The sequence below is a fragment of the Hermetia illucens genome, chromosome 1, assembly GCF_905115235.1.
Source record: "Hermetia illucens chromosome 1, iHerIll2.2.curated.20191125, whole genome shotgun sequence".
In the NCBI taxonomy this organism is placed as follows: Eukaryota; Metazoa; Arthropoda; class Insecta; order Diptera; family Stratiomyidae; genus Hermetia; species Hermetia illucens.
The window spans coordinates 216,473,380-216,589,052 of NC_051849.1; the positions used below are offsets into that span (position 1 = coordinate 216,473,380).

Genomic DNA, 115,673 nt, shown 5'->3' on the forward strand with positions numbered 1-115,673 from the left:
GGCTACTTCGAAGATCGCGGTATTTTTTCTCCGACTGCCAATGTTCTGGCGTCCCTCTTGTTCTTGGCAAAGCCTCCTCCCTCGCAGACTCGATACTTTTAACAGCGCGATTACTTGGTTCCACCAGTAGTTTGGTTTCCTACTGTAATGAATTTCCGTCGCGGCAATGTAGAGTTGCATGTATACCTGGCTCACTTCTTGCAGCGCCGTCCCCTTCGGGCCCCCGGAAAAATTCTTCCACGAAAGCTCCAATGGACCGCCCACTAGTATTATTATTATTATTCTGTTAAGGGAAAGTCGCACCGCGTCCTTGAAGAACTATTGTGCCCCTTTTACTGGTTATAATGTACCTATTGATCATAGTACCTCAAGCAGGCCTATAACCGTCAGGAACTTTAGTATGTTCCCCACTTCCAGAAGTTTCAGCTTTGCATCTGGTATTAAGTGTTCTCCCAGATGTCTCGACCTACTTTGCACAAGTGCCGGACACTGTCCCAGGACGTGTATGGAGGTTTCGTTCTCCTCCTCACAAAACCTGCAGGCAGTGTCCGTAGATATCCATCCTAGCTTCCCTAGGTGATAGTTCAGCCGACAATGACCAGTGAGAATTCCCACTATGATTCCGAGGTTCTTTTTGGTGAAGTTTAAGCAATCCTTTGTGTGCATGGGTTCGTATCCCCCAATAAGCACCCTGGACTGCTCCATCCCTGGTAGGCCCACCCAGTATAGTTCCTTCAACCGTTTCTCTTCATTTCTTAGATTCATAGCCATGAAACCGTTTCCGATTCCACAGAAGGGTTCTGGGCCGTGTAAAGGCATCCCTGCTCCCTTCTTGGCTAGTTCGTCCGTTGCCTTCCAACCCAACATGGCCTGGAACCCAAAGTATCCAGACCTTGTTGGACGAGCCGAGTGTATTCAGTCTCTCAAACCATTCCCGTACCAGTTTAGAGTTCACCTGGTTGGACCTAAGTGCCTTGATCGCTGCTTGGCTATCGGTGAGAATAGCTATGTTCTGCCCCCTGTAGTTCCTTTGCAGATTAAAGGAGACACATTTGTCTACGGCATATATTTCCGCCTAGAATATGCTAGTGTACCTGCCCATTGGCTCAAAATACATTTTCCTTGGACCAATGACACCGGCACCCGCTCTCTCTGCTGTGAGGGATCCGTCAGTCTACGAAGTAATCAGTTGCAGGTTTAAGCCGTATGTCGCAGCCACGCTCTCCCAGTTTGTCTTGTTACTCCAAAGTGTTTCAAACTTCTTATCGAAGTGAAACCTCGTTGTCATGTTATCCCTTGGTATCAGTAATTCGGGATACCGCCTAGAAAGAATATCAATCTTCCTTCGATTTAGGCAGCTCCCCGCCTCATTCATACTACCGGCCATCCTGAATATTGATCTCCTTGCCTGCATCTGTATGTGCAGATGGGGTTAATCCCAGAAGGACCTCCAGGGATGCCGTTGACCATGTCCTCATTGCCCCACTGATACAGGGTTCCTGAGCCAGTTCTATTCCAATGTTCTCCTTGGAATTTGCCCTTGCAATCACTGCAGATGCAGCTCTCGCATGGTGGAGGTTTATCTGGGCTGAGCCCTAGGAGTCCTAGGTCTAGGTCGTCAAGGTTCTGCTCTTCGCTGGGCAGCAGGTCTATTTCCCTGGTTGATCCAAGGTTTCAAAAACTGACCTTTACGTGGTCGTCACCAGGGTACACCATCATCTACAACCAGTATAACTGTCGAATTACCACCTTCAATAGAGCAAAATTTGCCAACAAACAAATGTACCCCCAAATATGCCACAAGATTTAATCACGCGCTCGTTGGCCTTGATGAGGAGTCGATTGGACTCGTCGCCGATGTTCTGCAGGAGTGTTCCTACTCGATGTTAAGGGACATCCTCATCAAGCGACTGGCGGCAAGTGATTCAGCTTTGCTGACTCACTTGCTAACGGAGCTCACCTTAGGCGACCGCTCCCCGGCCCATGTGCTGCGTAAGATGAAGCAGTTGGGCGAGGATAAGGTCGGAGTTGAGCTTTTGAAGTCACTGTGGTTGCAGCGGCTTCCGGAAAGCACTCAAATCATCTTATACTGTGCGGGCTTTTAATAGTTGAAGGTACACGAGCGCCCCCTGGTCAATGAAGTGTCGCGGGAGGCCACGAGACAAATTGTTGAGTTGCAACAGACTGTGGCAACCCTTACGACTAACAATTCGAAACTAGCGGTAGGGTAGGTAGGTAGATATCAGTGGCCGCGATAGTAGCGAGTAGCCCAATTAGCGCTTTGGTGCGCCGTTTTGATGCCACAAACTCCTAAGACCGTGACTGTTGTTATGGGAGCAGGGAGGCGGAGTCCAGCCGGCTCGGATCTTCAGAGCCAGCCCGTAGCATTCACGACGGAAATCAGCTCTCCGACCCTGCAGCTAGAAATCTGTATTCGGCGAGGGACTGCCAAGAGCAGAGCCTTGCCTGGCCAATCCGTCAGCCCGCTCATTCCCTCTCTATGTTCCTATGCCCGGGAACCCAGAGGAGAGTGACCTTGAGTGTGCCGCCCAGATGGTTGAGCGCGTCTCTGCACTGCCCCACCAGCCGGGAAGATATCGTCGTTGAGTACAAGGCCTTGATGACCGCTTGACTGTCGGTCAGAATGGCTATGTTACGCCTGGGGCTCGAATCGCGCCCCAGCCATCGACAGACTTCTAATATCGCCAGTCCTTCCGCCCGGAATACACTGGCGAAACCTGGGAGACCATACGACTTGAATAGATCGTGTGTATTCGAGAAAACCCCCGCGCCGACTCCATAGGCCATTTTTGATCTGTCCGCAAAGAATATTGTGTCGTAGTCTTGCAACACGCCGCCTGTCTTCCACTTTGCCCTGGTTGGAAGGTCCACAGCAAAGTTTCTGGTGAAGTTTCTCGTGAAGTTCAGCTTGCGTGTGACATAGTCCGTGGGGGATGCTCAGATTTCTAGAAGTATTTCATCTAAGATGTTGCTGTGGCCGTAGGACTTCGCTGTCCAGTATCCGAAAAGGGCGATTGGGTAATCGTGCTTCGAGGTCCTCAACGAGTCCTGGAATTTGCTGGTACCACCGTATTTTTGCCGACAAAGAAAAGAAATGTGTCAGCCCGTGTTAGTTCATGACTTAAAAAAACTAAACTCGTTCTGATCTCCGGCGGCGGCTACCCAGAACGCAACTCCGCGCCCCTTAACAATATTCCAGAGCAAGATGTACAGCACCACATCCCCACCACCGGTTCGCATATCTTCTCGAAGGTGCGTCCATATCACCCCAGAAGCTCGCTGTTGCTTAGAAAAAATTCGACACACTTTTAATGCACGATATTTGCATACCATCAAATAGCTGCTGGTCTTCTCCACTGCACAGTTTCCCAAAGTCCAACAGCGATTGGAGACCATCTGGCGATTACAGACCTCTGAATGCTGAGAACATTCCAGACCGCTATCTTATACCACTCATCCACGACCTTGCGCACAATCTCGCTAGCTGTCGTGTTTTCACGACGTTGAACTTAGCCAAGGCGTACCATCAAATCTCTGAAGCTCCAGAAAATATTCCGGAGGCAATATGCGCACTCTTCGGGCTGTTCGAGTTCACACGGATGCCTTTTGGTCTGTACAATGCGGCGCAAACTTTTCAAAGTTTCATCCACTCTGTCCTGTGAAACCTTAACTTTTGTTTCTTGTGGATGATGTTTTGTTTGCTTCTTCTTCAGAGTCTCTTTAAAGCCGATCTTGTACTTAACATTAAAAAGTGCAAATTCCTTCTAAAGCAGGTAAAGTTTTTAGTCCACATAGTTTCCCTTGAAGGAATCCAACCGGGTCCAGACAAGGGTCAGACCATCATAGACTTCTCGCAACCTAATACGGTCAAGCATCTGCGAAGGTTTTTGGGCACTTCCATCATCGTCTCTTGCCCAAAGCCGCTCAACATCAAGCGATCCTCAATGCCAACTTGTCTGGACCCAAGACTGAAGAATCACGCATGATTGTCTACAAAGGCCATCCTGGCTTTTGAGCTAGCCAAACGACAGTTGGCTAACGCTACACTTCTGTCATTTCCTCGAACAGATGCACCCCTAGCCGTATTCGGCGATGCCTGAGACATCACGGTTGGTGATGCCCTTCACTAAAAAGTGAACCATATCTGGCCGCCGTTGAGCTCGACAAAGCGTCCCCTCGCCAACTCCGGAACCTGAGCTTCATAAGCCAGTCTACTTCGGACATCCAACATATGTCCGACAAGAATAAAGTAGTTGCAAATGCTTTGTCACGCGTTTCAGAGGTTAAAATCCCCCTTTTCGACTCAACCTCCCAAATAGTCTGCGAGACCTCTGAACAGGGACCTAGGCTATATATTCCGGCCGCTTTTCACGAGGAAGTATTCCATGCAGTACACGATCTTGCGCACCCAGGCGTTTGGGTAACGAATCGGCTTGTCCCTAGTAAATATTTCTGGCCATCAATTAATAAGGATGTTAACTCCTGGGACAGACAGTGCATCTCGTGCCAGAAGCTCATTTTCTTGGTCTAAAAAGCGCTTTCGCACGATCTACATCGACATTATCGGTCCCATCCGAGATTCGCATGGCTTCAAGTTTTGCCTCACAATCATCGATAGCTTGACGCGGTGTTCTGAAGAAAGACCTCTGGCCGACATTTCCGCACAATCGTGCGCCGAGGCTCTTTATCGTAATGGATCCCACGCTTTGGAGTTCCGGCTGAAGTCATTACTGACTAGGGAATGAAGTTCAAATCTACCCTGTTCTCGGAGTTGGGCAAACTCCTGGGTTTCAAACGCGACCGGACGACTGCGTACCACCCACAATCCAATGGGATGCTGGAAAGCTAGCATAGGATACTGAAGGCCGCTATAATGGCACACGATAATTTCTCGTGGTCGCAAGTCCTGCCTTTCGTATCGGGAAGAGTTTGCCGCGAGTTCCGCCGAGTTGGTATACGGGGAGAATTCGAGACACCCTAGCGATGCTGTGTTCGATACCAGGTCGGCCTCTTTCACTACTGGGTTTCTGCATTCGCTCCGGGACACCGTGGCAAGATTTAAATCACCCCCGCCATCCCGTCATTCTTCAACGAGGGCTAAAGCCCCGAACGACCTGGACGTTCCAAGACCTGGATAAGGAAAAAACCTAGCTTTTCAACTTATTCCTCATTGTAAATAATTCTTGATATACGTGTATTGATTATTCGAATAAAAAAATGTCTAATGACGATTACAACAAGCATTTTAGGCAGTTAACATTCAGTTCAAACTTTTCAACCTTCGTTTAATTGCATCCAACAAATGCGCAAGTCCCTAAAAACTTCTCGAAAAAATCGATTTTCCTGTACAGTAAATGTCATCCAGTTTACTGTAGTCCTTTCTAGTACGAATCAACACTCATCCCTATTGAATTTCCGTAAACATCCTTTTTAACCAACTTCCCTCCCAAAAAAAAACTTACGTCTCGGTATCGTTATCGTTTTTCCTTATAACGTGGCGTCCGAAAACAGCATCAGAACGCAGAACAGCAAGGTACACCCGAGTCCGGGGGCCGCCCGAAGTGTCTGGGCGCTACCCCTGACTGCCTCATGTAATATGGTGGCTGAAGAGGAAAGTGCCGCACATACCGATCAAGAAGTTGACCGTTTGCCCATACAAGAGCAGCGTGATAACAGCATCCTCTCCGAAAATCTTGAAGTCATGGCGAATGTCGAGGATATTTTTGATACAATAAAGAATGGTGAAGTTGCCGATGTGGAGAACATGGTGGAGAAGTTTGGTTTGGAATCGTTGGCAGCCCGTGATAAACATGGATATACCCCTGCTCATTGGGTAGCCCTGGATGGCAACGTTGAAATGATGAGGTATTTGGTGGAAAGAAACGCGCCTGTTGATTTACCATGTTTGGGGACTCAAGGACCCCGCCCTATCCACTGGGCCTGCAGAAAAGGACATGTGGCAGTCGTTCAAGTCCTCCTTCAATCCGGAGTGGCAGTGAATGCAGCAGATTTCAAGGGACTTACCCCGCTCATGACAGCTTGTATGTATGGTAGAACAGCTACGGCCGCCTTCTTACTAGGAATGGGTGCTTTGAACCATTTGACCGATATCAATGGAGACACAGCTCTTCACTGGGCAGCTTACAAAGGTCATGCAGATTTGATGCGATTACTAATGTATAGCGGAGTCGATCTACAGAAAACAGATAATTTCGGATCAACCCCTTTACATTTGGCCTGTCTATCGGGGAATATGTCATGTGTTCGAATTCTTTGTGAGAAGAGTAATTTGGAGTTAGAGCCTCGAGATAAGAACGGGAAGACTCCGATAATGTTGGCTCAAAGTCACAGGCATAATGACGTGGTTAAATTGCTGTGTAATGAAGTGAAAAAGAAGAGCCGATGGATTCCACCTCTTTCAGAAATTTGGGGTTGGTTGTTTGGAGGAGCTGGAGATTCGAAGGGACCGCTGTTGTTGTTTTTATTTTCAGTGTTATTGTGGGGATATCCTATGTATATGATTAGGGTAAGTGAGTGAATTAAACCATTTGTTAAAGTCATATTATCCTTTTTTTCCAATGACTGTCAAGAGCTAAACCTAAACTAAAGTGGTAAGCAGTACCAAGAAGTGATCGTCTACGTCTGTTGCGGGAGTCCAACCCTCTGTGCGTAAACGCATTCACCTACCCTACTCTAAAAGAAACTACTCCACTCCCAGACTAGGATGGTGCCATGAATAAGTCCCAACCGACCTTCGCTAACTTCAGTAGTATCTCGCCTGGACCGTCAAGAGCATAGAGAAAGGGGGGACCACCAAAACCTGAAGTTGTTTCCGGAGCTCGAAATAGACAGCTTTTTTAGTTGGGGTACAATTTTCATCGCATCTATCGCCAGAAACCCATGACGACGTTATCGTAGCATTGGCTGTAATCATTTAATCCGAATGTTAGGGTTGAAATGTGGAAAGGTGGTCAAGCAGTTCAAACCGAAATTCGTGGATTTTCGCCATGGCAACCACAAAGCGGTGGGACGACGCATGGTTTTGGTGAAACAGATTTTTTCTTCAAATGTGGCTGTTTTTTCTGCAATTTCTGCCTTTATCCTGACGAGTAATGATACGTGGTATGCCCCTGTAATGGTTTTTCCTGTTGAAGATTAAAGATTAAGGTAGCTCCATGACTATCTCAAAAAATAGTCGCCATCCTTTTCCCAGCGCAAAAATCGCGCGTCCAAAATGGCTGAAATTTTGATGAGTATCTGTCAAAAGATGCGCGCCCAGATTTCCCAGCTTTTATTAGCGAGTGCTGCCATCTCCACGTTGAGGTCGGAAACTTTTGAGACCACCCTCGTATACTAACAACAATGAACTGCGCAACGCTAACACCAAGTTTAGACGAGCTTTACCGGAAGCAACTGCCAAATGCATAGATTCCAATAGGACCAACTCCAAGATCCGCCTCTATTTCAAATTCACAATGCCCTTATCCAACCCCACTCTTTTTGCCGAATAATTTAGTTTTTAATAATCTATCGTAGGCTTTTGATTCGGCCAGCAATTTCTGGAGGCGTAATTCGTTAGTTTCTGTTAGTTTTGTTAAATGGAGGATTTTGCGAATCTAAGAATATCTCCCAGAGGCAGAGAATGAGCCAATTCTTTGCTGAATAAAGTCTTACCGAGGTATCTTTGTCTGAGATCTGAGGCTTCTAAGCCGCAGCAAGTTGGATATGAAGTGCAGGACCGTCTCATCCTTTTCCTCACATTGGCTAGAAGGCTAGGCTAGGCTAGGCTAGGCCCTAATTTTTCCAACGTGGTAGTTTAAAAAGCAGTTTTCCGCTAGAGGCCCTACTAGGGTTTTCATGATCTACTTCTTATGGACAAAAAAATACGACTGCTCCTCTGGCAGGAATTTAGGTTTCTCCATTCGATTGTGTGAATCCTTGTGATTTCGTCCTTCAGAGCAGACTTGACAGCCTTAACGGCCGGGTACCAAATGCTAGTTTTAGCCCCACCATTTGTAATGATAGGAGTGGAAATAGGAGATCAGGCCGATCATCCTGAGTGGCCGATAACGACCTAGAGGGCAGAGCTATCCCAAAAAGCTAAACAAATTGGCAAAATTGACCGTGAAGGTCCGCCCACAAAGATTGAAGCTCTATCAAAGTGTTCGGTCGACACGTTCTTGTACGCCTCTGTGCTAGCCAGGCTCGGGAATGTGGGGGGGGGTCCTTTGAGCGCTTTGATCCCTCACGCTTCATTACTTAAAACAACGTGCCTTTTCCGATGCGTGGGTCCGCACCGGATTTTAAATTCGATTTTAAGTAGGATTTCGCGACGACCTATCGAATGAAAACCAGAACGCGAGCTAAATTGGAAAATAAAAAAAAAACCGGCTCGACCGCGCGCGTGGAGCCGTAAGTCTCCGGACCCGACCCTGGCTAGCACAGAGGCGTGCAAGAACGTGTCGACCGAGCACTTTGATGGAGCTTCAATCTTTGTGGGCGGACCTTCACGGTCAATTTTGCCAATTTGTTTAGCTTTTTGGGATAGCTCTGCCCTCTAGGTCGTTATCGGCCACTCAGGATGATCGGCCTGATCTCCTATTTCCACTCCTATCATTACAAATACGTTAACGACGGGATAAGGAGGAACGACATCGATTCCGTCCGATCACGAAACGTGATGTCAGCTGACACTCTGCCTACTGTCGAGTGGCTAGTCTCGTCAGCTGCGCTGAGATCGATGCGTAATCTCTCCCACTTGTACCGACCGTCGTTAATAATTTTCCGGGCGAAATCCGAAGCTAAGCAACTTACAGTGGCTCCGGTATCAATCAGTCCTGAAACACGCTCACCCAAGACTGTGACATCCGCATACGGGCGAATGTCGTTATTGGGCCGACTCGTGAGAATGGCAGAGTAGTAAAGACGACGGTTACGCATTATTCGCATCCAATAGTGCCGTAAGCGAAGAGTTGAGCACTTAGGTTTTTTCGTCGTCATCTCTACTACTCCGAAGATCCGTCCTCTGGCCGCTTGATATTGTTGCAGTCTTACGTGCAACGGCCTCAGAACGGAAAGCATCGGTTTCCTTGAAACAATGGGTGGTGGGGTCAAATCCGGGTAGGTCAAATCTGGTTTATCGGAACGCTTCAACACGATAGGCGGACCGAGAGTCGCGGAGACTAGTGTTGTTGTGGCATATGAGGTTTGCGACTCCCTTCCCCGAGGGAACGATTTGTCCAGTTTTTTTTTTGCACTGAACAACGAGGACATTGTGGCTTCATGATATTAGGAGTTCCGCAACCGTAGCAAAATCGACGCAACTCCCCCATACAATCCTGCCATTGGTGTTCTAACTCCCCACAGTTCCAACAACCCCTGGGCTGTACTGCTTCGACCTCTGCTTCGAGCATGACATGGCGACTCGAGCTGCTGCGTACGCCAGAAGGTTCGGTATCGTCCACTTCCGACAAATGTCGCTTCGGACCCGAAAATTTAGCCAATTGGCGTACGGCCAAGCGGTCTTGCTCATTCTCGAACTTTTCAACCCATTCACGCAATTCACGAATTGTCGCTAGGTGAATGGGGAAAATAGCCCGCATGATTTCCGGCCGGAGATTGCGCCGTAGAGTCTCCACTAACTCAGCTTCTTTAGGCGGTTGTTGGAGTCGGGACACCCAACGTCGGACGTCCTTATAAAATTCATTGAAGGGTTCCCGATCCTTTTGAGTCCGGCTCCGAATTCGCTCCCAAAGATCAATGTCCGGCAAACGAGCTCGGAATTGATCTCGGAGAGCGTCCCGCAGATCCGTCCATTGCGCGTCAGGGTTGCCTTGCCGATACTCCCAATAGCAGTCAGCCGCTTCCCCAGAGAACAAGGTGTAGGCGAACTCCAAGAGAAGAGAAAAGTTCCCCTGCAGAGTCGAATGAGTCAAAGATTCGACTCTGAAAAGGAACTTCTCTATTGGCAAAGATCCCTCAGAGCCGTCATATTTTAAACCCCACGAGTTTATGATGTGAGTAATTTTGTCTGGGGACATCACGCTGCGTAGTCGTCCTGAGGAATTGGAAGGGAGAGTTAATGGGGGTAATGGCGATGAAAGAGAAACAGGTGCCGGGGGGCGATCCACTCTCGGAGGATTTTTAAGCGTAGAAGAACGCTGTTCCTCGTCCAGCACCTCCTTCACAAACATGCTTAATCGCGACATTAATCTAGCTTCTAGATATGACACCGACGGTAATTCCGGTGTCACATCATATGGTCCTCTAACCTGAGTCGCCGTGCTAGAAGTACCCTGTTGGGTGTTGTCTGTCGCTGGATAAGCAGAGTCTTCGCAGGTTGCCGAAAGGCAACGATGCTTTGTTCGCGCCCCTCGATTATGTGTCGACGCCCAGGCCCCTGCCCCTCGTTCATCTCCATGCGGCATTGGGTCACCTTCATTCTCGGACATTTTGAATGCGAAGAAAAAGAAAATGAATAATGACAAAACAAAACAAAAAACCGAATTTATCTGTCAGACAACCCGGAAAATCCCAGCAAAAATAAAAGAAAAAAAAAAACAACAGCCAAATAATACCAAAAATGCAGTAAAATGTACTCTGAGGACTCCTTCCTCTCTCTAATTTGTCAACTCCATAGTCAACTCCCGCAAAACTCTCGGATGACCAAAATGCCATCCCAACCTCATAAATTTTTTTCCATCTGTGTGCAGAAAACTTCCACACACAGTGTTTTTTCATAAAGAGACAACAATCGAGTTGCTCCCCGTCGCAGAATATTAAATAAAAATAACAAACCAAAAAGGGATCGCGAGAATTCAATCTTCCTCGTCTGGAGTCAGAGAACAAAGTGAAGATGAATCATTGAGGACGGAACGGCACAGCATATAGCCGACTACCTCCGTATTCCATCAAGGATCCATCTCACCCGTCACTTCAACCATACGAAGAAGAAAGAATATTTAATTTTCTTCAAATTCTGAAACGAAGAGATAACCGTTTCACATAAAGGTAGGGAAGGACACTCCTCAGAAGCTCGGACGGCAATACCTTTCAGCTTATAGCCGCAAAGGTCCGTAGATCCAGAGGCTTCTGGAAGGCAATCACCTACGAGACGTTAAATCTCAAGACAAACGCAACAAACGAGTAGCTCTCATGGTATACTACCAAGGATAGGACAGGAAACTCTACGTTACAAGGTGGGAAAGGAAAATGAGGCTTAGGAACACTTGCTTTCGGGGAAAAAGGCGTGAAACCTAAAACTAGAAATCTGAAGCCAAGTGTACGTGGAGCCTAGCCGGGAACAATATTGAGAATCTATTGATTCTCTATCCGACACCACCAAACGAAGTTGTGAGCCGGAATAGGCTATCTTCCACTTGATTCAGGAAACCTGTAAATAATAAATTAAGCCTGAATCCAGGAAATGTTGGGCCCCACGTTGGGCGCCATTTGTAATGATCTAATTGAGATAGGAGATCAGGCCGATCATCCTGAGTGGCCGATAACGACCTAGAGGGCAGAGCTATCCCAAAAATCTAAACAAATTGGCAAAATTGACCGTGAAGGTCTGCCCACAAAGATTGAAACTCTATCAAAGCGCTCAAAGGACCCCCCCCACATTCCCGAGCCTGGCTAGCACAGAGGCGTGCAAGAACGTGTCGACCGAGCACTTTGATAGAGTTTCAATCTTTGTGGGCAGACCTTCACGGTCAATTTTGCCAATTTGTTTAGATTTTTGGGATAGCTCTGCCCTCTAGGTCGTTATCGGCCACTCAGGATGATCGGCCTGATCTCCTATCTCAATTAGATCATTACACATTGTGGATCCAGACCTTTGACAAGCCTATCTGCCAGCTTCCTCATTACTGGAGACGTTCGAGTATCCTCACACATATATCAGGAACCTGATGTTTGCCAAGGGATTTCCGGATAGACGCATGACTGTTTATTTGCTGATTTTCGTTTCAGCTCCTAATGAATGAGCGCCGAGGCTTGCCTAGTATTTTATGTTCCAGAAATAATTGAGTAACCTAGCCGTCGAATCTGCGTCAGCAGCTTCCTGTTGTTAGCAAAGTTCAGTCTGGTACACCAGATCTTGCGTGCATAAATTAAAAAGGGCTTTATTATGGATATATGGTCCAGGGCTTAATTATCGCAGTCCTACAGGCTTTCTGGTACTACCTTTGGATATGATGCTTTCACGTTAGCTTGGAGTCAAAATGTACTCCTAAATAATGAGAGTTTGTGCCAACAGAATCTCCATTCCATTGTTTGTGGTGTCCATTATCAGGAGGCATAGCAGCGGCCTCGATAAACTTCCGTCCAATCAATATGTAGATCTTTCTCCACTGCATCATGTGAAGAATCCTACCGATTAACAGCGGGGGGCTCGCCGTGTCATAAATTTCCGAGAATGAGGGATAAGTGAAAGCACCTTCGATGTCCATGAATGCCCCTAAAGCGTGTTCCATTCGGACATCATCATGGATTTGCCTTTCTGATAGGCATGTTGTCCACATACTTGCACGATGTATATTCCAAATATGTAGACCCAAGGCATCCATTCCCTTTATTATTGAAGCAGGAATATAGGAGCTGTATGCATGTGTGAGCCCTGAGCTAAACTTTAGGATCCGCATTTTGGTTGCATGGGACATGCACTTAAAGCAAATGTTTTTCCGCTTCCTCAGCGCCTTCGGTATACCTACTGCTCTGTAAGCATAGGTTGCCCAGTTGCCTGGCTTCGATTTTTTGACAAGGATTGCCTTCAACTTTGAAGTCGCCTCAAGTCTCTTCGCAAAAGCGTCTCCATGATTGTCGTTTGACCGATCGACCGACTCTAGAGCTTTATGAGCCTCTTTGCTCGGATTCCACGCAGCAGTTGAATCAGACTTCTCAGCTCGGTTGTGGAGTGGTCTTATCATTCTCCTCTGTTTTGCCAAATCCCAGTTCTACCATAGTTTTTCCCCCCTCTTTGACTTATTGAGTGGACAGCGCCGCAATTTAGGAGAAGTGTCTAGCAGTTTAATTAGCGCACTACAGTTCAGCATATCGAAAAATTAAGCATCTAATTTCTCCATCAGCAATCCATAGCTCCTGTATATATATATGGATGATATTTACCCCTTGGTGGGGTATAGCGCGTCAACCACACCTACCGCAATTGTTCGTGGTGACCTGAAATGCGCTCCAGCTTCCTCCACGTTCTTCTTAGATCCCTGAACTTCTGGGGCGAGCTATTCGCTGGTCATCTTCGGAAAGTGGATTTCACTGCATGGCGAAGCCTTCAATGCAATCGTCGTCCCTTCTTAATGTGTGACCTATCCATTGCCATTTGTGCCTTCCTACCACAGTGCGTACGACTGTCAGGCCAGTGCGCTGGCTTAGTTCTTCGTTTGAGACAATATTAAATTCCTCCACGTACTCCGGGATTGAAGAAGAAATATTATCGGTAACTCTTGTATGACGTATATAAATGTCTTGCATTATTGGTGCGTCAACTGGTTAATGCAGAGGCTGCTTTACAATGCTATAAATTTACTTGGGAATGCCGTGGGCTGCATGCCCCCTTCACTTAAGAGATGACACCTGTGATGTGATGACCTCAGGCCCGTAGTAGAGCCGGTGGCCCTTTTAATATCCAGCTCAGGAACCCCGATAGTAAAGAAAGTTCTCTGTCGATCGACTCTCTCTTCTCCTTAGCTGCCTAGCGGTATCCAGTTGGAGGATTTAAGTTTATTCTGAAGACCAACTTGCTCCAGAGCTCAGCCCGATTACCCTCCTCCCTTGGAAGCCAGAGAAAGGACTTTTTGAACGATTGCAACAAAGAGATTCTCTTCAGTATTAGTCACATTTCCTCGCATATGTCGATGAAGGAGGACCAATACTACTTTAGTCAATTATTTGTGCTTTCGTGGACAAAGTTTAACCGTAACTATCAATAAAGTAATTGCTTATCCTTCTTCTTTTTCTTCAGTCTTTGTCCCGTTCACTAGCAGGGTCGGCTCGTCGTGATCGGCTTCGCCATTTGGCTCTATCGAATGCCTGATCTGGGTGCAATCTCGAGGCTTTCAAATCCCCATCCAGCGTATCAAGCCACCGTTGTTTAGGTCTGCCTTTTGGTCGTTTACCATCGACTTCGATGTTCAGACGAATCTTGGCAAGTGAATTTTCGTTTGCACGAATTGCGTGACAATACCATCGAAGACGCCTCTCTCGCAACTTTTCAACGATCGGTACAACCCCATAACGATCGCGGATATCCTCATTTCGGATGTGATCTAAACGTGTAACGCCACTAGTCCAACGTAGCATCTTCGTCTCCATTACCGCAAGACGCCGTTCATTGTCTTTTATGGTCGGCCAACACTCAGAACCATAGAGAGCAACTGGACGGACGACATTCCGGTAAATTTTAGATTTGAGACGTTCGTTGATACGTCGATCACAAAGGACACCAGTTGTGGAACGCCACTTCATCCAAGTTGCGTTAATGTGTGAAGCAATTTCATAACGTAGTTCTCCATTGGCTGATAGCGTTGACCTGAGGTATTTAAATCACTCAGTTCTGGGCAGATCACTGCTGCTGACAGTGATTGATCATTCCATTTTTGAACAAGTTGCTCGAGATCATTTTTGCTATCAGATGCTAGGAAAACATCATCTGCATAAAGCAGTGTGTAGGGCGCTGGACGTTGGATATCCCGTGTGACGGTGTCCATAACAAGGACAAAGAGGAGTGGTGAGAGGGCACTTCCTTGATGAACTCCAACAGAGACACGAAGCGGTTTTGATACACCCGCCATACTTCGAACTTTACTTTTCGGATCATGGTAGAGCAATTGAACCCAGCGCACGAGTTCTTCTGGCACGAAGTATTGTCGTAAAGCATACCAGATGAGTCCGTGTGGTATATACCTTTCTAAATTACGGTTAACAAGCATACGTAAACGGTTTAGCATTTAGTCTAGAGCAGAGGCAACTCATCAAACGTTTCCTTACCTCTGTGCTGAGAGCACTACGACCGCAACGGTTCGCAGATGCTAAATGTCCCGTATCATCATCATCATCAACGGCACAACAACCGGTATCCGGTCTAGGTCTGCCTTAATAAGGAACTCCAGACATCCCGGTTTTGCGCCGAAGTCCACCACCCGTATATGTTCGGAAAAACAACGTATGTCTGATGAGTTGCCTGTGCCCTGGACGAAATTGTAAGCTGTCACAGTGTTCTTGAGATACTTGGTTCCAGTCCAAAAAGAGGAGACCCAAAAAGTGAGACTAAGTTGCTCTCCATTTGATCCGGTGCGACATCATGTAGATTCCGATTTAGGATCCCCCAATCCCTATGGCTTTTTTGTTTAAAAAATATGATGATAAGGCAAGCAATTTCTCAGAACTGTTTGGATACCCAACTGCGGTAACCATTTCAGAGAGTGGTCTGGGTGCTCATCACTATCTTTCCTCGAGACATGATGTGAAAAATTACGTGCCTTATCCCGCTTTTTCTGAGACTATTGAACCAGTGCATCAATGACGGTCCATTGTAAGCGCAGAACTCCTCTATCGAAACTCCTCACCCCCCCCCCCCCCCCGCCCCCCAAACATTTCGGAAAAATGTCAGTAATGAAACGCAGCCATTTTGATTCTCATTTGCTACGGATTGTATGAGGTGCGACCTTGAAGCACCCATTACTCCTGACATCCCTCCAGGCCCATATTGGAGATGAGGTTTACCTTAGCCTTGGCATTGCAAAGGTGACCTATCGTGGGTCTTTACTAATTGCTTGCAAACTTGCACCGGGGCCTGAAATATAGATTTCAACAAAAGAAGGATAATGGGGTGTCGTTTCATTTTTAAGTCAGGTTTTCCGCATAATTTTCACCCTGGTTCCAAATTTTCTCTCGATATCACTAAAACACCTCAAGTTTATCTGTATCGTTGCGTTTGGAGTTCCTTTGGTAAAAGCCATAACAAGAAAATATCTAACCCCCTCCCCCCTCCTCTTTATTACTAAGAAACTTTTTTCATCCCTGGCCAACTGTTTGAAGTTATGGTTTTGGTTTAAGGGAACGGTCTAAAAGGAGCTGGGTGCTGATTAACCGAGAAAATAGTGAAGCAGTTCGATATAGAAAAAGATCGAGCTAATGACTTGAGAGAGCGTATCTAGGTCCACCGATATTTGTTAGTAGGTATTTGACTGCCTCCTTGTTTCTTATGGTCTAATTGGTTTCTAACTTCTACTTTGATGTTATTAGGACTGCTTTCATTTTGTGATTCAAACCAACCTTAGATCTTCCGGATCGCTTCATCTGCCGCAGTAACTCTTCTTTATATTCAGCCTTTATCGTCCTCGAAACCAACGACTTTTACTCCCTCTGGTCCCTCCGAGTGGATCCAGCACCGATCCCTGAGAGACGCCTGCTAGCACTCGGCAATAATTTGTGCCTTCCTCGGTATCATATTTTAGTTCTCCGTCGATGAAGTAGCCACTATATTTCACAGGTGGTGCGAAGAATTCATCCTATGGACGACCAGTTTGCCAAGTACAGTATTCTTGAAGGTATGAGCACTCAGGCTGTAGTAGTCAATCGAATACCGAAATATTCCATATTCGTTTATGTATGGCTGGGGGGATGTAATGCTACCCGCTGTAACTTAAGTGAACCAGCATCAAAAATTTGACGTATGATTTGTCCATAGGCAGGACACTCATACGAAAATATTCTGTCACAAATCTTCTGTAGATTCCGCTTCCTCATTACAGTATCGATACATATCATCTTGTAGACATCAACAGCAACCATGCCTGCTGCTGGTTTGATTTGTTAGAAAACCTCATCTTCGAGTCGAGCGTTGAACCAAGATATTTGACCGTTGGTTTTGACTCTATGGTAAACTCGCCGATCAATATGGAAGACAGGATCGGGATTCTCTTTCGGGTCAAGATGAATACTTCAGTTTTTTCCAGAGCAAAACTGAAAGCATAAATAGTCATCCATCCGCTTATCCGTCGCATCAATTTGCCAAGTCTGCTTTGCCCTGTACAACATTGCGTCCGGTAACAAGTGCCTAAACGTCATCTGCATAACCGACCAGGTGCGACTCTTCTGGCATGTCGATCTTAGCAGACTATCGTAGGAAGCGTTCCATAGGTCCGGTCTTAGGATAGTTTCCCGCCCTATTCCCGACGTGATCTCCATCCTCCTTTGGCTCTCTCTAGTCACATAGAACAGGAAGTGGTCTCTTAGATATAATATTCCCTCAATATCCGTAAAAGATAGCTCGACATGCGGACTGCCTCTTCGGTCTGTTTCCTAATGAAAAGCGGGCAACCCCCGTCGCCTTCTGCGTTGTTGATATCAACCCGTACAGGATGCCTGGGGAACAATGCCCGTGAAATATGGCCCATCTGGTCGGTACTAAATATGCAGGGTTTCGGCAGAGTTTCCATAGAGCTCGGATTTTCCCAGTGATAAGTTTACAACCGAGTCCCTACGATTCTCCTTTTACTTCGTTGACTAGGTTTAGCCAGTCGCGATCTTTGCTGTTATTTGTAGCGCTGGGAAGTCTCCTTTTAGCCAATCTGTACTCTGACTTTATAGCCCATGTCTTCTCTGGAGCGTATAAATTTTGTATCAAACGGTGGAGCTTATTACACTCCTTCCATTGGTCGGCAATTTCCGTTCTCCACCAACATATAGAAAGCTTGTCACGGTTGGGGTCCTCCAGAGAATGGAAGCTCCACAGGTCGTAGTCATCAGGTTCGTCAATGAATTTACTACAGTGTCAGCTACCACACTATTACCGCCATGCCCACTCTGCATGTTCCAAGAGCTTCGATGATGTTCACTCTCATGACGTTCCACACGCCTCTCCGTACCCAAAACGACATTTTCCAGAGTATCGAGCTTCCGTCGAAACTCCGGAATCGTCTTATTCGGCGTTAGGTAAACGTTAAAAAACACTAAATCCAGACAAAGCCATTCCCCGGGTCCTGGGCAAATACCTTGAATCGATAAGTCAAAATGTCATGAAGCCAGGTCCTTATTCCGGTATTGCTCGCTAATTGGCACTGGATCAGCTTTTATCTCCGCAGCCATCTAAACTAGCAACTGGTGAGCGATTATACTACGGTGAATGCTAATTTGTCATTTGTAATCATGATAACCGCGTCCTAGACCTTTCCAGTTCCGCCGTGAAGACTGGACACCGCCCCTAACCCATAGTCGCGTTTAGCAGAGAACGCAATCCTCTTTTTCATTGCAAATCTTCGCTTGTTGATCTACATAGTCGCATCTACGGCATACCGTCCTTCTGTCTAGCCCCCCAAGTGGTAAACGTCTGTCCATAGTCCATGCATCTGTAACACTTGGTGGGGCAATCGTACCCTGTGTACTGCCCATCCAATTTTGATTTCCCCCTGTTAAGGAATTTCTTCGCATTTTGCTTGATGACTTCCACCGTAGCTTGGAATTGGCCTCGAGATTTCACAGAAGTGGTAACTATCTGGAAATTGGTTACCTCTGGGCATTCACGGGAATTGTATCTGGCGCCAGTGCGCCGAGTAACGTCGAGCTTTCATTGCTTTATCTGCCGCCGTGGCTATTGTTGGACTAACATAACCTAAAATGTCGGCTTGTCGAAGGGGGTGAATCGTTCAACACAGGAAGCGCCAGACGGTAGTATTGGCGCGTCACAAAGTAAAGTCTGCGGCAAGTTAACAATCAGCTAATTATGATCTCCTGATCGCGACTGTTGTCAACCATTTTTAGCGTGACTCGGCGGACTTCGCAGTGGGCCATGGAGTGTCGCCATTTTTAATTTGTGTTTGATGCACCTCACTCGTCGGGCCCTTCTGATGCGAGCGAAAAGCCGAAAGAGTTGGAAAAGTTTCCTCATACTTCGGGAGTTTCGGTTCGAGCTAGGGTTCCCCTCATTATGTTTGAAGCGGCAGGGGGTGAACCTTCAGGGTGGTGTGCGCCACCGCAGGGCCATTATACCATCTGGCCCCCCATGAGTAAGAAAGGAAGACGGGGGCCACTCGCGGCGTAGATGTCCGAATCGGCTCAGAGCTGATCCTTCCCCGTCGATTCCCCGCGGGTTATATTTTTTTTTGTGAGTTAGTCCTCTCCCTTATAAGGTCGTTTGGAATTTTAGCTCCTTTGGGAATGAAATCTTCGGTGGTATCACTCCTAATATTGTTGTTCACTCCGCGTGGGTTTAGTTTTGTAGACTCCTGAGTCAAGGCGTGTGATAAAATCGCTGTCCTGACAGGGAGATATATGAGAACCAAGATCCTCGGCTCACGTCTCGCCGAACTGCTAGCATTCAGATTAAGTTAAGCACGTGCCGTCCGGTTCCATATATTATTTCGCGCAGTCGATGTTGACGACTGGCAAACCTGTTAGGGGAGTTTGGTTGGTCGATAGCTTTGATGACCGTGTTGTTGCTAAGGCGAACTCTCGTTGTAACAAACGGACTCCTATAATTAAAATAAATATGTAGACATGTACAGAGACAAAATAGTAGCAGCTTGTTTTTAGTCTTAGCTTTACGGGAGTTACCCTTCTGTAGTAGGAGCGACTGCAGCTAGGTTCTCTGAGTCCCATCATTGAAGAAAGGTGCACCGTGGTAGGATTTCAAGCTTTAAGCTAATCACGCTACGCTTCATTCTTTCCATTGTGGTTTTCATCAGTTCACCTGTTCGAAAAAGGTCTGCACTTCATTGCTGCAACTATTTGAGGGTTTCAATTCTCTTTAGTATATTCTTTGCGACCGATGTGAAAGGCAGGATCGGGATTCTCATCTTGGTCAAAATGGTTACTTCGGTTTTTCCAGAGCAAGATTGAAAGCATAAATAGTCATCCATCTGCTTACCCGTCGCATCAATTTGCAAGTATGCTGCTGCTATGCCTGTTCAATAGTGCGTCCGGTAACAAGTGCCTAAACGTCATCTGCATAACCGACCAGGTGCGACTCTTCTGGCATGTCGATCTTAGCAGACTATCGTAGCAAGCGTTCTATAGGTCCGGTCTTAGGATAGTTTCCCGTCCTATTCCCGACGTGATCTCCATCCTCCTTTGGCTCTCTCTAGTCACATAGAACAGGAAGTGGTCACTTAAATATAATATTCCCTCAATGTCCGTAAAAGATAGCTCGACATGCGGACTGCCTCTTCGGTCGATTTCCTAATGAAAAAGCGGGCAACCCCTGACGCCTTCTGCGTTGTTGACATCAACCCGTACAAGATGCCTGGGGAGCAATGCCCGTGAAATGTGGCCCATCTGGTCGGTACTAAATATGCAGGGTTTCGACAGAGTTTCCATAGAGCTCGGATTTTCCCAGTGATAAATTTATAACCGAGTCCCTACGATTCTCCTTTTACTTCGTTGACTAGGTTTAGCCAGTCGCGAGCTTTGCTGTTATTTGTGGCACTGCGAAGTCTCCTTTTAGCTGACCTGTACTCTGACTTTGTGGCGCATGTCTTCTCTGGAGCATGTAAATTTTGTGTCAAACGGTGAAGCGTATGACACTCCTTCTGTAGACCGACAATTTTCGTCGTCCACCAGGACAGCTTGTCACGGTTAGGACTCCTCCGGGGTATGGAAGCTTCACAAGTGGTCGTCATCAGGTTCGTCATTGAATTTACTACAGTGCAGCTTCAACGCCATTACCCCACGAAGTGCCCCCAATGTCGACTCTGCGTATTCCAAGAGCTTCGATGATGTTCACTCTCATGACGCCTCTTCGTACCCAGAATATTGATCCTGCGTCGAAAATCCGGAATCATCTAATTCGGCGTTAGGTAAACGTTAAAGAACACCAAATCCAGACAAAACCATTCCCTGGGCCTTGGGCAAATACCTTAAGCCGATAAGTCAAGATGTCATGAAGCCGGGCCCTTGTTCCGGTATTGTTCGCTGATAAGCACTGGATTAGCTGAAGTGATAACTATCTGGAAATTGGTGACCTCTGAGTATTCACGCTTCATGATTTCATTCACTTCGACTTTTTCTCTGAGGCGATCAAGGTCTCGGGATTTTTAGGGGCACATATGCCCAAGACTAGAAATCAGTAACCCCTTGACTGCTTTGAAGAACGTATTCTTGCTGGTTATCTTCAGGAATGATTCAACGAGATGTCCATCACCCCTCTTTTTCCGTATTGAAGTTACTTTTATTCCATTGTCTTCGGGCTTCATGTTATAGTGGATTTCACTAAGAACTTCGGCAAATATCTTGCGCTCCGTCGGTTTGATGAAAGGAGCCGACAGTTTATTCTCTTTTTCGTGTCCTCGTCTTTTCTGTTAGTAATGGTAAATACGTAACCTACTTGCGTTGGAAAAAGAGTTTTCTTTCCTTCCCTTTTGTCTTTTTTGTCTTCCTTTTTGGGCCCTGGAGACTACTTGGATAAAGTCTTCTTCAGGCTTTTGTGTAAACACAAAACTTTATTAAAATCGGTTTACTGTCTGTCTGTCTGGTTGTAGCGATTGGCACCAAATTTGGTAGAAAAGTGGGAACTTTGAACGCTCACGCGTACAGTGAGTTACATCCTTTTACGTGGAATTAAGGGGGGGGGGGGGGCGTCCCCATACATGCAAAAGGGGGGTGTAAATTTTTTTTTCATCAAATATAGTCATGTGGGGTATCAAATTAAAGGTCTCGGTTAGTACTTTTCGAAGCCGTTTTTAGTTTTGACATTTGTTGAAAAGGTGGGGAGTGCGGGCGGTTGAAAGTGACCATTTTTTTAACGAACCCATTCTCAGAAACTACCCAACCGAAAAATCTGGAAAAAATCAGGGGGCTGCCACTATATTGTACCTAGGCTCCGAAATACCCTCTGTACCGATACCTGTTCAAATAAAGTTAATAATAGTACATTAAAATTTCTTTATAAAAGAAATATACAAAACCTTTCATACCTGAAGCGTCTAGCTTCCGGTTTTCCGACTTGTTTCAGTTTGCTTTGCAGTAGGCTGTAAACGATCCGTTTAGCGCTAACAGTGTTCTGTTGCTGCCCATGTCTGCCTGTTGAACAAAATGCGGTCCAATAATTATTCCAGTTCTATCACCCCATTTTTGACGTCTTTGCTGACGTTATTCTGGAGGAACGTTCCCAACCCCATGCGTTTCACCAATGTCGCACTTCGCCTGATGAACCTTTACTCCGCGGCTCTAGCAAGAACACTCGACTGCACTTTCCCTCGGCTTGTCTCCGAATCCACCTGTTCAGGTTTAGTCATTTTGTCAGTTTTTGCCAGGGATACAGGGTATTGGAGTTGGGTCCCAACACTGGCAGCCGCATTGCTTTGCAGGGCTTTCTCTTTATTTGTGAGCGACGCACTTTCGTGTTGCGCCCAAACGTAGTCAACTCTTCATCCTTCCCGCTATTTCGTCGATAGTCAGGAACGGATCTGCCCTCGGGAACAAAGTCTCTTGCCTAGTTCCCTGAGGGCTGACCTCCGCTCAGCTGATCCCGGACCGATCAGCACTCATTCGGTGCAACTCGGTCTACTAATACCGGTTGAATGCCCAAGGGGCTGGTACTTGATACAAGTTACAACTACCACATCGGCAGAGTTACACCTCGCATCACCCGATTGACCTCGGGTGAGGGCTGCCGATGTCTCTGGGGACTCCCTTGTGTATTCCGACGTGCACCGGTCATTCGCGGTTCGCTCTTGATCGAGAAGCTTCCTCAAGGCGATAACCTAGAATACAGATATACTGCCAGCTTGGGGTCACAACTATTCACTCGAGCACCTTGAGGATGTCACCCCCGTATCGTGAGCGAACCGTTAAAGATCGCAGACGACTCCTGATTCCTCGAAGAACTTTACAAAGAATACCCAGACCCATTTTTGCCCTGGAAGCAGCATGACCAAAAGTGATAATAGGTCCTACAGCCAGAGTCGTTTCACGATCAATATATTGTATACCCGTGCCAAGATTGCAATTACCATTTGTAACCACTTTTGATCACGGTGCTTCCAGGCTAGAAGTGAGGCAGCGTCTAATAAATAGATTTTACTCTAGGCGAGCCCGTAAGTCGTCTCCGACTTTTTCAAGCGAGAACCTCTTGATGATGCAGCGTACAATTGTGTCATTACCCACCTGCACTTTGAGGAAGTCCTTAAGTTCATAACCACCTGTCATCAACGGAGGAGTTTTTTTGTGATTTTATATTCAGCTGTTTTTTTCACGTCCACAGTTGCTTCGTGCAAGTTACCTTTGCATAGTAGCGCCGACTGAGGGCAGAATCTCTGATCCCGATCCAGGACAGAATCTCTGATCCTGATCCAAGACCGCTGCACTTTGTAGCAGCGATTCATTGTTTCCGTTGCCAATGAAGTCCAGTATTTCATTATTGCCACTTGAGATCTTCAACCCCCTTTTTTACATTCTTTGCTTAAGCCTAATTGTAATAATTCCTGCTTCCACATAAATACAAATACAATTTTTTCAGTGTATACCAATTACTTGGAACATCCTGCGCCGGTCCCATTATTGTTTCATCTACTGGAATGCAGTCATGTGGATTAGTTGGGTGATTGCGAACCGTCGGGATCCGGGATACATTCCCTTAAACTCGGACACCTACTACAGAGCTATCAAGCAGATTCCATATTTCGATAAATGGAAGAAAAGAAATGTTATCCTCACGCGACTATGTCACAGTTGCCGTTGCTTGAGACCTTTGCGAGCCAAACACTGTAGAGTTTGCAACCGATGCGTATCCTACTTCGACCATCATTGTCCGTTCATATACAATTGTGTAGGACTAAGGAATCGAATGTGGTTCTTCCTATTCGTCCTGTCGGTAGCTATCAACTGTACATTTACAATATACTTCGCATGCTATTGTGTTATGATCGAAGGATTCACCTTGCTCTATGTCCTGGGACTATTGGAGGCAATTCTATTCTGTGGCCTTGGATGGATACTAACGTGTACCTCGGTAAGGACTTTCACTGCAACTGATCTATGATCACATATCCTTAATAATTTACGAATACTTTTCAGATACTTCATGCATGCATGAATCTTACCACCAATGAAATGTTCAACTACAAACGATATCCTTATTTACGGGACAAGCGTGGTCGCTACCAGAACCCATTTTCCCGGGGAGTAGCTCTAAATCTTTTTGAATTTTTCGTGTGTTGGCCGGACAGGAATGATGAGACGGATTTTCTTCTGGACGAGCCCATTTGAAAGCGCGAAAAAATACGAGCTACACGAAGACTTTGTTAGAAGCAAACGCCCTCTTGATAGTAAAGTCGATTTTCAAGAAAATGCCAGCGACCCCCCACTGTCTGGTACCGGCGCATTTTTTTCATTGCAAATAACCAGTTGGTGATCATTGAGATATCATCGCATGAGAGAATTCCGCCATTGTTGCTACGTTTTCCGCTTTATTTTCGAGTGCACATAAAAATTTGAAATAAAGCTTTGACATTGATTAAGATGTTTGTTTTGTAGTGTTAACTTTTCAAGGAATAACGAAGGACATTTTTTAAATTAGGGGTTCTCCTTCGCCCACAACAAGCACCCACGCGTCGATAACATAAAGATTTATCTTTGCTGGAGATACAGTAATGTTCACATGTACACACACATATGAGAAGATTACGGCAAATCCATATCGCGCATACAAGCTACTGACATGCATTACATTTTACACCGTCGTAGTATAGCAAAGACCCTCATAGCGTGAGCAGCAAGTCGTGCGTAATATATTGACATACTAAAGTGTGTATAAAAGTACTCTGAATAAATATTCTATATTGTTTATAGATGGACCCTTGTATTAATTATTTCACTGAACCCAGCATAAATAAATAAAACTTTATGAAATAAAATAAAAGAAAGAGTCATGAAAAAAGTTAGATTGTGCCCGCTTGGCAAAGCTAACCTATAAAAATGAATTCAAATGGAGCGTCGAAAATTGCGCATTGTTAGAAAAGAGATTACGATGTCTGGCAAGTGTGAATGAAGTTCATCCTGGTAAAACATGACCGATGGGGCTATATCAGCGGAGAAATTCCAATTCCGATCGGAAGTGATGCAACAGTACGCGAATTGACGCGATATCGATCGAGGTCGATATTATCCTGTCGAATGGCGATGCAAAATTGAAGATCGTGCCCAAGTGTACCACATCGAAGGAAGTTTGGGACAGTTTGGGAAGTTGCAATCAGTCCACGCATCCAAGGGGCTGGTTGGTGAGAAGATGGATACATTCACCAGCGCAGTAGAACAACTGGAGGTGATATTAATACTAAAAGGTCTGCCACCGAGCTTTGAGAATGGGAGATGCGCAATTAGGTCCAAGGACAAATTGCCAAATACAGAGACGCTGACGGAAAAAATTCTAGGCGAGCAAAAAAGTAGATAATCAACGGAACAGGAAGAAGATAACAACGCACTCTATGCCGGCAATCGGTACGGTAGAGTACGACAGACAAAAAAAAATAAAGCAAAACCTGGAGAAACGCACTCATGCCACATTTGCGGTGGTACAAATCATTGGGCAGCGCAACGTCTCATTTCTGTGCCGAAAATCACTCGAAACGATCGGGAGATTTTGTTTAGAAAAGATGACGCGATCATCAAGGGCCTGAATAGAAAAGTCAAGATGATTGCAGATCGAATTGGAGATCTGTATTACCTACGGGAAGGCCATTTGCACATGGACGCCGTGGTCAATTTATCGAAGGGATCAGCTATTGTGTAAAATCGTTGGAGAAACATATGTCGTCGTGTGACGTATGTCATCGAGGAAAATTAACGGCAAAGCCGTTTATATCCAGAGAAGAAAGAAGCCCCCACTTATTGGATATAATCATCAAATCGGAAGGCGGAAATAAATACTTCGTAACGTTTACAGACGATTACAGTGGATGGTGTGAACTGTACTTGCTCAAGAGCAAGGAAGATCTATTTGAGACGTCTGAAACGTACAAAAATTATGTTGAAAAACAAACTGGAAGAAAAATTAAGGCGTTACAATCTGACAATGGTCGTGAATTTTGTAACAAACGATTTAATGATTACCTGAAACGCGAGGGTATCAAGAGACGGCTAACAGTGACGTATACACCACAACAAAATGGCGTCGCCGAACGCATAAACAGAACGATCGTCGATATGGCAAGATGTCTGCTAATTCAGGCTGGATTTACGACGACATATGGGGGAGAAGCCATCACAACTGCAAACTACCTGAGAAATAGATGCCCCAGTAGAATCAATGGAGGGTCAACTCCATTCAAATTGTGGTTTGAAAGAAAATCAGGCTTGAAACATTTACGAGTGTTTGGTGAAAAGATGTTTGTCCTGGAAAAGGGACCATAGAGACAGATTAAATGACACAGAAAAAATTGTGGTTACAAGAGATGTTTCAATAAATGAAGAGTACATCATGAAAAGTCATGGATGTACACAGCTGGATGTTGAATATACCCACCCAGCAGAGCATGAAATGAGACAAGATGTTCAAAGAGAGCGTCAAAAGGATCAGCAGCCAAAACGAACAAGAGGAAGATCCAGAAAACTAAAGACTGGGAAACCCGGACGACCAAAAACATTATACAGATACGTTAGCGCGTCGAGTGTTGCTTCGAGACTTGCTTCTAGTCGCAAAGGTTTGTCGCATTATGAAGATGATCGTTCAGAGCACGATGGCGTAGTCGACAATGATGTTTTTGACCAAAGCAAGTGGAGAAGAAACTCCGGGAGCAAAACGACCGCTTGAGACGTCGTTTGTGCCAATTAAACGTCCAAGGGCAGATACAGGCGAGAGCCAACCAGATATGTCACCTGGTAACAAACAGATGGAAGAACACGACAAGGAACAGATGGAACTGAATTTCATCGAACAAATCCAGTTATTTTATCGAAGAGCTCACACTTAACGTCTCTTATCATGATCGAAGCTCATGAAGAAACATTTCATCGTGGAACAAATTTTACGCTTGTTTATCTGCGAAACCGATTTTGGGTGATCAAAGCTCGCCAAGCGGTCAAGACTATAACTCATCGCTGTTTACTCTGCAAACGTATGAAAGGAAAGGCAGGAAACCAACCATTCTCACCTCTGCCTAAGAACCGATTGTTAGCCTCGCGCCCTTTTGAAATAATGGGCCTGCGAAATCGATACCCACTATTTCAAAAGGGCGCTTTCTGCAAGAAAGCTCGTTCGATATCGGCCGTAATTCCATGTTTGCCAAGCCTGAAGTTCAAAATCATTTTTAATATGTCTGGTAAAAGGTTTGGTCCTGACCACAATAAGTCGTTTAATGAGGGGTTACCACCAGATCGTGCTGATGCGTTAAACACAATACGCGTTTTTGTGGTCTCTCTTTCCTCCCGATACACCGGTCGATGTGGCATAAATTAAGTCCGTTCGTTGGTTTTTTCTGCTTCATCGCAAATTTCTGCAACACCACTTGAAATCATCTCCCGTATGATTTCATCGTATTGCCTTAACTTTTCCGGATCCTCACTAAGCTTCACCAATGAACGTCGAAGTCCTTTGAGAGCGCCACCGCGGTTGTTATCAATAGTGCATTCGTCGTTTCTCCATAGCAATGATGCTTCATATCGCGTGCCATTTTTCCGAATGTGTTTTTCGATAATATCATCCACTTGAAGCTTATGATGATTTGATGTAATATCGTCAACAACCCATAATCGTTCAATCCGATCAACTAAAGATTCAAGTGAGTTGTCCTCAATTACACCAACATTGAGATTCGTAGATGTTACTGACGTGCCTTGGGTCGATATAGGTCCTTGTAGTGTCCATCCGAAAATGGTGTCAATGGCGACAAGGTTGTCGGTTATTCTTTTGAAGTCGTCTTTTACTATGGACCAGTAAATATCGGCCCCTATTAACATTCCGATTTCGAATTCCGTTTCATTTAAATATGAAGTACCCGCTAACTTAAGGCCAAGGATGTCCAATTCTGTGCTACGAACATACTGGAATGCAGTAGAGCAAATTTCTGGCACGTCTGAATGTAAACTACGTAGTTTAATTCGAACGCGTTTAAAGAGCTTTGGCTCAGAGTTATTCGAATCTCCAAATGGTAAAATACGTAGCTTAACGGTATCATGTGTGTCGAGTTGTAGTTTCGTTACAATGTTTTCTTTGACAAACGTACGCTGCGAGCCACCATCTAGAATTATTCGTACTGGCACAGAACTTGAATTACTCGAAGCTATAATAGTAGCCGTTTGAAGAAGTACCTCTTCTGTTTGCAGTAAGGCAGATGCATACAATGTTGTTGTTGAGCCACAAGAGTTTGTTGCAGGTGCTACCGTTGTTGTTGAAGGTGCTACTGTTGTTGTATTTTTAGCTTTAGGTCGGTATGTTGGGTCGTGCATAGACGTAGCATGATTACTTCCGCAAAGAGAACACTTTACACGTTTATTGAAGCATCGCTTAGCATTGTGTCCCTTTTTGGTGCATTTAAAGCAATACCCCATGCTTTTCAAAATTGTCTTCTTCTCTGCAAGCGATAACGTCGTTTTGCAATTTTCCGTTAAATGACTGTTTGATTTGCAAAAGCAGCAAAACTCAGCTATGTTCGTAGTGGTGAGTAACCCAGCAGCCGTTTTACATGTATTTGCGACTTTTGTTGTTCTCGTTCTCCGGTCATTTGTCAGCTCGGCCATTTCGAGAGAGGAGATCTCTTCTTTAATAAATGACAGAATATCATTTAGCTGATCACCACCACAACTACTGTGCTCGCTAATACCCACCGATAGTGATGCATTTTCGTCTTCGATTGAACGTGCAGCTTTATCTTGCTTACTCGGATGTAGCCTATGAAAATCGATCACTAAATCATGAGGCAAACAATGCAGAATTAAACTTCTCAGCATTATAGAGTACTGTGACGATGGAACATTAAGTGCGGTAAGTGACCTTGTATGGGCTCTTATGTCTGTGTATAATTTCCTCAATTTTGTCACGTCATGACAAGAGTTTATTCGAGAAAGGTTCATCAGCTGCTGCATCGTATGATCGACGAGCTTATCGACGTTTCCATACTGTTCCAGCAACAACGAAACAGCCGAATCATAGTTGGCGTTTGTTGGTGTAAAACCAGCAATTGTATCTGCCGCCTTGTCAACCAAATGATTTGATAAATAATTAAATTTATCAGCACCGGTTAAACCCGTTCGGTCATGAACCGCTACACGAAAGCGTTCCCAGAAAGGGAGCCACTCATGATGACCACTGAAAACTTTTAACGAAAGTTTTGGCAATTTAGCAGAGCTAAATGTGTGCTCCTTTTTTCGTTCAATACTTAGGCTAGATGATGATGAAGTGTCAAGATTATCGCGGCATTTTCGTAACCGTTTAAGTCTCTGGTTTAGGTGCGATAAAATGTTCGCGGCTTTATCCTCATACTCGTAAATCGTTTCAAATTCTTTCTGGGCATTTTCTAGCTTTATAGAAGATCGAATTTCATCATTGCATTTTCGTAACGTACCCAAAACTGAATTTATGCGTTCGATAAAGCTCACAAGTTCGTCTTCAATAAGATCAATGTCTTCCGTTTTATCACTTTTGGAATCTGAGCTGTTTAAATATTCGGACGCACTATTTGTTAATTTCGTTAACTGCCCACGATAAACCGCTCGTTCCGTTATGTCCATGTTTATTTTTTTTTCACTCCGTTTCTTCCGATAAAGGTATTCCGACTTACGTTCCCGGGTTTCGGCACCAGATTTTAAAACAATTGGTTGAATTCAATTATTTTATTTAAAACTAAGAATAGAATATAAGCGAAAATGAAATATTATGGGTTATCGATATATGCGGTTCGGGAGTTTAGCTCAGACTAACTTATAGAAAAATGCAAGCAAAAATTTTGATTACAATTACATAGACTTCAAGTTGTATGTGTAAAGAAAAGAGAAAATATTACAATAGGCAAGTATCAAAAAGAATTCAACAGGTTCTAATGGTGGATATTGATGTCGAAGAAGCGATTCAAGGACCTGAATCGCAGTAATGGAAGCGTGCTATAGCAGAAGAGATACGTTCTCATCTCAAATACGAGACGTGGGAGCTCGTAAAGCGTCTAGAGCAAGGATTACTCTTCCTTGCTCTGAACGCTTTACGGATACGGACGCTTTATGCTCCAAATTGATGCTCAAAAATAAGACAGATGCCGAGGGAAAAATCGAGCGCAGAAAGGCGCGGATAGTGGCCAGGGGCTTTAGGCAAAGACCTGGATTCGACTACGATGAGACATCAGCACCAGTGGCAAGACTGGAAACCATTACATTGCTGGCGGCATTGTCAATTGGAGTGGGAGCGAAACTGCACCAGATAAATGTGGAGATAGCATATCTCCATGGAGAAGTCGACAAGGAGCTATACATGGAAGTTCCAGCGACGCTGAAAGAAGCTCTGGAGGATATAATACCCAGCGGGCGAAGAGACTCGCCGATTCTACCGAACGCAGCGAAAACGCAGAAGGAAATCAAGCAAGGCGATTTACGGATTAAAACAGTCCGGTAAAAAGTGGTACGAGCAGCTATGCGCAGTACTCATAAAATTGAGATTTAAACCCACAATATCAGACCCGTATTTATTTCAACGTCGACATGGACGAGGAATTTTATTGTTGGCAGTCTACGTGGATAATTTATTAGTAAAGCCGAACAACGAAGAGTTGATCGAGGATCTGCAGAAGAGACTAAAACAAGAGTTCCAGATAAAGGGCTTGGGTGAGGCGAAATATTGCCTTGGGATTGAAATCAAACAAGAAAACGGACATGTGCGCTTGAGTTGAAGGAAATATGTCGAAGAACTTCTGAAAAGATTCGGCACGACCACATGCACACGGCAGAATACAGCAGCAAGTCCACATCAAGGTTGAAAGCAGCCACAGACCCGACGAAACCGTCGAAGAATCCACACTACCGAGACCTAGTGGGATCACTAATGTATTTAGCAGTAGCGATGAGACCGGATATCGCGCACAGTGTAAGCGTGCTGAGCCAGTTCAACGAGGATCCAAAAGAGGAACATCGGGGCGCGGCAAAGAAAGTGCTCAGATAATTAAAAGGAACACTGGATCTAGCACCTATTTACGATTGACCAGTGAACAAGTTAGTCGGATATGCCGGCGCAGACTGGGGGAATGATCCCACAGACTCGAAGTCATACACAGGATACGCATTCACACTGGGAGGAGCCGCGATCAGCTGGAAGTCCAGGAAACAAAGAACTGTGGCGTTATCAACGACAGAGGCAGAATACAAGGCGCTAACTGAGGCGATGAAGGAGTCGATATCTGTCCTCACAAGTTTCATCTAGAAAGTCATGTTTTCTGCCTAATATTATGTATGTATAACACATCGTTCAATAAGTCCCGGGACTAACTATGAAAACATTTTATCGGCAAAATTCTTTATTATTCATCAACATAATCTCCTTCAAGTGTCATTCCAACGCTTCTCTAACTTTTCAATGCCATGTTTGTAGAACGATTTGTCTTTTGACTCAAAATGAGCCTCAGTAGCAGCGATCACCTCCTCATTTGAGCCAAATCTTTTTCCCTGGAGCATCTTTTTGAGATCCGCAAAGAGCCAGTAGTCGCTGGGGGCCAGATCCGGCGAGTACGGAGGATGAGGAAGCAGTTGGAAGCCTAATTCGTTGAATTTGGTCATCGTTTTGATTGACTTGTGGCACGGTGCTTTGTCTTGATGAAAGATGACTTTCTTCTTCTTCATTTTTTCGCTATTTCAGCCTTCAAACGGTCCAATAACACCATGTAGTAGTCGCTATTGATGGTTTTTCCTTTTTCGAGGTAGTCAATGAAAATTATACCATTCGCATCCCAGAATACGGACGCCATCACTTTGCCGGCCGACTGTTGTGTTTTTGGACGCTTCGGGCGGCTTTCACCAGTCGTACGCCATTCAGCTGACTGCCGACTTGACTCCGGAGTGAAATGGCGAATCCATGTTTCGTCCACTGTCACATATCGACGCAAAAAATCCTGTTTATTGCGAGTAAACAGTGCCAAACAGGTCTCCGAATCATTGATACGTTGTTGCTTTTGTTCCATTGTGAGCAAACGCGGCACCCATTTGGAAAAAACCTTTTTCATAGCCAATTTTTGGTGCAAAATAGTAAATGCACTGCCAGTTGATATGTTCACCATCTTAGCTATCTCGCGCACTTTCATTTTGCGGTCACCCATCACGATTTTCAATACTTGCTTGGTGTTTTCGGGAGTTACTGCCTCATTTGGCCGACCCGAACGTTCCGCATCATTTGTATCAGAACGACCGCGTTTCAAGTCAGCATACCACCGACAAATGGTTGTTTTCGACGGAGTAGAGTCCGGATAACGTTTTTCAAGCCATTGCTGAGCTTGAACAGTGTTTTTTCCCATTAGAAAACAATGTTTTATCAACACACGAAACTCGTTTTAGCCCATTTTTTCACAATTGCAAAGGTAGCGTCACTTTAACCACTATAGCTTTCTTGGTTATGTTTCGAATTACATCAAATTTTGACACATCTTATCTGAAGGTTGGTACTTCTGAACCTTGGTATACAAATGGCATTATTGGCGCCATCTCTACGCCAGTCCCGGGACTTATTGAACGATGTGTTATCTACCCTCACATACCGGATTGCCATTCATTCTTCATTTAGCTGGAAAGAAACACTCGAAATCTCAATCCATACGAAAGTGTATAATTACGTACTCATGTTTTTACAATACACAATAAATACAAATTATAAAAAGTAGCTTATTTTCAAATTAAAGTTATAATTGAGTAACTTATCACGGAATAACGTTAAATCAACGCATTATTAAAAGCAATTCAAAACTAATTCTTCCGGAAACTCTGCAATATCGGATATATTGCTTCCAGACACTCTTCAATCTCCCTCCTAGATTTCGACCCCGTGAATACAATTTTGCCATTGACAAAAATTAGCAGCACCACCCGTGGCTTGACCATCCGATATATCAGTCCCGGAAACAATTCCGGCTCATACGAACTGAACTGACCGTGGACATGATTCAGATTTTCTAGTCGAATGGGAAAGCGCAGATCAACTGTGGCCACAACATTTTGTACTTTATACTCGAGGAACTTGACGTTGTTTCCTAGCTTCTGGATGATCCGGGCGAATTTCCGGGCGGCAAGCAGTGCATCGATTTCGTTACGGGCACCCGTGCAAATCACTTTGCCGGTTCGAAATATGAGCGCCGTACAACGGGGTTCACGTATTCGCATAACGACACCATGGAAACGGGATGGCGTGTATTCGGAATTACGAGTGCGGAAGTTGATGTTTTGTAGATCCAGGTCACAGCCGAGATTTACGGTACATACAACGTTTCTGTAACAAGAAAGAAAATAATTGTTTTAGTGCTCATGACTTTATTTAACAGAGGACAACATACGAAAACTTTAATTTAAATATGGCGTCAAGAAGCAAAGGAGGATGAAAGCTTAACCTACGCTTTAAACTATATCAAAAGGAAAAGTTTAATAGACCAAAACAAATAAACATCAATTATTTTTTCCGTATTTGTTGTTGGAAGGGAACCACGTCCGTTCACTCCGTCCGTTAGCTCCAGCTGCTCCACAAAATGACCATCTAACGAAGAGAATGATTATCAATTGTCGAACGGAAAACACTTCCGCGAGGATATCTCATCTCATTCTCGGAGATTGATTTTATCCTCCTCAAAAACGAGTTTTCTTAGTCGGTGGTCCAGCTGGATCGGATAATTAGCCGGTTTAGGTTCCGCTACTATTTGCTTTCGCTGACCCGGTGACAGGAATTGAATCAGGTAGTAGCGAATCTCGCTGTGTCGTCGTTAAATCCACTCCTCAATTCGGAGAATTACTATTTGGGTCCAACGACTCCTATGCGAGTTATCTAAGCGTTGTTGCTACTTTTCCAGTGACTCCCACCTTGCCGCCCTTCGGCATTCTGTATCCTTTTCAGATAGATTCATTCTCCTCCTTGTACAGAGAGCGTGCCTCCATTGCCAGAATATCCACCAGGATCATTCCCAGAATAACACACGCTGCATCATCTGAGATCGTACTGAAGAGGCTGCACAGCCTTAATGCCACTAAGGGGTAAGTCATGTTTAGCCTCCTGTGATTGCTCTCACAGGGTAGTGCTTCAGATCATTGCTGTGTATAGTCTATGTCTCCCTTGAAATTGATTTCCGCGTCAATTATCACGTCCATGTATTTGATAACCGGCTTTGATGTAATGGTAATTAGGACCACCTTCGTCTTTTATTCCGCACTACTTACAGGCCCCCCCCCCCATGCTTTCATGACCCTAATAGTTTGGGGATAGAACTCTAATGTAGACGACCCTTTCTAGCAGCTTTCTTACTATGTCTGTAAAGCAAATCAGGCGGTATGATTTTGTAGGCCCCGACTGTTTATTGGGCTTCGGTAGCAGAACTAGTTCTCGCCTCTTCCATCATCATCATCATCAACGGCGCAACAACCGGTATCCGGTCCAGGCCTGCCTTAATAAGGAACTCTAGACATCCCGGTTTTGCGCCGAAGTCCACCAATTCAATATCCCTAAAAGCTGTCTGGCGTCCTGACCTACGCCATCGCTCCATCTTAGGCAGGATCTGCCTCGTCTTCTTTTTCTACCATAGATATTGTCCTTATAGACTTTCCGGGTGGGATCAGCCTCATCCATACGGATTAAATGACCCGCCCACCGTAACCTATTGAGCCGGATTTTATCCACAACCGGTCGGTCATGGTATCGCTCATAGATTTCGTCGTTATGTGGGCTGCCTCTTCCACTGAGCGTGAAACCCCCCCTCCCCCATAATAAAGCAATCGGATCTGGTCCTAAAAGCGAGTCTCGGGGTCTATTGAGAACAGCATCCAAACCTGGAGCCTTGTTATCACCGATTCTCCGAAAAATCTCCGCAAATTCCTCCTCAATTGCCGCAGGTATGGTGAAGAGGTCCACGGCTTCTTTAAGTACACATCACTTTGTACACTGCCCCCCGTGACTGTGGTTCAATGTGATGGATGATGGTCCAAAAGACCATGGTAAGTAGCCGGGGACGACCAAGAGGAGAGAACTATCCCAAAAACCTAAAAATAATGGCGAAGTTAACCGTCAGGGTCCACCCGCAAATACTGAAGTTCCATGGGAGTGTTCCATCGATACGCGCTTGTTTGTCTCTATGCTGGCCCAGCTCGAGGTCGGGTCCTTGAACATTACGATTCCTCACTTACCATTTGACACGTATTTTTAATCGATGCGTGAGTCCACGCCACCAAGCACGGGACTTTGCGGGTGCCTACCTATAATTCAACACGGGAGCTAAATTTGGAATAAAAACAAAAAAAAAACCGCTCGACCGTGTGCGTGGAGCTGTAGCTCTCCGGCACCGGGTGCCGCAATCAAGAAGGAAGATCCACGACGTATCACATCCTGCTTCATATATGCAATGAGCCGGCCGGCCTTTGAGGTTCCCGCCCTGCCATGGCATTTTCAGGCCATTATATTGGAGGACGCCTCACTTTATTAAGATGAGTTTTGCGGGTTTAGCTGGGAGGAGGCCACGAATTATTCGGCGTCTACGGATTCATTTACCGATGTTGTTCGTTTGAGAAGTCAAATTTCTTTGATTTCTCGAGCCAATGGCTCATAGTTCACCTTCTTCTCCACGTATTTCCGTTCAATGTTGCTATTATGGGGGATAGCAACATCAGTAATATACGCGGAGCTGTCTTGTCAACTAACAGCACGTCAGGCTTGTTGTGCGGAATGTGGCGATCAGTTAGAACTTGCCGGTCCCAATACATGCTGTAAGCAGAACTGCGGCCTGAGGCTAATATCGGTAAACCGGACATGTTCCCATGATCAGCCCATGCTTGGTGGTGTATTGCACCGGCGCCATAACAGTGCAATTAGAAATGAGATGTCCAACGTCTCTAACGTCGAACCACACATTATGCACTGGTCGTCCTCCATCCGCTCTTTCATGATGAGATTTTTATAAGCTCGGGTGGCGACCACGTCGTCCTGAAGGGCACACATGAATCTCTCCGTCTCAGCAAAGAGCTCCCCAGCACACATCCATCCGCTCGACAAATGGCTGCGAAAGACAATTTAAGTGTTTACCGTGCATTGCCTTTGAGTTCCATTCATCGATTCGCTCTTGGCCATCCTACTCAGAGGATTGAAAGATCGATCCTTCAAGTTAAGTGGAGTCAGCCCACAGTCTGCCTTACAGACAGCCGCATGCAAGGGACTCGCCTGCTCTTTGCTGTAAAAATAAGTGCCATGATGTTATGCCGCCACGTCAACCACGCCCCTACCTCCGATGTCTGGAGGCAGGCTCATCCGCTCCACGGCAGAGGTTGTATGATGCATTCGGAATTTGGACATAGTTGTCTGTATCTGCCGCTGGACGTTTTCCAGGTTGGTTTTCATCCACGACAGTATTCCAAATGCATAAGCCAGTGAAGGGATAGCGAATATATTCAAAGTGCTAATTTTATTCTTCCCCGGGAGATGCGATTTCAGCACCAGCTTTACACGTCGCAGCAATTCGGACAGCAGAGTATCTTTCAGATCACCAACTCGAGTATGGGTTCCTTGCAGAATTCCTAGGTAGTTGTAGAAGTCTGTCTCGGTCATAGTTTCGATGTGGAAGTCGCCAATGTTATGTCTGGCATGCGGCTCGTGAAGACCTTTGCGGATGGCTTGGATTCGACACTTGACTAATCCACGGCTGTACATATTTACTATTCACAACAGACTTCTAAGGTGGTCGTCAGTAGCAGCATACAACTTCATGTCATCTAAGTACATCAAGTTGGTCAATTCGCACTTAGCGCGTAGGCCATATTTAATTGCAAAACCATGCCCTCTAGCATCATTCAGATGCCATGAAAGGGGATTCAGTGGACTCAACGAATCCCCCTGGAAGATGAATGAACCCCCTCCCCCCGTATATGAATGAACTCTGAGATATTAGCACCCTCAGATGTACGCACCGATAAGGTGGTATGCCATCCTTCCATGACTGTCGCCAAAAACTTTATTAGTTTCGGATCAGGGCGATACAGGTGTAGGATGTCGATTAGCCAGGTATGCGGAACGCTATCAAAAGCCTTGGCATAATCGATATAGCAACTGAAGAGGTTTCTTTGGCCTCTAGTTGCTTGTCCTACAACTACCGAGTCGATAATGAGTTGCTCTTTGCAGCCCCTTGACCGAACTCGGCAGCCCTTCTCCTCCTCGGACAGAATATTGTTTGTTTCGAGGTGCGCTTTGACCCTTCCACTAAAATGGATGTTATGAATTTGTAGAGGGTTGGTAAGCAAGTAGTCGGTCTTGTGTCTGCGGGATCTGTACCGTATCCTTCTTAGGGATAAGGTAGGTAATCCCCGCAATGATGAAGAGTGGAAATTCCTCCGGCCAACTCATGACCTGATTCATGCCGTGTGCCAGCCGACTGTGTACGCTGGTAAATTTCTTATACTACAAATTCTGCATCTGGATGATCTGATCTAGACCTGGGCCCCTTCAGTTCTTCGAGCTGTTTATAGCTCATCGAACTTCGTCTTCGGTAATATCTGCGAAATCCTTGCTAGGCGTATTGGCATGGCGAGTGCCTTCAGCGGTGATTCACTCAGCATGCTCCGCATGTTGGGCGGGTAACCCCCAAAGTCCACCCCAATATTCTTTCGCTTCTGTTACTGAAAACTGCACTGTCTGGACGCTCTGTTGGGATTCGTTGAGAGATCTGAAAAAGCTCCTCGCGTATGTTGCATTGTGAACACGTCTGGAGTGACTTTCGTCATACCGTCGTAACCGACTGCATACGACAGAAAATTTCTGCTTTAGTGTGTCCAGAATTTCAACTACGGGTGTCTCACTGGGGAGGGGATAGTTTCTGTAAACCCTCTGCACTTTATTCTTCTGATCTGATCTGTGCTGATCTGAATCAGTCTAGCAATATCCTGCCTTAGTGAGTCCCGCCGATGCTCCAGACGAATTTTCCATGGTGGATCTCTTCGGTCACTCAAACCAATAACACGAAAGGGGATCTTCTGACCGTGCCGTAACTGAACCACAATACACAAGTGATTGTAGTTGCAGCAACGAAATATCAGCGTTCAGTCGTGATGCAATCTCATCATTGATTTGAGATAGAATTCTCGGAGTTGCTGGAGATGTATAGAGCCTGGGAATACCTGGTATATGCAAAGGATCCATTTTCGAGAATTCTATACACGGTCTTTGGAATTCATTCCGAACCTCAGCGGAAACCTTAGCTGGACGGTGGAGAAAAGTGCTTCGACGAGTACTGAAACTGTTGCCTGCAATGCGGCGTGGTGTTGCTGATGCCGCCGCCTCTGCCCTCATCGACTCTCGGTCACCAGCCTCCGTGATGACCTCAAGTCGAACACACTCCTTGATGATGGCCTGGATTGTGTCGCTGCGAGTTATAAAGCGGTACTGGTCTGCGACTCGCTGCATAGTCACGTGCGCGAATTACGGGAAATACTCGACGAATCTCTGGTGCAACAAGGGGCGATAAGATGATGTACCCGCTCCCGCCATCATTTTATAGTAGGAACAGATAATGAAGAGGTTCATTTCTTCAGTGCACTTCATCCGCTACCTACGCGCGGCGAAACAGTTGCAGCAGGCGGAGCAATGCTCCTGGTCGTCGTGGCGTCTAGACGTTGAACCGCCTCACGACTAGCAGTTTTGTCGCCGTGCTGTCCATTACGGGAGCCCGGCCCAGTCACCAAGTCAGGCGAACCCCGCCAGTTATCCGTACCGAACCTCAAGTTTCTCCTTTTTCTCATAGATGGATTTGCGTTTTATCCCTAACTGCCAGATGTGATGATAGCTTCCCCAGTGAGTAATCTGCAAAACTTCGAAGTTCCTGCACTTTCCTCATCTAAACCCTGAGTAGGTTTTGTTTAGCGCCTTTAAATTCTATTTCCATCCTCACAACATCTACGGCAGGGGAAACATTGATCGAGTTTGTGATCCGACGTAGATTCTCCCTTTCGATCGCGGCTCTCGAGCCCGCGTTCGGTCGAGCCATCCTTTTTTTCATTTTTCATTTTCATGCTTAGTTCGCATGTTGTTTATTTTGTTAGACTCGCGCGAATCCTCGTATTTGATTTACATTTCAGGATCCGATGCGGTCCCACGTTCCGGAAAAGGACACGCGAATTTTTGTGTAATGACACGTGAGGGATCGAAGTGCTTAAAGGACCCCGCCCCCTTCCACATTCCCGAGCCTGGTTAGCACACAAGCGTACAAACACGTGTAGACAGAGCACCTCGATAGAGCTTAAAAATTTGCGGGCGGGCCTTCAGGGTCAATTTCTTTTTTAGGTTTTTGAGGTAGTTCTTCCCCCTAGGTCATCTCCGGCCACGGTCTGACAACCCAATTCTTTTCATTACAAATGGCAGGTTACACCCACAATAGGCAGTATGGGCAAAATTATTTGCAAGCAAAAAGATCAAGGGCCGTTCGTGCGGGGGGTTCTTGAACCACTACCAAAGTCCTTCTATTCCTCCTGATGCAAGGGATCATCCGCTTGACACTTAGTGCTAGATCTTTGATAAGTCAATCGATTACTTCACTCATTCTCAATCCTCCTGTCAGTTATCAGTCCACACAACCTGGTTTTTCGGGCCAGTGCATAGGCGCACATCTGATCCCACCACTCCTTGATTTTTTCTTCTTCTTGACCTGACTTGATTTAATATTTTCCTTTTATTATTCATAGCGAAGAATAAATGAAATTGGGCCGTAGAAAAGAATTAAACAACGCAATTTTGTGGACTCAGGGAGGGACACAGAAACTATGGGTATTAAGAAAATGCTACACTGTCGGGAAAGGAAAGGGAGTGTCTGAAATTAGATGGATTTGTTATTTCTGCCTAGAAAAAATCAGCGAAAAAGTGAGGGTCATCTGTAGGCCGTGAGACCATCACTGTTTACTATTTTACCCCCACCCTCTTGTTAGATTACGAGAAGCTGCACGCCTGCCTATTCCTCTTAAGGCAGGGAATGTTAATAGCTCTGAATTGAAAAACAATCAACCAGAAGTTGATGGGTGAAAGGCAGACAGGATAACGTCTGTCGGGTCAGCTAGTTTTAAATAAAATCAGAACACTTGCAACATTTGCTTTTCAAGAAAGATCACTCGATCTCAAGGTCAAATATCTTCGATGAAGGTTGGATTTTCAACCCCCCTGGGAAGAGTGGAAAATTTCTGGAGGGGGAAGTGGAGAAGAGCCTTCAAAATCTATGAACAGTTTTGGGGGTCATCTCCCCTTAAAAAGTTATGCCCCTCAAAAGTAGGGTTTTTTCTAACCCTACCCCCGAATAGATAGGAGGTAAAAAGAGTATGTAGGGGGGGGGGGGGGGGCGGTATAGTGGTCACTACTCCTTAAAAAGTTATGGCACTCCAAAGATGAGGAATTTTCATATCATCAATAAACTTCAAAAACAAGGACTAACGGTTTCGTCCGGAGCAGAGGCAACTAGTCAGACACTGCCTCACCTCTGCCCTGGGAGCAGCATGACCGAAAGTGAAAGCAGGTGGAAAACGCTCCTTTATATTATATAATCGCAAAAACACGATAAGGGTCCGAATAATATCCAAGTTAAACTCTCAATAGTTTGAACCTAAGCTAGGCGAAAGCTAGATTATTGTTTGGGATTATATCAAGGAGCGTTCTCTACCTGTTGCTACTTTTGGTGACGCTCGCAAAGCAGAGGTGAGGCAGCCTCTGATGAGTAGCCTCTGCCCTGGATGAAACTGTTCTCCTTGTTTTTGAACGCTTCGGTGCTGTGACTCAAACGAGGGATCCGTGGACAAAAAACGTGGGAGTAAGTTGGTCTCCACTTGGTCCGGTCGAACATCAAGTCAGGATCCCTAATACCCCAAACAATTAATAAGCTTATTTATAGGGCAATCATCTTCGCGATGTGCAAGGGAGGTTGCAGAAGGGGAGTGCTCCCTTGCACATTCCGGCAATTGATTGCCCTACAACTAAGCTTATTAATGATACGAAAATAGCCTGTTTGCGGGAGGTCGTTATCTTTCAACGGAGGATGACAATCATAATTCTTCAACGGCGTTAGAAATATACACTCTTTGTCCCCCTCTTCCCGGGGACTGATAAGTCAAAATTCACTATAATGAAGCGCCATACTTTTTCAAGGACGGCTGACCGCCGTGGTTTTTCAACGAGGTTCGAGAGGAGACCATCAACTTCTTCTGGCATGCTCTTTCCAATTAATTATCAACTTGAAATTATTTCCTTTTTTGGTTAGCCAATCGATGACCTCAGCCATTCGCAATCCTGTAGTCAGTCACCCATCCATTTAACCTGTTTTCCCGGGTCTCTATACGTAAAGGCACAGTCGATCCAGTTGTCTGCATTAATTAAACAAAACTTAACAGAGGATGTAAATTACAATTTTGTGTATTCAGGTACTATGAATGACATTAAGAAAATGCCACGTTACCGGGAAAGGAAACGGAATGTTTCCACTTAGATGGATTCTTTATGCCTGCTGAGAAGAACTCAATGAAAAGGCGAAGATCATCCTTAGGTCATGCCATCTACACTGTTTACCTGCTGAGAAGAACTCAATGAAAAGGCGAAGATCATCCGTAGGTCATGCCATCTACACTGTTTACCTTTTTAAACCTCCACCCCCTGGTTGTATTAAGAGCTGTTTCTCTATCCCTCTTAAGAAAGCTTAATTACAAAGCAATATCACCTTTTGCCCAACTCCGCCATGCTATTAACATAGTATGCTGGTCCCAAGCCCAGATAAAGGAGGAGGGTTTGAGGCAACTATCTACTAACTATCCTCAGTAAAATAAAAATAAAATGCCGAAATCAGGGAAAGAGATAAATAGAGTATAGTTGGAGGTATTCCACTATGCTAAATCCTAGCTGATCTCTCTTGGTGACAGGTCCCGCGACAGGCCGACCAAGAAAATGCATACAATGTCGTTACAAACATGATGATCGGATTGAGTCACAAGCCTCGGAGAAATGCTAGGGCGTCCACCTCAGTCGACGCGGCAGGACGGGCCCCGGTCCTGTCGAGAAATGGGCAAGGGTTCTTGACGCATGGACGGCGTCAGGACGTAAGCAAGTTAGTCCGAACAAAACGAACAAAACAAATACGTGTCTGCACGCTAAATGTTGGTACCCTAACTGGAAAGACGGAGGAACTCGCAAGAGCCTTTCGGAAAAGGCGCATTGATATCTGCGCTTTGCAAGCGACCCGATAGTCTGGTGCCAAAAACTGCGAAGAAATTCCAAAAGGCGCATCGTCAAAGTGATGTTGATTCAGACCAGCTTAGGCTCGCCTATAGGCGAGGTGTCTCGTCGTACAAGGAGCTATTGAGGCAGTCGAAAGAAGCCGACTGGAGGCGATTCGTCGGTGAGCGCTGCGATGACCCTTGGAGTAGGGTCTACCGGATTTGCAGAGGGAAGCGAAGTCACGACATAGCTGGCATCAAGGTGAACGGAGAACCGATGCTGATTTGGCGTGACAGTGTTTGTGCTCTGCTAGAGGAACTGTTTCCGAGATCTGAGCCTTCGGTGTCACCGGACGGTCGCGCTCAGGGAGGGGAAGGAATTCCTCCCCTGAGGAGTTGTGAGATCGAGGAGAGCATGGCGAGGCTCAGGTCTCGGAAGTCACCTGGCTGTGATGGGATGACAGGCGAGATGTATAAAGCCATCTGGCAGGCCATCCCATCCCATGTCCAGTGTTTGTTTGAGTGTTGTATTCGGAAGGGCTATTTCCCTGCATTCTGGAAGACTGCCAGGGTGATTGTGCTCCTGAAGCCGCCAGAGAAGGATAAGAGTAGTCCTCGGTCGTACAGGGCGATATCTCTTCTCCCGGCCCTTGGCAAGGTCCTGGAGAGGATTATGGTCCAGCGACTGGGGGTGAAAACATCCCATCTGGCGTCTGACAGGCAGTATGGCTTCAGGACTGGTAGGTCCCCGACGATGCATTGATGCATGTGAAGAACTTTGTGGTCCGTTGTCCTAGCAAGTGCGTTCTTGGAATCTTTGTTGATTTCAAAGGCGCATTTGATTACCTAAGTTGGTCGTCTGTGTTGTCCAAAATTCGTGAGTGTGACTGCTAGGAATTAGCTCTGTGGAAGAGCTACTTCCATGGTAGGAAAGCATTCGTTCAAGGTATCAGTAAGCGTGTGTGGGTGAATGTTGAGCGCGGCTGCCCGCAGGGATCTATCGCGGGTCCATTTATATGGAACCTGATGATGGATGAACTGTTGGGTGAGCTTTCTTCAGTTGTTGAATGTCTAGCTTACGCGGATGATCTCCTCATTCTTGTTGAGGGGAACACTCGCCTTGAGCTCGAGCAGCAGGCTGCCGAATACATGCGCGTCGCTAACTCGTGGTCCCTTAAAGTCGGTGTCGCGATCTCAACGGATAAGACCGTTGCGATGATGCTAAAAGGCATCCTACGTCGTCTGCCTTCCGTCAAGTTGAACGGAGTGTCTTTGCAGATCCGGCAGAAAGTGACCTACTTGGGAGTCACGATCGCGGACGCCAGCCTTTGGCTTGTCTTTGCGCGAGCTCAGGCTGCGTCTTACTAAACTAGTGTGTATTTAGACCCCATTCACACCTCATAGGTGTGAATGGGGTCTAAGCAGGATACTAGGGGGGACTCTTCCTTGCGTGTTCTACGTATGGGTCCCCTATGTTGTGTGACTTGGCACTGACGGTGAGGGGCAGGCAGCTGCTCTACGCTCGTCAGCAAGTGGCTTTGTTAGCGTGTTTTCCTGTGTGTCGTACGGTCTCGACTGACGCCATGCAGGTCTTGTTGGGTGTTTCTCCTCTTGATCTGGAGGTAGTCTGGCGTGCCACGGCCTACAGGATCAGGAGGGCTGTATCTTTGTTGTAAACCGATTTAGTAAGTGTTGATCAGGTGGAGGGGTTAGAACCGCTTGCGGTCAAAAGGCTTTTAACTGAGAGTGTAACATCTAAGTGGCAGCTTAGATGGGATGAATGTGGGAAGGGTCGGGTCACGTATGAGTACGTTAGAAACGTGTCTGCCAGAGGAAGTTCCGTCGCGGACCTCGGACTCGAGATGGGCTTCCTCCTGACGGGGCATGGTAGCTTGAATGAGTTCCTCTTCAAGCGCAACCTGCGTTTTATGTGGGGCTGACTTGGAGGACTGGTTACATGTTCTCTGTGTCTGTCCAGCGTACCGTGATATTCGCAATCTAGACGACATGGGCGTTCGATGTTAGCCAGTGCCTTGCTAGCAGTGGGACACTTAAATGCGCTAATGAGTTCGCGTGTGCTGCCTTTCGACGAAGGAGGGAGCTCCTGGGCGCTGCTTCGCTTGCAGCTGATGGGCGGTAGTAAGCTGGTGAAAGGTTCCGTTGCGGTTTTCCGCCTCGGGCTGATTCCAGTTAATCCGTTGGGGGGTTCTGTCCCCACGTACTCGAGGAGGGTGATCAAACCCGAGTCTGTCAGGAACTCATCTGAAGTGGCACGAAGCCTCACCGGAGGTTATCTGGTACCATGGAAACCGGGATGGCCCTCTGAGAGCATATGCTCCAGGAGAATTCCTGGAGGATGTGTTCTCCGCCCGGTTATTTGCGGTTGGCCCCCTAGTGGGAGTTTCATGGTGGTTGTGGTTATGCCTACATCGCGGCCAGAGCTCCGCGGAGCTCAAGCGTGGAGTTGCGCTGTACAACTCGGGTGCCGTACCCCTTAGTTGCGGCAGAGGTGTTAGATAGGCCTCGCATCCACTGGTATGAATGCTGAGTCTGCACTCAGTATAAACCACGACCGCTGTGCATGGCGGGGCTCTGATTGTGGTCCCAAAATCAATCCGTGTCCGAAGAGGACCGTGGGATTATGCCTTCACGGCAGGTACTCACGTTAAACACGCAATTCGTGCTAACCAGAATTCACTTGCCAAGATTGGTCTGAACATCGAGGTTGATGTTAAACGACCAAACGGTGGCTTGATACGCTGGATGGGGATTTAAAAGCCTCGAGATTGCACCCAGATCAGGCATTCGATAGAGCCAAATGGCGAAACCGATCACGACGAGCCGACCCCGCTTGTGAACGGGACAAAGGCTGAAGAAAAAGAAAGATATCGCCTTTTACCCAATTCCATCAAATTTAGCAACCCAATCTCATCTTACAGGAAAACGGTTTAGCCCTGCAATTGGTGGGAACATGGTAATGTCTGGGGATGAATAGCACATCTCCGCCTGGGCCACACTCTCCTCACTTAGAAACTAAAACTGAAAATGACGAAATTCGCTTTCACTTCAGCGTCTTTTCCGTAGTCCAAGATTTGACACGCCTCCGTGGGCTTGTTTTATTTTTGTGGAAAATCTTATTCATCAGGAAGGATTCGCGAATTTGCCCCTTTCCATCACGGATTGGTGTTGAGTCGCCCCAAGATAAAGTGGCGAGGCCACAACTTGGGTCGAATTTTTCAGTAACGCCCTTCTTTGGATGCAAATTAAATATTTTCAGTTACTCGGAAAAACATGTTGCAATACATTGGGAGCCAATCTCGGTCAACTCAGTAAAAAACTGAGACCATGACCGAGGGAAATGTGAGGAATTTTGAAAATGTCTCGGTTACTTACTGCATTTTTATAGAATTCACGGCATCTTTCGGTCCGACGGGAACTGCAGGCACTGCCGGAACAATTGTACTATGAGGATTTTGGAGCTGTCCAAGAAAATCGAACCGTTATTATTAAATTAAAGAAAATTTCATCATTCTCACCTTTGGGTAGACGAAGTTGTTGGTGAGAGGCCTGGGCGACGGACTGTTGAGCAACGCCTTCAGGGGCGACTCCACTGGCGGTGTCTTCTCCATGCTGACTGGTTGGCAACAAATCTCCGTGCTCGGAATATCCCTTGTCACATAGCAAAGAGATGAATCAGTTTTTCTTCCACTCCTGGACAGCAAGAGGACGTGGACGCATGCACTCGTGCTCACTTGACAACTTGCAATGCGTGAATGTTGATAAGATCGAACAGCTGATGCTGGTGTGACGTTTGGAAGTTCGAAAAAGTGAAAGTCAATTCCAGGTTTCCCGCCTCCATCACATTGGTGCCGTCAGGTTGGCGAATTGAGTTCTGGAACTGTCACTTTGACGTTCGTGAGTGGAAGTAAATTGTTTTTGGTGTTGGGTTCGGCCGCTTTGTTGTCTCAGGAGAAATTCGCACCCCAGTTCCGGCCAGCAATTCCTCGATTACACGGGAAGTGTTCAATGTCGAGGCTGCATCCTGCCTGAGTGATAACTACAAAGTTCGCATCGTGTTCGCTTCAACCGAGTCCGTGGAATGTTACCGAAGAAAATGCCTGCGCTCAAAGACTCGCATATCGTCAAGATTGCTGTGCAGATGGCCCAGCAGAATGCGCAGCTCATCGAGTTTAATCAGCGACAACCATTGACGGGTGAGTGAATGTCCACAAATGGCAAGAATTTCCGGTTGCGCTCGTCCGGCGTGAGGTGAATGAACAATTATCTTGTTGGGACTTTTCCAAGAAGTTCGTGGGTGTTGTTCGCTGTCAAGATGACGGCAGGTCCGAAGTGACATTTCGGCTTTTGGATGAAGGATGTGACGTCAGTGGGGATTCTGTAAGGGACAGTGGGGTTGGAAGCGTATCCTGCAGATTTCCTGGAGAATGAGGTAGCCGAACAGACATTTTTCTGCCGTAGCCGGAGAACTGACTTTTACAAAAATGAACAGAAAATTATTATTTTCGTTTTTTAAAATTTATTAAACCAAAATTAAAATAGATGCAAAGCTGAAATTGTCCTAATAGGCGGTACTCCGAATTATTGATACCAAGGGATAACATGGCAACGAGGTTCCACTTCGATAAGAAGTTTGAAACATGTTGGAGTAAGAAGGCAAACTGGGAGAGCGTGGCTGCGACATACGGCTTAAACCAGCAACTGATTACTTGGTACACTGACGGATCCCTCACAGCAGAGGGAGCGGGTGCCGGTGTCATTGGTCCAAGGAAAATGTACTTTGAGCCAATGGGCAGGTGCACTAGCATATTCCAGGCGGAAATTTACGCAATAGACAAATGTGCCTCCTTTAATCTGCAAAGGAACTACAGGGGGCAGAACATTGCTATTCTCACCGACAGCCAAGCAGCGATCAAGGCACTTATGTCCAACCAGAAAAACTCTAAACTGGTATGGGAATGCTTTGAGGAACTGAATACGAGCGACTCTCACAATAAGGTCTGCATACTCTGGGTTCCAGGTCATGTTAGGTTTGAAGGCAATAAGCGGGCGAACTAGCCAAGAAGGGAGCTGGGTCGAATCGAAAACGGGTTCATGGCTGTGATATTAAAAAAAGAGAAGAGGAACGGTCGAGGGAACTACACTGGGTAGGTCTACCAGGAATGGAGCAATCCAGGGTGCTTTTTGGGGTATACGAACCTAAGCGCACAAAGGATTGCTTGCTATATTTAATAGGTACACTATTACCAGTAAAAGGGACACAATAGTTCGGACGCGGTGCGACGAATAGACGAATAGAAAATAAATAGTCGTAATAAGTAAGCGTACATAGTGGTTATTTGAAATAATCGCCACGGTTCTTCACACAAAGTTTCAGCCGCTTGAGCCACTCATCGATCGCTGCACGAACTGTTTCCAGCGGTATTTCACGCGTGGCTTTCACTATACTGGCCTTCCAAGTTGCCAAATTGGGGTGCTGATGACGACTGACGACCTCTTCAAGCTTATTCTACAGAGAGCAATCCAATGGATTTAAGTCCGATGCTGAAATGAATGAAATCTGGCACGTTCACCGATAACCAATTTTGAAGTTTCTTAGTCTTGTGGGCTGGCGTAAAATGAATGTCCGTCGCGCTGCAATAGGAAACTCTCTTTCATCTCATCACTGAAGGAGGGTAGTGCCCCTTTGAACGCGTGGTATTCGATCCTGTAATGAACTTTTTAGATTTAGATGGTCAAATGACCATCATGAGTGACCAAGATGACCTAGAGGGCAAAGTCATCCCAAAACCTAAAAGAAATTGGCTAAGGGAACCGTAAAGGTCGTGTCCGCAAATACTGAAGCTCCATCAAAGCACTCGATTGACACGTTCTTGCACGTCCCTTTGCTAGCCAGGTTCGGGAATGTGGGGGGTTCTTTGAGTGCTTCGATCCCTCATGTGTCCTTATATAAAATTAACGTGTGTACCGACGCGTGGGTCCACACCGGATCTGTAAATCACCAAACAAACAATAGAATTCGTGGCGGCCTAACGAGTTAAAACAAAACTTGGAAAATATTAGGTTGTTGCAAATGAAATGTCGGATTTTTCAATGAAGTGAAGTTAGTTATGATTTTCATGTTTAAAACTGCCACAAGGTGACTCTGGTGGTATGGGATAATTGAGTATAAATAGTCGTTCGTTCGATCAAGGAGTCATTTCAGTTTCAATCGTCATTGAAGTTCCAAGTAAAACTCAAAGGAAAAAGCATGGAAGGGAGTCAAAAACGTCTACTTTTTCTATATGAATTTAAACTTGGTCACAACGCAGCGGAGGCAACCAGAAACATTTGCAGAGCATTTGGAGCTGACGCAGCAAACGAACGAACGACACAGCGGTGGTTCGAAAAATTCCGATCAGGCGACATGACCCTCCAAAGTGAACCTCGTGGACACCCAGGACCATCGATCGACAACGACGAGTTGCATTTGATAGTGGAATCTGATCCCCGATCATCGATTCGTGACATTGCAGAGAAAATAGGCGTACACTATTCGACAGTATCTCGGCACTTACAACAGCTTGGAAAGGTGAAGAAGCTTGATAAGTGGGTTCCGCATGAACTCAATGAGCAAAACATGGCGCTGCGAATGGAAATATCCAGTTCTCTACTCAACCGCAACAGGAACAATCCCTTTTTGCGCAGAATAGTGACATGCGATGAAAAGTGGATATTGTACGACAACCGTCGCAGATCAGCGCAATGGCTAGATGCCGATCAGCCTCCACAACACATGCCAAAACCGAGCCTTCACCCGAAGAAGGTAATGGTAACTGTTTGGTGGTCTGCATCTGGAATTATTCATTATTCGTTTTTGGAGCGTGGTGAAAAAATTAATGCAGAGAAATATTGTGCCCAACTTGATGAAATGCACGAGAAATTACGCGTTCAGCGGCCTAGATTGGTCAACAGAGATGGAGTGATACTGCTCCATGATAACGCCCGACCTCATGTTTCCAGAATGACGGTCCAAAAATTAAATGAATTACGATATGAGACTCTTCCTCATCCACCATATTCACCCGACCTCTCGCCAACCGACTACCACTTTTTTAAGCATTTGGATCACTTTTTGGCGGGGAAACAATTCAGCAATGAAGTAGCTGTCAAAAGTGCCTTTGAAGAATTTCTTAGCTCTAGAAACCCAGACTTTTACGAAACTGGAATAAATGCCCTTGTATCTCGTTGGGAGAAGTGCATTGAAGCTGCTAGTTCTTATTTTGACTAATAAAATTAATTTTCATAAAAGTTATAGTTTTTTGAAATTTTACTCAAATATCCGACATTTCATTTGCAACAACCTAATATAAAAAGGCTCGTTTGCGCGCACCGACCCGTAAACCTCTGTACCCGAGTGCCGCGACCGAGAGGTTGGTGGAACCACAACGGATCACAGCCTCAATCATTGATCCCTCTGCCTCAGGTTTTCAATGAGGCGCGGCCCCTGAAGTTCGCTCCCTTCCTCGACATCCTCAGGCCATTATTTGGAAGGATGTCCCTATATGGGTGAGTTTTGCAGGATCAAGGAGGAGAAGTGCGGAAGGGAGTCTTCAGATCAAGGAAGCCTAGTTATACTTCATGATTTCATGATTCCATATATTCTAAGTAACAAATGACAAATGATAATTAAAATAATCAAATAAAATAATTCATCACAGAAATAAATAAATAGGAAATAATGAAATTCAGAAAAAAAAGAAAGGAATCGGCCTAGGCGGTTCCAAGCGCGGTTGTGAAAGGAGGAGGGATGGATAGCTTCAGTCTGAATGGCTGTACATCACCGTAGCGTCCCAGGGGGTAGGTGAGAAAAGTGCAGGAACTTTGCAGTCTTGTAGATTACCCACAGCTGTCACCACACCTGGCAGTTGGGTATAAAATGCAAATCCATATATGAGAAGAAGAAGGAATTTAAGGTCCGGTACGAATAACCGGCGGGAGTCGTCTGACTTGGTGACTGGGTCGGGCTCCCGTAATGGACAGTACGGGGTCGAAACCGCTAGTCGTGGGCCGGCTCGACGTCTAGGCGCCACGACGACCAGAAGCTTTGCTCCGCCTGCTGCAGCTGTTTCGTCACAACCTGTGGCGTCCACTTCAGCAGGTTCGCGTAGGCAACGGATGAAGTCGACTGAAGAAATGATGTCATCATGGAGATTGGTGACCGAGGGTCGATGGAGGTAGAGGTGGCGGCATCAACAATACCACGCCGCAATGCGGGCAACAGTTTCAGTACTCGCCAAAGCATTCTTCTCCACCTTCCAGCTGAGGTTTCCGCTGAGGTTCCGAACGAATACGATACGTCGCTGCTGTAACTACAATCGCTTGTGTATTGTGGTACAATTACGGCTGTCAGATTGCACGGTCAGAAGATTCTCTCTCGTATTATTGGTTTGAGTCACCGGAGCTTTTTCAGATCTCTCAACGCATCCCAACAGAGCGTCCAGACAGTGCAGTTTTTGGTAACGGAAGCGGAAGGATACTGGGGTGGACTTTGGGGGCTATCCGCCCAGTATGCTGAGTGGTCACCGCCGAAGGCAACCGTCATGCAAGTACGCTCAACGTGCCATAAACAGCTTTAAGAACTGGAGGGACCCAGGTCTGGATTGGGTGCACAGTATAAATCATCGCCATTCCTCACTGCGGGGATTACCTACCTTATCCCTAAGAATAAAAAATGAAAGAATAATTGTTAAATCCAAAGCTTGGACTCAGGGATCGTCAGTGATCTTTAACGGGCCATTCACGATACGGGGAGCTCGGGCAGGTAGTTCTGAACTCTTAGTTGGCAGTACACCTGTGTCTTAAGTAGTAGTCTTGGAAAAGCTTTTCAGTGAAGAGCAAACTGCTAGTGACCGGTACACATCGGGATACTCTGAGAGTCCTTGGATCTGCCGACAGCTTTCTGTCAACGTCGATTGGGTTTTTTAAACTTAGCTCTCCCAAAGTGACAGTTGTGGCGTGTATCAGAAGCTATTCCCTTTGGAACCTTGTTCGGATAGTGTCATTGAACCGGTATTAGAAGAATACGTCGTCCCGAGCGAGTGCTGATCCTTCGGTTAATTGCGGAATCAGCCCTCTGTAAATCAGGCCTCAGGGGGCTGTGGTTGAGGTTTTATTCTCCTCATTTCTGGTTATTGAAACCCGCTCCCTTGCATACGATTGCGCTGGTACCAGAGGCATTAAGGACTCCAACACCCGGCAGAGCACCGTGATTGGTCAAATACAGATAGAGGAAGCGCTGGAAAATGATGCAGCCAACAGTGCGGGGTCAACAACCCCAGTGTTCTGTAGTGCTTCTGTTCCGGAAAGAGGCCCAGCAGATTTAACCGAAACCGGGTGAATCACTCTGGACATTAGTTTTTGCTAAAGTCGAAGAGCAAAGGCTTATTAGGGAATGGACGGTGGTGGTGAAGCGTATGTGGTTGACAGCACTCCTCCAGAGAAACATCAGCAAAGACGTGAAAAACGGGCTTATCAAGGAGGAAGAACTCTTGGACCGCATTTCCTTCTACAGACGGACATGGGCAGCAACAGAAAGTGCGCGGAAAGCAGACACAATCGCACTTTCCGTTGAGAGTGTCGTAAGCGGCAGACGAATCGTCGGTCGCAGAGTGAAAGGGAAAAAGAAAGACGTATCTGAAGGAAACTTTACCCAGGAAGTCCTCAGAACTTAAAAGAAGGAGATGGAGAGTGACAAGAGGAAATAACACGCTGCGCCTTTAGAAAACTGTCTGCATAAAGCCAAGAGGGATACGAACGGTGAAGTACCAAAGGAAGAGGCGGAGAGGCGAAGGGGGACTAGACCACCAGCTTTACTCAATAAACCGATGAAAGGCAAGACTATTGCAGATTGTCTTCCATACGGACAACAAAAGGTAGCGAAATTATCGCTGGGGGCTGATAAGTTCGAGGTCTAAGGTAGTTAGCGATGACTCATCATCTCGTTACTGATAACACTAGTTACATAAATAACACTCCCTTTATTTGGTTCATTTGTACTTATTCCTGGTACAAGCAAAGATACAATGTCAACAGAAACTCGGAATTCTGGCAATTTGAAGCACCGCACTGTCATCTCTGTCTGGGTCGTCCAGTGACAGTAGTGACCGAAGAAAATGTCCAAAAAGTCGAAAAATTATAACTGGTCGATCGAAGAATTAAATTATGGCTGATAGTGGAGGAATTGCAGATTAGTAAAGAACGAGCTGGAGAGATTTTGCATGAAAACTTCCACATATAAGGCTTACAAATAAGTTCTGTCGGTTTTCACAATAGATGGCGTAGCTTGTTTTTTATTCCATTGATCCACATTTCCAAACATTCATCGGAAAGCTACTGTCAATAGGCATAAACGTCAGTATAAATTATTTAATTGAAGTGTAAACAACAATACTTTTTTCATCAACGAAAATGGCCAATTTTGTACCAAATAATGTGCTTTTGCGGGGAGTTCTACTTCATTATTTCAATATGAAGAAAAAAGCAACCGAAAGTCATCGCATTTTGGTGGAAGTTTATGGTGACCATGCTCTATCTGAACGAACGTGTCAGAGGTGGTTTGGATGGTTTAAAAGTGGCAATTTTGACTTAGAAGACGAAGAGCGCGCCGGACGGCCAACAATTTTTGAAGATGAAGAATTAGAGGCATTGCTCGACCAAGATCCATCGCAAACGCAAGTAGGACTTGGAAAAACACTTGGAGTCACTCAGCAAGCCATTTCCCACCGTTTAAAAGCAATGGGAATGATCCGAAAGGTCGGAAATTGGGTTCCGTATAAACTGAAGTCAAGAGACGTCGAACGCCATTTTTTCACGTGCGAACAACTGCTCCAACGATAAGAAAGGAATGGTTTTCTGCATCGAATAGTTACTGGCGATGAAAAGTGGATCCATTACGATAATCTCAAGCGTCGGGCAATGTGGGGATACCCCTGCTATGCCTCATCATCGACGGCCAAAGCGAATAGTCATGGTGAGAAGATCATGCTGTGTATATGGTGGGACCAGCTGGGTGTGGTATACTATGAGCTGCTAAAACCAAACGAAACGGTCACGGGCAAACTCTACCGACGTCAAATGATGCGTTTGAGCCGCGAACTCAAGAAAAAACGGCCGCAATACCAGCAAAGGCATGATAAAGTTATTTTGCAACATGACAATGCTCGTCCACATGTTACACAGCCCGTTAAAACATATCTAGAGACGTTGAAATGGGAAGTCCTACCCCACCCGCTGTACTTTCCAGACATTGCTCCTAATGATTACTATTTGTTCCGGTCGCTGCAGCATGGCCTAGCTGACCAGCACTTCTCCAATTACGACGAACTCAAAAAATGGCTCGATGAGTGGATAGCGGCCAAGCGGGCCAATTTTTGGCGCAATGGTATCTATGAATTGCCTGAAAGATGGCAGAAATTTGTGGCTAGCCATGGGCAATACTTTGAACAATGAATGTATAACCAATTTTTCACAATAAAGCCTCAAATTTAAAAAAAAAAAACCGACAGAACTTATTTGTAGGCCTTATAAGAAAAACTAGGCATTTTGAGTACCGCGATTGTTCAAACTGCTCCTCAAGCAACGATGATTGGGGAGTTGTACAAGTTTTTCGGAGTTGTGTCAGGATAATGTGGATAAAACTCACCGTATTGTGATCGTTGATAAACTTGGATTCGTCAATATGATCCGGAGTCCAAATAAGAGTGGACAAAAAGGGAGAAAGGCCACCAAAGAAATTCAAAGTGGAAAAGTCAGGGTCGAAGATTATGGCTATTATTTTCTGGGACAGCGTCGGCATTTTACTAATTGATTACTTGCCAAAAGGGACTACAATGAACGACCAGTACTACGCTAATTTACTGGATCAGGCACGTGAAGCAGTCGTACAGAAGAAACGTGACGAATTGGCGCGGAAAGTGTTGTTTCTGCAAGATAACGCGCCCGTTCACACCGCTCAGGTTGCGAGGGATTTACAGAAGATGGCCACCCACTTTATCGTCCGGACCTGGCTCCCAGGAAATTTTTATCTTTTTCCGAATTTAAAGAAGAATTTACGAGGCTAAAAATTTCCCGACGACAGCGAAATGAAGGGGGCCATAGAACACCATTTTGAAGAGAAGTCTAGGGAATATTTTTTCTGTGGCATAAAGACATCATATTGAGGATGTGAAAAGTGTATTTCACTAGAGGGGGATTACATTGAAAAATAAAAAATATAATGCCATCATTTTCTTTTATTAAGTACCTTAGGCCACGAACTTGTCACCCGGAAAACAAACAAGGGTCGTTTTGTGAGGTGACCAAGGGGTTGCCCTTGACAAGGAGGTGCATCGTAAACGCCTCGCTCAAGTGCACAGGCGGGGAGCTTTGCGAGTGGCGTCTGCTTATCGTACCGTCTCTGAACCGACTGTGATGGCGATTGCGGGAGTGATCCCCGTTGCCCTCCTTGCCAAGGAGCGCAAAGCTATCTATCGCCGTAAGGGCGAAAACTTAAGAGAAGTGGTTGCCCGTGAAGAACGTCAACGCACCCTTAGTGAGTGGCAACTTTCTTGGCAAAATGAGCCAAGGGGCAAGTGGACTGCACGGCTCATCGACAAATTAGACCCATGGTTGAACAGAAAGCACGGTAAGATTGATTGCTTCCTTACTCAACTTCTAAGTGGGCATGGAGGTTTTCAGTGTTACCTGCACAGGGTTGGGAAGGCGCGATCTCCTGATTGCGTGTTCTGCAATGGAGTGGCGGATGACGCTGAACACACCTTTTTTTCTTGCGAGAGGTGGGACGGCCTCCGCCAGCAGCTTTATACAGACGCAGGGGAGCTCTCTCCAGACAACGTTGTCAGAGAAATGCTGAAGAGCGCTGGCAGCTGGAATCGTATTGCGCATTATGTTCGGGCTCTTCTTATTACGAAGAAGATTGAACTCGACCGATGGATGGGTCGGACGGTAAGGGGTTTCCTGAACTAACAACAACTCCCTTCCTCCCCTCCCCTACCGTTGGTGAAAGGAATTCCCTGACTTGAAGGCTCCCAAAACCGGGAGAGCGGGAGGGCTAGCCCGAAGTAATGTGTCAAACGGTTCCATGCTAGTTCTCTGATGATAGGGAAGTGTTTAGTTGGTAGTCCGCCAGCGTACTGTTGCGGGAGTCCAACACTCACCTACCCTACTCCCAAAAAAAAAGGGTTGCTAGGGAAGAAAGTTTGGTTCTAGGAGAGGAAGTCTGGTTTCTAGCCTAAAACCTATGCTTAACTGTCTTGCGGAAAAATAGTAAATAGAAGGGGACATCAAACGTGGAAGCCCTGAGGTTACCAATACCCGAATAGGTATCACATTTGGGAATTCTCGAAGCCAAAAACTCGCTGCGGTGGAAGCTGAGCAATACGCTAGGAAACTACTGGAAAGCGGGAAGATTAGCATTGATTGGGTAGTATGTAGGGTACGAGTTCAGGTAGCTTCCATCAAGTGTTACACATGCTTAGAATTTTGGGTATAAGTCTACAACCTACTGGGGTTTCGGCAGGAAAGCAGTATGCCGCAGATGCGGCGAGGTAGGTCACCGGGCAGTGGTAAAAGCTGATCCAGTGTCAATCAGCGAACAGTACGGGAAGTAGTACCCAATTTCATGGTATCTCTCTTTAGTGAGTACCGCTGCCATCCTAGTTAGAGACGGCCCCCGGGTTCTTGCTCAAGGTCGGAGATGGCTTTGTCTGAATTCGGTGTTTAGGGATAACATTTGTCAGTGTCAGTGTCTATACAGCACCAAATGAGATGATGCCAGACTTTCGATGCAGGCTTGCTGTCCTGGAGGACGCTGTCTTCGGCACGATTGGGCTGATCCTGGTTGTGGGTGACTTCAATATTAGGGCACTTGAATGGCGAAAACAGGACTCGTAGTTTAAAACACCAGATCCACGCCAATGATCCGGTGCTTAGGTTGCGAAAGAAGCATTCCGTAACCTTCGTGACGAAATCACTGGTGTCGTTAATGGGTGGCTCGCGAATTGTGGAAGACTTGTCGACGAGTGACCATCAATACATCGCGTTCGAAGTGGTTGACGGTATCTCTCGGTGTGCGTTAAAGTTGATGGCGAAGGTAAATATCGGCAGATTCGTCGAAGTCTTGGGAACAGGTAGACCCGCGCTGGAGTACATTATGGGGGATGGTGGCCTTTCAACTGACACTGTCCTAAATTCAGTTGATAAGCCCAGCCTGCGGGACTTTCATACCCAGGAGGCACCCAACCACGACAATCATTACGCGGAAGCTTTGGGATGTTGACATATAACTATGCGCTACAGTCACAATAATAATAATGCTAATATTTTTTTTCGTTTTCCAGGAATCATCCAAGAGCTCTGCAACAACTGGAACATATCCGATTCGGAAAACTATTCCTTGCAATTCTGCGAAACAAACAATCATAAATACGTGACTGAGAAGAACCGCAACGAAGTGAAAAATGGATCAGTCCTTCAGCTTCGTCACTCGCCATCGAAGACTGCAAACGACATTCTGGATACATTACGTTCGGGGTCAACTGGGAAGAAAATCGAATGCCTCGAGAATCTTTCACAACTCAGCTCTGACCTAACATTTGCATTGGAATTCATCAAGGAGCAAGGTCTAAATATTATTCTCGCAATGATTGAGGATCCTGACTGTGAAGTGAACATTCTAAAATTCAGCATGCTCAGTTTCCTTGAACTCATGGAACATGGGACTGTTTCGTGGGAAATCCTACAGAATCATTTCATCACGCGAAATGTGAACATTATCGAGAATTTCGGGAGGTTTCCAAAGGAGAGCGTTGAATGTGCTTTGTCGAACTTGGAGAATATCGTTCAGAATAGTATGAAATACACGCAAATCGAGCAAGATGTCACGTTTGAGGGTCTGCTGAAGTTGTTGCAATCGTCAACTTCATCAGTTGTTCAGCAAAATACAATTGCCTTGATCAATGCTTTGTTTGTTAAAGCGGATGATGAAAGGAAGCGTCAAATAGCTCAAACGCTCAGCACAAAGGAATTTCGGTCGGTGATACTTAGCAGCGTCATAAGTTCTGATTTAGGAACTGAAATGTCGCATCAACTGTACGTTTTGCAAACACTGACGCTTGGATTATTGGAAAACCGAATGCGGATGAAGATGAACGCTCAGGACCAGGATGCGCATGACAAAATTAAAGAGTTGAGACGAATCGCATTCGATGACTACTCAGGATCTGGAGGTAATGATGATCAAATGCGTCGCGGTGGTAACGTCAATTTCTCGCAATATTACAAAAAACTGGGTTTCAAGTGTGACATAAATCCAGCTCAAGACTTTTTTGAAACCCCGCCCGGTGTACTGGCTCTAGATTGCATGGTTTATTTCGCTCGGAATTATACTCAGCAATATACAAAAGTCGTTCACGAGAACTCATGCCGGGCTGACGAGCACGAATGTCCTTTTGGTCGTACATCCATCGAACTAGTTAAGCTTCTATGTGAAATCCTTCGTATCGGCGAACCGCCATCTGAACAGTCAACGGTTTTCTACCCAATGTTCTTTACTCATGATCATCCATTTGAGGAGTTCTTTTGCATTTGTATTGTGACGTTGAACCGTACGTGGAAGGACATGCGAGCCACTTCTGAGGACTTTTTGAAGGTTTTCAGTGTGGTTAGAGAGCAAATTACACGCACTTTGGGCTTCCTTCCCAATAATTTGGATGACTTCCGATCGAAAATTGCAACATTAAACTACCAAGCGATCACGACACTGAGACAACAGGAACGGACGTCCAAAGAGGCGTGCGAGTCGACCGCCTCCTCGATTGTGAAATTGAAGGAGAAAATCACTCCCGAAATTATGTCTCTGATTAAGCAGCAGCGCTTGAACTTCTTAATCGAAGGTACTCGGTTTTCAAAGTATTCGCGCGGTGCTCGGAGCAAGGATAAGTTCTGGTACGCTCGGCTTTCACCGAACTACAAAGTGATCCATTATGGAGATTGTGATGAGAAAACGGTCCCTTCATTGGATGAACTATCGAATAAGGTGCTGGTCATTGATATCAGACAGTTGTTGGTGGGCAAGGAATGTCCTCATATGAAGGAGATGCGCGCGAGGAAGTCCGCGATCAATTTAGGATTTTCAATTACATTCGATAATATGGATCAATCGACATTAGACTTCGTTGCACCTGACGAGACAACTTTCAATTACTGGACTGACGGGATAAACGCTTTGCTGGGAAATCCAATGACGAGCAAACAAATGGAGGATGATTTTGAGACCTTGCTTTCAATGGAGATCAAATTGAGGTTGTTGGACACTGAAGGGGTCGATATAAGCAAGGATCCCCCGCCTATTCCTGATGATCCTGAAAACTATGACTTTTGCTTTGAGAGTTAAAGCGCATAGTTGGATTTTGAAGGAAACTACTTCCAATCGGACATTCTATGCACATTTATTTCGTTTCAGTTAGATTGGAATCCATCGAACAATTTCAGAGATGATTTGGAACTGTTTCCTGATTCAAATGGAGTCCGATCTAACTGGGGAAGTATATGGTAGTAGCGTAAGGGAAATATATTTTTCATACATAAGCTAATCGTCTGCAATGCATGCCAAAGTATTTTGTAACTAGAATCGTTTGTAACCTGAAAATTACTTGTAGTTTCGCGTAAGAAAATTATAAGTTACGTCGAATAAGGCGCACACATCCTTATTTATAGATTTTCATTCGAAACATGGAAGCTTTGCCTGAAACACACAATCACAAGAAGGAGCAAAAGTTTAGGTCATAATGAGTTCCATTCCTAACAAACACTTCGCACAGGACACATCTCTTTATCCTGCAGTTGGAAAACTCCAATGAATATCTTGAATTACTCTATCCCACAAAGTCTTAGCGGCTTTATAACAAACTACAGATACATTACTTCATACGCTTGCACACATATCAATGTTTTCCGTTTCTAGCAATAACCGGGCTTGCAAAAATTAAGTGAGTTTAGAGACGCACAGCAAAAAATAACGCACAATCGTTGTTTGTTTTTTTCTGTTTGCAATCGCAATCTTTTCTTGACTAAGAAAAAGAATAATCAATTAAACTAGCGAATTTATTTTTTAAGTGCAATTATTGTTTGTGTAAACATTTTACACCTTTTTAGCTCATTTAATATTCATTCAGTCATCATTTGTCTATTTTATTACATTTGAATGAGGTTCATTTTCCATATTACAATAAGCTCTTGATGATGGTTTTCATCCCCTCAAAATCGATCATAAAAATATCTATTATGCAATTTTTATTTTAACTTTTTGCTGTAAGGAATTTATACACATTTATCTATAAAGATATTTTGAAAAATTTATATTTGAAATAAACTATTTGTATACCCAGTAGACATCTGTTTTTCAATACTTAATAATGACCACTCAGAAGAGCGCTGTTATGCGCCATTTTAACGACTCAAGGCCATGACTGCTCCTGACTGAGTTTAGTCGGTTCAGATCTTCAGACCCAGCTCGCAGCATTCACGAAGGATAACAACTCTCCCACCCTGCAACTAGAGATCTTCTTGAGGTCCTCAAAAAATAGTTGACAGAGGAAGTGCCTAAGGGTTTCTCCCTCTTCTCCGCAGCATCGCCAATGTATACCCTACAGGGTATGCTGGGACTAACGACATGGTCTCCTATGGGCCAATGTCCCATGCAGACTGCCGTAATCTTGTATGAATCTGCACGCATCTGGCGCAAGAGCTCTAGCTCTAGCGTCTTGTTATAGGCAGGCCAAATCCTCCTTGAATTGACGCAAATAGTGAGTCTTCGCCATCTGAATCCAGTGGCTGCAAAGAAGTGCGAGTATATTCTGCTGCTGACAGTCGCCAACTGGACACAGACTCTGCCCACCACAGGACTGCCAAGAATAGAGCCCCGCTTTGCCAGCTCGTTAGCCCACGCAATACTCTCTATGACCTAGAATCCAGAGGAGGGTGACTTTGAGTGTGCCGTCCAGATGTCGCCATTGAGTACAAAGTCTTAATGGTCGCTGAGGGAGGAGCAAGTGAATGGCTTATTTTACGCTTAAAACTAGGGAAAGAAATAGAGTCAAAGGACCAGGCTACACAGCAATATTCAAGGATGTTTCTGACAAGGGAATAGAAGAGTGTTAAGGAGGGCTGAATTGAGGTAAAGTCGTAGTGAAAGGGGTTGTCCACTGAGAGAATAGGCAAAGATTGTTGGGGAGGGCTTAAGCGAATAGAACATCTAGTGGCATTTGTTGACATTTAATGTTAGCTTATTGACCGACCACCAACGGACTAAATTATCAAGGTTGGACTGTAGGAGAGCACAGTCCAGAGGAGACAAGACAGAGGCAAATAATTTAAGCTCGTCTACGTAAAGCAAATACGGACAGGTGAGGATGAAGGCGAGGTCATTGAAAAAAAACAGGAAGAGTAGCGGGCCAAGTATAGAACCTTGGGGAACACCAGAGGAAGGAGAGAAGGAACGAGATGAGTAACCATGAAAAGAAACTTTGCATGAACGGTATTAGAGATAGGAGGAAAGCCAGGAAATGACTGAGGGAGGAAAGTCTAGTATTGAAAGTCTAGTATTGAAAGTTTAGAGAGGAGAATGTTATGGTCAACGGTATGAAAGGCTTTGGAGAAATCGGTATAAATAGCATGTACCTCCTGTCGTGAATTCAAGCGTTTAGCAACAAAGTTGGTAAAGACCAGAAGATTTGAAGCCGTTGATCTATGTTTCACGAAATCATGCTGCTCTTTGACAATGAGGTGACCGAAGTGCCCGGTCAACCAGTCGTTGACGTATCTTTCTAGGATTTTGGAGCAAGAGGAGAGAAGGGAAATGGGGCGGTAGTTCACAGCAAGGGAAGGGTCTCCGCTCTTGAGGATAGGAATAATAAGGGCCTCTTTCCAGAGATGGGGAAAGTAGCATTCTTCTAGACTTTTATTGTAGATTACACTAAGGGGGAGGGAAATGTGTTGTCTACAGCTAAGGAGGAAGAGGTTAAGAAGTGCATCGGGGCCAGGTGTGACATTGGGGTCAAGATTACCAATGAGGAACTTAACCAAGGAAGACATAAGGAGAGAAATGGCCAGAGATTCGGAGCAGTCTGCAGTTATGAGAGGTGTAGAGGGTGGAGGGCTCGAGGGAGAAAACACTGAAGAGAAGTAGGTGCAGAGAAGGTCGCAGGATTGTTGTGGGGAGTTGGCAGTGAAATCAGCGAAACTGACAGAAGAAGGGTGAGATTGAGTGGGATTATGAGAATTGCGAGCGTGAGATCAAAAGGGTTTTAAGTTACCGCGGACAAAGGCGGCTTCGGCGCTCAATAAGTACCTTTTACGCGCTTTTCTGACCATCGACTGAGCATATAACCTTAAAGTGAGCAAGTTCGGCGTTATTCTTAGACGCTCGAAACTTCTTCCGGTGTGTATAATTCAGGCGAATGTTAATAAGAATTTTCGTTGTGAACCAAGTTGGGTACGAACGTAAGTAGGGAGGGGAAGAATGGACAAAACAGGAGAGGAGATCGGACAGGGTATTGTAAAAGGTGGTTAGAGCTTGATCACCTGATGAGTTGCCTGATACATTGTATGTTCCTAGTTGAAAGACGCTAAAACTGAGTTGTGAAAGCTTGTGAATCTTGGGAGACCGTATGACTCGGCTACGCTGTTTGTATACAAGAAAACTCCCACCCGAGTCAACAGACCATCTTTGATCCGTCAGTGAAAAAAAACATACTGTGTCATAGCCTTGCAACACGTGCCCACATCGGAAAATCCACAGCAAACAAAAAAAAAAAATTACAGACGACCATGGTTTCGTTCAAGGCAGAGGCAGCTCAACAGACTACCTCTGTTCTGGGAGTAGCGTGATCGAAGGAAACAAACTACATATGTTAACCACTCCGATCATGCTGCATCGTTTGATGAGTTGCCTCTGCCCACGACGAAACCGTAGCCGTCTGTAATCTTTTTCAAATTTGGGGTAAGCCCATAAGAAGAGCGCATCGATCAACAAAATGATAGTCAGTTTCTCCCAAATTGGTCCGGTCCGGCATCAAGAGAATGGAGGATTAAGGGCTTTCCCAATTCCAAACCAAAATTAATCCACCGCAAAGTTCATCGTAAAACTTGCGTTTTGCGTAATCCGTTGGGAACTATGGCCGTAGGGCTTTGCTGCCCAACACTTAGATTTACGTAGTTTGACAGTACTGCAGGTTACAACGTATTTAATCTGGAGATTTAGGGGGAAAGAGGTATAGGATTACATTGAAAGCATTTGCTGACCTGATTTGCGGGACTTCGATAGCACCTGCACACGCAGTTCCTTGAATCCTATGAAGCTTCCTTCTATTTTATTTTTTCCTCAGCGCCTGCCATCGCACAGTAGAAAAGTATGTTAGGATGGAACGAACCACGGCTGTGTACATCCTGAGAACCATTCTTGGCCGGAGATCCCCTTACTTTGTATAGGTCCTCTTGCAGGCGTGGAAGGCCTTACAGGCCTTCTTAACCCGCAGTTCTGTATTCAATCTCCAGTTTAGCTTTGAATCCAGGATTACACCCAGATGCTTTACATTGGAGGAAAGAACAAATTTTTGTTCATTCAGTAGCGGTAGGTGGAATGCAGGTACCTTTGCTTTGGAGGTGAATAGCATCATATTCGTAAAATTTCGTCCATCACAATTAACCAGAGCACCGGAGAGATGGCGCCACCCTGGGGCGTGCCTCTGTTAACACCTCTGGCCAAGTGGTTACCTCTCAGATCCGACTGGATTTTCCAGGTGCTTAGCATGGATATAATCTATTGTGTAAGATACCCCACCAATCCAATACTGGTCAAGGTTTTCTTGATGGCGTTAGTACTAGCGTTGAAAGCTCCCTCTGTATCCAAGAAGGCAGCTAGGTTATACTGCTTGTACTGCAGTGATCGCTCTATCGTGTCAATTACCTCTTCTTCATCATGAAAGCTACTCGTGCACGTCTCCCGGACCGTGGTACGTATCCTAAAGAGGTACAGTTCCGGTAAATCTCAACAAGCCACGGCATAATCCTTTCCTGATGCTTCTGTGGCATGAATGACATTTTGCCATCTGAGTCCAGAGATTTATATGTGGAGAAGCTGCTTATAGTCCTGCTGATGTTATCCTCAGTAATTACTAGTTTGATTGTCTCGCACAGCTGGGATGGCTGCAAACCCTCCAAGCAAAGCTCTGAATCACAGTCCTTCTCGCTGGGGGGAAAGTGCGTTTGAACCAGCAGATCCAAGGTTTCAGCAGAAGATTCCGTCCAGGAGTCTTCCGATTTTTAAAAAAGGGTGGACTCTTATGTTCCTTGGATAGAATTTTGCTGAGCCTCGCGTCTTTGCTGGTGTTTTCGATATTCTGACAATAGCTCAACCAAGACCGCCTCTTGGCGAATGTTGAAGATTTCTCTGGTCAGCTTCCTGAGGCTGGAGAAATCTTTATTCCATCACGGTGGCAGTGTCTCCTTGCTGTATTTAGCAGGGCATGACATTTTAAAGGCAGTATTCTTTGACTTCAGTCCATCTGTCTTGCCAATTTTGCCAATTTGCACACCGGAGAGTTTGTTCTTAATTACTTGACCAAATTTGCTCTAGTCGATCCTTTTGGGGTCTTTAAAGTGTTCGGAGACCTTTGCGATGAGGTTTATACTGAAAAGTATCCAACTGTGATCTGAGAAGAATCTCTGGTCAGACACTCTCCACTTTTCACCTTAAGAATCCCATTTTCGGTTATGAGGGTGATATAAAGGACCTCCTCCCAACCGTCATAGTTCTTCGAGCTGGGGAAATGGAACGTCGTTGTATTGCCTTTGTTACACACCGGTTTGAAGTGATAATAAAACGAAAGAATGGCTCACCTCTTTCGCTGATTTCCCAGTTGCCCCAAAGCATATGTCTTGCATTGGCGTCGCAGTTTATCAAGGTTGGCCTTCTTGATTGTCATGGTGTTCGCCAAATGTTGAAATTCTTCTAGCGGAGCTGATCGGCCGTGAACCATGTCACTCGTGGAAATATATACGTTCTTTGTCCCCCCCCCCTGCTCTAGGCTAGGACGCTGGAACTCAGATCTGGATTCTTCTTTGCGAGGTGCTCTAGGTCTGCCCTGATCAGTGTCTCTCGTTCTAAGACTTAGAGAAGGGCGTTTTCTCCATAATCGTCCCGAACTGGATGTCCAAGATGCGCTCTAGGTTCTTCTTTACAAAAAAGGTGTGACAATTGGTCAAAAGTTTTCGCAGGCTCATGACTAGATTTGCCCGCTTTCGGTGTAAAAACTACGCGCGTGCATTTCCAAGAGTTTGGTATATAATCCAAAGAGATACAGCTTCGGTAAATCTCAACAAGCCACGGCACAACCCTTTCTGGTGGTCATTATTGATTTAAGGCTGAACTTACATGATCAGTATTTCATCCGTTGATGATGGACTGACGTATCCAGTATAAACAAGATGACAAAAAACCGTTTTTGCTGAATGTATATAAAGATCCAAACCATTCGGAAGTCATGTTTAGATTAACAACACAATGACAACTGCAATTCACTCAATTTGCAATCAGTCCAGCCAGACTGACGGATTTTATTTACAAATTTAAATTTTCATTAGTCCATCAATCATTGCCATAAAATTAATCTAGACGATTAGTTTACCATAATTTTGTCATTCTGACTGATGCCAGACTGATGAAGTACTAACCGCCTAAAGTCAACCTAACAGTATCACACGACTGGGGCTGCATAGCCCGAAGCAAGATTCTCACTCCCAGTCCTCTTCGTCGACGTCTAAATCAGCGGCTCCACAGTTTTACCAAAAGATTTTGTCCAGAAGCCTTTTGCTTCCTATATTCCTTGGATAGGAGGTGGTTGTCTAGGAGGATCAGACTACGGTGATAATGTCTTATTGCTGCTTTTAGCATAACTTCAGCCTTTGAAGGCGGTTTCGAATACCACTGCCAGTTCCGACCGTTGACTCCAGTTCGTCTACCCAAATATATATGGCAAATATTGCCAACTTATACACTGGGTGAGGGATGAGGATAATTCGGGGAAAGTCCTTCGCGGACTCACGATCGCTCTTGCCCGTCTTCATCATGAAAACCATGCACGCGCATCCTCAAGAGTGTGGTACGTATCCCAGAAAGATACAGCTCTAGTAAATCTCGACGAGCCAGGGCACAATCCTTTCTTGCTGTTTCTGTAGTATGAGTGGCATCACGTTATCTGGGATTTATATGCGGAGAAGCTTTCTATTGGCCAGCCAATTTTACTCTCGGTAATTACCGATTTTACAATCTCACACGACTGGGACTGCATACCTCCAAGCAAACCTCTGACTCGCAGCTCTCCTCGCAGACGGGGAAGTGCGTCTGACCCTGGAGCAGCTCCAAGATGTCAACAGAAGATTCCGTCCAAGAGTTCTGTTTCTCTTTGTCATCCAGGAGACGATTAATGACCATCTCCACCAGCTTGACCTCAACACTGGGCCACACTTTTGACGTTAGTTTGCGGCTAGCGGAATTACTATCCGCTAGCGCCACACATAACATACTCGTGACCACGTTGTTGAAGGGTTTCACACTTTGTTCCTTATTAATCGGCTGTTGTTGCTTACCTGGTAGCAAAGATTGCTTGGCGTTTGAACTTTTGCACACTCTGTTCGATTCGTTTTTTGGTTCGACCTCGCTTTGAGATCGTTTGCCACTCCTTAATGGGGTATAGTGTGTCAACAACCTCTAGGCGTCCACGTTCGCGATTCGATGAAATGCGCTTCAACACCCTCTAGAACTTCCTAAGATGTTTACAGTCGCCTTGTGCTGTTCTGCATCATGTGCTTCTGCAACGACCCACTTGTTGGCCATTCTGAGATAGTGGATGCCATTATATGTCGTAGCCGGCAATGCAGTCGTCGACATTTCCTAAAGTGTGATCTATTTACTGCAACTTCTGCATTTTAATCCATCCGACCTGTACGCCTACGAAGTTCTTCGTTGGAAATAGTATCAGGCCAGTGTACCCTTACAACATCTCAGATAAATGTATTTCCAGATTTTGAACAAAATAGCGAAGGTGAACTTAGCGCCTTTAATGCGTTGAATGATATCCAGTTCGATATCACCGCCAGCAAAAACGACGGTTCCTAGATGTATTGATTAATCAGCGTCTTCATATTCTGTCGATTACTGCAGATACGAGGAGTGCGATGGCCCATCAGGCTAAGAATACATCATTGGTTTTGCTGATGTTCACCATCCATCCGTCTTAACTTGTCTCCATATGGCAATGCAGAACCATTAGACCAAGGTTCATGGCCCGTTGAGAGGGCAGATAGACGACACCAACGTAATTAAGGTTTTTGAAAATAGGTGTCATGGTCCATTGAACCTCATTGAATTAATATCGGTGACAAGATACAACCTTGATGCACTCCATTTTGACCTGTAATTTCTCTTAGATTTTACCTCGGTGTTGTGTGGTGAAGTGTTCTTTCTACCTCTACAGTTGTTCGGCATTATGGATAAGGAGTCGACTGTTATCGTCTTTCACAGGACCATAGCATAGCAATACCAATGGTGCACAATACGCTGGATTTTCGCCCACCCCTTCCGTTTATCAATCCGCTTCCACGATTCCGATGACCAACATTGCACCCGAGAAAAGAGGATAGAGTATTTTTGGTGACAGCCCAATGATGATCAATATTCTTAGGCAGTTTACTCATCATATCTGCCGTTCAATCAAGAAGGCAGCACTTTCACTGTTGAGCGACAGCTGGAACGTACAAGGGGTCGATGTTCGTCTTTGGGGGTCGCAGCTCCCCTCCGAGAAGTGGGTAACACAACACGCAAGCGAACGTAAGATGGTGTTCTTTTTCGAGGCCTATGTCAACGGTGGTCAAAGGGTAGTATAAGTCCCAGGGCGAAACGTGGATTGGTACCCCCGATGGAGCATAAAACCTGGGAAATGCCTGCTGAACCAACACCAACAGCTCTACTACCTAACCCTATCTCCACGTCCACGTGGTGACCACTGGGAGCTCTTTCTTGACGAAAAGCTGCAGACGGAGAAGGATGAAGGCGAGTCTCCCGCGCCTAAAAATGGGACAAACTGTACCAACTGGTCCTCCAGGTTGGGGGTTGGGTAGGGCTCACAACCCTACACGGAAAACAACTTGTTACGAAGCCACAACAGGAGCCTTGGACAGGACGGACTTTAAAACGACGAACCCGGCAACGACAACGGATGAACGATTTGCGCATTTTCTCATGGAACATGCGCTCCCTGTACAGAGATGAAGCTGATGAGCAGCTAGCCGATACCCTGTCCCAATATATGGCTGATATAACAGCGTTACAAGAGATCCGATGGACAGGGACCGGTTTCCTGGAGAAGAGCCGCTACACCATATATTATAGCGGTCATCCAGTAAACCTTGTGCTCGGAGTAGGTTTCTTAGTCAGCCAAAAAATGAAACCTGCTGTTATCGGCTTTGAAAACATAAACGAACGGCTATGCACTCTGCGCTTGCGAGGCAAGTTTAGAAATATAAGCCTCATAAACGTTCACGCCCCTACAGAGGAGACTGCAGAGTCGGAGAAGGATACCTTCTACGAGACAGTAGAAAGAACCCTCGAAACCTGTCCCAGATATGACATCAAAATCATACTTGGGGTTTTTAACAGCCAAGTAGGGAAGGAGTCCGTATTCAGGCGATACGTTGGCTCCCATAGTTTACACGAAAAAACAAATGATAACGGACTGCGGACTATTCAATTAGCAGGGTCACACGAAATGGTTGTTGGAAGTACCTGGTTTGCGCGGAAGCCGTCCACAAACATACGTGGGCCTTTCCAGACGGGACCACTTTCAACCAAATTGACCACGTGTTGATCGAACGCCGCCATCTCTCAGCCTTGATGAATGTCAGAACATGTAGGGGGGCCAATATAGACTCGGATCACTATCTCGCTGGCATGGTGCTCCGAGCTCGAATAACAATACCACCTAGAATCCCCTCTGACAATCAGGTGAGAGTGAACACTGAAGCCATCGACAACACAACCCTCCGCGACACCTATAAGGGGGAAATGGATGCCGCAATAACCGTAGTCAACAGAGGACCTGGAGATGAAGCATCAACAAATGATCTTCACAATCACCTGAAGCACCAAGTGTGTGAACTAGAAAAGTACAGGGAGCAACCGCACCAGGCGCGCAAGTTTTACCAACAAGTCAGCAGGATGAAGCCTTATACACCTCGATGCTCATCCTGCCGAGACAAAGAGGGGAAATCTGATTTCCGACAGAATGGGCATATTAGAGTGATGGGTTGAGTACTTTGATGAGCTACTGAACAACCAGAACATCGGCGATTTGGAGGTCCCATCAACTGAAGACGACGGACAAATACTGCCACCACCAAGTTTAGGAGAAACAGTCCGTGCAATTCATCGGCTAAAAAATCATAAGTCGCCAGGAGCCGATGGAATTACAGCCGAATTGGTTAAATATGGAGGCGACCAGTTATACCAAGTGGTTCATCAACTTGTGCTCAAGGCATGGGACAGCGAATCAATGCCTGACGATTGGCAACAAGGCATTATCTGTCTCATACATAAAAAGGGAGATATCACACACTGCAGCAATTACAGGGAGATATCACACACTGCCCAGAACACAATTGGGCCATACCAAAGAGGCTTCACTCCAGGCAAATCAGCGACAGATCAGATTTTCTCTCTGCGGCAAGAGATGGAAAAACTGTTGGAATATGGACAACAGTTGCACCATCTGTTCATCGACTTTAAAGCCGCCTACGATAGCATAGCCAGGGTAAAACTGTACACGGCCATGAGCGAATTCGGTATCCCGACGAAACTAATAAGACTGACTAGGTTGACCCTGACTAATGTGCGAGGCCAGATAAAAGCAGCAGGATCACTCTCAAGACCATTCGACATCAACAACGGTCTACGACAAGGGGATGCGCTATCATGCGTCCTCTTTAACCTGGCCCTCGAGAAAGTGATCCGTGATGCTGAGGTAAATGCAAGAGGTACGATCCTCTTCAAGTTCACCCAACTACTGGCCTATGTTGACGATATCGACATCATGGGAAAAACCACCCGAGACGTACAAACTGCTTTCATCTAGATCGAGCAGGCGGCCATTGGGGCGAGATCTTGGGCTGCACATCAATGAGGGCAAGACAAAATATATGGTGGCAATGTCAGCACCGAAGACGAATCAACCAACAACATCAAACCGCACTGGTCAAACACAAACACGAAGAAGAATAAGGATAGGAGAATACAACTTTGAGACCGTTGACAATTTCTCCTATCTAGGGTCGAAAATCACAACCGATAACAGCTAAGATGATGAAATCCGCGCACGGTTGTTGTCAGCCAACAGAGTCCATTTCAGCTTGCAAAGACTGTTTCCCTCGAAATGTCTCACCATAGGGTCAAAGCTCTTACTGTACAAGACTATGATCTTGCCAGTCCTCTTGTATTCCTCGGAAACGGTTCTTAGCAAGAAAAGTTGCGAACTCTTGGCCGCGTTCGAGAGAAGAATCCTCCGAAGAATTGTTGGCCCCCTACATGAGGATGGACGATTCCGTAGCCTACACAATGACGAAATCTTTGAGCGATACCATGACCGTCCGGTTGTGGATAAAATCCGGCTCAATAGGTTACGGTGGGCGGGTCACTTAATCCGTATGGATGAGGATGATCCCACCCGGAAAGTCTATAAGGGCAATATCTCTGGTAGAAAAAGAAGACGAGGCAGACCCTGCCTAAGATGGAGCGATGGCGTAGGTCAGGACGCCAGACAGCTTTTAGGGATATCGAATTGGTGGACCTCGGCGCAAAACCGGGATGTCTGGAGTTCCTTATTAAGGCAGGCCTAGACCGGATACCGGTTGTTGCACCGTTGATGATGATGATGTCAACGCCTCTCACGTTACGCACATCCTGGAGACAGCCCTTGACTTTACTGCTGATCGCGAAGTGGTCGATCTCACACTCAACTGACCTTATGGCAGGCTCTATGCTTGAACAACATGCCAGCAATGGCGAAGTCGTGGAAGTTGCAGAATATGCATGAACATCCCACTATTATCGTTACGATCGGCAAGACCGTGTTTCCCCATCACAAGGTGTTGTCAGTGTCCATCTTCGCATTCAGACCACCCATCGGGACTTTTAGGAAGCCTTTCTTGAACTGCGTCTAATTGCTCGTAGAAAGCGTTCTTCTGCACTATATTAGAAGTCTCCGTTGCTGCATGGTATTGTATAATTGTGAAGCTCCTTAACGTGGACGGGAATCTTGCAGTTAGAAGTCTATCAGAAACAGGCTCCCAGGTCAAGAGATCGTACCTTGCGATAACCATCAGAAGCAACCCGACAGTGCATTCGCGTCTACAACAACTTGGCTTTCCAGAGTACAAGAGCACATTGCCATTAGTGTGGCAGGGGGGAAAGGAGTAGGGGTAGGTAGGTAGGTATCAGTGGCCGCTCCGAGGAGCCCAATTAGCGCTTTGGTGCCCCGTTTTGATGCCAGAAACTCCTAAGACCGTGACTGTTGTTATAGGAACAGGGAAGCAGAGTCCAGCCGGCTCGGATCTTCAGAGCCAGCCCTTAGCATTCACGAAAGAAAGCAGCTCTCCGACCCTGCAGTTAGAAATCTCACTGAGGTCCCCAAAGAATGGTTTACCCTGTGTCCGCAGCCTGACTCGAGCCAGAGCTGGGCAATAGCAGAGAAAGTGCATGAGGGTTTCCCTTCCTTCTCCGCAGCTTCGGCAATGCGAGTTGTAGGGTAAGCCGAGCCTAGCGGCATGGTCCCCTATGGGCCAGTGCCCCGTGCAGACCGCCGTAATCTTGGGAAAGGAGTACTGGGTTCCTTTTTCTGATTAAAAAATTGGAAGAGTCATTATCCTGTGATATATACCAATCAATTTTCACCAAATATGTAAAAAGATATTCTTGAAAGTCACACAGATGTGGAGTCAAGTCTGTCCCCACAATAAATAAGAACTTTGGAAAATAACGTCTCCCTTAAATCAATCACCCTCTCTTACTATCCCTTCACGTCCCATCTTTCTTACAAACAACTTCTCGGGATGAACATGTTTGAGTTCAGTAACCTGACTCCCATTTTCAATACCCGGAATCGTTTCCGGATTCTGTACTTGCAAGATATTGTTTGTGCCAGAAAAGTTTTCAGTTTTGTGGGTGATAAACGGAGCAAAAAGAAAGCCAGTAATAGTACACCCACCCACCGATTAAGGACAACGGCAAAGGATACAGCGCTCATTGGAAAATCTCAACGTTCGACTACATCAGATAAACCCAAGATACAGATGCAGAGTAAAACCAACTGCAAAATATATCAGATAATCGGTTCACATTCAAACGGAAACGGAGCAGTTGAAATTCCTTAAGAAGAAAAGGAAATCCTTCGTGGCGAGGAGGAATCCATGCCAAAATAGCAAGTCAGGCTTTATTGAGTTCGTCCTTTCTTATTCCTGGCGATTCGCTTGGCGGTGGGATATTGATGGGAAAGTCGCCTTAAATGTCCTCGGAAGGATCTCCCGATTTATTTGACGGGAGGATGTCTTATGAGGTTCTCTTGTTTGAGGAATACAGGATATGCACGTAGCACTAATAAGGACGAGTTTACTTGGTTATCATTGTAAGCAGCGAATTGAGGAGTGTAAGGGAGTGCTGATACCGATCTATCAGTAGATTCCTTGAATTTTTGAGGCACATCTATGTTTAGGAGCACGGTCCTTCTATGATCTGATTCCCTGTTGAATCTCTGGCGACTGTCCTCTACCCAATATCAAAATGCGATAACTTACATTGTCTAGCGTCTTGCATCTAACTCGGGAAGTTGAAATGGAAACCAAAAATAGCTGGACCGCATCCTCGCATCAACATGCCACCGTCCCGAAGAAATGGCACCCTCACCAGTGTTTTCCTACCTATGCACATATAAATGAATCCTGTGCGAGAATTAGAGGCTGGAACAGCTAAAATGTGCAGCTCCCGCCAATACATGGGGTGGGAAGGAAGGTAGCGCGCACTGTCGTCGCCGATATGATAAGTAGTTTTGATCTGGAACGAAGAGGTCCTAGCCATGTTGGCGAAAGTGTGCAATGCCGCGGCTGTTGTTCGATGCCCTTTCTGCTCCCAGTCTGTGGGGGGGATGGAGTGAATGGCATGGATCTATTTTTGTTGCGAGTGGTAATGTGAGCCACTCATACAGGATGTGGGAGCGTTGGGCGAAGGCGACGACGTATGGATCAGGATCAGGAGTTGAGGTGAAAGGATGAGTGGGTGTCTATGTATAGATGTAAACTATAGACGTAGTTTGGAGAATGTGACTATATTCGGAATGGCGCCATTTAGTCTGCGTGTTTACTTCGCCAAAAACTTTTAAATTATTTATTGCATTAGAATGGATTTTTCCTGATTTTCTGAAGCGTGAGGAGTGATTGTACGCGGGCGTGTGTTTGTATGCGTGTAGATGTTTTGAATGGCTGATATTTATGTTTGATAGATTCCATTGTGAATGGAAGATTGTTTATTGAGATGAGCTCTAGTCAAAAGGTCCATTGCAGATAATTTATTCCGGATTTTATTGACTTTCTTTTCGGTTATGAAATCGATTCAGAGTGCAGGATTCATGGGGATAGACTGAGGAATAGGACGGAAATAGCAGAAATACATATATACATGCGACATGTATAAATATTTGTTGTTGAGGAATAAACATGAAGATTATGATCCAATTGAGTTGTACTACCACGGATCGATGGGCTTGATTCGTTTTTGATATCGAATTAATTGATGGATGGAGAGTGGAAGGAGTCAGGAGGATGACTAACTCGGTTCGAAATGAAAAATTAGAACCTAGGGTTCATGTCTCACATGACCTTCCAACAGAAGTCGGACATAACAATAATTTCTGGCTAACCATTCTTCTAGTTTCTGCTATTCTCATGATCACTCAGATTTGGCGAAATAGAAGAGAATCACAAGGGTACTCCTCAATCGAGCTCTAAAGTCTGATTCAGCAGCTGCCTGGATAAAGAGGCTCAAAAAGCTCTAAAGAAGAGCATTAGTTCGACCAAGCGATTATCATAGAGACGTTTTTCTGAAGAGACCAACTCTCTTGAGGCCATCTCACGTAACCAGCAGTTGGGTTATCGACGTTTACAGAGCCGGAGGCACACAGAAAGCGATGAGGAAACGGCAAATCTTTTGCTTAAAGTGCACTTCCTAGGCAGCATCTCGGGGGCGGCAGATACATACAGCCCTCAATCGGACGATTGGACTCTGGTATGCAAAGTGGTGTCACTGGAACGAGTGAAATAGGCATTTAACTCGTTCCATGGATGCAAGCCCAGATTCCTGCTCTAGAAATGGAGGGAATGGATGCCCTGGGTCTACACATTTGAAATATATACCGCGCTTGCCTAGCACATGCTTATATTCCAATCAGCTGGCGTGAAGGTAATATTTATTCCCAAACCAGGAAAACTTACCCATGCAGACGCAACAAGCTTCCGAACGATCAGTCTAACTTCCTTTCTGCTAAAAGGATTAGAAAGACTAGTAGATCGGTTTCTTAAGGAACACATATATCCTTAAGTGGCCACTTCAGCGTAGGCAAAATTGAGAAGGCGATGTCCGATCAAGAATACACCTTAGGCGCATTTAAGGACATCGTGCCTTCAATTATGCCTCATTCGCTACAATGCCACATGGCAAACCAGAATGGAATCGATCCGCTGTTAATCAGTTGGATCCTTCACATGCTAGAGTGGCTAAGGGTCCACATATTGGTCGGACAGAAGTCTATTCAGGCAGGATGTCTTAGGATTTGCCTACAGGAAGGAGTTCTCTCCCCTATATAATGGCTGCTGGTAACTGACAGCTTGTTATAGCTACTCGAGGGTACCAAGGTCTTCGCATAAACATTTGCAGGCAATCTAGCCGCAATAACTATCGGCAAATTTGCGGGCACAGGGTGTGCATGCAACACTGTATAAAATCCACAGTTGGTGCCTCCATAATGGGCTCACGATGAACGCTAGGAAGATTGGACTAGTTATGTTCACTAGGAACGTCAGGTGGGGCAGTTCCATGTTGTCCACCTTACCAGGGATGGAAATCCAGCTAGTATAAACAGTCAAATATTTAAAAGTACATATCGACTCCAAGTTATCGGGGAAGTACCATATCCAGGAACAGGAACAATACTAGAAATCCTGCAGGTTGTTCTGGTGCTGCAGGATTTTCACTGCAAGAGATTCTTCGAATGCGTATATCCACAATAGAACCTATTTACATGTATGCATGCATCGTCTGGTGACCGAGACTGAACTTTACTAACAGCAGGAAGTAGCTAACGCCGATTCAGAGGCTCGGTTGGCTAAGCATTACTGGAGCAATGACTAGTATGCCGACTGTGGCACTCGAAGCTATCTTAAATCTACCCCCCATTCATTTGCAGGTGAAACAGAAAGCAGCCAACAACGCAACGACGCATATAGACTAAAAGGAAATAACTGACTACGCCGTCAGAGACACATCTCTCCAAAGACAAGGAGGCTACACACCAAAAGCTAGTAGCAGAAAAGACGAGGAAATGAAGATGGACTAGACCGTCGGCTCTGTTCATTGAGCCCATGGAAGGTAAAATATTTGCGGAAGTCCTTAGTGAAATCCGTTACAGGATGAAACCCGAAGACAACGGAGCAAAGGTGTCTTCCATACGGAAAACGAGGGGTGGCGGAGTCCTCGTCGAACTAGGCCCGAAGACGACTAGCAAGAGTACGTCCTGCGAAGCGGTCAAATGGTTGTTTGGGGAAGGAGGCTCTTGTTTCAAGACTAGACCTTATGTGCTCTCTAAAAATCCGGGATTCTGACTGCCTCACACAAAAGGCTGAAGTGGAGGGGGCCATAAAGAGTGAATATCCAGAGGTAACCAATGCCTGGATAGGCATCACCTCTGTAAATGGAATGGAAGTCTCCGAGCAATGTATGAGGAAACTCCTTAGTAGCGGAAAAATCAAAGTTGGATGGGTAGCAGGTAGGATACGAATGCGGATAGTCCCAACCAAGAGCTACAGGTATTTGGACTATGGACACACGTCAGCAACTTGCCCGTTGGTGTACGAAATTGCCTCACTTGAAGGTTCCCAAAGGCGGGGGAGCGGGAGGGCTAGCTCGAAGTAGTGTTTCAAACGGTTCCAGGCTAGTTCTCTGATGACAGGGAGGTGTTTAGTTGGTAGTCCGACAGCGTACTGTTGCGGGCGTCCAACACTCTGTTCGTAAACGCATTCACCTAGCCTATCCGGTAGCTCTGATGCCAGCCAATCATATAGTTTCCAGATTCGTCTTTGAAAAGATACACAGTGTCGTAATCACCAAAAGAGAAGAACGGTCTATAAATGGCATGAGTCTTCCCAGATTACAGACTTAGTAATCTTCATTGACGTTAGTCAGGGAGATGAATCGGGTAATCCGATTATGGAACTGGCGCGACCTCTCCGAAAAATAACAACCATATTCCAGGCGGAGATATATTCCGTTTCATTGGCAGCAGAAGAATGTTTGCGACAAAAATGGAGTCATCCATTGGCAAGTCTACTCTGAAGGGTGCAATTGGTGGTGGTTTCGGCTATATGAAACCAATGTGAGGAGGAGGAAGAGATGGTTCTGTACCTCATATGCAGCTGACTGGCCTCCTCAGATTTTAGACGAAGACACTTTGGTAAGGTTTTCTTCAATGGAAAATCTGCACATTTCCAACCTCTGAAGAATGTTCTCAGATTTGCTAAAGCCTCCGAATGACGTAGGTGGGAAGCCGTAGGCGATTTACGGGGATAGAACAATGGGCTTAACAAAGGCCTGGGTGCTTGGAGCTTCGGCTCCCCCCCAAGTATACCAAACTAAACTAAAAACTGATAGCTGCGGTTTGGGTGGCTCCATTTGCCTTTCTGAGCGTTCTGATGGCATTGTCTTGCAAACCGAATGGTCCAAACTGTTTTTTGGGGCTCGTGGTTATCCTCCTTCGTCAGACTTCATCAATGTTTTGATTAGCTGAGGTCCTCTGTGTAGTTGGGCAAATCTCCCTTTAGGCGCGCCGCTTCGTGCGGATAAGGAAATGTTCCGCGAATGTGTCATGTACGTGGATGGGTATGCTTATCCGTAGGCTGGGTAAGTGGGGACAAAAATGCCGACCGTGAATGAAAATTGGTTATGGGAAGGATACCGAGAAGTAAAACCAAGCATGGAGGAACAGAAGGAGACTAAAGTTAAGGTGCAGGGCTTCGGAAATTCACTACCGGCGGTTTTCGGGAGTGGGCAAGCGGGCTACCGGCCGTCGATATCCAGCAACCGCAGTGCTTTAGTATTAGGAACCTTGGGTACTGAGGCGTCTAATGTTACAAGCATAAGGGACGGACTGGAACTAGTTCCATGCACGGATCCGTTTAGAAGAAGCTCGATTCTTCGCAGATTTCCTCCCAAATGGGCACAAGCCCCCGCGATCGCTACCCCCAATGGGAAGTGTATAGCGGGAGTCGTCGATGAGGAAGAATCCTTGGCACCGAATCACCGGAGCGATGTTTTAGGCAACGGTTAGTCTGGAGCTGCTTTTACTGCCCTGGATAAAAGATCATGGAGTTGTGTGAATTTATAAAGGAGAGCAGGGACATTCACCAGAATATAAGGGCTATGATAAGAGGCATCCGTTTGGCGTAAGGCAAGGCCTAGGACGAAAGAGAGGAAAGCCATCAAGTGAAAAAAAGAACCAGATGACTCAAGTAACGACTGTTCAAAATACAATAGGGGAAAAAACCGGGGAAGAGGCTGCCTGAAAAGCTGAACAACTAAACAGACCAGCCAATACCGCAAAGAAAAAAGGATTCAACTCCCAAAAAGGCGGAGCACACGCGGACTACGACTGAAGCTGCCAGCGGAACTGTTCCAACGGCGACCTCGAGAAAAGGGACCGGACCTCCAAAGATGGATGCGGAAGCCTGGAGGGAAGTGGAACCGCGGAGAAGACAAGATCGGAGGAAGATAACACCGGAGGTGATTATCATTTCAAAACAAGATGAAGGCAGACTCCGAACTCAACAATTTGGGAGACAATGTCAGCCGCATTAGATGGTCACAGAAGGGAAATCTTATGTTGGAGTTTAAGAAATCCAAAGACGTAACTGCGGACAAATGGTTGAGCCAAATCGGAAAGTCGCTAAAACAGGAAGCCGATATAAGGGCTACTAGATCGGACGTCATTGTAAGCTGCAAAGATGCAGACGAAATCATCACGAAGAAGGAGGTTCGCGAAGTGTTAGAGAATCGGTTTGATTTTGTCGGGCTACAAGGGCAAGACAAACCGTCATCATCAGCTCACGAATAGAGGCAGCACTCAAACTGTTAGCAGCAGGGGGAGGGGGGGAGGGGGTGAGAATAAATAAGAATAGGCTGGGTTATGTGTCGTCCTAGGGAGCAGGTGACGTTGAAGTGATACTTTAGATGCTTTGGCTTCGGTCACATTGCGAAAGCATGCACTAGCCTAAATGACAGGAAGGACTGCGAAGCCGCGCAGGATCTACTCTTGCAATTCATCCGTGGGGAAAACATCGATGTGGTCATAATTAGTGAGCCATATCGAAACCACCCTGGTAGCATTTGGGTCAAAGACCAAACGCAGGGCCATGGGCCTTCGGGGAAATAATGAAGCACCCGAGTGAAGGTGAAAGCCGTCCAGATCTACAACTGCTATGCTCCACTCAGCGCTAAACTTACCAAGTAGGAGCAGATGCTTGCAGCTCTGGTTTTGGATGCACGAGGACTTTGGCCGACCATAATTGCAGAGAATTTTAATGCGTGGGCTCTTGATTGGCGCAGTCGGACAACTAAAGTGACAGGACGTGTTCTTCTCGAAGCAATCGCGGAGCTAGAAGTGGTACTGGCGAATGTTGGGGTCTGCTGTGAGCCTGGCATACCTGAGTGCCGCTTTAGCTAGTTGAGTCGCTTGGCATGTCACTCAGGACTACACCAACATAGACCATTAGGCAATTTATATGGAAATCAAGGGCGGATCGAGCTTGAAAAACAGTTCTCGCAGAATGCCGGATGGTATACTTGGCTGGACCGCGAAAGCTTTTAAGGAGGACACATTTTCCATGGCGTTCAAACCTGACATATCCCTGAATGATATGGCTAGCGAAAAAGCCACCCAATCACCCGGTGGGTGCCAGAAGCATGAGACGCTACTATGTACAGAAGGCAATTATTCCCTACTAGGCAACCCAACTGCATGTTTCCGGGCAAGGAGACTTTGCCAGAGGCTCAGGGGAAAGCCCGGTGGCGACGGCCGAGAGGAGGAATACATGCAAGGGCGTGGCCTCCTAAAAGAAGCTATTCGTGGGAGCAAAAAGAACTGCTTCAAACAGCTGTGTCACCATGCCGACATAAACCCTTGGGGCGAGGTCTAGAAGGTCACAGGCGGCCGAGTTCGCCCCAGGTGATCTGTTCTGTTCCCTCACTATGAAAATAGGGGAAGGCAATCGGTTGCCCAGTTAAATGAGGGCATAATACCTCCAATAACTGTGGAGCTGCTGCTGGGAATATGTGGTAGGATCGATGACAACAAGGCCCCAGGTTTGGATGGCATCCCCAACCGAGCTTTTAAATCTGGCAGTGAAGACTAGGCCCGACCTTTTCTCCAATACTTTCGAGGCGTGCCTAACAGAAGAAATATTTCCTGTACAGTGGAAAAAGCAAAAGTTGGTTTTATTTTTAAACCTGGCCAGTCACTTGAAAACCCAGCATCGTATCGTCCTAGCTGCCTGCTGGATATAATGGGAAAGATGCTGGTAAGAGTCCTCTACAACAGACTCCTACCCATCGTCGAATCCAGCAATGGTTTGTTGGAACGCCAATTTGGTTTTCGACGTGTCAACTTTACGGTGGACGCAATTAGTATGGTAGTACACTTGGAAAAGGCGCTCTGATTTCTGACGGCTGTGCTTTGTTGACGCTGGATGTCAAAAATGCATTCAACTCGGCCAATTGGAATAGAATTAAAGGGGCTTTGGCTGACATAAGTGTCCCCGCGTATTTAGTGAATTTGGTGGAAAACTACCTCTCGGGAATCACTCTCTGGTACGGGACGGATGATGGCTCCAAAGAGTATATTTTCGTAGCCGGTGTACCACAGGGATCGGTACTTGGTCCCCTGTTGTGGTATCACCTCTGTAAATGATCGAGGCCAAAAACTTGCCGTGGTGAAAGGCCTCGAGCAATATGCGAGGAAACTCCTTAGCAGCGGAAAAATCAAAATTGAATGGGTAGTATGCAGAGTACGAATGCGGGTAGCCCCAATCAAGTGCTACAGGAGTCTGGACTATGGACACACTTCAACTTGCAAGGGACCGGATAGGAGGACAGCATGTTGGAGATGCGGCCAGGTAGGTCACCAAGTGAAGACCTGCAATGAAAGAGAAAGTTGCGTTCTCTGTCGGGATCGTGGCACGTCTGGTGAGAGCGTTGCAAATATTGCAGGCTCGGAATGGTGTCCAATCTTTAGGGCGGAATTGGAAAGGGCTAGGGCGTGAATGGCATGATCCGCATTTTACAAATTAACATGCACCGGAGTGTAACCGCTCACCAGTTGCCAAGCAGTTCGCTTCGGGGTTCGCATCTGGGTTCGGGACGACATTCAACTTCGTGTTTTTGCCTAAGGGCGAGGGAATGGATTTGTCTGGATTCCCTGTTTAGAAATAATGTCTTTTAGCGTTTACCTCACGCCGAATGAGACGATGTCGGATTTTCGACGCCGGCCTGATGCTCTGGAGGACGCTGTTTCTGGCACGGAAGGGTGAATCCTGGTAGTTGGTGATTTTAGTGCTAGGGCCACCGGATGGGATACGCCTCAGCCAGACTCCAGAGGGAAACGAATTTTGGAAATGGAGGCGAGAACCGGGCTCGTAGTTTTAAACGCCGGAGCCACGCCAACGTTTTGGCGCCCAGGCTGTGAAGGAAGCATTCTTGATCAACACTTTTGTGTCGGAATTTCTTGTCTTGTGGACAGGTGGCGAGTTCTAGAAGACTTCTCGGCAAGTGTTCACCAGTACATCGTGTTCGAAGTGGTTGATGCTGTTTGCCGGCGAGCACAAACCGGACGGACCCCCTGCCTGTAGAATGTCACGAGGGTGAAGATCCGTAAAGCCCAGGACGAGAGAGGAGGAAAGCCATCGAATGAAAAAGTGAACCAGGTGACTCAAGTAACGCCTGTTCAAAATACAAAAGGGAAGAAACCGGGGAAGAGGCTGCATGAAAAATTGAACGACTCAACAGACCAGCAAACTTCGAAAAGAAAAGAGAATTCAACTCCCAAAATGGCGGAGCACATGAGGACTACGACTGAAGGTGCCAGCGGAACTGTTGCTGCGATGACCTCGAGAAAAGAGACCAGATCTCCAAAGGCGGATGTGGAAGCCTGGACGAAAGTGGAACTGCGGAGAAGAAACGATCGAAGGAAAATAACATCGGAGGTGATTATCATTTGCAAACGAGATGAAGGGTCATATGCTGAGCTATTCAGGAAAGTGAAGGTATACCCCGAACTCAATAACTTGGGAAACAATGTCAGCTGTATTGGATGGTCACAGAAGGGAGATTTTATATTGGAGCTCAAGAAATCCAAGGAAGTAACTGGGGACAAATTCTTGAGTCAAAAGTTGGTAGGACAGGAAACCGACAAAAGGACTAGCAGACCGGAGATCAATGTAACCTGTAAATGTATAGACGAAGAAGGAGGTTCGCGAAGCGTTGGAGAAGCAGTTCGATTTTGTCGGACTACAAGAGTCAGCGGTGAAAACGCTGCGGAAATCTTACGGGGGAAGGGAAACCACCATCATCAGCACTCAAACTGTTAGCAGAAGGTCGGATGAGAATAGGTGTTTCGTCTCAGGGAGCAGGTGATGTTGAAGCGTTGTTTTAGATGCTTTGGTTTCGGTCACATTGCGAAGGCATGTACTAGTCCAAATGACAGGTCGAAGCAATGCAGGAGATGCAGAGTGAAAGCCCATATCACCAAGGACTGCGGAGCTGATCCAAATTGCCTACTGTACAGAGGGAAGCACATTGTAGGCGCAGGATCTACTCTCGCAAACCACCCGCGAGAAAAACATCGATGTGGCCATAATAAGTGAGCGACATCGAAACCACTGTGGTAGCATTTGAGTTAAAGATCAGACGGGTCAAGTAGCGCTATGGGTTTGTGGAAAACAAGCCTTCGAACAAATAATGGAGCACCTGGAGGAGGGCTTCAAAGGTGAAAGGCGTCCACATCTAGAGCTGCTATGCTCCACCCAGCGCTAAACTTACCGATTATGAGCAAATGTTTACCGCTCTGGTTTTAGATGCAAGACGACTTTGGCCGGCCATAACAGCAGACAATTTTAAAGCGTGAGCTCTCGAATGGGGCAGCCGGACAACTAATGTGAGGGGACGTGTTCTCCTTGAGGCATTCGCGGAGCTAGACGTGGTACTGGTGAATGTTGGGGTCACGTACACTTTACGGGTGAAGGGGTCTGGGGTCTATAGTGGACCTAACCTATATGAGTGCTGCTTTAGCTAGTAGAGTCGTTTGGCATGTCAATGAGGACTATACTCACAGCGACCATCAGACAATTGGCATGGGAATCCAGGGCGGGTTGTGCTCGAAAAAGAGTTCTTGCAGAATGCCGGATGGTATGCTCGACTGGACAGCGAAAGCTTTTGAGGGGGACATGCTTTGCGTGCGGCTCAAACGTGACATATCCCAGAATGGTACGGCTAGAGAAAAAGCCATCCAAATCACCCAATGGATGACATAAATGTGCGGCGCTACTATGCCTAGAAGGCGATTGTTTCCCAGTAGGCCACCCAATTACTGCCGGAAATCGCGAGTTTGCGAGCCGAATGTTTCCGGGCGCAGAGGCTTTACCAGAGGTTCAGGGGAAAGTTTGGGGGCGACGGTAGAGAGGAGCGAAGTAGCAAAAAGAATTACTTCAAACAGTTGTGTGACCATACCGACATTGGGGGGGTGACCTGTCCACGCTTCCTGAAATAGATTGTTACCACTCTGTTCTCTCACCACGAAAATAGGGGAAGGTAAATTTTTATCCAGCTAAATGAAGGCATAATACCTCTAGTACCTGTGGAAAAGCTGTTGGAAATATTTGGTAGGATTGGTGCCTACCACCTCCCAGGTTTGGATGCCATTCGAAACCGAGCTTTTAAACCTGGCGGTGAAGACTAAGGCCGACCTTTTTTCCAATACATGCGAGGCATGCCTAAAAGAAGGAATATTCCCTGTACAGTGGAAAAAGCAAAAGTTGATGTTACTTCTGAAACCTGCCAAGCCACCTGGAAACCCAGCATCGTATCGAATAGCGAATTTGGTGGAAAACGACTTCTCGGAGATCACTCTCTGATACGAGACAAATGAGGGCCCCAAAGACTACATTATCACAGTCGGGGTACCACAGGGATTGGTATTTGGTCCCCTGTTGTGGAATATCATGTATAATGGGGTCCTGGCTGCTCTTGTTCCAGAGGGGACTACGATTGTCGGCTTTGCTGATGATCTAGCTTTGGTTGTTAAAGTAAAACACCTAGAAGATGTGGGGGTCTACGCGATGGAAACAGTAAGAGTGGTAAAATCCTGGTTAGAAAGAGCCAGGTAGACCTTGGCGGACGCGAAAATCGAACCGGTCTTAATAACCAACCGCACGGAAACCAAATTAAGCTTTCGGGAACACCTAGAATATGCATGTCAAAAGGCAGCCAGCCCCATCGCGGGATTTGCAAAAATGTTGCCGAATATTGTTGGACCGAAATACTGTCGGAGGTTGCTTTTAGCCGGAGTGGTGCATTCCATCCTGCTTTATTCGTCACCTGTCTGGACAGAGGCGCTTGCAAACTGTCAGAGTTGGAAACAAGTGGATTCAGTTTACCGGCTTTGAGGGTTTGCAGTGCTTTTAGAACCACATCAGATGAGGCAGTATTGGTGGTGGCAGGCATGATCCTTGCCGTTCCATGCAAGACGTATGGAGGGGCAGACAGAGCGTATGAATGCAGCAAGGGCAAAGTCATATGATTTCTGGCAACGCAGGTGAAAAGAGTCTACGTAGGGCCGGTGGACGCACTGGCTCATTCCCAACATTAGGGTGTGGCTTGAGTGGAATCATGGAGAGACCAACTACCACACATTACGCAATTCTTCACAGGACACGGTGGTTTCTAAAGACAGGATCTGCACCGCTTTGGATTGGATGATTCTCCGAATTATCCTAGGTGCGGTGGCTTATTGGATGATGTAGAGCATGCGATGTTTCACTGCCCAAGATTTGCAATGGAGACGGGAACCTAAACCAACTATTGGGCAGAGGCGTGAACCCAGAGAACTTAGTTGCGGAGACGCTGAGGTCCGAGGAGAATTGGCTTACAGTTTGCTCCGCAATTGTGCAAATCCAAGAGAAGGTGCTGAAGGAACAAAGAAGGAGGAAAGCCGAAAAGTGGAGAAGGACGAGTGTCTAACGGCAAACCTACCCCACGAAGTATTACCTAAATGGTGGTCCCGCGGGGTTGGGGCTGGAGAGGCCGGGGGTGGTTTTTAGTGCCCGTCTTAGCCCCGGCGTTTGTGTGGCGGACGTATTTTTCCAAAATTTTCCACATTCGGTTAGTGTTCTAGAGGTAACAGGGGGTGTTTTAGTTGGTAGTCTGTAGCAAGACCAGACTTCGACGAGAAACGGCTAGCATATGTGAACCTTGGAGGTAGGCTTAAGCAGGCTATACGGACCAGCAAGCGAGAATGGTTCAAGGAGCTTTGCACAGAGGCAGACCAAAGCCCCTGGGGAACAGCGTACATGATATTTATGAAGAAGATGAGAGGGCGAACACCACAATTGACCTGCCCGCATCTTCTGCTCGATATCGTGACGGCGCTCTTCCCCCCGGATAAAGGGGAGCGCAAACAACACAAGCGAGCACTGGACGTCTACACCATACCTGCGGTAACTGAGGAGGAACTTACGCAAATTCGCCGGAGAATTGGTGACAACAAAGCACCCGGTCTGGATGCTGTGCGCAATAGAGCCCTTAAACTCGCTGTTAAGACCAGACCCGACTGGTTTATGAGCGTGTTTGAAACATGCATGATAGAAGGAGTTTTCCCCGACCGGTTGAAGAGGCAAAAACTAGTTTTGCTCCCGAAGCCGAATAAATATCCAGGACACCCATCATCATACCGATCGATTTGCCTTATCGACACGGCAGGAAAGATGCTCGAAAGGGTCATTTACAACAGACTGCTCCCTATCATCGAATATAAGGATGGACTATCGGAGCGACAATTTGGATTTCGTCAAGCCCACTCAACGATCGACGCCGTAGACGTTGTTTTGAAGCTGGCTCGAGACCCGATGTCGTCTAAAAAATGCTGTGCCGTAGTGACGTTGGACATCAAAAATGCGTTCAATTCCGCAAGCTGGGAGTGGATAAAAAGTTCACTGACTAAAACGGGTGTCCCTAGTTACTTGACTAAGCTCCTCAACAGTTACCTTTCGGAGAGGACACTGTGGTACGACACGGATGAGGGACCCAAGCATTACACCGTCACCGCAGGAGTACCACAGGGCTCAGTGTTGGGTCCTCTCCTGTGGAACGTCATATACAATGGGGTCCTTGTCCTTCCCGTGCCAAAGGAGGCCACGATAATCGGTTTTGCAGATGATCTAGCTGTGGTTGTCGTCGCGAAAGAACCTGAAGACGTTGAAATGTACGCTAATGAAACCATTAGCGCCAAAAAACGTAGCTGGAGATGGTTCAGCTTGACCTTGCGGAACAAAAGACGGAGGGGGTCTTGATTACCAATCGTAGGAAGAGGAATACTGTTAATATTCGCGTTGGTGGTCACGTCATCACTTCGAAGCCGGTTATCAAATATCTAGGGGTGATGATTGACGCTGAAATCAATTTCAGGGGAGATCTGGACTATGCCTTTGAGACAAGCGGCAAATACCAAAGTATCATTAGCGCGGATGATGCCTAACATTGGAGGTCCAAGGTACAGTCGCAGATTACTTGTGACCGGAGTGGGTCGCTCCACACTATTATACGCGGCACCAGTTTGGGAGGAAGCATTAGCGTGTGAGAGTAATCGTAGGAGAGTGAATATGACTTACCGCTTAGTGGCGCTAAGGGTGTGCAGCGCCTTCAGAACAATATCAGGCGAGGCAGCGTGTGTTATTGCGGGAATGATCCCGATAGACATTCTGGCAAGTGAGACACGTTGCCTGTACGAGACAAGGAAAATGAATCCTCTTGAAAAGGATGCAGAATGCCGAAATGCGGCAAGGCGAAAGTCGCTGGAGAAGTGGCAGAAACGGTGGGATGACTCGCAGAGGGGTCGCTGGACCCACACTTTGATTCCCCGTATTGAGAGAGCGACGACACGGTGAGATTAACTACCATCTGACGCAGTTCCTGTCAGGACATGGTGGTTATAGGAAGCACCTGCACCAATTCAGGCTGGATGATTCTCCCTTGTGTCCTGAATGTGGTTGCACACCTGAGGACCCGGAGCATGTTATGTTCCACTGTCCACGATTTCTCTCAGAAAGGAGGAGTCTGGAAGACTCCCTGAAAACCGCCCTAAACCCGCAGAACATTGTCGGGGAAATGTTGAAATCGGAGGGAAACTGGTGTGCGGTGAACACCGCAATCAAACGAATACAAGAGGAACTTGGAAGAGCGGAACGCCCAAGGTGGTCGCGTAAAGCGCAGTCCACCCCGCGAAGTAATGCTTTGCGGCGGTCCCGCGGGGATGGAAAAAGGGGAAAGTGGGGGTGGTTTTAGTGGGTGAGAATCCCACACGCTGCTGCAACCTGGCGCGGCAGTGTCTTTGTAAGATTTCCACCTCCATCCACAAAAAAAAAAAAAGTTGGCAGTCTGTTTGCGTTAGGGGTCTGTGAAAGTGTTGAAGGGAAGACGGAAGTATTAGAGGGTAGGACAATGCTATCAATGGATTCCACTATCCTAGGATGGCGAAAGAGGGAGTCGTACTTAAGAACAGTGGAGAAAGGTTGCATTTTTTTTGACGCCATGTGTATAATCACATCCATATAAAGACGATGATTAACAGCTCAGCCTACAGTTCCATGATGCAGGTTGAATAATATAACAGAAGATTCGCCATCGATATCTCCGACAAGATATAATTGCCTAATTTCATTCCAATTCTCCAAAGAGTCAAACTTGTTCGGAATTCATAAAACAAATTGATTCGCTAATGTTCTCTTGCTTTGTGAGTCCTTTTCTTCGCTTAACTTCTAAGAAGTGATCATTCCTTGCCATCTTCCTTTCACATTTCTGTTAGTCTATTTATGTTCCTTTTGCTTTTATCCTTTCGATTCGTCTGGCTGGCAAGATAAAACCCGAACATATCATTAATCTTAATTCATAATTAACAAGAAAGGACAACTGAATCATCTTGTTCAAGTTGAGATACCCTTATTTCTCATGCTGACGATTGTTTCACCCTTCCTCGATTGTATCTTCTAGATATTCCCGCTTATTAGATAATCCTTAAGTGAGACACTGATACAAAGTTCCTACACCCACCTGTGGAGTGTTTCCGGAACGAGGAGTTCAGATGAATGCTTTGAGTGTAGTGAGGCATAGTTGCGATGGGGTAGCGTTATGAAGTTTTTCATGCTGTGAAAATGGGGGGGGGGGGGGGGGAGGTTCAGGGTTGCTGGTGGAAATGTGTTTTAATTTGGTGACTGATTTTAGGAACGATTCTGCCGTCCAGGGAACTGTGGGAAATTGGGCGTAAATTTGATGAAGGCGGACGGTAGGTCAGCTTTCTGAGGGATAACCCTGATCTTGAGTGTCAATAAAGGTATGAATCCTGGTCTATCTTGACACTTTGTGCCCTGCATCTAGCCGCAAATATGGAGATAAGTACGTCGGTCGAAGTATGTTAGCTTTGTACGAATTGTTAACATCCTTTCAAACAGCTCTCATATAGTAGTTCGTCCGGCAGCCCCGAGCAAGGAACAATATTCTGAAGGACCAGAACCGAACAAGCAGAACACACCACACCATTACTGAGCGTATCATAAGAACCGGGAGATTAGTAGGAGGATTTTGTGACTACATGCAGATACAACCCGTAATAGAGGATGATAACAAAGTGGAAATTGTTGTGTGTAGACGCTACGACACAGGACCTTGACAAAAAGCCTCTAATGCTTTAAGGAGCAAGAAAATAATAATGCGAGGCCATCACGATGATAATTCTTTGTTCGCAAAATGTCAAAGGTCAAACTCAACCACTTGCAGGATACATGGGATAGGACAGCAATAAATTCTTGTATACTCGTCCTCGTGGGAAGGAATTCTTTGAAATGTCGATGTTCAGTTCCCTCCAGTCAGGGCATATAAAGTACGAAATACGAGCGTGCGTTCCCATACGGCATATGGAATGGAAAGATATCAAAAAAGGACGCATAGGCAATACGCGCACCTAACCTCCGCTGGGGAGAATGCCTTTTCACAGCCTTTCGCAGCTATTGCTTCGCTATTTGCACGGTGGTTTCACAACGCCAAGTTCGCAGGCTTGGCATTATAAAAGAGCGTTATTGCAAATAGAAATTGCGACGTGAAAAGTCACTTGAAATTTATCACTGGATTGATAACGCCATAAGAATACGTTGCCAATGTCATTGTTAAGTCTCGAACAAGATTGAGAGGAAGCCCTGGAAACTTAACCGGTTAATTGAGATGATGGGATGGAGATGGAAGACTATATTTCCTGGTGAATGTTTGCAGCATTGATTTTTTGCCTTGGAGATGTTTTTTGAAGGTTTACATAATAAATTACCTAATAAAGTGGGATAGGACGAGTTCTACTCGAACTAAGGAGCATTTTTCATGTAACTCTCTTATGTGAGCCTACACATAAGTGGGAATGGGGAAGGACTTTACATAAAAGCTTAATTTATTCCAAAATTCTTCATAACCATTTTGCATTCAAGGAGATGACCCGGGTGGATTATCTAATAATGGTATCGAGGAGCATGAGTGGCAGTTACTAGGATATATGCTTGTATAGAATCCCACCTACTTCACGACCGAAAAATTATGAGTTTTCGGAAAGTCTCCAAAGCAGTATGACCCGGAAGACGAAGAGGAGCGGGAAAAGATTGCCAAAATTCATATGTATATGCGGAGGATAGAAAGAGGTACAGAACCTGAGGGTTCAGATTTTATCCCCTCGAAATATTTCGGATGAATCTAGCGTCTGATGCTTCCACAAGCGAAATACTCACATAGGAAGTAATCCGTGGATGCAGGTGGAAATCTTAGAAAGATGCTGCTGCGCCAGGTTGCAGCAGTGTGTGGGATTCGCACCTACTAAAACCACCCGCACTCTTCCGCCCCTCCCCGCGGGACCATCACGAAGTATTACTTCGCCGGGGAGGCTCTGGTTCGCTACACCAGCTCGTCCATCTTGGATCTCCGTCGCGCCGCCTTCCGAGCTTGATCCAACTCCAGGAGTTTTGTCTTCATCACGGCTACTGCCTCATTTACCGCCATCCAGCTTTCCTCTGACTTCAGCATCTCTTGCACCAGGTTGGAGGGCTCGATGTCCGCCCCCAAGATGCAGGATCGACGTCACCACTCCCTCGATGAGTAGCCTGCGACTATACTTCGGCCCTCCCACGTTAGGCATCATCCTTGGAAGGGATGAGCTAGCATTTGTTGCCTTCTCTCGCGCATAATCCAAGTGTCCCTAGAAATTCAGCTTAGCATCGATCATCACCTCCAGGTATTTGACAATTGATTTTGAGACGACCTCAACCCGGATATTAACCGTGTTGTTCTTCCTGCGGTTGGTAATGAGGATCGCCTCCGTCTTTCTGTCCGCCAGGTCTAGCTTGGCCATTCGTAACCATGACTTGATGGTATGAATGGCTTCATTTGCATAAAGCTCCACATCCTCGGGATGCTTTGCAATTGCAAATACCACCAGGTCGTCAGCGAAACCAATCAGCGTTGCCTCCTCCGGCACGCGTAGGCCAAGCATTCCGTCGTACATTTTGTTCCACAGCAGTGGTCCCAATACAGAACCTTGAGGCACACCTGCTGTCACAATGTACTCCTTCGGCCCGTCGTCCGTCTCGTACCAAAGAAGTCGTCTGAAAGGTAACTCTCGATTAACCGAATTAAGTAACTAGGAACAACCAGTTTGGCCAAAGCGCCCTTAATCCAGTCCCAATTGGCTGAGTTAAAAGCATTTTTGACGTTCAGCGTCACCAGAGCGTAGCATTTGCCCATGGCGATTTCGAGCAAATTCCAAGACCTTTGCTACTGCATCGATAGTGAAACGGGCTCGCCGAAACCCATATTGCTGCTCTGAAAGACCCCCCGCAAGCTCGATGAACGGGAGCAGCCCGTTGTATATCACCCTCTCCAACATCTTCCCAATGGTGTTTAAGAGACAAATAGGGCGATATGAAGAGGGCACGCCGGGTGGTTTTTGGGGCTTCGGAAGCAACACCAGTTTTTGCCTCTTCCACTAGGCGGGAAATACTCCTTCCGCCATGCACGATTTGAATGTGCTTGCGAACCACCTTGGTCTGGCCTTGACCACCACCTTCAGATCCTTGTTCGGAATTCCGTCCAATCCCGGAGCCTTGCTCTTCCCCAGTACGTTCACAGATTTCCCGAATTACACGGTGGGGTGACTTCATTACTGGATGAGAGTGACTTCTTTACTGGATGAAAGTACGCTTTGAGACCTTTGTGGACAAAAATGGTACGAGCGTTGCGATAAACCACGCCGGTTGGTCGAATTTCTCGCATTTGTTGACGAAATTGGCCGATAAACAACTATGGATCGCTGTCGGTGCTATCGTTGACGAACAGTACTCCGGGAAGTTCCAAAAAGGAATCTAGCGTAGTTGGCGCCTAAGTCATTTTTGAATGAATTTCGCAGGCCCAAAAGGACAGTGGGGAAAATTCCAACCCAACCCAACAACAGCGTGAAAATCTGTCCACCATTGTTAAGTAGTGTTGCTGGTGCGAAAGGCCAGATGTGACTTGTAGAAGTGTCACAGTATAGTTTGCTGCTGTGACCGATACGGAACGGCTGCAACCGAAGGGAACTAGAGTTGTCAACCCGGAGCGGAGCGGGACACGTGTTGCCTAACGTCAGTTTGGATTCCGTAGTGAGGATGCCATATTCGAAGTGAACCGCATTGTGCGGGACACTGATAAGCCGTATGTTTTGGCAATTGCCTTCGATATTGAAGGCGCCTTTGACCACCTATAATGGCCAGCGGTGCTGAAAGAGTTAGAGGGGAGGGGGTGTGCACTTGCACTGCATGGGCTCATCTATAGCTACTTCAAAAATCAGAGGGTAGCAATCGAAGAAAATTTTCAGAGATAAGAGAAAATGGTCACCAAGGGTTGCCCACAGGGGTCCATACCTGGACCAAGTCTGTGGAACCTGGTGTTTGGCGGACTAATAAATGGGTTATGCGACATTGCAGTGGAGATAACTCCAACTGCATATGCAGATGACATCCTCATCCTTATTGAGGGCAGGAGTCACACATCAAAAATCTTGCTCGGAGCACCACGGAATACGTTAGCACCTGGTGCAAGGAAATGAAGTTGAAACTCTCGGCGAATAAAACGGAGGCTATCCTGTTGAAGGAAAAGTTGGCCAGAAGGCCCACTTTAAAAATCCCGGATAATACGATACGAGAGTTGAATGCTAGCACAAACCATCGCTGGCATATGATGGAGACAGTAGGCAAAGCCAAAAGGATATTCAGCAACCTTGTTGGACTTGCTAACCCTGATTGGAGATTAGGTCATAGGGCCAAGACCATCATATATAGAGGATTGTCGGTTCCTGTCCAAACGTATGGAGCGGTAGGGTGGGCACCATGCGACACAAATATTGGGCCAATTAGATCTGCCCAACGAAAGGCGCTCATGGCAGTTTCAGGTGCATACCGAAATGTTTCAACGGATGTTCTGTGTATGGTAGCTGGTGAGCTACCGATAAAGCTTGCGGCAATTGAGAGACACTTTGCCTATAAGCTTAGGAGGGGAGTTAGATTCTCGGTTGAAGGGGAGGCTGAGAGATGCCATCTTAAAGAAATGGCAGAGGGAATGGGATATTAGCGAAAAGGGAAGAATTACGAAATGTTTCTTCCCAGATGTCGCAAAGAGAGTTAAGATGAAATGGCTTCATATCAACCATTATGTGAGTCAATTCCTTACGGAACACGGGGATTTTAGGAGCAAATTAGCTCAATTTGGACTCAGCAGAAGCAGTGACTGCGACTGCAGTGAGGAAGAGACTGCACTACACGTGCTATTCGAATGTCCCACGTATGAGGATGAGCGTAATAGGGTGGAAATTAGATGTAGAAGGGAGCTTGGGAAATGGCCTGTTTACCCTGAGGAGCAGGTGGGGGAGAAGGTCTTCCCTGCATTTAATGATTTCTGCAGGGACGCGCTTAAAACTAAAAAGGACCCTAGGGTTTTAGACTTAAGGGAATTGGAAATTATGAATGAATCAGGAATGGGGTGAATGAATACCTAAGTGGGTAAGACTTATAGAAGACATTAAGTGACGGAAATTCAGCAAGTCAGAGGAGACGATGCTAATCGAATGAATGAATGGATTAACAGGGGCCACAGGGTATTAGAATTAGTGCTAAATGGATGAGTTAGAATTAGGATTAGAGAGGGTGTATGGAAAGACTCGCGTAGCCCACTGGCGACGTCAGCGATGCGAAACGAGCATTGCCTGCAACTGGTATTGGGGCAATGAGCCCACGTAGACCTCAGAAATGCGTTTCCTTAATTTACGAGAGTAGCCTAAAGGCGGTCGAACTAATGATCGCACTGGATGTCGAGGAAGCTACATCGAACGCGTACCTCGGGGTTGAGTATGGCCCATTCGCGCCTCAGTGTGGAACCCAAAATTGGTGTTGGACTCGAGGTGGTTGTGGTGTTAAATAAGTCGACAAGCTAAAATCATAACCCCCGGTGAGGGACTTGTAAGGATGCATCTTTGCAAGAAATCTACCATCTGGCCAAGCCAGAAAACAAGCCATTCCGGGGTACGGCCGAAAGATTGAGGCACTCCTAAGGCACAGTGCAGTAGACAGATAGACATACTCCATGTCCCTGTGAGGAGTTGCCAGATCTCCCATCAGGCGTGACCCCAGGTGGCGGATAGGGGCATACCTATTGATGTGTAAATATGTGTTCATGCACTTTTCTTTTCTGACTGTGTATGGGCTAGTGTTTGCTCATCTCTGGTGCGTGGACCAAAATGGTTATGGGAAGGATACCCAGAACATAAAACCACCATGGAAGACGAGAGAAGGAGTAAACTTACGGTGCAGGGGCTCGGAACCCCAGTACCGGCGGCTTTTGGGAGTGAGCAAGCGGGCTCCCGGCCGTCGATATCCCTCGACCGCAGTGGTGGAGAACTTGGCCACCGTGGCATCTAATGCTACAAGTGTTTTAGATTTGGAAAAGGATGTGTTCAAGCGAGTACCACTCTACCAAGGACACTAGTAACAAAACCGAAGAAGGGTGAATTGAAAGCAGATCGTTGGACAACAAAAACAGCAACAACATCGACCGCACATATTCAAAAGGAGCAGCAACAGGAGGTACTCCAGGACCAGGAAAAGGACCCATTCAGAAGAAGTTCGTTAACTTTGAGATCTCCGCTAATGCCAAACATCAAAAAAGATAAAACGGAGGGAAGGTAAATGAATGCCAAATGTGAAGGAGTATTTAAAAGTAGTAATCTGGTTAGGAATCATCATGGAGAGCTGAGCCCTGAAGCAGAGGAATTACCCTTCACACAGCTTGGTGCAAAAATAGTGGAGCTGTCTGAGTTCATCAAGGACAAGCACAACGTCCACCAAGCTATAAAAAATATGGTGAGAGCAATTAGAGTGCTCTACAACAAATCGCATCAGGAGGAACAAAATTCCAAGATCAAGTCGAAATCTGTTGCCCCAACAGTGTCATAAGCGACCCAAGTGACACCTAATCGTGTTGCAATCGGCATGCCACCAAACAAGAGAGTGCGGGAAGGAGATGTAGATCCTCTGGGAAGTCAACAGGCGCCTAAGAGGAAAAAAGCCACACAAATAGTTCCGAAAAACGGAACTAAAGGCACCGAAGAGAGAAAGCAGGTCCCCCAAGTGCGAGCTCCGGCAATCGACTCGACGAAATCCAAGGGGAATGAAAAAGGTGGTTGGACCAAAGTAGTTATGAAAAAGGTGAAGAAAAAGGCAAAAGTGCGGATTCGCCCAGAAGCGATTGTAATCTCCAGCAATGGAAGTTTGTCTTACGCGGAGATACTGAAAAAGGTCAAAGCTGACCCTGACCTAAAAGATCTAGGCGGAAATGTCAGCAAGATTCGAAGGACCCAAAAGGGTGACCTCATGTTTGAACTGAAAAAAACCAGCTTGGGGAAAACTGATGGCTTCCGAGCTCAGGTTAAGAGCTCACTTGGGGAGAATGTCACAGTACGGACCCAAAAACATGAGGTCTATATACAGTGCAAGGATTTCGATGAAGTGACATCCAAAGGAGAAATTTGCACTGCCCTGATAGAACAGTTCAAGTTGGAGGAACTTGCCGAAGAGTTCATTGTGAGTTTGCGGAAAGCCTATGGCAATACTCAGACGGCCACATTGCGATTGCCAGTGGACGCCGCGCAGAAGTTATTGGCGGCCGGGAAGGTTCGAATCGAATGGGTTGTTTGCCCTCTGAGAGAGCAGATTTCTCTAAAAAGGTGCTTCAAGTGCCTCGCGTTTGGTCATTTCGCGAAGGCATGCACCAGCGACATTGATCGGTCCGATCGATGCAGAAGGTGTGGGGAGAAAGGCCATATTGCCAAAGCGTGCAATAGGGACCCCAAATGCTTATTATGCGAAGGAAGTGAGGGACGGGATTACCGGCATATTGCCGGAAGTGCTAAATGCCCGGAATTTAGGAAGGCGCTGACTTCAATGAAAAAATGAGTTTTATTCAAATAAACCTCAATCATTGTAGGGTCGCTCAAGATTTACTCGAGCAGACCATCTACGAATCCGAGGTGGAAATTGCCATCATTAGCGAACCCTATAAAAACCGTCACGGTGGCGTGTGGGTTATAGATTCGTCTGGTGGAGCGGCGATATGGGCATGCGGTCGACAGGCCATACAATGTACTGGGAATCAGACATACAGCGGCTTTGTGTGGGCGAAAATAAACGGGGTATATGTGTACAGCTGTTACGCCCCACCAAGCCTCACACTGCCCGAATTCGAGGAAATGCTTGACAGCCTTGTTCTCGATGCAAGGGGTCGTAGTCCAAGGGTGATAGCTGGTGACTTCAATGCTTGGGCCCGTGAGTGGGGTAGCAGAGAGGCAAATGCAAGGGGCCGCAGTCTATTAGACACTTTCGCACAGTTGGATGTCGTTCTGCCCAACGAAGGATGTGTAAACACCTTTCAGAAAGGGGGGTCAACCTCAATCGTAGACCTAACTTTTGTCAGCCCTGCACTGGCACGTAGTATGTCTTGGTGTGTCAGCAACCACTACACCCACAGGCAATCTTCTTTGGGCTATGGGTGGAGTCACCGGGCATAAGATCATCATGCCCGAAACCGAGAAAGATGTCAGGCTGGTCCGCTAAAGCTCTGGATGAGCAGACCTTCACGGAGGTGTGGTTAGACCAACCTAATAAAGCAGGCGCCTCTACGGAACGAGCTGTCCATGTGGCCGAATGCATCGCCAAAGCGTGTGACGCGTCCATGCCGAGGAGGTCCTCATTCCCTAGTAGAAGACCAAACTACTGGTGGAATGCTGAACTGGCCAGCCTTCGATCAGCCTGTCACCGAGCCAGAAGAACGGCTCAAAGAGCGGTAGGCAGAATCGATCAAGGGCAAAAAGAGCGTGCCTATAAGGAGGCCCGCAAAACCCTCAAGCTCGCCATCCAACGGAGCAAGAGGGAATGCTTTAAGGAGCTCTGTTTAGAAGCGGACGTAAACCCGTGGGGGAGCGCCTATAGAAGCGTGATGAGGCGATTCAGAGGCCGATCATCTTCGCAGATAACGTGTCCTACACTCAGCGACCTCTGAACGACACGGCAATACCGCCAGTCACCAGTGACGAGCTGCTGGAGATCTGCACTAGGATAGGAGATAATAAAGCTCTGGGTCTGGATGGCGTACCGAATAAGGCCCTTAAGCTTGCTATGAAATCCAGACCGGACATGTTCGCTGAGTTGTTCGAAGCGTGCATGTCCGAGGGGATATTTCCTACATCATGGAAACGACAGAAGTTGGTGCTACTGCCTAAGGCTGGCAAACCACCAGGTAAGCCAACCTCTTATAGACCTATTTGTCTTTTGGACACTGTGGACAAAATGCTAGAGCGAGTAATCTATAATAGATTACTCCCGGTTGTTGAGAGCCAGGGAGGTCTCTCAGATCGGCAGTATGGGTTCCGTAAAGCCAGATCAACCATTGATGCCATCAAAATGGTTACTGGCTTCGCTGAAAATGCAATCCACGGAAGGGGCAGTACTAGCAAATATTGCATAGTGGTGACCCTGGATGTGAGAAATGCATTCAATTCGGCCAATTGGAACCTAATACGGGAATCTCTGGCGAAGATTTTTGTTCCCGCTTATCTTGCAGCTATTATCAACAGCTATTTACAAGAACGGAGGCTTTGGTATGACACCGATGATGGACCCCAAGAGTACGTTGTCTCCGCGGGTGTCCCACAGGGCTCCGTACTGGGCCCACTGCTGTGGAACATCATGTACAACGTTGTTCTTAATCTTCCCCTTCCGGAGGAAGCCACGGTGGTGGGCTACGCCGATGATATAGCGCTGGTTGTTGTCGCAAAACATCTCGAAGATGCTGAGTTATACTCATGCGAAGCGATCAGGGCTGTTAAAGGTTGGCTTGAGAGTTCTGGTCTGACACTTGCGGAGGAAAAAACGGAAGCGGTCCTTATCACCAAGCGCCGTAAAAGAAAGCTTGCCCGTATTCAAATTGGGAATCATATCATCACTTCTAAGCTTGCGATCAAATACTTGGGAGTGATGATAGATGGAAAGCTTAGCTATAAAGCACATGTGCAGTATGTCTATGACAAAGCATCCACTGCGAGTGTGGCCCTGGCAAGAATGATGCCGAATGTGGGAGGGCCACGGCATGCTTCCGGGTTGCTTATAGCTAGGGTAGTGAGTTCGATCCTGCTCTATGCAGCTCCAGTTTGGGGAAAGGCATTGCAGGTTACATTTAACGGTAACAAACTGAGTTCAGTCTACAGAAGAACAGCTCTAAGAGTGTGCTCGGCATTCAGGACTGTCTCAGATGATTCATTTCATTTCTGGAATGATGCCCATTGATATCTTGGCAGACGAGATGACGAATATATATAATGCGAAGTCTACCTCTCCTTTATCGCAGACGAAGAACGCCGAAAGGGAGAGATCTCTAAATAGATGGCAAGAGCGTTGGGAACGCTCGGGAAAGGGTCGGTGGACACACAGGCTCATCCCTGCCATCAAGGAGTGGTTGGAGAGACGGTACGGTGAGATTAATTATAATTTTACTCAGTTTCTCACGGGGCATGGAGGATATCGCCAGTACCTGTTCAGGTTTAAAGTAGATACCTCACCCGATTGTCCCAAGTGCGATGGAGTCTCAGAGGACCCAGAGCATGTATTCTTCCACTGCTCAAGGTTTGTGGAGGAAAGGAAGAACCTGGAGGAGACTCTAGGAGAGAATGCTAACATGTCAGGAAGACTGGGATGCGATCAACTCCATGGTCGTATCTATCCAGAGCAAACTGCGAAAGGCAGAGGAGATCAGAAAAGCGCGGTTACGTACGCCGCGTAGAGACGAAAGGGGACGAACCTAAAATGAGCTGATTCCGCCTTGTGATGTAATACCGTACGGTGGTTCCACGGGGCTTGGAGGGAGTCGGGGGTGGTTTTAGTGGGTAAGAATCCCACACGCTGGCGTGTCCAGGCCAGTGTCTTTTGAAGATGCTCAAGGTGGGGGGCGAGAATGACGGTGCAGTAACCCTGTCAGCTGAACCAATACCAAAATGGCCAAAGAGAAACTTCCACGAGGTGAGACCGGGAAATACTGTGTTTGCAATGGGTGGTCGTGATGGACTAGGTGAATGTCCTGTGGTCTGGCATGTTGGCTAACAGCAGGCTGGTATGAGGCTGTTGGTAAAATCGTCAAATGCTGGATTAATGTACTTTTACGCTTAATATATTGGCTTCATTTGGGTCTGTGAACACAAATCAAGGATGTAGGAATATTTTGGATAAATAGCGATTCAATTGAGCGATTTTTAAGGGTTCAGGGAAAAAAGCTGAGTTTGACATGTCTTGGATATCGTGGTATGTCCCACCAATAAATGTGCGGTATCCAAGCATCCCATAACGACCTTCAATTTATTGGAGGGCGGTTCCTCGGTTAACTGGTTCGCCAGCTTATCGGGGACGGCATAAGTTGTTGGAGCTTGCAGTGCGTTCTCAATCCAGCAGATTTTTAAAGGGATCGAACGGACAATTGTATCGGGTTAGGAGGAGTCTTTAGCAAACGCATGACTTCATGTTCCAAATTCGGTTATTTAGTACCTGCAAATGATGATTGACATAGTTGTGCTTCGAGAGATACCAGGAGACGTGGCAGTATGAGTAACTTATTTGGAACCAATCCGATGCGAATGCTTAGTTTCGAAGCGTCACTAGGAAGGAATTGAATGGAGTATGACAACAACCCTGGTATACTTCAAACATATTTGAAAAGACCCAATGGTCCATTACCTGAGGCTCAAGGATAAAAGACGGTGAGACGAGGCATCGTAACCTAGTAGAAGAAGTGTTGTGGTCAAAAGATTAATCGTGGTAACGGTGTCATTCCCCCAGGAAATAATTCTCAAAAGCAAGTTCCTAAATTTAATGCACCAGAACATGATGGAATCACAGGTAACCAGGTGAGGTAGCGAGGTATGAGGAACACACCGTTACAAGTTTAAGCAAGTTGTTGTTAAAGGGAGGAAGTTCTTCCTGGAATCGTCCTGCATAGAGCTGCACTATTTCGGGGAAATTCCCTTGTCACAAAGGTGCACGTTGTTGACCCTTTTAATTTCAATCAGAAAGCGGATTCAAGGAGGAATCAAAGTATTCACTGGAAATAACAGAATCCAGGAAACTTTTCCACTAATTGCTGCTTTTTACTACCTAATACAATTTGCAGCGTAAATGGATTTCAGACTAGAAAATATCCTCAGCAACAAATTCAAAATTCTATTACCTTGACAGGGAGAACATGAATCATGGGATATGCATGAACTTCTCCTTACGGTTGAACTTTATCCTGAACTTTTAAAATTGCTTGGAGGCCATTCTAGGAAAAAGTTTGATATTCAAAACGAATCCGGAGGCGTTTTGATGTATGCCTGCTACACCGCATCTCATTAGTTAGGCTTGGTTCGTCCGCAACACGCCTACTGATCCAAGATTTTAATTTAAGTTCTCGGAATTAATCAAATCAGTGGTTGGAGCTTCCGTTGATTTACAAAGGACTCGCACCCTTCAAAGTTGAATACACTTGGACGACATGGAAAATATTTCATTTTACTGCATTAGTTTCCTAATTGCATTCTTCGTAATAAAAAAAAGAGATTCGTCAAAGAGCAAAGTCGTGATTGCTGCACGTATCCTTGTTCGCATTGAGTCTAATGTTATGCCAGCTATCAGTCGATAATATTCTCGCCGAGCAAGCTAGCTACTACGTGGAGCAACGTACGTGCACGAGAATTGATGTCGGCATGGGTGCAGTAAAAGGTGGATGTCACCAGCCTTCAAAAGTTCAACGTACTTCAAGTACCCTGGCCTAGATTTCCCTGATTTTACCTCTACATTTCACTGAGCCTCATTGCAGCAGACATGACTCGAAATAGGACAGTATTCCCTCCTAGTGCTCGTTCTTCTGGTCGCTACCTTCCTCCCTTTGCACAACGCCCACAATTGCACCGTCCCAGTTTTTACGACGACCTCAGGCGTGCACTCGTTAATTTTCCCGGTCCGCCTCAGTTCGGTACAAAATAATATATCTGAAAAGGGTTGGAAATAGAAGTCCTGGCGTATTACTACTATTCCAAGGATACACATACACAATATAAACATGAATAGCGGAAGATATGCTGTCTGAAGCACTGCTAAATAGGTTGTAAATGAATTAAAGGTTTTGCAATTGAAGCCGAACTGCTGGTAATTGAAATGGAACCCTAGCCAACGGAGGATTTGCTGAACAGCTTTTAGCAGTTTGATGCGCTTTGGCCAGACTTGGGGGCGATAGCGTGCCCCAGTTTTAAAATGATGACCTAAATCTTTGTTTCAACGAATGTGCATTATTTCGAGCTAGATACCGGGCTGCGAGCAGAAGTGCAATGGAAGGACGCGTTCTGTTCTTCTGTACATATGTAGGTACTCACTCTATATGATGTGCATAGACACTCTGGGAGGGCTCCTTGTTCCTCCCACAGATTTTAACAAGCTCGAGATAATAGAGGGCGATTTGTAAAGCGCTTGATTATCATTGCTCGGCAGGCACCGCTTCTGCTTAAAAATAGATTGTGGACCAGATGCTTCTGATGGTTAGCCTAAATTATGTTCATGTCCTTGATGCTGTTCTGGATATGAATATCTTATCGTTTGGCAGGAAGGAGCTTTCAGATTTTCTATAGTGTGCATGGGGACTATTGTTCGTGTTGAGTAAATTACTAAGTGGAACATAGCAAATTATTGGACTTTGACTCCATGATTGGAATCATCAATAAAGGACATCATTTTCCGGTTAATCACCCTTGATGGAGGAACAAAATATTTGTTTCTTTATTAATGGCAGAGGGGTGCAAAGAAAATTTGATGGCTTCAGGTTGACGCAAATCTTCTTCTTTTTCTTCAGCCTTTGTCCCGTTCACAAGCGGGGTCGGTTCATCGTGATCGGCTTCGCCATTTGGCTCTATCGAATGCCTGATCTGGGTGCAATCTCGAGGCTTTCAAATCCCCATCCAGCGTATCAAGCCACCGTTGCTTAGGTCTGCCTTTTGGTCGTTTACCATCGACTTCGATGTTCAGACCAATCTTGGCAAGTGAATTCTCGTTTGCACGAACTGCGTGACCATACCATCGAAGACGCCTCTCTCGCAACTTTTCCACGATCGGTGCAACCCCATAACGATCGCGGATATCCTCATTTCTGATGTGATCTAAACGTGTGACGCCACTAGTCTAACGTAGCATCTTCGTCTCCATTACTGCAAGACGCCGTTCATTGTCTTTTATGGTCGGCTAACACTCAGAACCATAGAGAGCGACTGGACGGACGACATTGCGGTAAATTTTAGATTTGAGACGTTCGTTGATACGTCGATCACAAAGAACACCAGTTGTGGAACGCCACTTCATCCAGGTTGCGTTAATGCGTAAAGCAATTTCATAACGCAGTTCTCCATTGGCTGATAGCGTTGACCCAAGGTATTTAAATCGCTCAGTTCTGGGCAGATCACTGCCGCTGACAGTGATTGTGCCTGTTTCATGGGGATTGGTCGTCAAAAATTCAGTTTTGTTTAAATTCAATCTGAGACCGTGTTGCATGAGGCGATCATTTCATTTTTGAACAAGTTGCTGGAGATCATTTTTGCTATCAGATGCTAGGAAAACATCATCTGCATAAAGCAGTGTGTAGGGCGCTGGACGCTGGATATCGCGTGTGACGGTGTCCATAACAAGGACAAAGAGGAGTAGTGAGAGGGCACTTCTTTGATGAACACCTACAGCGACACGAAGCGGTTTTCATACACCCGCCATACTTCGAACTTTACTTTTCGGATCGTGGTAGAGCAATTGAACCCAGCGCACGAGTTCTTCTGGCACGAAGTGTTGTCGTAAAGCATACCAGATGAGTTCGTGTGGTACACGGTCAAACGCTTTCTCTAGATCCAGAAAGGCAATGTAAAGAGGGTAATTTGAACATTCTGCTGGGCTACCTTTCTTTTTCCATATTGGAACAGTGCTACTTTCTTGCCAGTCAGATGGTGTTCTTCCTTCCTGAATAACCCGGTTAAAGAATTCACTGAGCCACAGTGTTGGGTCCCAGCTCTTCGCTTTCCAGAGCTCAGATGCGATGTCATCAGGTCCTGTTGCTTTACTGGACTTCATTTGTTTTATTGCCTCCTCGACTTCAGTTGCGCTGACTGGTGGAACTGCTCCAAATGTCGGCAATGATTGTGGAAGTGGAGGATGAGCAAATTCTTCAGTTGAAATCTGCTCGAAGTATTCTCGCCATCTATCCGTTGCGGCTCGACGGTTGGTAAGCAAAGTACCGTTCCTGTCATTAACACAACAGAAGTGTTCGATATCCTGTGTGCGTTCATCACGGCTTTTAGCAAGTCGATACAGATCTCTCTCGCCATCCCGAGTGTCCAGTTTATCGTAAAGATTTTTGAAATGGTTCGCTCGGGTGACAGCGACCGCTTTCTTTGCTTCCCGGTTGGCATTCTTATAAATTTGCCAATTAGTAGGCGTTTTATCGTCGAGAAATTTGTGGTAGAGGCGTTTCTTTTCACGGACCTTCATTTCAACATCATCATTCCAAAGCCAAGTATCTCGGTTGATGTACCGCTTACCCGGCTTGGTGACCCCGAGGGTTGCAGAGGCCGCTTTGTGGATCGTGTCTTTCATTTGGTTCCATGATTCTTCCACATTCGTAATGGTTGGCAATCGTATGAATGAGACCGTTTCTTCTTTCTTCTCACCAAATCGCCACCATTTAATGCACCGCGGGCCAGTGCGTTCCTCACGCTGTTTTATCGGTGGCTTAATTCGCAAGACGGCAATCAACGGCCGATGTTGAGGTGCGATGGTCTCATAGGGAACGACTTTGCAATCAGTGACAGTGGTAAAATGTTGGCGTCTTATGAGAATATAGTCGATTTGCGTTTTATTGTTCCCACTATAAAATGTGGGAAGATGAGACAATCGTTTGATGAACCATGTGTTCATAAGTACAAGGTCATGGGTGTCCGCAAAATCGATTATACGCTCGCCACCTTCATTGCGCGCTCCGAACCCCTTTCCCCCATGGCACCTGTTACCGTCTGCCTTTTCACCCACATGACCATTAAGGTCGCCGGCAATGATTATGTAATCGTCAGCAGGCACGTGACAAGTCTTTTCATCGAGAAGTTGCCAGAAGGCATCTTTCTCGGCATCAGGTCGACCTGTCTATGGTGCATACGCGGTGAAGAAGTGAATAGTGCGATCAGCTGATATAGTGGTGAGCTTCATCAGCCGATCATCAAATCGTTCGACTTCTTTAATGGCATCACGGAAACCCTCTGAGATGTCAATGCCAACACCATATTGAGTGTGTGGGTTACCAAAATAGAGAAGTTTGTAGCCATTTTTACCGCGTTCGCGTTCAATGTCGCAGCTTTTGGCACCAGACCATCGGGTTTCTTGCAGAACGCAGATGTCAATGCACCTTTTCCGAAGGGCTCTTGCCAGTTCCTCCGTCTTTCCAGTTAGGGTACCAACATTTAGCGTGCAGACACGTATTTGTTTTGTTCGTTGTGTGCGGACTAACTTGCTTACGTCCTGACGCCGTCCATGGGTCAAGAACCCTTGCCCATTTCTCGACAGGACCGGGGCCCGTCCTGCCACGTCGACTGAGGTGGACGCCCTAGCATTTCTCCGAGGCTTGTGACTCAATCCGATCATGTTTGTAACGACATTGTATGCATTTTCTTGGTCGACCTGTTGCGGGGCCTGTCACCAAGAGAGATCAGGTAGGATTTAGCATAGTAGAATAAGTCCAACTATACTCTACTTATCTCTTTCCCTGATCTCAACTTTTTTTTTTGTTTTACTGAGGATAGTACAGAGTACGTTGCCTCAAATCCTCCTCCTTTACCTGGGCTTGGGACCAGCATACTATGTTAATAGCATGGCGGAGTTAGGTTGACGCAAATCTCTGGTACTATATTAGCTCTGCTCACCCATAAGGCTGCATTTCGAATGATTTGTGCGGGCTAGGGTCAACCTGTTAATGACTTTACTTTCTTATCTTTTCAGTTGCATAAAGGAGCAGACTCAGTTAGCACCTCCTCAATTTTATGAAAGAACAGTCCGCTGCCGGTGAAAAGTATTTAGCTTACATGGTGACAGGTGGGTGAGTTCCTCTGGTATTATATAATGTCATGAATAGGAGATTTAGCTATCTTAAGACACATAGGAAAGGACAAACAGTTTTTGGAAGACTAAACCTGGAAAGAGTTTGGTAGTGGATATTTTCATCCCATAACCTTAACCTTTCCTAAGTAAAATAGTGTCCATGACTCTTTTGGCCAACGGGATATCTTCGTATTTCTGTTTTGGAGTCTTCTGAGAGGAACATTAGCATAATTGGCCTTGTCAATTTCCTATCGTACAGTTTAGCATTTTTCATTTACTCCCAAATTTCTGGTACCAGAATTCAAAATTAATAAAATTTAATTTCATTCCTAATTCAATATTCTATTATAAAACTTTTTTTCCAGTCAATTACCTGATTAAATTTATTACTCCTCAAATTGCGCCTGTAGAAGACATTTCTTTACAATTAGTTTCTTTGTTATTGTTGGTGTGCTATTGCAGTCTTCATAGTCAATCGGATGTACGGTCCAGACAGCACATTATAAATGGCGACGGCCATGATTAAGAGTTTGCCTGTTTTATTATGGATCGAGTCGGGTTATCGGATTGCGTGGGTCTTGCCTTTCTACTATAGGTTCCTTGTGTACGGATTTCCATTTTATTTCTGAAAGCAGAGAATAGTATTTGTAAATCAAGTGAAGATAGTGTTATCAAACATATCGAAAATAGATTTCAACCGCTCTCTGCAACAATTCTTTGGCTCAGACAGTCCCCCGGAGAACATATCAACGAACAACGAGTACCAGATAATGTATCAAAGTTCAGTGATCCGATAGGCTAGCGGAAGATATGTCGTGACTCTACCCTTCAAAGAAGAAGAACCAAGAGATTCCTTTCATTCCAGAGAATAGGGACGTCTATTATTTTCCTCATCATCTGATTATCAAACTAGAAAGCTTCACAGGAAAAGTACGCCCGATTTTTGATGCATCTGCAAAGACAACAACTGGGGTATGTCTAAATGACAAGCTGCATACTGGACGTAAACTTCAAGACAATTTGGCCCAGATCTTACTAAAATGGAGAAAATGAAGGTTTGCGATCTCGGCAGATATCGAAAAAATGTTCGGAATGGTGATTACGCAGCCCTGCGACAGGAATTTTCAGCGGCTTTTGCATAGACCCACCAGAGAGGTGCCAATTCAAGAATACTTGGTCACGACCGTCTCATTTGGGGAGACTCCAGCTTCATACTTATCGGTCAGAACCGTATATCAATTGGCGGATGATGAGAAGGCAAACTATCCTGTGGCGGCAAGACATTTAAAGGAAGACTTTTACGTGGACAACTTGTTAACCGGTGCTGAATCGAGGATAGCAGCAACAATCCTGATGAAGCTGATGACAGAAATGTTGCGGTCAGGTGGTTTCAATCTGCGTAAGTGGGCTTCCAACGATCCGAGCCTGTTGGAAGGGATCCCAGAAGACGCCAGAGAATCAAGTCCGTTGGAGATCATGCAGAAGTCCTCGATTACCACTCTAGGACTAATGTGGGACCCGGCCAAGGACCTTTTTTGCCTTAGGATGATAAAGTAGAAAAGTAGGCAAGAAGCTAACGAAACGGCATTTTTGATCCGCAACAATGGCTGGCAGCAGTGACCGTAGCTGCGAAAATTTTAATGCAGAACATTTGAAAAATGAGAATTGGATTGGATAACATCCGTCCAGAGGGAATTCTGACTCTCTGGAAACGTACTGAGGCCGAGTTATCGCAAATGGAAGATTGCCGGGTACCTCGATGGATTGGTCACTTCGAGAAGCTACGATGTGAACTACACGGGTTCTAGATGGTAGGTAGTGGTGTCCCTGCTTTGCTCTCTCAACCCGTGTGAAGCCTTTGAAGACAAAAGTTACTTTACCGACATTGGAGCTTAATGGGGCATTGTTATTCCCGCAAATCATCATCATCATCAATGGCGCAACAATCGGTATCCGCTCTAGGCCTGCCATAATAAGGAACTCCAGACATCCTAGTTTTATGACGAGGTCCACCAATTTGATATCCCTAAAAGCTGTCTGGTGTCCTGACCTACGCCATTGCTCCGTCTCAGTCTGCCTCGTCTTCCTTTTTTACCATAGATATTGCTCTTATAGACTTTCTGGGCTGGATTATCCCCATCCATACGGAGTAGGTGACCCGCCCACCGTAACCTATTGAGCCGGATTTCATTCACAACTTGGCGATCATGGTATCGCTCATAGATTTCGTCGTTATGTAGGCTTCGGCCGGAAATCATGAAAACAACAATATCAACTTTCCGACTCCCAGAGGCCGTATACTGTTGGAGTGACTCGACCATTGTGCTGGCTTGGATAAAGAAGGAATCGGAGAAACTGGATATTTACATAGAAATGACCCGAAGTTGCTTGTTTTTCGGGAGTTTTGGATGGATTTGATCTGTTGAAACGCTATTCAAGTTTTCCGAAACTCGTAATGATGGTATCATATATCACTGGATTCCCCTTACTGTCACCGCCGCCGAATACGAGCAAAGTCGGCAAAAAGTTCTACAATCAGTCTTGGAGGAAGAAATTAATGCAGTTAAGAAAAACGGCCTACTGCGGACAAAAATTAAGTAAATTAAACCCATTCGTCGGTCAGCAGGCTGGGAGATACAGGCGGGAGGCAGCTGTGAAGTCGGCAAAACGACAGTTGAAATGCGTTTTTGATGAAGAACGACTGGTACCCACCTTTGAAGAATTTACAACGGTGTTGTGCCAAGAGAAACCATGTTTAAATTCAAGGTCACCCCTGTCAAATAATCCTGACAATTTGGACGCTTGGAGACCTGGTGATTTTTTGGTTCAGCGTCCATTGAAGGATACCAGAAGTCGACAGGACCCAGCGTCGTCTGTATGAACAGTGGCAGTAGATCAAAGCGTTCCATCAGGTGGACTCGGGGGTACTTCCACCACTTGTAAACCTGATCCAAATGGGACTAAGAGACTCCCAACTTGAAGCACAGTCAGCTGGTTGTCATTAAAGGAAGAGAAATGCCGCTGGCGAAATGACCTTTGGCTTGCATTAACGCCATTCATCCTGGAAGTAATGGAAACATACGAGCCGTCATAGTTCGTTACCATGGATCACTGGAGAAGCAGATTGACATCGTGAATCTACGCCCGCTACGGCTCAGTCTATACCATGAACCCGAGGTAGAGAATCCTGCCTATTCATATAAGAGTAATGACAGGACCTCAATTGCAAAACAAGTAGTTACAAAAGATTCGATTCGAGAAGTGATAAGGGATCGTTAGCGTATGAATGACGTCCTGAGCCAGACGGACGCAATGTGTAGGAAGGCCAAGGAAGTAGAAATCACGAGTCATTGTGATGTGCTGTTGAACCATCTAAATTTCAAAAGCAAGGATACCACCCGGAAGATTCATGAGTTACTCGACCTTCTAGCTTCCAATAGGAGAAGGAAAGGTCTCCTAGGCAAGGTACTAACCGTAGTTTTTCGAGTTAACAAGGAGTTTTACAATAACATCGAGGACCTCAATCAAGCAGAACTTACGATGTTGTAGTCGATGATCCAGCAGAACGTTCTGATAAATTCGCGGGGTAGAAGCTTACAACAACGCAATGTCATCGATTGAGAGAGTTCATCCATATATTGAACATGGTCATAGAATCAATAAACAAAATGAACAGCTGGTTTTCCAAAACGGATGCGGGCAATCTGAATGGGCAGATTGCATCTACGTACTTGACCGTCGTAGACTACTTTGAGGGCAATGCAGATTTCCTATCTGGATATCACCTCAGGCCCTTGCACTGTAGATAAATCTTATGTTTTTGGGACCGTATTGCATCATTCTTCCCAAGCGAATTTACAACTTGGTGATGAAAGCCGTCGGTTTTTTGAAAGCTGGATTTTTTCAGCTCAAATATGAGATGCTTTTCTGGATACTGTTTACATTTCCACCAAGGTCTCTTAGATGGGGTCAGTTTCGATTTTTTTTAGCATCTCCGCGCACAACAGGGAGGCACGCACTGTGAGCAACCAACCGTTCAGCTGTTTCGCAATAATACCTACTACTCAGCTGTTTCGCAATTGCCCGAAACGATCGTGTTGAGCGAAATGTCTTTACTGGCACTCAGCTTTGGCGTGTACATGGTTGAGCCGTGCAATTTATGAGGAAAACAACAACAAAAAGGTTAACGATCGTTTGTGATATTTGATAATTTATGTATTATAACGAAATATTTAGTAAGTTTTGTTGTAAAACTTTTCAAAAAGAATTAAAATGATAATTTATAATTTCAGATTTGTAATATGTTAATGTTTTCACGTGAAATAAAGTTGGGAATTTGAAAAGAGGATAATGGAGGTGCTAAAGGATGGGAGAAAAAAGAAAATGCTGTATACAAGCTAACGGATCTGTTCGTTAGCTCGTGACAGCATAGCACTCGGAGGGTAGACGCTTTCCAAATTCCTTTTGTAGAGCTTAATTACAGAGCCTTACAGTTTGATTTTTTTGGCTCTGACTTTATTCTTAGTTTTAAGTGCAGAGGATTGTATTTAATCAAAAATTCCTCTTCTGTAAATTGTTGCTTTTAATAAATAAATAAATACGTAAATGTTTGGGGAACGATATTCTCTAATAATTCAAGATCCGTTTCTGAATTTTTGGAACTTCATTTATCTAACCAACACATCAATTATCGCAATTTTGATACAAAAATACTGATTGGAATTTGACGAGATAAAACTTAACTTGACCTTCTCTGGCCGGCGGACGAGACTTGAGTTCAGGAGACAGTTGATAAAATGTTGTTATTGACATTTGTTCTCCAGTCTCATTTCAGGCCGTCAGCTGTTCTCTCCGACCATTGAATCCAGCGGTGGAGGTGAATGGCGCCCAGGCTCGCGACTGCGATGTGCAGCCACAAATGCATAAATAAATAAATATTGTAGATCATTACACCGCACACAACTATGATTTATCATCATACTTGACAATAACTGATGTATGCATTAGATTACCAGCGTACACCACTTCTTTGTAAGTCATCATCATCAACGGCGCAACAACCGGTATCCGGTCTAGGCCTGCCTTAATAAGGAACTCAAGACATCCTGGTTTTGTGCCGAAGTCCTCCGATTCGATATCCCTAAAAGCTCTCTGGCGTCCTGGCCTATGCCATCGCTCCATCTTAGGCAGGGTCTGCCTCGTCTTATTTTTCTACCATAGATACCGCCCTTATAGACTTTCCGGGTGGGATCATCCTCATCCATACGGATTAAGTGAACCGCCCACCGTAACCTATTGAGCCGGATTTTATCCATAACCGGACGATCATGGTGTCGCTCACAGATTTCGTCGTTATGTAGGCTACGGAATCGTCCACCCTCATGTAGGGGGCCAAAAATTCTTCGGAGGATTCTTCTCTCGAACGCGGGCAAGATTTCGCAATTTTTTTGCTAAGAACCCAAGTTTCCGAGGAATACATGAGGACTGGCAAGATCATTGTCTTGTACAGTAAGAACTTTGACCCTATGGTGAGACGTTTCGAGCGGAGCAGTCTTTGTAAGCTGATATAGGCTCTGTTGGCTGACAACAACCGTGCGTGGATTTCCTTATCGTAGCTGTTATCGGTTGTGATTTTCGACCCTAGATAGGAGAAATTTTCAACGGTCTCAAAGTTGTATTCTCCTATCTTAATTCTTCCCGTTTGACCAGTGCGGTTTGATGTTGTTGGTTGATTCGTCTTCGGTGCTGACGTTGCCACCATATATTTTGTCTTGCCTTCATTGATGTGCAGCCCAATCGATCTGGATGAAGGCAGTTTGTACGTCACGGGTGGTTCTTCTCATGATATCGATATCGTCAGCATATGCCAGTAGCTGGGTGAACTTAAAGCGGATAGTACCTCTTGCATTTACCTCAGCATCACAGATCACTTTCTCGAGGGCGAGGTTAAAGAGGACGCATGATAGGGCATCCCCTTGTCGTAGACCGTTGTTGATGTCGAATGGTCTTGAGAGTGATCCTGCTGCTTTTATCTGGCCTCGCACATTGGTCAAGGTCAGCCTAGTCACTTTTATTAGTTTAGTCGGGATACCGAATTCTCCCATGGGCATGTACAGTTTTACCCTGGCTATGCTATCATAGGCGGCTTTAAAGTCGATGAACAGATGGTGCAACTGTTGTCCATATTCCAGATTCGTAACACAGAGCGGATAAATGTCTCAAAGGCTTGCGCCGCGTTCACAGTTCGAATGCCATCCTAATGCACACGAAGAGTCCGAAAGTTGTGCATATTGCTGTATTCGGAATGTCTTTGGAAGTTACAGAGATTTGATGGTATGCCTTGATTAAGGTCGAAAAAATATGGCAGTTTGCGATAGAGTGCACAAAATCGTGGGCCATTGGAATGAATTGTTTGGGCATTTAGACGTCTGTAGTCGCTAGAAAGCCTCCACTTGTCGTTGGATGGCGGTGAAGTGGTGAAGACCAAGAACTGTCTGAACGTCTGCAAAACCCTGCTTAAGAAGTTTTTCGAATTCTTTCACCGCAACTGCGAACTTCTGCAGCGGTAGCACCTTGGAAAAATTGGGGAGCTAGAAGTGGTGGCAAGTCTATTTGTTTTGGTGAGGAATCGTAATAGCTGGTACATATCGTGGCCTTTTCGGTGAACTTAGAGTGGTGCTAGCATGCCGAAGGTCCCGATGATCTCAAATCCGATATAGACCTACTTCCCGAACGCAAAGCACCGTCGTTAACCACGGGCCGCACGTGGACCTCATGGATCTTATCCACGATGGCGGCTAACCTGTCTAGAGACCTCGAATTTGCACGTGGCAAGGGAGCCTCTGTGTACTCTGGGAGCTTCTGTAACCATAAAGACTCTAGCAGCTTGGTGTAGATCTTTTCACCGCCCAACTGATTCATTTCACGCAGCAGTTGGCTTGGAGCACGGCCACTTAGCTCTGTCAGTAAGTAGTTCAATTTAATAGTTGCATTTACTGACAGATGCTTTATGAGCTGCTCATTTATTGTTTTGTTAGAGCAGCCCTGGAACGTTGGAGACAAGTATAATTATCTCTTCATCTAGCCCGATCAAAGGGCATGATTGAATTCACTTTTTGTCTGACTAGGAAACCTACTCCTGGCATGGTTGACCCAAAAAACTTGTCCTTCTCCACCGCATCTCTTGCAACTTGTGACTCTATATTCGGTTATAGAGAACGTATGTCCCATGAGAAAATGCGCAAATCGTTTGTCCTTTTCTATTTACCGGTTCTTCGTTGGTTATCCCTCGTCTCCATTCTTCTCCGTCTGTAGTTCTCCATTAAAAGAGAGTTGCCAACGATGATGAGAGAGCGTCGGGAGCGGTGGTGTTGGTGTTGGCTGAGTAGTCGTTTCCGAGGTTTGATACTCCTTCGTGAGTACCAATGCATCCCGGGACCTGTACTACCCTTTGACTGCTGCATAGATTGTACTGTGTGGAGTTGCCAAATTTCCCATCAGGCGCGTCCCTTCGTGCGGATAAGGGAATGCTCGGCGAATGTGTCATGGCCATGCACATGCACGCATCCGGAGATGTGCGTGTATGGGCATGTTTATGCGCTGGCCGGGTAGGTGGGAAGTAAACGCCCACCCGTGGATAAAAATTGGCTATGGGACGGATACCCAGAAATAAAACCAAACATGGAGGAGCATAAGAAGAATGAAGTTACGGTGCAGGGCTTCGGAAACCCAGTGCCGGCGGTTTTTGGGAGTGAGCAAGCGGGCTCCCGGCCGTCGATATCCAACGACCACAGTGCCTCAGTAGTGGGAACCTTGGCTACTGCGGCATCTAATGTTACAAGCGTACGGGAGGAACTTGAACTGGCTCCAGTGATGGACCCGTTCAGAAGGAGCTCGATTTTTCGCAGATCCCCTCCCACACGGGCACAAGCCCCCACGATCGCTACCCCCCATTGGGAAGCATATAGCGGGAGTCTTCGATGAGGAAGAATCGCTGACGCCGATTCACCCGAGCGATGTTTTGGGCAATGATCAGTCTGGAGCTGCCTTTACTGCCCTCGGTAAAAAGATCATGGAGCTGTGTGAGTTTATAAAGGAGCGTAGGAACATTCACCAAAATATAAGGGCCATGATAAGAGGCATCCGTTTGACGTACGGCAAGGCCCAGGATGAACGAGTAGGGAAGTCGCCGATTGGAAAAGTGAACCAGGCAACTCAAGTAACGCCGGTTCAAAATACAAAAGGGGAGAAACCGGGGAAGAGGCTGCGCGAGAAGCTGAATGACTCAACAGGCCAGCAAACCCCGAAAAGAAAAAAGGACTTAACTCCCAAAAAGGCGGAGTTCATGAAAAGTACGTCTGAAGCTACCAGGGGAAATACTGCAGTGGCTACCTCGAGAAAAGGGATCGAACCTTCAAAGGCGGATGCGGAAGCTTGGAGGAAGGTAGAACCGCGGAAAAGAAATTATCGGAGGAAGATTAGACCGGAGGTGATTTTCATTTCCAAACGAGGCGAAGGGTCATACGCCGACATTCTCAGGAAAGTGAAGGCAGACCCCGAACTCACCAATTTGGTAGACAACGTCAGCCGCATTAGACGGTCGCAGAAGGGCGACCTTATATTGGAACTTAAGAAATCCAAGGATGTAACCGCGGAAAAATTCTTAAGCCAAATCGGGAAGACTTTAGGGCAGGAAGCCGACATAAGAGCTAGCAGGCCGGAGATGACTATAATCTGCAAAGATATAGATGAAATCACGACGAAGGAGGAGGTTCGCGAAGCGTAGGAGAAACAGTTCGATCTTGCCGGAGTACAAGAGTCAGTGGTGAAAACGCTAAGGAAAGCCTATGGGGGAACACAAACCGCCATCATTAGCCTACCAGTGGAGAACGCACTCAAACTGTTAGCAACAGGGAGAGTGAGAATAGGCTGGGTTATGTGTCGCCTTAGGGAACAGGTGGCGTTAAAACGGTGCTTTAGATGCCTTGGCTTTGGTCACATTGTGAAGTCATGCACTAACCCAAATAACAGGTCAAAGCAATGGAGGAGATGCGGAGTGGAAGGCCACATCAGCCAAGACTGCAGAGCTGACCCAAATTGTCTACTGTGCAAAGGAAAGGAGGGTGTGGACCATCGGCACATTGCGGACAGCAGTAGGTGCCCGGAATACAGGAGAGCCCTTAGCACAAATCGCAGATGAGGTTGATACAAATCAACCTCAATCACTGCGAGGCGGCGCAGGATCTACTCGCGCAAACCATCCGCGAGAAAAACATCGATGTGGCCATACTAAGTGAACCATACCGAAACCGCGGTGGTAGCGTTTGGGTCAAAGAGGTCCAGGGGAAAACCCGGTGGCGACGGTCGAGAGGAGGCACACAAACAATTGCGTGGTCGCCTAAAGGAAGCCATTCGGAGGAGCAAAAAGAACTGCTTCAAACAGCTGTGCGAACATGCCGACATAAACCCTTGGGGCGAGGCTTACAGAGTGGTGATGAAAAGGCTGCGAAAATCATCCCAGGTGACCTGTCCGCGCCTCCTGAAACAGATTGTTACCATTCTGTTCCCTCACCACGAAAATAGGGGAAGGCAAATTTTTGTCTAGCCAAATGACGGCATAATACCGCCTGTAACTGTGGAGGAGCTGCGGGAAATATGTGGTAGGTTCGGTGACAACAAGGCCCCAGGCCTTGGCATCCCCAACCGAGCTTTGAAACTGGCAATGAAGACTAGGCCCGACCTTTTCGCCAACACCTTCGAGGCGTGCCTAAAAGAAGGAATATTCCCAGTGGAAAAAGCAAAAGTTGGTGTTACTTCCGAAGCCTGGCAAGCCACCTGGAAACCCGGCGTCGTATCGTCCTATCTGCCTGTTGGATACAATGGGGAAGACGATGGAGAGAGTCATCTATAACAGACTCCTGCCCATCGTCGAAGCCAGCAATGGTTTGTCGGAACGCCAATTTGGTTTCCGACGCACCCACTCTACGGTGGACGCAATTGGCATGGTGGTAAACCTGGCAAAAGGTGCACTGATTTCAAGCGGCTGCTGTGCCGTGGTGGTGTTGGATGTCAAAAACGCATTCAACTCGGCCAACTGGAATAGAATTAAAGGGGCGTTGGCTGACATAGGTGTCCCCGGATACTTAGCGCATTTGGTGGAAAATTACCTCTCAGAGAGGACTCTCTGGTACGGGACGGATGAGGACCCCAAAGAGTACATTGTCACAGCCGGGGTACCACAGGGATCGGTACTTGGTCCCCTGTTGTGGAATATTATGTATAATGGGGTGCTTGCTCTTCCCGTCCCAGAGGGGACTACGATTGTCGGCTTTGCTGATGACCTAGCTGTGGTTGTTGCAGCAAAACACCCAGAAGATGTGGAGGTTTAGCCACGGAAACAGTGAGAGCGGTAAAGTCCTGGCTAGAAAAGGCCGGGCTGACCTTGGCGGACGCGAAAACGGAAGCGGTCTTGATAACAAAACGCAGGAAAAATAACACTGTAAAAGTGGAGGTCGGTAGACATACGGTCGTATCAAAGCCGGCTATCAAATACCTGGGGGTAATAATTGACACCAAATTGAGTTTGAGGGAGCACCTAGAGTATGCATGCCAAAAGGCAGCCAGTGCCACCACGGCACTTGCAAAAATGTTGCCAAATATTGGTGGACCGAAACATTGCCGGAGGTTGGTGCTAGCTGGAGTGGTGCGCTCCATCTTGCTCTACTCGTCGCCTGTGTGGGCAGAGGCGCTTGCAAACTCTCAGAGACGGAAGCGGGTGAACTTGGTTTACGGGCGGATGGCTTTGAGGGTTTGCAGTGCTTTTAGAACCACATCAGATGAGGCAGTATTGGTGGTGGCAGGCATGATCCCGGTTGACATTCTGGCCAAAGAAATGAGTGTCCTGTACAATGCAAGACATATGGAGGGGCATGCACAGCGTAGAAATGCGGCAAGGTCAAAGTCGCTTGATCTCTGGCAACGCAGATGGGACGAGTCTGCGAAAGGTCGGTGGACGCACAGGCTCATTCCCAACATTAAGGTGTGGTTTGAGCGAAAACATGGGATGACCAACTACCACATTACCTAGTTCTTCACGGGACACGGTGGTTGCTACAGGCAGTATCTGCACCGCTTTGGGTTGGATGATTTTCCGAACTGTCCCAGATGCGATGGCATACCGGAGGATCCAGAGCATGTGATGTTTCACTGCCCACGATTTGCGATGGAGAGAAGGAGCTTAAACCAGGTGCTGGGCAGGAGCGGCTTGCGGTTGGCTCCGCAATCATCCAAATGCAGGAGGAGTTGCAGAAGGAACAAAGAAGGAGGAAAGCTGCAAATAGGAGAAGGATGAGTGCCTAAGAGCAAACCTACCCCGCGAAGTAATACCTCAATGGTGATCCCGCGGGGTTGGGGCTGGGGCTGGAGAGACCGGGGGTGGTTTTTAGTGGGTGTGAATCCCACACGCGCCCGCTGTGGAGCTGCGGCGGACGTGTCTTTCTAAAACTAAGATTTTCCAACTCCGTGTACGCACAAAAAAAAAAAAAAAAGATTGTACTATTGACTAACCTAATACAACAGTTCTTACGAGTTTGTCCATTATACTTCCCCCGGGAAAACTTGAGAAGAACAATATCCTTTTCATTAAAGATAATTAAAAAAAAAACAACGATTGAATTTTCATATCTTTATGTATAATTTTTCTTTTTTCATTCATTTTTTTTTTATTCATGAAATAATATGTTTTATATTCGTATAATAGTAATAGCATAATTGTGTAGATGTTTTACAATCTTTGATATTACAGTTTAGGACTTTGTCTGTTAGTTTTCTGTCTATCAGAT

General features: G+C 46.1%; 4 protein-coding genes across 4 annotated transcripts; 2 read left to right on the forward strand and 2 right to left on the reverse strand.

Moving 5' to 3' along the window:
- The first annotated feature begins 5,386 nt into the window (after window positions 1–5,386).
- On the forward strand, window positions 5,387–24,491 carry LOC119647057 (probable protein S-acyltransferase 23). Its single transcript, XM_038047813.1, has 3 exons — window positions 5,387–6,547; window positions 23,492–23,983; window positions 24,049–24,491. The coding sequence occupies exons 1-3, from the start codon at window positions 5,618–5,620 to the stop codon at window positions 24,238–24,240; spliced, it is 1,614 nt and encodes a 537-aa protein (XP_037903741.1). The 5' UTR covers window positions 5,387–5,617; the 3' UTR covers window positions 24,241–24,491.
- A 2,932-nt stretch (window positions 24,492–27,423) lies between these two features.
- Window positions 27,424–29,697, reverse strand: LOC119647319. Its single transcript, XM_038048248.1, has one exon. The coding sequence runs from the start codon at window positions 29,695–29,697 to the stop codon at window positions 27,424–27,426; it is 2,274 nt and encodes a 757-aa protein (XP_037904176.1).
- Window positions 29,698–32,739: 3,042 nt separating this feature from the next.
- Window positions 32,740–46,132, reverse strand: LOC119651530 (TBP-related factor). Its single transcript, XM_038055164.1, has 3 exons — window positions 45,885–46,132; window positions 45,742–45,827; window positions 32,740–33,418 (listed from the first exon to the last, which is right to left on the reverse strand). The coding sequence occupies exons 1-3, from the start codon at window positions 45,975–45,977 to the stop codon at window positions 32,899–32,901; spliced, it is 699 nt and encodes a 232-aa protein (XP_037911092.1). The 5' UTR covers window positions 45,978–46,132; the 3' UTR covers window positions 32,740–32,898.
- A 135-nt stretch (window positions 46,133–46,267) lies between these two features.
- On the forward strand, window positions 46,268–59,786 carry LOC119651520 (engulfment and cell motility protein 1). The gene is made up of 2 exons (XM_038055154.1): window positions 46,268–46,562; window positions 56,745–59,786. Exons 1-2 carry the CDS (start codon window positions 46,448–46,450, stop codon window positions 58,796–58,798), a joined length of 2,169 nt encoding a protein of 722 aa, XP_037911082.1. The 5' UTR covers window positions 46,268–46,447; the 3' UTR covers window positions 58,799–59,786.
- The last annotated feature ends 55,887 nt before the right edge of the window (window positions 59,787–115,673 follow it).

Coding starts and splice junctions, on each gene's coding strand:
- LOC119651520 (XM_038055154.1), top strand. CDS start 46,448: ATGTTACCGAAGAAAATGCCTGCGCTCAAAGACTCGCATATCGTCAAG. Junction 46,563..56,744: donor TCAGCGACAACCATTGACGG/GTGAGTGAATGT, acceptor TTCGTTTTCCAG/GAATCATCCAAGAGCTCTGC.
- LOC119651530 (XM_038055164.1), bottom strand. CDS start 45,977: ATGGAGAAGACACCGCCAGTGGAGTCGCCCCTGAAGGCGTTGCTCAAC. Junction 45,828..45,884: donor ACAACTTCGTCTACCCAAAG/GTGAGAATGATG, acceptor TTTCTTGGACAG/CTCCAAAATCCTCATAGTAC. Junction 33,419..45,741: donor GTGAATTCTATAAAAATGCA/GTAAGTAACCGA, acceptor TTCTTGTTACAG/AAACGTTGTATGTACCGTAA.
- LOC119647057 (XM_038047813.1), top strand. CDS start 5,618: ATGGTGGCTGAAGAGGAAAGTGCCGCACATACCGATCAAGAAGTTGAC. Junction 6,548..23,491: donor ATCCTATGTATATGATTAGG/GTAAGTGAGTGA, acceptor CAATTTTTTCAG/TGTATACCAATTACTTGGAA. Junction 23,984..24,048: donor GGATACTAACGTGTACCTCG/GTAAGGACTTTC, acceptor AATACTTTTCAG/ATACTTCATGCATGCATGAA.
- LOC119647319 (XM_038048248.1), bottom strand. CDS start 29,697: ATGGACATAACGGAACGAGCGGTTTATCGTGGGCAGTTAACGAAATTA.